Source organism: Rhopalosiphum padi, chromosome 3 (assembly GCF_020882245.1).
Source record: "Rhopalosiphum padi isolate XX-2018 chromosome 3, ASM2088224v1, whole genome shotgun sequence".
NCBI lineage: Eukaryota > Metazoa > Arthropoda > Insecta > Hemiptera > Aphididae > Rhopalosiphum > Rhopalosiphum padi.
In genome coordinates this window covers 25,543,577-25,687,755 of record NC_083599.1, presented here as the reverse complement: position 1 = coordinate 25,687,755, position 144,179 = coordinate 25,543,577, and the positions used below count along the sequence as shown (strand labels likewise).

The 144,179-nt window shown below is 26.5% G+C and overlaps 3 protein-coding genes across 8 annotated transcripts; 2 read left to right on the top strand and 1 right to left on the bottom strand.

The window, feature by feature from the left end:
• The first annotated feature begins 581 nt into the window (after positions 1-581).
• Positions 582-13,542, top strand: LOC132927015 (DNA repair protein Rad60). 4 transcript variants are annotated; one of them, XM_060991462.1, is made up of 12 exons: positions 582-731; positions 3,836-3,926; positions 6,283-6,361; positions 6,429-6,509; positions 6,650-6,733; positions 6,819-6,954; positions 7,034-7,156; positions 7,237-7,381; positions 7,799-7,872; positions 8,247-8,318; positions 8,416-8,577; positions 8,775-8,919. In XM_060991462.1, the coding sequence occupies exons 2-12, from the start codon at positions 3,872-3,874 to the stop codon at positions 8,910-8,912; spliced, it is 1,149 nt and encodes a 382-aa protein (XP_060847445.1). In that variant the 5' UTR covers positions 582-731; positions 3,836-3,871; the 3' UTR covers positions 8,913-8,919. The 4 variants fall into 4 exon arrangements, with proteins under 4 accessions (XP_060847445.1, XP_060847446.1, XP_060847448.1 ...); XM_060991463.1 differs by lacking the exon at positions 582-731 and adding an exon at positions 1,746-2,164; XM_060991465.1 differs by lacking the exons at positions 582-731; positions 8,775-8,919 and adding an exon at positions 12,850-12,993 and having other exon boundaries at positions 3,732-3,926.
• A 10,372-nt stretch (positions 13,543-23,914) lies between these two features.
• Positions 23,915-42,835, top strand: LOC132928052 (nipped-B-like protein). Of its 3 annotated transcripts, none has more exons than XR_009661953.1 (29): positions 23,915-24,906; positions 29,234-29,349; positions 30,512-30,680; positions 30,760-30,893; positions 31,455-31,661; positions 31,749-31,868; positions 31,935-32,030; positions 32,502-32,645; positions 32,800-32,970; positions 33,037-33,224; positions 33,322-33,533; positions 33,597-33,849; positions 34,005-34,208; positions 34,289-34,690; positions 36,104-36,320; positions 36,379-36,638; positions 36,706-37,503; positions 37,572-37,806; positions 38,632-38,792; positions 38,858-39,055; positions 39,184-39,250; positions 39,328-39,518; positions 39,583-39,894; positions 39,976-40,122; positions 40,311-40,519; positions 40,594-40,771; positions 40,833-41,024; positions 41,797-42,014; positions 42,078-42,835. XR_009661953.1 is itself a non-coding variant. In XM_060992615.1 (29 exons), exons 3-29 carry the CDS (start codon positions 29,286-29,288, stop codon positions 41,932-41,934), a joined length of 5,667 nt encoding a protein of 1,888 aa, XP_060848598.1. In that variant the 5' UTR covers positions 23,915-24,906; positions 28,016-28,091; positions 29,234-29,285; the 3' UTR covers positions 41,935-42,835. The 3 variants fall into 3 exon arrangements, 2 of the variants coding, with proteins under 2 accessions (XP_060848598.1, XP_060848597.1); XM_060992615.1 differs by adding an exon at positions 28,016-28,091 and having other exon boundaries at positions 41,797-42,835; XM_060992614.1 differs by having other exon boundaries at positions 41,797-42,835.
• An 18,003-nt stretch (positions 42,836-60,838) lies between these two features.
• On the bottom strand, positions 60,839-135,445 carry LOC132924145 (uncharacterized). Its single transcript, XM_060988270.1, has 3 exons — positions 134,573-135,445; positions 101,326-101,695; positions 60,839-65,258 (listed from the first exon to the last, which is right to left on the bottom strand). The coding sequence occupies exons 2-3, from the start codon at positions 101,603-101,605 to the stop codon at positions 64,924-64,926; spliced, it is 615 nt and encodes a 204-aa protein (XP_060844253.1). The 5' UTR covers positions 101,606-101,695; positions 134,573-135,445; the 3' UTR covers positions 60,839-64,923.
• Positions 135,446-144,179: the final 8,734 nt, after the last annotated feature.

Here is a 144,179-nt window from a genome sequence, read left to right as displayed (position 1 = left end):
GGGACGCTCAGTTCATAAACATACCTATTATATTATATGATAATATATTAAATATTATATATTGAAGTCTCCCGGCCTCCCGTCGCAGCAGAACATATCCTTCCGATTTTGTTACGATGGAGTCTGATGGGGTGGTAGTCAAGCGCGTCATTTCACGTTTTTTTTCGGGTGTGCAAGTTTTCAAGCAGGCCATTTTGAAATTTCACCGGACCATATAAAAATAAATATAAGTTTATGTACAATGTACATTATCCTGCTTTCAATTATTTCCATACGGCATACATTATGTAACGAATCAACGCATCAACATAAATAGTAAAAATCAATTTAAAAACTAATATATAATAAAAATTGATAGCACGATATTTGTTTCTAATTAAAACCAATATAATTTAAAGTTGTAATCATGATTGACAGTACCTATACCAATATTAATATATTTCAATATAAAAATAAAAATGCAATTTAATTTTAATTATATTAATAATTGTGCATTATTTCATTAGAGCGCAGGCCAATCGGAACTATTTTAAAAGTAAGCGGTGCAACCGCACACCCTGATCCCTCCCAATGGCGCCTCTAGTGGTAGAAATCAGAAGATCTCGGTAGTCGGTAGTAATCACAAGTCACAACCTCACACTCCACAGTCATCATTTATTTTATCCTTGGCAACGCTCTCCAGCCGGTCTTGTTATTTAAGTGTTTCCTACAACCACGCGACAAATTTGAAGGTATGTTAAAAATTTTTGTTGTACCTATATATTTAAAATTTAAATTGTATTGTCTTTCATTTTTTAAACAACCACCGATATATAACTTTCTGAAGTGTTAAAAAATAATAATTTATTATTGAAGTTAAACTTCTTTACGCAGGGTAGTGAGGAAAAAAAAAAGCGAACAGGCGGTCGTACGAACGCAAACACGGACATGTCGTTGTGCGCAGCCGCGGATTGTCGTAGCTGTATTTTGTAAACATGGGCTGTGTGCGACAGTATTTTTGGTTGGGTTATTAAACAAAGAATACTCAACAATAATATTAATGAGATAAATATTTAGATAAAAACGGAATGATCGTCCGAGATGATTTCATACGGTTGTCGGGGCGGCGGTGCGAAGCGTATCAGTACGTCATAATTTATATCACATAATAATAATAATATTACGTATTATAAATTATAATGTTGGACGGTGACAGCTGATGCGGTTTCGACGACGACCACGGATATAGATACTATGGTTGCACGACAGCCTTTATTGGATCACGGCGTTGAGCGGCGCAGAATGTTCTTATCAAATCTGACAAAAAGTCGCGTACTACTAGTGCCCTCTACAGTCATTATTATAGAAATCTTGTACCATGTTACCACAGACTACATTTAGTTTGTGATGTTACCATAACTAATAACAATAATAGAGGCTATAGAGAGCGCTAGTATGACGCGACTTTCTATTCATTCTTGATAGGAACATTCTGAGCCGTCATATCCGTGCTCGTTGTGCAACCATAGTATCTACATCCGTGACGACGACGACGACGACGATGATAATAATAATACCATACACGCGCAGTTGCGACTTGCGATTAAAGGTCCAGGTCGTGCGGCGAGCCGGTTTTTCGATTGGTGGGTGGGTTGAAGTGGCGGTGGCGGCGGCGGCCCGCGTTCCCGTGGTGGCTAAGTTGTACACGTATCCAGTGTGCTTTTAGCCATTGTTATTAATATAATAATATTGTTATTAAGTAATAAGTAGTTCCTATTTTAAATTTTAATGGTTACTTCGATTTTTGTACGTACTACGTACGACTGGATTTAGTAACCCATAATGAATGCTTGTTATCAAATAAAAATATTATAATAATGGTTGCAATCTACATCTCCCCAAATCAGAAAATGGCTGATATCATCAAATTTATTCATAAAGCATTTTTAGTGTATAGCCATGAAGGTGCAGCTCTTTATGGTGGTGACGAAGATACATGTGCAATGGTCATGAGTGGGGATTTCAATGTTAATTTTGCATCTTCTGATTCAGCACCTCTCGTAACTTTATTGCGAGACAAATTCAGTTTGCAATTGAATAATGATCCAACAATATCGACTACTAAATCAGGCACAACAATCGATGCAATTTTTACGCGATATATCGATAATGTTCAGTCGCAAATGTACGTTTCCTATTTTAGTTATCATATGCCAAATGCCAATCATAACTACTATACCAATTGAGCAAAATGATAATCAATCATTAGAATAAAAAAAATATAAAAAATATAATTTACATTGTTTCTTTTCTTTCTTTATTATCCTCATTATCCCATTCTATCCATGCTTTACTTTCTTTTTCACTCACTCAGTGAGTACCGTTCAAAAGAAGTTTAACTTCCCGCGCGCGTACTGGTAACACACACACGAGTTTTTTTTTTATGCTTGTTTGAATTTTTTAAGATTAAAATTTTGAAAAGTTAAAGGTTTTTTAAAATTTTTAAAATTTTCGCTATTTTTAAACGATATAATAAACGTCATATTGGAAATAATGGAAATAACTCATCGTCTTGCCCTCCAAAATATTGTAATATTTTAATTTTATATTTTACTCTAGAACAAAATTGAGCGAGATATACTCGTGTAAGATCTCTATTAAAAATATCTAATGTATATATAATATATATATACATTAGATTGAGGTTTGATATGAGGTTTTTATCATATAATATATATATACACTCATATATCAACCAGATTTATTATAAATATCTGTTTCCATTAAGTTAATTTCTAATTTAATAGTAACTCACACATATAGCTGTAGCTATAATATTAAAATATATAATATATAGATATTATAAGTATAAAATATAATACAATACAGTATTTACAAATAATATATAAGTACACAATTCACATCAATATTTTTAATTTTGTTAATGTTTTCGGTTAAAATTTAAATTAAATTTATTTTTAAGCTATTGCATAATGTTATTTATAATGTACCTATATATTATAATATTATAATATATGTATAGATTTTAAATTGCAATTTGTATTTATAAATAAACATTATAAATATTTTAAAATTATATCTTTACCCAAATACCTCTATAGACATTCGTTAATTAATTACCCATTACATATTAACATATGATTAGTAAGATTTTTTTAAATATGTACCTACGCAGAACACTAACTATTTAATACAGGAATAGAATACTACTGTATTTCGTAGAGATCCTTGCAATTATAAACAGCTTATGAGGAATCTTGTATAAAATTGTCAAGTTAGTATTTTTGTTTAAAAGCTCGAAAACGTAATACAATTTGTTCTTCATAATATTGTTCTTTTACAGCAATTTAAAAAAATCGCTAATACTATGTATATTTAGTACTTGAATACTTGATTGTCTTGATTTATGAATGACCGAAAAACGAAGGGTAATTCAATGTAATTGCTTAAATATTAATAATGACTAAACATTGAAACCTGTAAAAGTGTTAAGTGTATCTTACTAACTTAACATTTTTAACAATTTATTACCGATAGCATGTTTACCACAGGGCACAGACGCGCAGTAGGCACTAATATAAGGTCTATGATTGTTAACAACGCAAATAATATAGCCGCGTTTTTGTTAATCGCGACATTCGGGGACGCTCAGTTTACACATACGTTGACGTCTCCTACCGCGACAAAATGTCCATCGACAAACTATCCTGCACTGATACCGTCTTGTCTATCAGTTTATCATTTTTTTAAACTACCGCCGATTGTACAGAATAACTTTCAGATGTAGGCATTAAAATAAATTAATAAAATAATTATTTTTATTATGCTGTATTAGATACCAAAATACAGAATCACAAACGTCAAACTCACAATGGATCTATCTGACGAAGAAGATAACCCTTATGATTTCGTCGCACAATATCGAAGTGAGTATCTATTACTAAATATTTATGATTCTATGGATATTTATGTTGAGATTGTGTATTAAAGGATATCGAACTTGTTATTTGTTATGTTTCTGTCTTATAATTAATCCAACAACATACCAAATTGTCATTATGCAAAATCAATAATGTTTTGTTAGCCATAAAATTAGAGCAAATTGACCTGTTATTTTTTTTATTTTTATTAAAATTGATGCCAACGGGATTTTTTAATATAGCACATTATATATAATATAAATACATTTTTCACTTAAGGCACTTGGTTAAGAATAAGAGTAAAAATATACTTAATATATGCTTAATAGGTGAAAAATGAGAGAAAAAATTGTGTACCTCCATACTAAATGTATACTCATTTTAAAGTTTAAATATCAATAAAACTCTATGTTATGTCCTAATTAATATCCTTATCCAAGTTAGCCAATAATAGGTCAATCCACTCTAATATTAAAGCTAACAACATAAAACTGATACTGATAAATGCAAACTTGCAATGTTGTATATTCAGCTATGTGGCTATGTTCACCAAAATATAAAATTATTTTTATTATTTTTACATAATTTTCAGTAATTTTTTTATTTTGCATAGGATTTTATGCATAAAAAGAATTTATTACCTATCTATTACTACTATATAATTCTTCATCTAAAATTAATTATAAAATTAGGTAGGGCATAGTTAATTGAAATAGTTCTTACATAGGCATTTTGTTTCGTGATTTATATTAAATATAACAATATCAAATATAAATCATTTTATTTGTTAAATATGTATTATGTACAATTATAAAGTCAATCAATTTTTTTGGTACTTGTTTGTTATTGCCTTACCAGTACTCTGTATAAAATGTATCATCCCGCCATATAGTTGTAAAAGTATGCTGTTAGTATTCCTACAATTATCGTATTAAGTTCATGATAAATTATGTAGTTTAGGAAATGAGAAATTAAATTTTATATCGTAATATATTAGTACGTTGTTGTCTATTGTTAATTTGTTATCAGGGTTCGGGACTTAGCACTTAAAATCATTAAAATAAGCACTTAAAAACAACATTATAAGCACTCAAATAAGCATTTGAAAAATTTAAATTTGAGCAAAAATATTTAATAAAAAAAAAGAAAAGTTTTATACATGATAAAATAGGTACTAAAGACGTGCATGGGCTAGATATTTTTTTGGACAAAAATTAATGAGCCGGACCGGGCTTAAATGTAGTTGAAGCCGGGCCCGACCGGACTTCTTTGAAAAATGGAGAATTGTTCTTCAAATTTAGTTATAATATATATTATTTAATTTTTTATTCAAAGGACTTAATGTATAAATAATAAAGTGATATTTGATATTGAATTTATATATCAGTTATATTAAATGTTTTTATTATAAATATGTTGTTATAAGTAAATTATAGTTATTGTTTATGAATACAATATTAAAAAAAAAAAACCATAAAAATTGACCTGTCCGTGCCGGGCTTACTTAAAAAAAATTACCAGGCCGGGCCAGACTTACAACAAATGGTAACCGGGCTGAAAATTATTGGCCTGTGCAGACCTCTAGTAGGTACTAAACATAATTTGTAACTGTGCTAACAATAATATAATTAAATATTATAAAAAATATTGAAGCAAAATGATTGGGGAAAGTTTCTAACTAAAAAATAAAAAAAAAAAACATTATATTATAAAAAAAATCAAACTTCACTTTCGAGATATTTTGCCTTATTGTTTATAAATTTTCCGAAAGAATTTTCTGAAAAAACTATAAAAAGTAGAAAAACTTGTTTAAAAGCAAAAATAATCATAAAAATTGGAAATAAGAATCTTTTTAAAAAATCGTTGAAAAATGAAAAAAAAAAAGCACTTTCAAATTTCATAATTGAACATGTTGTAACATGACATACACTTCCATAGCACTCTGCTACATTTTAGGTCAATCCATAAAATAAGCAAATTCTCTAAGTCCCAAGCCCTGTTTATTACTTACTTCATTTCAAATCAATAAAAAAAATTAAATTTAAAATGATAAAATTAATTTTAATGATAATATAATATAAGTATATTATAGTATTATACTATGCAGTATGCGATTATATTTTATTATTTTTTTAAATTATAATTATAATAGATTTTCTAATTAATAATATATCATTTATTTATATATTATATTGTTTATTTTATTTATGGGGGCAATACATTTTATACAGGATAATTGTGAAACAATAACAAACAAGTACTATTTTTTTTTTTAATTGGTATGTTTTTATTGAAAATAATATTCTAATTATCTTAAGTTATCACATTCTTAATCACCAATGTTTTTATGTATAATTTTTAGAACTTGTAAACGAAAGGAAAAATAAAGTAAATGAGCCCCCTGCAGATAATAAACAAGTGCCAGTCATCTCTAGCACTAAGTATAACCTAATGTTAAATATTGTATTTTATATTATGAACTGCATTAATAATTTTTAATTGTTATAGAATAAATACTGAAACTTCTGTTAATTCAACACAAGATCCTTCTAAAAATGTACAGTTTCAACAGTCTAAAAAATCAACCAAGTAAGTTTTATACTTTTTTTTAAAATTATTATACAGTTTACAGAATTTGCTAAATAATAAAATAATGATAAATGCTTATCAAATATTATATTTAAAGATTTTATATTACAATATAATAAAATTTATTATTTTTTTTATAGATCAGATGTTAATACTACTACTGTTGATACAATACCAAGTAGTTCTGGCCAGTCTAATGCTCGTAGTTCTCGCCGGTCAAAAAGGTTTATTTTTAACTCAATTTATAAGTGTATAATTTAATAATGAAATTAATATGCTTTTCGTTTATTTTTGTGTAATTTACTTTAGATCAAGATTAACTAGTGTACCTGAAAAAGTAATCGGACCAGTAATATGCATTGGAGATTTTTGTGATGGTTATGATATGCCACCGCCAAAAATTGTTAATAATTTAAAGGAAGAAGATGCAGAAGATATATATGATGTAAGTCATATATTGATTATTTAAAATATTTTTTTTTATAACTCATCTTTAACATGATATAATTATTTACATTTATTAGAATTGGAAAAAGAGACAGATTGAAGAAGAAGAATTAGAAGATGCCTTAGCTCAAGCAGATCGTGTTATGAATGTTAAAGTCTATTGGCGACAAATGCGCACGTATACCTTTCCTCTTAGAATGGTAAGACATTTTCTTTGATAAAATGTTATTAATATTTATTTATTTAATTATAGTATAATACTATAATGTATAACAATTAGTTTCAGTCAATTTCAAGCATTTACGAACATTTTGCAAAGCTAGAAGACATAGATTTTTCACATGTTCGTTTGGATCTACACAAAAAACTTCTATCACCCAAAGATACACCAGATTCAATAAACTATAAGATAGTAGATTTCATTGGTAATATTATAATTTTAAATTTTATATATATTTATGTGTCACTGTTAATGTTACCATTAAGATAATTGGACGGTTTTTATGTAAAGGGGCACAAGTCATATTTTGACATTTTTTTTTTTATACATTAATTTTGTGTGAAATTTTATGCCCGATCGAATGGTAGCACTGTCGTGGTCGCACGATGGTTTGTTATCACCGTATATTGAAATGCAATAAGGCTCAAGTCTAAATTAATTAATATAATATTATAATTTTATTAGTTTATATTAGTTTTTATTAAACAACCAGCTTACACGATGTCTAAAAGGACATTAAATTTATTATCTCGTGTTACAAGTAAGTATCTTTATATCATTATCTATATTTGTTCTGTTAATACAAATAATTAATTCAGAAAAATAATGTGGTAATTTAAAGCTTCAGAAACTAATGTCACATATTCTGCTAAGAGAAAACTTAATTTTAATGGACTTCCACATAAAAAAATCCAGGTAATTGACATTTCAAATAATTATAATATTGTTTACAAAATATATAATCTCAACTTAAGATTTTATAAACATGTGGAGGGACTTGCTAAAAATAGAAATTTTAATGAAATATTTTTTTTATATTTCACTATATCAGTTATTATTTTTATAAAGTTAAATAGATTTTGTTTTAGCCTAGACTTATTATGTTATGGTTATTTATATTTAAACTATAATAGTGATATAACTCAAAAGCCCCTACACATGTTTTCTCAGTGTGGCCCAGTATTCATTGTATGAAATTGGTATTTAAATCAAATTAAAATATAAACTAACTAACTTATAGTTGACTAGCTATTCATTTGAAAAGTGTAATAATTTATTGCATTTTACAGGAATGGGTGAATCTCTCACATAACAATAAAAAAAATAATGAGGTTGAAGTACCTCAGGTATATAGTAAATTAGTAAGTACTTTATATAAAAAAAAAACAATTATGTTAAATCTATTGAATTTGGTATGAAGGTATTTAATTAATTTTATTGTAAATTTTGCTAAAATAGCCAACTCAAGAATCAAAAGATAATACTATAAATTTGAATGGAAAAGTTTTTGAAATTATAACTGAAGATGAATATAATATTCATAATAATAATTCACTTAATGAGCCTGAAAAGCTATATGAATATAAACAACATAAGGAGATTCTTGAATTTGTGCCCAAGGTGATCAACTTATTTTATTATTATAATATTTTAGTAAATTTTAATAATTTATAAAATTGTAGATTTTATAGCAATAATGTTATAAACTATAAAGAATACATTTTTATAATTTCAGTAAATATATGTTTTTATATTTTGCTTTAAAATAGTAATTTTTGTCTATTCAAATAATTATATTGATTCAATATCCACTTTAGGCTGTAAGTAGTGATGACAGATTTGAAGAGTATTCTAATAATTCGGATGATAAAAGTATTATTCCTGGCACACCAGAACATTCTTTACTGTTGACTAACAATGATATTTCTGAATATACCTACTTTATTATTATCTAATGTTGATATTCCTAGCACATCAGAACATACTTTATTGTTGAATAACAATGAAGAAGAGGCTCATCCAACTGGTAGGAAAGTCAGGGTTAGCATAAAAGGTGATACTGTTCAGTATCGTAGTTACATAAAGACAAACAGGAATTCTGGTAATAAATATGTCACTAATAAAGGTAAAATTATTGAAAGCAGATTTTCAAAAGAATTACCAAACTGTAGGGAAAAATGTAATTCAAAAATTGACGATACATTACGTGAGCAATTATTTACTACATATTGGTCAATGAACACTCACAATAGAAGAACTACTTATATTTCTGGATTAATAACTTTTCATGGGAAAAAAGTAAACCGAAAACGTAGATTGACACCGGAAAAACAAAAAAACAGGAATACAACTATTCATTATTTTATTCCCGATAAAAATAAACTCTTAGTTAAAGTTTGCAAGGGATGTTTTCTGAAAATATTTGGTGAAACTACTAAATTTCTGCGCAATATTTGCAATAAAAAATTCAATTCTCCTGCAAATAATATGACACCTGATAAAAGGGGCCACACACAGCCAGCAAATAAAAGAACCTCTGAGGACATACAAGCAGTTATAGATCATATTAAGAAACTCCCAACATATGAGAGTCACTACTGTCGAAAACAAACTACAAAAAAGTATTTACCTCCTTATTTTACACTTCAAGCTGCTTACAATGAGTACATAAAAACTGTCTCAACTCCTGTTTGTAGAAGCCTTTATGAAAAACATTTTAAACTATCAGGGTTAAAAGTGAAAAGCCCAAAGAAAGATACATGTGCTCAATGTGACCGAATAAAAATGCAACTTTCTAACAGTGGCTGTTCAAGTGAAAAAAGAATTGAATTAAATGTTGAAAAAAAAAACCATCAAGATGACGCTGAAGAAGCATATTCTTCAAAAAGAATTGACTAATCTACATCAACTTACAATAAATGTGTTTTGTCCTTCGATCTCCAGCAATGTCTACCTACTCCACTTTTGGAGTCTTCAGTTGCATTTTACAAGCGTCAGTTATGGACTTACAATTTAACTGTACATAATATTAATACTTAACAGCATCATGTTTCATATGGAGTGAACCTATTGCAAAGAGGGGAGGGAATAATATTGGTTCTTGTGTTTTTAATTATTTAAAATGTCTGTCTCCAGAAATTAACCATGTAGTTATGTACAGTGACTGTTGCTCTGGCCAAAACAAGAACAGCATTATGATGGCAATGGTTCTTTGGTTTATGGAGCATCAAGATACTGTCACTACAATAGATCACAAGTTTTTAGTTCCTGGTCACACACGAATGGAGTGTGACTCGGATCATGCACGTATTGAAAAAGGACGCAAACGATACCCTCTACCTATAAACCATCCTAATGATTGGACTCAAATGATTCGCTGGGTTGGTAAAGAAAAATTCAATGTCATTGATATGAAACAAACCAATTTTTATGACTTTAACAGTTTGTTTAAAACAAAGTACCAAAAAAATAAAAAAAATACAACTGGAGAAAAATGTGTATTCCATGATGTCAAATGGATGCGTTATGTAAAAGACCGAAAGAATACAGTTCTTTACAAGACATCACTAAAAGATGAAGCTGTATTTCTTGAAGTAGATATGACACGGAAAAAAAGTAATGTAAGTAGCTTACCTATGGCCTATGACGAAGAACTACCCATAACAATTGAAAAAAAAACAGATCTTATATCACTACTACCACTGATTCCAGATGTGTTTCATGACTACTATAAAAATTTAAAAACAAAGAAAAATGTGAACGACCCAATACTGTCTGATGACGAGTAACGTTTTTTTATTGTTATTTGTTATTAATATTATGATATATTTTAATTGATATTACTTTATTATTTTTTAACCAGTACCTAGTCACAAAGAATGTGTGCAATATTATTAAAATGTTTAAATGGAATTATCTTTTCAATTATTTTTTGTTAATATTATGATATATATTTTTAATTGATATTATTTTTTAACCATTATCTACCTAGTCACAAAGAATGTGTAAAAAATTATTAAAAAGTTTAAATGGAATTACCTTTTCAATTATTTTTTGTTATTTGTTGTTAATATTATGATATATTTTAAATGATATTATTTTATTATTTTTTAACCAGTACCTAGCCACAAAGAATGTGTGCAATATTATTAAAACTTAGTTTGTTATCTTTATTATTTAAATACTAAAATATACATTATTAGTTATTGTATGTCTTTATTTTGTTTTATTACCTTATGATATTAATTTATATTAATCAATAAGCATTATCATATTAATTAAATTTATGAAGTAAATGAAAAAGGTCACAAGTCAAAATCTTGTTTTATTAAATGTGTAATAGGGCACAAGTCAGTATATGAGAAAGGTCACAAGTCAATATTGTATGTGCAATTGGTCACAAGTCATTAATAAATGAGAAATAATGAAATTTCTTTTATACAAGTAGGTTGAAAAAACATAGAAAATTATAAATAAAATATAAACAAAAAAAAAAATTTAATTCAGAAAAAATTAAAATTTTGGGAATGTTTTATGAGTCTCCTGAAAACCAACGAAAAATGACTTGTGCCCCTTTACATAAAAATTGTCCAATTTAGCCAGTCTTACAAAAGTGCAATATAGCAAATATTAAGTTCACAATAATCCATTTTACAGTGTTATTTTTTAAATTAGAGTGAATTAACACTTATTATAACATTTAAAAGTAATATTTTAAGCATTTTGAAAGTTTATATTGACATCTTAAATATGAAGCGAGTTATGAAAATTTTATAATCATACTATGTTACATTTATAAAATGAAGACATCACATTCAGATGTGACATAATCTTAACTGCTATAATAATCTCTGATGATGTTAACTTAAACAAAATAATATAGAATAATATTCTTTAGATTTAAAATTAAACCATGTGTTTTAGATAATGTCATTAAAATATAAGTTATCATTTATGTAATATTTCTTTTTAACCAAATTACAATTTTGAGTTCAAATAGACCTTGGGCAGAAATATAACTATAGAATCAAAATAGTGATTAACGTAATTATTTAAATTAAGGGTATTAAATACTTAATATTGATTATGAAAGAAGCAATATCAAAGAGAGACGTAGCTAATCTACTGTAGACAAATTTTCCAACATTCCAAGCAGCAAAGTGTTTAGATATAGTAGTTCAGGGTGTTATTTTGATAAAATTGTGCTGATTAATAATATACTAGTAAATACCTAAGTGTAATCCCGAACCAGATAAAGCTAAGTTGTTAATTTTTATAAGAAAATGATCTAGGCTTTTTTACTTAATTTATAACTGTGAACATTCAAGACAATTTATAGATTTTAATTTTCCTAAATATAATAATAGTGAAGACTATTGATTATCCAATTAAAATGTAAATTTAACAAATAAATACAGCAAAAATGATTGATATTTAGGTTTTTTTGGTTAATTATATTTATAATATTAATACTTTTCTAATTTTGTTTAATGATATAATTTACAGTATACTTTGTAAATTTAGTAATTGTTATCATAATTTTTTTTATACAATATTTACTTATACGTACATGGTACATATAAATATAATAATATTTGCTGCACAATTTTTTCAACCGTTATATAATGACAACACAGAACTTTTATAAGTTATTTATTTATTTATTTATTTTTTTTGATAATAGCCCCAAACTATTTTTTCCATTTATTAAGCCACCATGAATATTTTTATTATACATAGTTAGCATTTGGTTAATTTGGTATATCGTTATATTCTCTAAAATTATTAAGGTAAAGTTTAGATTTAAACATTTAAATAATAGTAGGTTATATTTTTGTTTTTATTTTCATTTAATAATTAATTATAATAATATTGTCTTACTTTAATTTTTAGATGGTGATATAGAATTTTATAGGAGCCCTTATGATACACCAGATGTTCCAGAAGTTAAAGAACAACCGCAAGATGAAATGGTTACATATCAAATTAAGCAAAAAGATGTAAAAAGACCAATTGTTTTAGAAATGAGGAAAACTGATAAAATGCTAATAATGTATATTAAACTAAAAGAATTGTTAGGAATTGAATTAGAGACATTTACATTAGAGTTTGATGGTGATAAAATAAAGTATATGGACACGATGGAAAGCTTGGATTTTGAAGGAAATGAATGCATTTCACTTCACCAGAAAAAATCAATGTAAGAAATATATTTATTATCAAATTATATTGTTATATTAAATATGTAAAAGACAGATTTCATTCTACTAAATATATGTTTTATGATTGTATAATTATTATTAATATTTTGCTCAATGCGTGAGCTATTCATTCATAAAAACTTAATTTAACTTTTTATTTTTTTATTATTTAGTTATCGATGTAACTGTCTTAAATTTTGCTTTATAACTTATACTTATATGTATACAAATTAATTAAGATCTATTGGGTAAATTTTAATTTGTACTATTAATTTTTTTTCGCATTTATAATTACTAAGGTCTCATTCATTTAAATTATGCTTTTATTGTTCCTGTCTGATAATTTATTTATGACTATCAAAATATATACATTTATGAGAAAGTATTTATTGGTATGTGCAATGTACATCATGCGTACTATAACACCTTATCAAAAACAAAAATGTACTGTTTATTTTAATATACAACTAATAAAGTATAAATTATTTATACTTTAAGGTATGCAAAAAAATTAGTTAAATATTCCCATGTTTAGTTATACTTATATTTTTTAATATATTTAAATATGAAGTCAAATATCTGCGTTTATCAAAAATACTGGAAAAGAAATACATGAGGTGATTATTGGCCCTTTTTATTTAGATAATCATTATCATACATTCATCTTCCAATATAATTTCATTATTACCCTAAAATAGTCTTATTTAAATTCTAAAATACTTTAAGTATAATCATACACAAATATTTGTTGAATAAAAAATGGATACTGAATTTTAAGCCGCCTATAAATAACTAGTAATGCTGCATAAAAATAACATACAAAGTATACAGATGAAGATAAATAATTTAACATTTTTTATCTATATATCTACTGAGAAATTATTTTTTTTTTTTTGTAAACTATTATACTAGTGCTAAATTGTAGGTACCTACCCAACATGATAAAGAAAATATCTAGATTTCAAAACAGTTTTTACATAGCTTACAAATAATGTTTTATTATATAAAGTTGATATTTGATAATTTTGACAACCGTTTTTTTTTTATGGTTTATCTACGATAATTCAAATAGTTAATTTTAGAGTGCATGATGAGTAATATATCCTATTAACAGTCAGCAAATACAATAAGTTTATTGATAACTGATAAGTATACTAAAATTCTAAATCTATTATGTTTATTTACACATCAATAAAAAAATTTTCTTTCAAATTAACAAGAGCAAATATCAATACTATATCTAGTGAAATAATAATGTATTTTATCTATTTAAAAAATTATAATTTATACTATGTGCAAATTTAATATTTAAAATTCATATCAAATATAGCATATAAAATACATATTGTTGGCTGGGCTTTAAAGAGTTAAAGTTAAATTATTAATAAGAATAACTAAGTCCCATAGCTAGTTTTTTTAAGTACCTAACTTTAAGTTTGACAATCTAATTTGTTTTAAATATAATATATATATATATAATAATTTTTTAATTAAATTTTATGATACCGTTAAGTTAATTTTTTTTCTTGTTCGTATAAACCTTGTAGATTAAAAATATTAAATTCATTATTTTTGGATTACATCTTTTTATACATTTCTAAAGAATTTGTGCCATATTACTTAAAATTATTATTTTTTCTGTCAATTACCTAATCTTGGAGTCAGTATTATCATCAGTTATATGTATAACAATCGCTTGGCCTGTTGAATATTTTCCAATATTGAGGGCCTATAGGGCTATAGCCAAATGGTAAAACTTATATTCAAATAACTTATGAATTGTGACTTGGATTCCAATCTATTTAATTTGTTAATATTAAACATTTTAATAATTCTGTTTTATTTTTTAATAATATTTTAGACTGATTTATTCAACATATTGAATTCAAATAGGCACATTCTTATAATTCTATGCACATATAAGTTAAGTGTGAATTAGTATTTTCAAAACTTTAAATCTAAAAAATTTACTTAGATTTTTGGCTGTAGAAAGAAAGCATCATTAAATTTATAAAGAAAGTCATAAATTAAAAACAATTATATTTTAATTCCTAATTTATTTAATTTATGTTAGTTATACTTCTTACATTTTTATTTTTTTTTACATACAAAATATTATTTTAATTTTATGTATACAATTTAAAAAGAATCAAGCAAAACATTGTTGATTTTCTACAATTTTTTTTTTAATACCTAACTAAAAAATTATTTTCAAGTAATAAATTATTTTATTGTTATTTTTTTTTAAATGTAGTTGAATCATTTTTAAATTTGTATGGAGCGTTGTAATCTATTGAAAATTATTGATCCGGAAATACCCTAAGTCTAGCCTTACAATATTATGTATTATTATTTTTGTTTATTGCTCCACCACTTTAGTTGGTTATTGCTTTGTTTTCCATAACAATAATAAAAAAATATAGTATAATACACATGATTAAGCTGATTAAGGTGATACATTTTTTTTATTAAATACTTTTAAAAATTATAGATATAGGTAATAACAATAATATTTTTTTTAAAGGTAGATGTATAAAAAAAGTTTTTGTAAAGTAATTATTTTAAACTGTATCAAATGAATGTTTATTATTTAGCTTTAAATGTTCCTTGACGTTTTTTGTTTCCCAATATTGTCAAACCTACATTCCCTCCGCATTGCCTTTGAGTCAGTAGGTTATGAAATTGTATTTCAGATTAACTAGATTTTATTGATATCCGTGTTGTTTTAAATAAACATATACTTAATATTTTGTCAGAATAACTCAATGAAGTCTGATTTAAAACAAACATGTTTTGTGTTTAATAATTTGATGTATCAGTTTTCAAACAACAGATTTGTGACAAATAGTAAATACCTTATGAAGTTCCTGTATAATATCTGTAGTAATAGTAAGTTTTTCAAGTTTAATAGAATTCTTAGATTATTAATGTAATGTGTCAAATGTCAATTTTAGTGTTGAAGTAGGTAATAAATTATCAAATTATGAAATAAAAATTCCTGGTATAGTATAATATCATTTATACTAAATAATACCCATACGGTATTTATCAATGAAAGAAATTGAATACATTTTTTTATAAGCTTACTAAATTATAAATATTGATTTACAAATATACCTATATATTTACCTAGGATATAATTGTGATTTAATGAATACATCATATTTAAATATTGTATAAGTTGAATAATTATTAAAAATTTAAATTTAAATATTAAAGAATAATTAAATTAAAAACGAGTTATAATCATTTTATAAAAAAAATATTTAATAAAATTTAATTTACTTTCATATTTATATCATTGTTTTTAAATATTAACAATTAAATTTGTTTAATATGAAAAATTCTATTAAGAGAAGAAATTGAGTTTTGTTATGTTTAGCTAATATTTAATCATAATTAGCTGATAAAAATAATTATTAGAAGGTATTTTTTAAATGTTTACTTGTTATATCCTACATAAGAAGATGAAAAAAAAAAATAATACAATAAAATTGCTATTTACTCAATTAAAGCATTTGTAGAAAACGTAATATTTCAAATAGTTGATAAATTAAACAAAAAATTAAAAAATATATTATTAAATAATAGTTGATAAATACAGTCAATAACATTTAACATTTCTTGCATCATTATTAAAATATTAGGTTATGTTAAATGGTATAATAATTAGTTTGTAGGCTACTAGGCTACTATTATTTATTTCATAGATTAATATTCAACATTTTGTATTATTTATCAAAATATTTACCAGAATTCCTTTTTCTGGGAATTTGAACCAAAATTTTCACATGCCCAGGCATACAATAAAACCAGTATCATAATTTTGACTATAAATTTTTAGTGTTGTGTATATACTTTTATTAATTTATAAATTTGATCATGGTGCATTGTCTTAAATTATAAATACTAATTGACAAAAAAAAAAAAATGTAACTTCTCAACTATAAATTTAACTATAGTTAATTATTCTGATGTCTAATTGACTTAACTTAATGAGTTAAAAATAATTAGTTAACTTGCCTAATCTTGAATATTAAATAATTCACTTTAGTATAATTATTTATAACAGATAATGGTTCAAAAATTAGATATATAGTCAGACAATTTTCCATTTATCAGGATAAGGTAAAAATATACCCAACTGTATAAATAACAACACTGCCCAAAACTGACAAATGATTGTCAGTTATTGAAAAAACAACAAGGCTCATCAAATATTATTTTATGTTATCAAATTAAATTTAAAAAAAATGTAACAAATAGTAATTTGTTATTTATTATGATAATGTACCTATACTAACTACCTTTTTTTCACAAATAAGTTGCATTGGAGTTCACACTTTATATATTTTTTATATAGTTATAATTTATTAATTATAAAAAAAAAATTTATTATACACAAACATTGGCCCATCTTTAATGAGACAAAATTTTAATAAAGCTTACAGCTTCTATAATAATTTATATTGAAGAACTTAGTGACTTTTTTTTTTGACTAATAAATCAATAACATTGAATAATATATATACCTAGGTAAATAATAAATACGTAAATAACATGTTATATATTAAGTCTATATAATAACATTTAATTACATATATGTTGTATAAAACTTATCAAAATTTTAAATATATTAATTATATAGGTAACAGTGAAAAAAAATTAGTTTTTAAGACAATAAAATAGTGTTATAAAAGGTTTCATTTGTAAGTATAGCCTTATAGTATATTATATTTTGATTAGTTATTAGTGTTATTACTAATAACTTATTAGTTTATTATTAAATATGTGTTATTATTTGTAATTTAATTATGAACCGCAGTAAACACACTTAAAAAAAATTGTTGCACAATATTTTTATAATTGTGTTACTATAATAATTAGGATAAATATAATATTTTAAAAATCAGATTTATAATGTTTATTCAGCTTCTTGATCATATTTTTTTATAATATATAACTTTATAATTATTTCTGAATGTATAAGTTATACAATTATGATCAAATTTAATGTAATGTATAGGTATGTATATTGTGATTATTATGTTACGTGCAAAAGTCGAAATTGAGCAAAATTCGAACCGCCCATAATCCTTGGGAAAAAGTCATATTTCGGCATTTTCCCGGGAAAACCTAGTTCACAATTATGACCACCCTCATTTGTGTAAAACTGTAACGTCTTAAACACCTATACCTACTAATATTAAATTTAAATAATTATAAAATAAATATTATTGTACAAATATTATTGAATACTCTTAAATAATAATAAAAATATAATGATGTTATAGGTAGTAGTTGAGCAACTAATCAGGAAAATCATTTATGTCTGGATGGAAGAAAATCAGTCTAGAAAGTAGAGTGAAAATTGCGCGGTTTGGAGTGGCGTACCCCGTAGGGTTACCCGCAAAATGTTTGTCCACTACTACGCTTGTCTAAACTTTAAATAAGTATACCTCATAAACTACTCACCCTAAATTCAAATTTTATGTATCAAAATACTCAGAAAATTATTCTGCTTTGGAATATGAAATTAAAACACTATGTTGTCATTCAAAAAAGTAAAAAACTTAAAAAATTATAAGGATAAAAAATATTTAAAAATATAAATTTTTAATAAAAACGTTGTTTTTTAACAACTTGAAACTATGTAAAAAAATATATTAAAAAATATTAATACTTTTTGAAATAATGAGTGTTGTTTGATAAAAGAATCATCCTGTATATCAAATATATTTGTAAAATAATATTTATTTTATAATTATTTATATTTAATATTAGTATAAGTATTTAAAACGTTACAGTTTTGCCCAAATAAAGTTGGTCACAACTAGGTTAGCACAGGTAAAAGCCAAAATATGACATTTTTCCCAAGGATTATGGGCAGTTCGCATTTTGCCCGGGTATTTCTGAGTTTTTCCCGATTTCTGCAGCTTTTGCTCGTAACATAAAATACAAATATTTATAACTTCTGAGAATAAATAATGTATATATAATCAGAAGCCTGCTGTCACACCTGTAAGTTGTAAGTAAATGTAATATCACAATGATATTAATTTTTTGTTTTGTGAAAAATATATTAGGTATTTAGGTATACCTATATAGCTGTATTAAAAATTTAAGAAAATGTCAGCACACTAATTGTTTTATTTTTATCTTTATCTGATCTACACAAACACAGACAAAACACATTTAAGAAAATCGTTTATTTAAAAAAAATTTGAAGGATTTAGGTAGGTACCTACCTACTGTTTAATTATAGTCTACCCAACTATTATTAAAACACAAATTTAGAAATTTAATATAACCACTATAACCTAACGAGTTACCTACCTACCAATATTTATATCAATATATCACCTAAATACCTACTCAATTATTAAATAAAAAGATAGCATTTGCATTTCGTTTATAAATTATTACAAATTTTTACTGCCTGTGATTTACCTATATGGTAATAAAAGAAATAAAACAAGTACCTACAGTTAAAAATGTCGTTTTTTCTGCACATTAAATATTAATTTAATATATTTTACATATTCATGCGCCCAATAGTATGATTTTTTGTAATAAAAGTAGAACTAAAAAGCAAAGTATCATCACTGATTTTTTTCCTATATGATATTCATGTTTACCTATACATTCCTATATCGCTCACGATTTCCCAAATACAATATAATTTCATGAACATTTGCACATATTCTAGGATTGTAAATATTTCAACGATCATTTATGAATTGAAATGAACACCCGACGTCCCGACCGCAACGAGATGTGACTATGTGAGTAATATTGCATAAATATTAAACTTGTATAATCCATTGTTGAATTGTTCACACTTCGTGGCCTACGCCTACGGTTACACGGGTACTGAATTTGGATCTCGCCGCTTGTGATTCCACAATCATGAATCACCAAGACTAAATGTAATTACTTAAATAACACAACTTGTCTCACTTACATTATTCTTCGGGAATACAATTACACACATAAATATAAATAATAGTTTAATAAAAATGCAATGTACAGATTAAATAAATAGATCTATAAATACTTATATAAGCTATTTATTTTAGGTATACGAATATTCGAATTATAATTATTTTTGTTTCATTTTTGTACTATTACTACCTAAATTGTTATACTTGGAATAATTGAATTAGACATATAACTGTAATAATTTACTATAGTTTACTACCTACTTATTAGGTATACACCTATATTAAAATAAAGCGTGTGTTAAACTATAGTATAATTAATTTTTGTATTTTCTATTCATACAGTTATACAGTATTAAACAATATTTTTTTTTGTATTTGCTACAATATTTCAATAAAAAATTGTATATGTCCTACTCTTACACATTTTAAGTACATTAGGTACCTATACCTATTATAGCAAAGTACACACAATTTTTTTATAGTAAAAATTACACAAATTACAAAGTTAAACATTGTTCATGAAAACTGAAATGCATTAGCATTTAATAACGAGAAAAATAAAAGAATACAGAATTGTATGTTCAATAATTTGTTTGTATCTAATAATGTATAGATTAGAATTTTGTCAAAGTTCTAACTTCAAATGCAAATAAAAAAAAAATGGTAATCACCAATCGGTAAAAAAGAACAATTAAAAAAAAATCAAATAGATTAATTGATTATAATTATTAAATATAGAAATTGTATAAAAATAATTATCCCCAAAAAATATTATTACTCAGTGTATAATAAGGTCTATGATTATTAATTATTTTTAAATTAATGATAATATTATATTTATAAGTATATGCTGTATAATAAATATGTAATACAAAAACATTTAGCATGTTGCTGGTAACATTTGTTCCATTGGTCATAAAAAAACTCTAAAATAATTATTTTATAATAAACATTGTTGTAATAAAAATGTATTTTATCCTATAGTCTATAATTTATATTATACTAAGTTAATATTTTGTACTTAACAAATAAAAATATACTAGGTATAAAGATAAAGAATGAAAGATACATTTTTTTATATTTTTTCACATAATTTTATGCAATAAAAAACAACATTTTTCAAAATAAATATGTTTTTTATATTTTAATATTTTAAAAAATTATATTAAATAGTATAAATTTTTCTTGAGGAGTTAGATACCGACTGTTTTTAATGAATTGAATGTAGACAATTTCTATGTGTCATAACTCATAACGGGTCATATAAATGTGTGCGTTGTAGTAAGTGATCATTTTTTAATTTTCATATATTCAATTAATATAATATTTAAGAACTTTTAAAATTGTTCTTTTTTTCCCTGTTATTTTTTGTTTGTTCTTTTTTCCGGGATTAAAAAAAAATGTGACTATGAATTTTAATATTTTTTTACGGTTAAAGATAAGAATAATTTTTGTGTGATCTTGTATTAAATTACGAATTAAAATATGGTTTACGGATTATTTTGTTAGTTTTTTACTTTATCTATAAAATTACATGATGTCTGATAGTTGATAAAAAGATTATTATTGGCATAATTACATATCCACATTATTTTTATAGGCTTAATTACATTCTGTGAAATGTTTTGAATAAAACAATAACACGTAAGTACCTAAGTGTATTACATTATTACCTGTAGAAATGAATAGGAATAGGAACATAATATTACCTATCGATGACTAAAATGCTAAATATAATATGTCCACTTTTTCAAAAATTGGTTTTATATGTCCAATCAAGAAAACTAGAATATTATAGATGCTCTTTATGATTCTGCCAAATATCTGAAAAATCAAGTGTCTAAAATTATTAAAAGTGCGTTATTTTAACATAATAATATTTGTCATTTTACGAGCTGATTATATTTTTGAATGTACAAAAATTATAAGTAAAAAAAAAAATGCGACTTATAATTATTTTAAATAGATATATCAACATTGGTGCTTATTTTAATCGGACAAATGTAACATGTCCGGACATAAACTATTTAATAAAACTGATAAATTCAATTTTGGACTAGCAAAATATAATACCAATTGCTATTTACAATAAGTCCATTCTAATTCCACTAAAAAATTACTTAAAAAAAATAATAGAAAGTTTTAGTCGAGTTAAGAGGACGTTATTGTGTTTACCCATGTTGTCTCTGTCTTACTAATGTAGATCATAGCAAATTTTCGTTCAGCACAACACATTTTGTGATGTTAGCTTTAATATTAGAGTAAATTTACTTATTATCAAATTTAAAGGTAAGAATATTATCTAGGGCATCGCATAGGCTTTTATTTATATATTAATTTTTAAGTAACTGGTTATGTAAAATATTAAAATTTTAAAATGCTCGTAACTCGCTTAAAAATAAAAATACCAATAAAAGCCTATGAGATGACCTAGATAACATTATTACCTTTAAGTTTGATGATAGGTAAATTGACTCTAATATTAAAGCTAACATCACAAAATGTATTCTGCTGAACGAAAATTTGCTATGATCTACATTAGTAAGACAGAGACAACACATGCGGGTATAACGACCTCTTGAGTTAGAAAATTAATATTATAGGTACAGTAAATTAAACACCATATTATCAGGTTAACACATAGGTAAGTTTAAACTTGCATTTGAAAAACTATAGGTATTTGAAAAATAGTAAAACTTTAAATGGCTTTTCTGAACATTTTGGTATTTGTGACGGTAATCGGTAAAAGTTTGACAAAAAGTCCGGATTCAGTTTTTATAGTCGGGCAAAAAGTCCGAGCACATTTATAGTGTCGGACAAAAAGTCCAAAAATACAAAATATTTTATAGAATTAATATTTATTTCTATTTTCTTATTTTCATTTATAATTATATAATTTTTTCGTCCGCGATTCATTATTGTGACATATCATATATTAAATATTTTGCTCTTTTAGCCATCGCTAAATTAATAATAAAATAGAAAACGATTAATGTTTTATTTGTATTAAATCATTTTATCAAGCTATAATATGTTGCAGTAGATCGCATTGGTATTTGTACAACACTAGTAAATAATAAAAAGTAGATGACTTATATTATATTGTTAATCGTTTCGTACCTATATTATATTTTTGGGATAGCGATATTATTAATATTAATCGTTTAATGACTAATGAGTAGTCAGAACTATGGAACCAATAATCTAGTCTACGCTATACAACACTAGTATATTGTACCATTTTCACGTAATGACGATGATAAAAAATAATAATCACGATATTAATAATAAAAATAATGCTATTCGGCGCGGAGTCGTAATATTATTATTTTATTATCGTTGTGCATGCGCGTCACCAGCGGGCGAGCGTACGCGCGCGCCGCGACGTCTGGCGGACGGCGGTGGTACCGACGACCGATGCGGCGGGCGGAGCGCGCGTTCCGGCGGACGCGTAACGACACCATCGGCACTTAGCGGAGGGGGAAGACGGTGGCGGCGCGCAACGGTCGGCCGAACGTTCTGCGCGCCCGTATCTCAAAGCACGGGCGAACGGCCGCACCGGTCGATCGGTTGACGGTGGGTGTTGTTTTTTTTTTCCCCACATTACGTTCTTCTCTTTCACCCCGTTTTGTCGCTGGCTGACAGAGTGGCGACTACTACTACTACTACTACCACTACTAATCAAACGATTGATTCCGTGTGCCTGTGTGTGTGTGTGCGTGCGTGTGCGCGTTCTCGTACGTTAACGCCTGTCCCGCGCGCGACCGTTTGCGCGCGCGTGTGTGTGTGTGTGTGCGTGTGACGTGTTTGCGTGTGCGTGTGCGTGTGTACGTGCGTGTGTGTGCGCGTTTGCGTGAACGGTACCGTGCATATACTTTGTTTATACTTCATGTATATACACAATAATAATATATAATATATGTACTACACATACCTGCGTCCGCACACATGCATATATATATATGTATTTATTGTAATATTTACTTATATTACCTACGTATATAATATTGTTATGTATATACACGTACACAATAAATCGAATGCGTACATGTAACAACATATGAATGAAAAAACAATATTTTTGTGTAAATCATCGCGTGTGTATTATAATATTATTTATTATAATAAACAATAATATGCGTCTCGTGTCGTGAGTTTTTTTTTTTAAATTAAATTTTTATTTCGTTCCATTTGTTTGTTCTCTTTTCTCCGTTATTGTTGTTTTGGTGATAATAATAATAATAATAATAGTAATAACAATAATAGTAATAATAATATGAACGGCGTCTGCGATTGGTCGCGACAGCAGTTTTCCAGTACTGGTTCCGCGTCCGTCCGTCAACACAGCAGCAGCAGCAGCCGCCGCCGGAACCAACGACGACGAAGCGTGCCATCACCGCAGCACTGACGACAACGGCGACGGCGATAACGACAGTGGCGGCGGCGACGACGACGACAACGACCACCACGACCGCGGTATTCTCAAGAGTCGCGAGGAAAACACTAACCGAACGTCGACGGCCGTACGGTGACGACGGTACCGCGGGTTTTCGCGTGTGATGAAGGTAACGTTCACGACGGTCAGTCTCCCGCAACACGAACCGTCCGTGGTAGTACGACCGCTGCGTCAACAGCAACGACGAAAACGACTTCCACTGCAGCAACCGCGGACTCGTAACTCGCCTTCCGCCGTCGGATGCCATCTTCGCACTCGGTAGTGACAAAGACCGTCAACCATCGCCGATAATAGTTTCTGCATATTATTTTCGTTTAATGTACAGACCGACGCACAACAACAGCAACCTGTAAGTAAAACATGACGATCGCGTCGATAATTGTTTATTACTTATTTTACGGTACCTGTTCCCGTTTGGTTTTTTTCCCGTCTGTCTATCGCGACAACCTCAACAATGACGTCGCGCGCGCGTACACCTGACCACTGGCGATATTATCTGCGATAGCGATCGCATGCCAGTTTGTTTTAATAAGTACTATAGTTAGTAGGTAGTACTATCTCTATTCTCTACGATTTCGTGATACGTGCATGTCAACCGACTTGCCGTTGTCTAAACGTCTGGATGTGACAGGAGTAATCTGGTCCGACTAGCAGTGATTTATTTCGATACTTTTATATCGTCTCACATTTGATGGCATTGGTAATTAATGAATGGTACGCCAATGTCAAATAACATTTGGTACGTTGAACACGTCATGTATTCTACAACTAGACTTTAATTAGACTGTTACTATTCTGACTTTTTGAACGTATGTATAAAAGTATTGATGTACATCCACAACGCACATTTCTTATTAATTATTTACATTTTCTCTCTGTTTTTATATTTTTCAAATCTAAATGAAAATAAAATAGTTTTTTTTTATAAGTTTATCTAATGAATCTAATGAGATAACATGTCATCCATTATGGTAGCATATTTTAATTAGATAGGTTAACTTACTACTTACTTATTATACTAATTTTATTAACCTTATAGGTATATATATTATAAATTAATGAAAAGTTATTTCAGAGTTATGTTACTATTGCATTATGAAGTAACATTTATCATTAATATACCTAGTAGATAGATTATTATACGTTTAGATAAGAAGGAAGATAAAAATAATGTGTTTGAATTATGAATATTTATAATGATTACCTATTTATTTTATTTAGTTATTCTTCAACAAGTACATAAATCTATTTTTTTTTTAAACTTAGTTTTACTCAGTTATAGGTAGGTATTTAGGTACCATTTAAAATGTGCAATTATTTAAATATCCACCCAAATATTGTTTTAATGACCTTAATTATAATGTTATATTATTACTAATCATTTAAGAATATAAAGTAATAAAAGAACATCACAAATAAATATAGCCATATAGGTATAATAAGGGTTTTTGATTAAAATAATAGAATAATGAGATAATTCATTAAATAAATTTATATAACAATTTTCTCTTTTAATGGGAATACTTTTATGTACTTTATAAGTTAAAAAAATACTTATAGTTGAATAAACCAGTTAATACTATGTTATTCATCTAATATTTACAATATTGTAAAATAATATTAATTTACTCCCTCTAACATAGATAGTTTATAAAAATTGTAAAATAAATAAAATATCTTAGTGTATAACGTTATGCAAGTATTGTTTTTGAATAGTCACTTAAGAGAACACCCACATGTGTTTTCTCAGTCACACAAATGTAAAACAGCAAAAACTGTTTTAAAAGGAATAGAACTGCTCGGGCAGTAACGATAGTTAAAACTCCAAATTGATATACAATATAGTTGAGAACATTATCTGTGAAATATCATTTTTTTTTTTTTTTTATATATACCATTTGTATGAAAAGAAGTTCTTATTATTAGAAATCCATTATTTTTGAAATTGGATAACTTTTTTTGTAGTTCCAATATCGAAAAAACCAAAACAATATTTCAGAACCAAAGTTCTCCTTTTTATAGATAAAAATTTTGTTTTTTAGTTATGACTATAGCCTTCTTAGTTCTTTTTTGCGCAGAATAGTTTTTGTTATGTTTTAACATAAAATATATTAAAAAAACCAAGATGATATTAAACTAGAACTTGAAAATAATATTTCAAACTGTTTCCATGTAATTATATTTAAATACTGGATAATTCCATAAATTGTAGATGTAGGAAATCTATTGTAGCACCATTTATTTTATAACTATACTTCGGCCCATGACAAAAGTAAACTTTGTCTTGATCAAAACATATCAGAGTTGATGTCCCCCCCCCCCTTCTATTTTATTTACCGAAAACATTGTAAGTCTATATATGTGAAATAGTTAACTTATCTTGTGGCCTAGAGTATCAATGCTAGTTCATAATTGCAAGATTACTTAAATTATTTGTATTTGTTGGTAGAGTAATAACTTAAATAAGTATTCATTGTAGAGACAATACAGTATGAGAAGTTACAATTTTTAAAAATTATAAATAGTTTATAATGGTTTATAATTTACTTACCCTATAATTATTAAAAAATTTAACTTACCTACTCATAACTACAATATAAAATATAATTATGAACATTTTTTAATCTACTATTTTTTATTATTGTTAATTAAGTATTGACTTTTTATTTGGTATATATTTTATTTTTAATCAATGTTGTTAAACTTTTATAATACTAATAACAAAACTGTTGTGCTCCCAACACCCCTTTTGAGATTCCAATAATGTATTGGTTTTATACAATATTCAATAACAACATTTTTGAGTATTCAATATTTTTAGTACATTGTCTCTTCTAACCGTGGTTAATTAATTAAATTGAAATTAATTTAAGAATAGAGATTAATTTTTTTAACTAACGGCAAGCAAAAAGTATAGAGTATCCTACATTTTTGTTTATTATTAATGTTTTTTCTTACTAAATTGATTAAAACCACAGCTTAAATACATTAATTATGAATTTTTAATAATTTTAAATAAAAGTCTATTTATTATAAATTTATGCTGTATAATTAATTTAGCTCGTAATTTAGTTTAGAATATTAAATACCCATATTTATTATATGGGTATTTATTTAATTCACAAATTAAATTATAAATTTATGAAGTTTAAAAGTAATTAGAAGTAATGTACCTAATATTGTATACATTCCATATGTAAGGTGCCAGTTTCATTAGAATTAAAAACAATTAGGTTTAAATTAACTATTATTAAAAATATTTGTAAATACCCTCCTTGTAATAGAATGGTTTTTTAATTTATTATGACCAATAGAATATAATTGTACATTTATTTAAAAAAAAAAAAATTATTTTGGTATAAATTCTACATATTTAATATTTATATTATATTTATTATTTGAATTAAATTAGGTATGCTAAGTCTTTATTAAATATAGAAAAATCTGTTTTTCTATAGGTTTATTTTTTATTGGCTCCTGGAAAGCTGGGTGGGAACAGTTCTTCTGGGGTCGTCGGTTCAAAAGTGAAGAAAGGTATATTTTTTTTTTATTAAAAATAATTTTTATTGGTACATAATATTACATTTTAAAATGATTTTTATTCGTGTTTGTTTTCAAATTGTAATGACACTAAATTAGAACAGTAAAGTTAAGTAGGTACTTCATACATTTATTCATAATTTTTAAATGCAAAAATAAAACAATGTAAAAAATAAATATTCATTATTAATACTGGTTAATAATATTCAATTTTATTATTTCATGATGTATTATTCAAAACGTTTCCTAGTGTAAATAGTCGAATATAATCTTATGGTTTATCAAACAATATGTAAAGCGTAGGTAACAGAATAATATCATTAAATTTTAAAGATTTTAGTTAATTGAATGTCATAAGACTATAACTTATTATATTAATCTAACTATCATACATTTTAATAATTTTAGAAAACTATTACATTTTACTATAACCATTTAACAATTTTTATTTTAGTTAATAATAATTAAGCATTATATCGTAGTAATTCGTAAAAATTGTATTTTATAATATTATGTAAAGTTGTGAAAAGTTATCATATATTTAATCACAAAAGTTTTTGTATCTATAATAATAATTAATTAAAAAAATTCACCTGTATAGATTTGTTCTTCAAATTCAATTAATATACCTAGTATTTGTAATTTGTTTTTTAACTTATTAAATATTTTTAATTCTTGTTGATTTTGTTTTACAGATTATAAATTAAATTAATATTTATTTTTACTAATTAATAGATTATTAAATTATTTAAATTACCGAATTAATAGATTATTAAATTATTTAAATTACCGAATTAAATTATTTATTTATTATATTTGTTTGAATAAAAACCGTACTTAAAATATTTATGTATACCTACCTATAGTTGAATATAAAACATGTATATGGTTAACGTTATACCTACCAGAATTTTTATACTGTTGTTTTACTATCAAATTACTACTTTTTTTTCGGTTACTTTTCCATTTATCATTTATTAAATACTAACTTATCTTGAACATCTAATGAAAAATCTTTAAATTTTTAGATAAAATTTAATTGAATAAAACATGCATATGAGTTAACTATACTTTAAATTAAGAAATTAAGCAATTTATTTTAATAGTTAAAATTTATTGTTATTTAAATTTTTCAGGCAATATGACTTGAAAGTAGGGTACAACGATGGTCATCAAAGGACCATAGCAATGAACGGGGAAATTCCTAGTGTACCTATAACAACTCTGGCTGGCATTTCAAGTTTAACAGATTGTAAGTATTGAATTAGTGAGATTTTTCTCTGATATATTATTGAATTATTAAAACTGTATGACAATCAAAGTATTTTTGATCTTCAAAAAAAAAGAGTGTTAAAGGTCATTATTTTGTATTATTTAGGAATTAAATTTCTTTTATACAAATTTATTGTAAATATTAATACAATTGATGTGTTGGTTTTAAGGTATCTGAGATTTAAAGTTTGATTTTATTAAAATTATCATAACTGTATATTGTTCGTGTAACTGAGAATGATAGGAGTAATATTTTCAATATTTTTGTGTATTTAATGGATGTAATTTAAAGATACAAATACAGTAACTTTGATATAAACTTTAAAGTAATATACAAGACTTTAATATAAAATAAATAATTATTTTCAAAAATTGGTGAAGTATTGATATAGAATGTAGATATTACAGTAATAATAATACTAAGATTATAATATAGCCTTAGTAAACAAAATATAGTTAGTAATTTTTTACAAACATACAACAAAAAACTTGTCCATATCTGCGGTTGGAAATGTGGTTAAACTAGAATATGGCATTATGAAATAATGTAAGCGAGTATCTTAGCGTACAACACACATTAATATTGTATAATGTAACTTATTGATGCCATCCTTGTCTTAATGTTTAATGAATTATTGGAAAGTAAATTATACTTGTCTACATAGACCTGTTACAAAATATAATATTATTATTTCTCAATGCATATTTAACTTTTTTTCAATTATTCTATACCACAATAATAAAATTATCAGATTATAAATTTGAATCTTAAAAAATAATATATGATAAATATCATTTGATATTAATAGATCAAACATAAAAAGTAATCATAGTATTTTAATATATTTCAAACTGATGGTTTTACAAAATATAAATGTATAATATAATATCTTGTTCAGTACAATTACAACATTTTTAACATTATTTTGTTTTTATTGTTATTAATTTTATGTTCATCTTATTATGTTTGTGTCTTATAATTTTAATTATACTGAATTTTGAAAATACATAAATTAAATTTTAAAAAACATACATAATCTGTGTGATATATTATATTTTATAAGAAATATAAAATTATTTTATTATATTAAAAAACATTTTTATTTGAATAATATTTGATTAACATTTGAATTAATTTACAGTGTTACCTGAAATGCCACTGCCTTCACCTATGCCTCAAACATTAGGTAATAAATCTTTACTATTTCATCCCCGTGTAGCTGAAGAAGCCGATATTTTACTTAGCCTTCGAGATGATACTTTGGTACCACAATTAATTCAGTCTTTAATAAATACCTCATCAGACCATATGTAAGTGTTATTTATATAGGTACATATAATTTAGGAAAATATTTATAACTAATGTTATTGATGTTTTATATTTTTTTAGACAATTGAAAGACAAATATATGTACACAGAACATTATAACAATCAACAAAACATACCTGAACTTCTTAAAGCAATATTACATCAAAACGCTAATGTATTTAGAGGACCACCGGCAATATTTCAACAACAGCAAGGTAATAATAATCAATTATTGTAGGTACATTGTTTTGCTAACTATACTTTTTTTTTGTTCAGTTATGAATATATTTTTTTTTATTAATTCATTCATTATCCTAGTAATGTATAAATCTCCTAATTTAAATTAACTCAAGATTAATTTTTAGAATTTTCTTATTTGGCAAAGAAATTGATTTATAAAAAAAAGTACTGTTCATCAGATAAATAGTTGTAAAAATGATTATGTTTTGCATGAATAATTGAAGTTTATAGTTCAAATTTATTTCATACATTACATTGAGTATAAAATTTATTGAACACCTTTGTTAAATTTGTCTAGTGTTTTAGATTTGACTACAAATATTTTTATCATTTTAAAACTATTTTCTAATTTTTAATAAATATTTTATTCAAATATTATGTTTTCAAAAATAAATGTACTTTTTACCATATTGTTTATATTATTGGTAATAATTAAAGATTATGTTCTTTTACAATGCAAAGAATTAATAATAAACCCGATAAAATATAAAACATTGATTTTTTTTAAAATTATTTTTATTTAATTCATTTTTCAGAGAAAGAAAAAAATATTGAAACCAAAGCTGTACACGAACTCAATGAAATTAATAGTTTTGAATCAGCATTGATTGAACAACATGATTTATCACATAATGAACTACTACAGCAATCTGAGATTTTGAATGAGCTTCCACATCAACAGCAACCTGTTATAGTGAGAACACCTCCTACAAAATTATCCAGATTGTTATTAGATGAAGAAGGTAAATTAATTTTTTATCTTTTACTTTTCTGTAGAACTTGAGTTTTTTTATTTATAGATAAAATATTAAATTATGTTGAAATTTTAGAAAATGATAAATTAAATGTTCAAAACTTGGAGCGTCAATTTTCTCAAATAACAAATAGTTACGATGTTTTCTTAAATCAACCAACAATTTCATTAACTCGAATCGATCTTAGTCAACATGGTATTTATTTTTCGTGTTACAAGTACATAGGTTAACCAAATAATTTTTTTTTATTATTTATTTTAGTTGTGAACAAAAAGAACATGATAAATATGGAAGAACTGACAGAAGATAATGATTTTGGATTAGCTCTTGCAGAGAGACCCTCAATTACAAATCAAGGTTCACATTTTTTTTAAATAATTTAAAATTGTATTTACATATATAATGAAAAATGTCGTTTTGATTTTTGCAATTTAAGTATTTATATTTATTTATTTTTATTGCCATTAAGTAAATTGATAGTAATATCAATATATCTAAACTACAATTTACCAGTATTAAACTTAATTCGAATCTATTACATAGCAAAATAACTGGTAGTTTATGTTGTTACACACATATGAACATAATATTTATTATTTTGATTATAGTATTTAAAAATATTTTGAAAATATAAGTGCTTTATTAATATTATTTTTTTGTTAGAAGTTATAGTAACTATATACACTCAGTATAGTTTGTATTGAGCTTTATATTTTTTTCAAGTTTGATTCCAATTTTAATGTTTTTGTTATAACATATCTAGTATTAATTAAATATTTATTTGTTACATACCTTTAACATAAATATGATGTGTTTATTTAATAATAGATAAAAGAAGTTTTCCTTCACAAGTTGAAAATGAAAGTTCTGATCCAAATGATTTTGGGGTATCATTGACTGAGAGAATTAAAAGAAGAAAAAGAGCTGCCCAACAATCAGAAGTCAATGACAAAAATAATAGTTTTGATGAAAGTAATTATTATTTGTTATTTTTTTTTCAAATTTGGACTTTAAATCGTTATATTTATATATTATGATTGCATAATATTTTTTAATTAAATATTTATTTATGCTTATATGTTTCATTTCAAATAGTAATTGTATGTTGTATTTCTAAATAATTTAGATGAATGTATTATAAAACCTAAATTAAGAAAAGTTGAAAGAAAATTTGTACCAGCTGTTGAAAAGTTATCTGTAGAAGAACTAATGGAAACTAATACATATCAGAAGTTCAATAAATGCATTGAAAAAGTATTTGAGAGCACTGAAGAAGTTGATACATTGCTAGATTTTGGTAATTGATAATATTATAATCTTATTAATAGCAGTTTTTCAGAATTTAAATTTGTTATTTTAATAGGGGAAAATGATATCCCGCCAGAAGCTTTAATACCAAAATATGTTCTTCAAGAATTATGTAGCGAATCGGCTAAACTTAAAACACTAGGCGCTATGGAATCAATCCCATCAAATAAAATAATTCGTATATTAAGCATACTTGAAAAAAATATTAGAGATGGTGCAAAAGTATCTCCAATAGCTGATCCAGTAAGCAAATACAAATATCACCTGTATACTAAATACAACCTGAATACTAGTGTTAATATTTTCTTTTCTAATATTAATTTGTTGTTTATTTTTTTAGGAAGATGATGAATGTGAAAGAAAATTGTGGATGGAGTTAGCGATGGAAAGAGTTATGCGAGCTGTAGATGCATCCCTCACTACCCTATATGTGTTAACTTCACCAAAAATGCAGAAAAAAGTTTACATGGAAGATGTTATTGACAGAGTAGTCATGTTCACTAAGTATCAACTACATAATACAATTTACCCAGCGTTTGATCCTGTCTATAGGTACATTAAAAATGATTATTTTTTTTATAATTTGATTGAACTGTAATTTATTTTTTGTTTCAGGATACATAAGAGTAATGATTCTTATGCAGGAAGTGCACGTAAAAAACGTGCTCATCCAAAAGAAGTTCGTGATAAAAATGTTCTTTCCCTATATACCAAGTTGGCAGAAGTAGTTTCGCTTTTGGCTGAGCTGTTACAAATTCAAACTCTTACTGATACAGCTGTTCTTCATACTTCATCAATGGCAGTTTCGCCCTTTTTTGTTGAAGAAATCAGTGAATTACAACTTTCTGCATTAAAACTCGTTACAACGGTAAATACAATTTGATACATTGGATTAAAGAAATACTTTCGAAATTAGTAAATGAAATTCGTTTTTATTTAGTTCATACATTGTCAAAATTACTTAAAAATAGTTTTTTAGGTTTTAATGAAAGAAAATAATTTAATTAATTTTTATTTGAATAGATATTTACAAAGTATGACAAACACCGGAAATTACTACTAGATGATATACTCGCATCTATGGCACGGTTGCCAAGTTCAAAGCGAAGTTTAAAATCATTTCGAATTAGTTCTGAAGAGTATATTCAAATGTTATCAGCTCTAGTCTTACAATTAATTCAATGCATGGTTGTACTTCCATCTAATTTAGCAGATAAACAGTCAAATGTAAGGTTTCTAAATACTCAATTATAATTTTACATGTATTTTAAACTGGATAATTTATATAATTTTTACTATTTTTTTAGCTTGATCCTGATACATTAATTATCAGTAAATTCAAGACTGCTCGTTCAACTGCATCAAGTTTTTTGCACGTGTTTTTATCAAAATGTAGTAGTAAAAGCGAAGAAATTGATTACCGTCCAATATTTGAAAATTTCATTCAAGATCTATTAACTACTGTGAATAAACCAGAGTGGCCAGCATCTGAACTTATGCTTAGTGTACTTGGGAGGCTATTAGTTGCTAACTTTGTTAACAAAAATTTAGATATGTCTCTTAGAGTAGCCTCCTTAGACTATCTTGGTGTTGTAGCAGCTAGACTGAGAAAGGATTCTGTTACGTCCCAATTAAGATTAAAAACTATTGATTCTATAATTATGGATATACGAACAGAAGAGCTGAAGGATGAAGATGGTAATTTAATGGTATGTATTGATGATACTTATAAATATTTTAATTTGATTGTAGTTAATGTATTGGGCTCAATCTTCTACTTTTATTGCATTCCAATATTTATCATTATTAAGATTATTCATTATATACATCTCTTTCTTGGTCTTCAACCCTTTTGTTTTTCTTCTACATTGGTTTCCATTACAACTTTTACTTCTATTGAATTATCTCTTCACAATTCAAACTAACCTATTTTTTCTCCTTTTCAACCATACAATTGTATATTATTTTTTTTACTATCCTATCTAGTAATAACATTCAATTTAGCATTCTCATCCTGACTATACATTTCCTCTGTTCTGTTTTTTTTGCATACATTCAGATCCATATAACATAACTGACCTAACAAATGTTTTAAAAAAAAATTTTCCTCTCAATCTTACTGGAATTTTCTTGTCACTTTAAACACATGACGCTTTTCTTAATTTCATCTATCCACGCTTAATCCTATTATTTTATATATTCCTTAAAACTGTTATTGGTTTGTAATATTTATTCTAACTGCTTGAAGTAATCCATGTTGCATATTAGCTTATATGGCTTAATGTTGAACCTTAATACATATTTACTACACTAAAATTTTGTGTTTCTCCATATTATACACTCTTCACTCTTGTCCTTGTTTCTTCATATATATTATATTCCATATTACTTTTATATAATATGCCTTTGGTAGCTACTCTTTTCTCAATGCCACCCGAATACCTCCATTGGAACTTCATTAATTGATATGTCCTTCCTTATACATACTATAGATAATTTTTTTCTTTTGTTATCCTATAATTTTCCTCATATAATATTAATATCAAAGTGAATTGCCTGGTAATAGAACCATACTGATAGATTTATTGAGGTTTTTTTCCATGTGTCCATACTTGATACTCATAAATAGGGTCAGGATTTATATTTTCTAAAAAAAACTTCAAATAATCTGTTTTTGTATTCACTTAAAAATATTCAAAATTATGTAAAATATGCCTATTTTTACTATTTATTTTAACATTATTCGTTAAATATCTAAATTTTTGTAATAGAACTATTGATAATTTAATTTAAGACTATTTATTTTTATTTTTAATTCGCAACATAATATTAAAACAAAGTTTTTGGATTTAAAACATTTTAAATATTTAGTATACAAATATTTTGTTCTTATTAGTATGGATGACCTTAGTATAGAAGACTCACTTAATGAGAACTCAAAAATCGGTTAAATGTTCTGTTGATCCGTGTAGCCGGAAATTAATATTTTACTTCTTAAAGATTGTTATAATAAATTGATGTATGATATTTATTGTATCAATAAGCTTTATTGTATTATTATCTTTGTACAGGCTATATTGATAGGATACTGATAGTTTATAATATATTATTATTATTCACAGGAAGAAGTTCAAGAAGTTCAAGATGATGAGGAAAGAATACAGTTTTTGCAAAGAGTGCTTTTGGATTATTTGGCTATTAGAAGTCTTTCAGAACCAGCTTTAAGGCATGCACGACATTTCTATTTAGCTCAGTGGTACCAAGATAATACTGACGCTGGAAAATCAACTGACTCTTTATCAAAAAGAAAGAAAGAAAAACGTTCGCGAAAAAAATTTGGTATTTATTACATAATTAAAGTAATAGAGTTGTTAATATTTTAAATTTCTCATTTAAGGTTCAGACGACGAAGATGATGGCGAGAGTAGTGATTCAAGCAAAGAAAATGAATCTCGAATAGATGCAAATAAAGCTGTTGAAAATTCAAGACTTTGTGATCAAAGAAAAGAATATTTGCTAACTAAAATCAATCCTTATGATAATCAATCTACACAAGTTATGCAAACATACATTGATTATGATAGTGCTGAATTAGTTGCAAGATATTTAGCTTCTAAAAGACCATTTTCTCAAAGTTTTGATACTTATCTTAAGCATGTGAGTACACAATTTGTGTATATTAAATATTTATATAATCTTATATATATTTTATTTATTATTTTAGATTATCAAGGTTTTGATGGAAACCTCTGTAAATATAAGAACAAAAGCTATGAAATGTTTAACAATGATTGTTGAAGTTGATCCAGGTGTTCTGGGCTTAAAAGAAATGCAGTTGGGTGTAAGTCATTCTTTCCTAGATCACTCAACTTCAGTTAGAGAAGCTGCTGTTGATTTAGTTGGGAAGTTTGTTTTGAGTCGTCCAGAATTAATTGATAAATATTATGACATGTTATCCACTCGAATATTGGACACAGGTGTCAGTGTACGAAAACGAGTGATAAAAATAATGAAAGATATATGTATTGAGTGTCCAGATTACCCAAAAATTCCAGAAATATGTGTTAAAATGATACGGCGCGTGAATGACGAAGATGGCATTAAAAAATTAGTTATGGAAGTGTTTCAAAATATGTGGTTCACTCCAGTACGAGAAAAGCCTACTCTTGATACAAAAATGTTATTGAGGAAAGTCTTAAACATAACTGATGTTGTAGCAGCATCAAAAGAATTAGGCCTAGAATGGTTTGAGCAATTATTATTAAGTTTGTTTAAACCTAAAGAAGATAAAGATGACACAGCAAAAGTATCTACTGAACCTCCAAAAGCTTTACTTACAGCTTGTAAGCAAATTGTAGACTGTTTAGTGGAAAATGTTGTAACACTTGATGGTGGCGGTGGAGGTACATCACAACAGCTTGTTGCTTGTCTTACTACATTATATCTATTCGCTAAAATACGGCCACAACTTTTAGCTACACATTCTCTCACTCTTCAACCATATTTGAGTTTAAAATGCCAGGTAAATAATTTTGAATTATATGATTAATATACATGATATATTTGTTTATTTTTTATTTAATTGTTTAGACACAAGGCGATTATCAAATTATTAGTTGTGTGGCAAGGACACTTGAACTTGTTGTTCCATTAATAGAACATCCTAGCGAAATATTTTTATCACAACTTGAAGAGGATGCAGTTAAACTCATTATGAAGCATGATCAAACTGTAATTTTAAGTTGTATATCGTGTCTTGGATCTGTGGTAAATAATGTAACAAGAAATTTTAAGCTCATCCGGGATTGTTTTGGAATATACTATAGTAAGTGTGGAGTATGATTTGCTGTATTTTATTTAAATTTAAAAATACATAGTTGATGATTGTGTTAAATATGCCAGTATACAAATAAATATCAAAAATACATTATGCATATATTATATTTATAATATAACTGCATGCTTAATTTATAATTTATTTCTTTTTAGGGGTAAAATAACCTGTTGAATATTTTAAATAAATATTTAAAAGGATGTAACACTGACATTTGTTGTTTCTAGCTTATAAGTGCATAAGATAACAAATTATCAGCAATGTCTGTGTTTGTTTGGGGGTTTTTACGATAATTTAGTTATTAAGCAAGTTATGACTTCTGAGCATTTTTAATTTACACTAAACACGCAAACTTGCTGAAAAATTGAACTATCATAAAAATAAATCGCATATAGCACAAATAATGTTCTTACCATCAAGATTAAGCTAAATGTGATCTGCTGAGTGTAAATTTGTTATCTTATGTACTTGTAAAATGTAGACAATAAATGCCAGTGCTACGTCCTCTTGAAATATTGGTAGATCAACATTGTTTTCATAGCTTTATCATTAAAAAAATGAAACTAAAATTTGAATTAAATAAATTTAAATGATGATTAAAAATTATAAAAGTAATAACTAAAAACAGTTTTTATGTACAAGAATAAATAACAACTTGTTCAAAATATGATCTTGAATGAATAATTCATAAGTACTTCATTAGTTAAATTATTTACTAGCTTTATTTTTATAAGCTTTCATTTTAAATTAAATATTTTCTGACCATTACAGAATAATATTGAATTGAACTCTTAATTTGTGTGTATTTTATTTCAGAATATTTAAGCAATTTTCAAAAATTACACCAGGATAGACAGACAAATCCTCAAGGTTTAATACCACTACGGCCAATATTTCGTCGTTCAATTTATATTATTGGACTAATGTTAAGATTCTTCGATTTTACAGACAAAGATGTGTATGGTGATGCATACCCAGTAAGTCTTTTATATTTTAAAATCAATACATTTTTCTTACAAAAGAATTTTATTTATTTTAATAGGATAACATTAGAGATTTAGTGTATGACATAATGTCATATTTTATGCATACAAATGAAGATGACACTAAATTATTTGCTTTAAAAGCAATTGGATCAATATGTATAAGGCATTATGATTTTATGTTATGTCAAGATCTTATGAACACATACCTTGATATTTTATCAAACAATAGTGTCGCAAATATAATGAAATCTCAAGTATGCATTTTGAAAATATTATAATTAAAATTAAGTTATTATAAATCTAAAATATGCACTCAATTATTTCTAGTTTTATGTAAAATGTTTATTTAATTATACAATTTTAAATAAAATTATTTTTCTAGATTTTGAATAACATTGAAATATATTTAGAAGAAGAAGAAAAAAGAATGATCAAACAGGATTTAGAATGTAAGTTAATTTTTTTTTATTTAATGAGAAGCAAATAATGTTATTAAGTTGATAATAATATTCATAATTTCTTTTAGGGTCGAAAATGTCTAAGAAAGAAAATTTAAAGGAAATGGGTGATGTTTCTTCTGGAATGGCTAGTACAGTTATTCAGTTGTATCTCAAAGGAATCTTAAATTCGTTTTTACATACTAGTGTTCAAGTTCGGCAAGCTGTACTCAAAGTTATACAATTAATTTTAGCACAGGGACTTGTACATCCTGTTCAAGTAAACAAATTATAAAACTTATTAAAAAGTTACAGAAAATTCATAATTTATGTTATGTTTATAGATTGTGCCTTATCTTATATGTATGAGTACCGACACAGAAAAATCAGTTAGCAGTCGTGCTGATAAACATTTGCAAGAGATAGAAAAAAAATATCCTGGATTTATACACATGGGTGCTCAAAATGGAATAAAATTATCATTTCAGTTACAAAGCATTGTACAAACCGATGGTGAAATGGTTAGAGGATATCGTTTAAAAGAAAATGATACTATCCCAAGTGCTTTAAATGGATGTCTATATTCTATTCTAAGAACTAAACAACAACGCAGAGCTCTAGTTTTGTCAATTTTAAAACAATTTGAAGATCAAGGCGTATGTTAACACCTTTTTTTTTTTATAAATTAAGAAGTACTTCACCTCATATATTTATTTTATTTTTTATTTTTTTTATAGAAAACAAATTTAGCTCAAATGCTATACTTAGCGGATAACTTGGCATATTTTCCATTTCAATCGCAAGATGAGCCTTTATTTATTATACATCACATTAATACAATGATATCGGTCAATGGAACTAATTTGCTTCAAAACTTTAGAGAGGTTAGTACAATCTAATGTGAAATAAAGTTTTATTCCATTACATATTTTTAAAGTACTGTATTATTATAAATTAATTTATGATTTTAATATTAAAAAAAAAAATCAAACTGCACAATTTGATATTTTAGTATGCTATTCTTGTATAAAAAAAAATTAAAGTTAATAATTTTATTTAAATTTACTTATAGGGTCTTCTTCCTAATCCTAATGCACCAGTACAGTCTAATAAAGTAGAAGGTGGTGTTGAGGATGAAGAAGATGAAGATGAAGGGACACTTGTAGATAGAGTACCTGATGATATAACAATTCTTCAAGAAGTTCTTATTAAATCTCAGGGTTGTCTTCTACTTTTAGTTCTCAAACTTTATCTGAAAACTGTTTATGGAATAACAGATTTGTAAGTCTTGTTTAAATTATATTTTTATTAATGGTTATATATGAATTATTTTTAATTGAAAACATTTACTCCAGAAAAATAACTCAATATTCACCGTCAGAATCTAGTAAAATGTATGATAAAAATTTAAGTAGAAAGTCAAATTCAAAATTCAATCCTAAAGCTACGATACAAAAGCTTAAATATGGATTAGAAATAAATACGGAAGATTTACAAAAGGCTAAATCAGAATTGATTGCTTATTATTTAGAAGTATGTATATTAGATATAATATATTTTTTTAAGTTTATTATATAATATTTTATATTTACAGTTAAAACATTTGATTATCAATCTTGATCCTGACGATGAAGGAAATGAAGATGCTGGAACTCCTAAAGCTTCAAAGAGTGTTCCATCCACACCAAGTAATCATGTAGGTAGTACACCTACTCAAATCCCAAACACGCCCAACCACAATGATGTTTCTAATGTATCTTATGAATCGCCAGAATATCAAAAACAAGTAATTATCAAATTTATATAATATTTTAATTTTGAATGTCTAATAAACTATAGTTACTACATTTATTTATTTATTGTAAAGGAATTCAATATTCCTTAATGTACATTAAAATTAAACACTTTTTTTTATCATCAATAAAAACTTAATAATTATAAAGAATTTATTAACTGGTTTATTCAAACTTGTTATTTTTAAGTGGATTCAACTATGGTTTTTCTAAATTTCAAGTATCACTTGTATTTATTGGTGTAAGCTATTTTAGCAAATAAAATTTATTTGAAACTAGATTTTGATATGAACATTGAATAATATTTGTTTTTAATTTATTACTCTTTAATTTAATAAATAACTTGTACATTTTTGCACTATTGATGTAAAATTTATATTAATAAGTGTAAAATATTTAATCTTTATTTAGTACCTTAATTATTTGGTATAATGCCTTGGTTTAATATGAATATATTAAATTAACTTATAGAAAATTGTATGCTTCTATTTGTTTATCTTAGAGGAGGTACACTTAATTTGTTCAAAAGTTAAAATCTTAATATAAAACCTTATACGGACAATCATTATTTGTCTCTGAGGCACTAAAGTTTTTTTCTTGTCTTAGCTCAGATTTATCTAGAAGTATGTGATATAGAGTTATTCTTTCTTATAGATAAAACAACTTTATTCTTATAATTTGAAATAAAATTAGTTATTTACAATTGTTATGGTGCTAATCTTAAAATATTAATGATTTAAATTTATATTTTTTGTTGTTACACAGAACAATGTGCAATCAACACCAAAGGTTCCTAAATTGACGATCATACCTCCAAAACCTCCATCGTCCAAGCATTCTCATCATCATCATCGATCACATAAATCGAAAAAAGCTGATCGTCCTAAAAAAACATCATCATAAGCGAAAGAAAGCTAAAGGTGGGGGCAGTTCTGAAGATAGTGACAATGTCTATAGCGATCCAGATTTCTTAATATAAACAGGTACCTTATTGTAATTTAAATGTGCTGTAAATAGATTTGTTGTACATTTTTTTTTGTTGACAGATGAATTATTTATTTTTATGGATAATTAATATTAGATTTTAAGTGCTCAATTGATCATTCTTCTATGCCTTGTGCACTTGAATACTTAAGTGTTTTCAATATGAGCACATATTGTGAGGTCTGAAACTTAAAATGTCATTTGGTTTAACATTATTTTATTTTGAAAATAAATAATATTTTCCGAATTGTACAGAAATAGTTTTTTTTCTTGATTTATATAAATAGAGAAGAAGCCATGTCCACATGTGTTGTCTTTTTCTTATAAACCTACAACATGACTACTTTGTTCTAATTTTGTGTTTTTACTTTTAATATTTATTTAAATTGTCCTATTATCAAACTTAAAGGTAAACATTTTCTATATGTCTGGTTTTTTTTTATATTTTTATTTTAAAGTAAGATTTGAACATTTTTAAACTGATACTCATATCTTGTATTAAAATAAAATATAAAAAATGTAAGGCACATAAACAACAGTTAATATTAACTTGACCTTAAAGTTTAATATTTATAGGTTTATTTTTAGTTTTATGTTAAATATTAAGACTAACAACACAAAATTGAAACTGTTAAATTTAAGTTAACCATATTTGTTTCTAAGACATAGATAACCCTTGCGGATGTGGTATCACTCTAAACAAGAAATATCTTTAGTTTTTAAAGTGTATGATTGATCTTATAATAATATTATTATACAATTTTTTTGATTTATGTATTGTAACAAATTATTTTAACATTAAAGCCGCCATTCTTCATAATGTTTTATGGTTTTTTTTGTTTTTTTTTTTTTTTTTTTAATTGCTTTGAAATGAATTTGTTAACCTAATGAACTGTTTCAAAAATGTATGGTCAAAATTAAAGTATAGCTATTTGGTTTTTAATCATAAGACATTCCTTAAATTTATTTTATTTATCATTAGATCGACCAAAATTATACAAATTCTGTACTAAATAATAAATTGCAAAAAAAAAATACATTCTCTAAATTTTAGAATCCTTAAACAAAACTAAATGTTAATATAAATATCCATTTTTTAATTTAATTATATTTGTTTTATAATTCTTATAGCAACACTTATTATTTTTATACATTTCTGTTATTTATTAATTAGGTAAAAATCATACAAGTTAGTTGTACTCTGGCTAGTAATTATTATATCTATATTGATACTGACTAAAGATAAAAATCATAGAATTATTGTGGATACAAATATATGTTAATATATTGTAGATTAGCTACACATTATGTATTAAAAACTAAAATAATTAAAAAAAAAACATTATACCAATAAGTGACCTACAAGTTTATAATTAATATAAAAATATAAAAATTAATTACCGTGACAACATTGTTGTTTATAAAACGTGTAAATAATTATTAAAATGAGTTTTAGATTTTTTTTTTTTATCATAACTAAAGCATTATTGCTATATTAATATTATTATAAAGTTTAGTTTTTTATGTTAATTTAGTTGTGTTTGTAGATAGATTATATAAAGTTAATAATGTAGATTAGATAAAGTACCAAAATAGCAATATTATAGTAGGTCACATTTTGGTATAGTGAAAGAAAATTTATTTTCATATAGGTGGAAATGTTACATGAAAACTATTAGTAAACAATCTTTTTGAATTTATTCATGGTTTATTATTTGTATGGTTAATATTTACTTTTTTTATTTATATTCTTCTTATAACAACCTTTTGGCAATTAAATAAAATTAATCTTAAGAGTTTTATTTTTTTAAATTGGATTTGAGATTATTAAGTTAAATTAATTTTGTAAAATCTGTTTATTAATTTACTTAGCACATTTTTATTTATTTATTTAAATTATTTTTATTCATATATATAAACCACCTATATATATTTAAAAAAGTTTACTGTTTTACCAACTTCAACTAATTATATTGTTTGATAAGATAAAAATTAAAACTTATAAAAGTATATTAGTTCAGAACATAAAATTGATTATTCCATATAATAGATACTGTTGACTAAAATCATTTTGAGACATCACCTTTTAAAATTTGTTGCTAATTGTTTTTATAAAATAAATTATTGTAGTAGAACCCTTTATATATGTTTAAAAAAACTTAATTATATTTTTGTTTTTAATAATTTAAAATTAACATCTAATCTGACGAGTATTTTATTATAATTATAAGACTCATAGTACAACAAAACAAATATTAGATAATATTTCTTTGTTTATAGTGTTGTTTTTTCATTATGGTTCAGTTTGATAATTTTGGTTTTCTATTAGTAAATATGTGTAATATACTTAATGTATAGTATTAAATTATATTTTTTAAATTACAAAAATTGCATTCATTTCCACATCGTTTTAAAATGATAAGCACTGAATTGAAAACCATTTGGCCAATGTAGTTCTTATTGTTATTATATATAAATTATGTTATTATAATTATATACATAATATAATAATTTTTTCATTATGATAAAATAAATTGTAATCTGAATATAATATCTAAATTTGACTATTTTTTTAGCAATAATAATTTTTTTTATTACTGTAATCAATGTAGATGTATTGTTTTATATAATTATAATTGTATAAAGTGTAATTTATCACCAAATGAAAATAAATTATTATATTTTAATAATTAAATTTAGTTTTTGAATTATGTGCTAGAATATGTATTGTGAATTTTATTCAAATTGGAGTTACTAACTGAAATAATCTATGATCATATATATTTATATATGTATGTATTGCATATTATATTGTATTGTATATTTTTAAATATGATACAATTTCAATACTGGTATCTAGTAATGTGTTTAATGGACACATTCTTCTGACTAATCATCAAGTAATTATTTAAATCTATATTCATAGCTGGGATTAAAGACACAAAAATCTATGAAAAAAACATACCACATAAATGTATAAAATGTTACAAGCATAGTTGTGCTCAAAATAATGATTAATTTAATAGACTAATCATGGGTTATTTTTAATTATAATGAGCAACCTTTAGCTCACTATTAATTCATTAAATGTTTAATAATTCCAGTTATGAAATTGATTACATTTTACATTTCTGTGTTCAATCTACACTCTACATCATTGTAGTAAAGCCAGCAATGGTGATTGGAACCAGTGTATTTATTTTACAAGTTGGACCAAAAAACGTTAAAAATTTACATTTAAATAAAATAATTGGATTTCAATTCTATAAACAGATTTAAGTATATTGTCCTCTTTTGTTGGTTATATAAATTGATTTCTCAATTTTTTCAAAACATGAGGATTGACTTAATTTTTTTTTTTAATTACATCTAACAGTTGTTGGATAACTGACTTACAATAACCTACAATTTATCTCAAATATTTACACTATAAAAATCTGACCATTCTAAAAATGGTATATTTTAGATATAATTTATTTTTAATATTTATAAAACTAATACAGTTATGGTTAACTGCATGATTTTGCACCTACCAAATATCTCTGTGCACGCCGATGCTCACGAGTAAAAGATGTATCAATTTGGTCAGTGAGGAAATAATTCACCAACCATTATAGTGTCAACGTTATACAGCCTTTAACAAATTGTATTTGAACCACACTTTTAAAAAGTAAATAAAATTAAATACTTATTTTGTAGTTTTATTATATACAGTATCTTTTATTGTTATATTTTTTAATTATTTTTAAGTGTTACTAGGAACTAGTAATTTTCTGTTTTTTACTTTAGTCAATATTGTGAAAATTAAAATTGATTAAATGCATGTGATCTGCAAGTAATTTTAAAAGTCAATATTTAGCTTTTTTTTCAAAATCCTAGCGAGGACCGCTGTGTTGAAATGTTTGTTAAGAAAATACATGGGAAAATGCTAGAACAAATAATAATTAGCCTACACTTACCTGTGTTGTGTATACAATTTACAGATTACTTGGTCATTCTCATTTCGACAAATTAATTTTTGGCTGTTATTTTAAACTCTTAGCATGGCTAATGGCTATTTGAATTTTTTTTTATTTTTATTTATTTAATTTATATTTATTAGAAACCTTTTACATAGAAGCAAAAAGGGTTCTATCTTTAACTTTGATGGAGAATTCTGCTAATAATTAAAGTTAAATTTATAATACATTATATTGTATGCAAAACAATCTTCAACTATATCAAAACAACAAAACTAATTAAAGAGTAAAATTTTTTTTTTTATTAATTATTTTAGAATTATTGTTTAATTATTAAGCATTAATGTTAATAAGTATGATTAGCTGTTATATTTTAATGTACCAGCTTTGACCTTGGTAAATGTTCATCCTTTTACTTTAAAGGACCATAAGGCTAAATATGTTATGTAACATTACGGATATTAGGTCCTATTAATAGGACAGAATTGTAATTCGTAATTTTTGTACCATAATTAAATGTTGAAATGCATTTAAACAGAATTTTGTAGTCTTTTAAAGTAGCTAAATATAAACAAGTGAAGCACAAGATATAATTTTGGATAACTTTTGAATATAACATTTGCAATTTACAAATATAGTAGGTAGGTATCTGAATTGCATAGCACTTTTAAATATTACTTAATACAGAGAAACTTATATTATGTTCTGTTAATGGTTAATCTGTTGTAATTTTGTTGTTTCGATATTTTTGTACGGTTATAGTCTGATCAGTAGTGATCACCATTACTATCTATAAAAATATTATTATTATTAAATTTCAAATAAAACTTACACGTTTTAACTTTGCTAGAGGTAAGACCAATGTTGAATATCGTTTTCTCAAGAAGTTCGCTAGGAAGAAGTTTGAAACTATTGACAATTTTTAACGTTTTTTTTCCTTTCGTCGGTACACTACTACAACACTGGTAAACTAGTGGCTAGTGCACTAAGCACACGAGCGTCACGAAGTACGAACTATGATAAACTGTACACTACGGCTGCTACTAATATTATATTAGTGAACATATAATATTATCTACATCGCAGATTATTATACTTATCTTTAAATTGTTTCGCGGACTGGAAATAAACAGAATATCCGGAAACGCAATTCACGTACGTTTTAAAAACAACCGGGCCTCAATTTTCGTACTATATGACTGTGACTCGTTTAGAGACGCAGTTTATTGACTCTGATTTACGCTCAACATCAATTATAGGTTTTTTGACAACAGAATTCGCCGTGTACAGCAGTTACAACCCAATACATATGTATAGTGTTGTAAAGGCAGGCACGTGTTGATGTTAATTTATTATGATCGAGTTTTAAATTATGAACGGAGTGATGAATGAATACATTGATTTTACAATATCATGTTTTTTTTCCCCTTTGTCCGTCATCACTTTTTGGAGCAGAAAAACAGCAATAGAGCAGCAATAGATTTTCCAATAGAAAACTGAATCTGGTTGATGCATATTAGAGGTGTAAAGTAAACGTTTTCCATTACTTTTCTTGATAATCTCGAAAATTAAAAATAACTGGAATTTTTACAATAACCTGGCGGGGATTTTCGAATTACATTCATTATCTAAACCAGAATGTTTGAATTGTACTCGTGATAGAAACAGATTAAATTTGAAACAAGATCCGATCACTCCGTAGAATCTATAAATATTAATTTTTAGTAAAAAATTGCATTTGTATCGATTTATTTAGTATCTATTACAATAACGTTATTAAGCGACGTACCTAATTATTTTTTTTTAAATTAACGTAAATACATAATAATATGTTCTTATAATATTAATTATTATTTTATAATCATTTTTACTAGGTACTTTAATATTTAGATTGTAGCTATTTATAATAATATTTGGTTATTATAATAAAAGTCATAAATATAATATGTTATAAAAAAAGATATTAAAAAATTATTCTATCGAGTTCTCCAACCGTTGGTAATAATAATAATAATTGCTGATTCGATAACAACCGTTTTCGGCATATACTAAATTCATTAAATTCGTGTAAAAGTTTTTGTACGTCGTACTCTAATATTACAACACGGACATCGACGTTTGCGACTGCGACTGTAGATATATAGTGTAAAAGAAATGGCAGAACGCACGTGTCAATTTGCGCTACACAAATATTAATAATTTTGTTCTTTTTCCAAAAGTATTTATCCAATGACAATTCCAACCTTGAGGTTCTTACTGAATTGAAATCCGACTAAACGAAGTTTCACAATTTTATCATAGCGAAATGTCTAAAAACAGTAAAAACGATATTTTTCGACCGACTAGAACTACTTTAATAAATGGGTTTTGATTGTGTGATCGAAACGAATGCAGTTTGAACATTAGCTTTGTGAACCCAAGTGCAATATTTGGAAATTTTATTTTTGTGTCTCAAGTGTAACATAACCGAAATAAGTGAAATTTTACCATTTATAAAAACTGCGGAATTTGGTTTGATTTTGATGGATAATAATTGTTAATCAGGATTTTTAATATTTTCATTGATTAGAAGTTTCGCTAGATTTTAATATAAGTGATTTTAAACATGTATTTTTCAACAGTAATCGACATTATATCAATGAATAAAATATGGTATTTTGTATTCATATATTTTTTATGACGACATTAACAATATTCGAAATACTAACCTAACGTAGTGAACTTACGTATTAATAATGTTTGGAATTGGAAATGTCATAAAATATAAAATTTTGAAGTATTTCAGTATTTTAATAAAATTATCATATATATATATATATATATATTTATATTATGTTTAATGACGATAAGTCATTCTTAGCGAAAAAATAAATTTCGCTATAAAAAGACTATAATATTGAAATTCTTCGAGTATTGTCGACCACAGTCCACAATACTCGATGGCTGATGCATGTTAATATTAATGATTATGGCTATAACTTATGGACTATATTGTCTATATTATTATTAATTAGGAAAAAAATATATATCATCAATTCGCATTAAAAAAAATTAAATGTTTCACGTTTTTGTGACTTCAAACACTACTTGTTAATCAATCATTTTCAGTTTTCAAAATCAAGATCAATCATTTGTCTTTATTTATTTCAAAAATTGAAATGCATAATGGTAAATAAAATAAGGGGCGAATATTTTTAATTTTGCCCTGGGCGCCAAATGTTAACGGCACGGCTCTGCATATAGACTATATTATCATAGTTCATCTAAAATTCTAAACGAACGACACTTGTGACTTGTCTTGTCACGACTATATTATGTAAATCTATTGACTGGCTTGCCTGCTGTAGGTTTATGTTTATTTATAGAATTATTATCGATTTGTCTTATTCGATTGAATGTTATCTGAACATTTTGAACTTATTATGACAATATCGCGTAGGTACCTACCTGCAGTTTGGGGGTTCGGCAGTTCAGAATTTCAGACGTTCAATGAATGTTAAATTGATCATATAAGATTATATAATATTATAGAATAGATTCTATGTATATATTATATAATATATGTATTCTATAATCAATGTGACACGGTGACGGTGTTATGCTAGTACGGTCGACTTTTATTTTTTAAGCCGAACCTTGAAGTTCCGCATATATGCGCTGTTTCTATAAAAAAAAAACTGAGGATGCTTAAGCTCTTCATTTTCCGGACATAGCGTTGAATCGCTACTGAATGTGATATTATAAAAAAATATTTGAGGGTGCTAATTTTAAAATAGGGGGTGCTAATACACGCTAAGCGCCCCCCTAATTGCGCCTATGAAACCGTAATAGTGTAGTACACTATACTTATTACCCACGTCAAACTACACAGATGTTTTACATTCCGTAAGTACCTATTTAACGTTTACACGATCAATGTGTATAATAGTTATGCATGCTATTTTTAATCATTTATTAATTTTAATATTTATTTTAGTAGAATTATATTTATGGTAATTAATCTACGTAATATTCTTATTTATTATTCAAATGGATCCCATTAAACAGGTCTGTGTGTGGGGTCCATGTTCAAGTGGATGTTTTTATAGATATAACATATAATAATCTCTAAGAAAAATCAATAAAATAATTGCATTTTATATTCAGACGAAAACTTGGTAGGTACTTGGTTTTTGATCTTATATTTTTTGTGAAGAACACTTTTTTTTATTCAATAAATTTGTTTATGGCAGAATTTATGTATGTTAGGTATTGATAGCTAATGTAAATTATAACTTTGTATGAGCAACTTTGGTATATTAGTTTTGGATTTGTTGGGTTGTTTGTATTGCAGATTGGGTAGCTTATATTGAAAAATTTTCAATTAAAGAGGCATGAACAAATGCTTTAATGTTTGCTAATGTATTAAAGCCCACACGTGTAGATTGTAGGTGGTGTGTGGGCAGGCAATGGTGTTTTTACCGTCAACGCTGCAATGTTTATTGGATTTTAGGTCTTAAAAGTACATGACCTAAACAAGATATTCTATTGATCTAGTTTTCACTTAATGAAACTAATAAAGTAATATTTGTTTATTAAATTATAACATTATTACATTCTAAATCGTTATTGTCTATTGGTTATATTTATGTGATAGTCTCCTTTTATTATATTGTAGCTACTTATTTTGGCTCAAGCTCTGTGTAGAATAATATGTTCGAGTACATCTAAAAAGAAATTAATAACAACTTGAGGAGGCCTATAAATTGCATGTAAAGTATGAATTTTATTTTTTTAGATAATTTTTTGACTAGATAAAATTATGGTTTAACTCACCAAGTTTAGTTTTTTCTCATAGAGCATACAGAACGACTTTGATAACTTTGGCAATACATTTAAAGGTAGTTTGAAAGTAGAATGCATTATCCAGTATTTACAGTTTTACCTGCTAGAAGACTCACAGATATGCCTAATGAATGATACAACTACAATAGCGATTATTTTTTTCCTTCTGATATTTGCCAAAACTAATGAAGTAACAAATATTTTTTTTTGTACCTCTAGGTGCATCCAGTGCTTCCATAAAGTAAATGTTACTTTTGTTATTTTTAATACTACTTATAATTGTATCATACATTATTTCTTAATCTATATCTAATTGTATTTAATGTTCCTACAAATATCCTTTTAAATCATCAGTATTATTTGTTGTTTTTCGATCATATCTGGATTATGTTTTTTAATACAGCTAGAATTGTTTATTTATTAGCCTATGTTATTATTACAATCGTAAAAAATAATTAAACACAAAAATTAATCCATCTTGTCAAACTTACATACATAGAACATTATGTATCTATTTAATTGATATAAATTAATGTATTATTATTGTTAAGCTATAAGTCTAGGTATTTGTGAAATTTATTTTCAAATTGGAAGTAGTAAAATAGAATCATTGTCTGATTAAAAAATGATGAATAACCAAAAACTAAGTTAAATTTTAATTCAAAATCTATTTATTGATATTACATTAGTATGAATCATATTTTTGCAATTTTAGAATTTTAATGTTTGAAATTGTGATCTTTTGTTTTTAAGTATCTATATATTTTACTAAAAATGTTTTTTATCATATGCCGATAAAAAAAATTTGGCTTTCCAAAAAATCTTTAAAATTTAATACAAAGTTTATTATAAGTTGTACTTATCGTAGTAAAAAAAAAAAATCAAAAATCGTTAGTCACAATTTTTGTTTATAAGCATTTAAAGTTCAAATGTTTACGTAATACATCAAAATTGCGAAAATTTGCAAGGAATTTTGAAGTTGACAATTCATAAAATTTTTGTGATTTATATCTAAGGTTAAAAAAACCAATACAAGGTTATCCATGAGTTTTCCTTCAAGTAAGTGTAAAAAAAATTCCAGCGTCAATATAGAAAAATTTTATGAGCGTATAAAATTTAATTTTTTACGAAATCGCGTAAAATAACGATATATTACAATTTAAATATATCCTACTAATTATATAATAGACTGCAAAATCATCTCAGTACAGAATCGTTTTTCGTATAAAATGATACCTGTCATTGCATTCAAATTAAACACATCCATTATAGTGATCTATTCTCCATCACTACTATACAGCAGAGCGATATCCACTCGCCCAACTTTTTTATAAATATATATAATAATAACAATTTATTTTGTTAATTTTGTTTCAGATATTTGTTCTTATTAATATTTTCAGTATGAAATGGTATCCCAGAAAACGAGAAAAAGAAATTGATAATTAAATAGACACCCGATACACGATTGACTCGTGCTCATTGTAGAATTGATTAAAAAAATATATTAATAAAAATAATTAACTATTCAACTTAATGATATATTTTGTTATATTAAAAAAATAATTACTGTTTGTATTAATTCATAATAATTATTATATACCTTGATTATTTAAAAGTTAAATAATATTTATTTCCATTTTTAATTTATAGCTGTGTTCATTATTCTGCAAATTCTAATTTAATTTTTCAAAAGTTTTTTTTTTATCGAAATAAATTATAAAAATATTGTGTTAATATTTAGAAAAATTACTTAAAAATAACTTTCTTTTATTTTTATAAATATTTAACCACTTATGACTTTTAACCTTTTGAAATATGTATAGACATAAAATTAGTTAAATATCATTATAATAATAAAATAAAATAATAATTATTTTATTTGAAAATTCAGTAGAGCATCGAGTCCTGTAAAACGTGGTAACCCGGACGGTACATAACAGGCCATTTTTCAGAATTTCCCAATCTATATAATCTAATCTTTTATCAGCAATAATAAAATAACTGTCAGTTTGTTCACATATTTATTGTCAAGCGTACTATTAAAAACAATTCCAATTCTTTTGCTAATACATAAGTATGTATTTTTTTAGTTATAAATAGTTAAATCTTGTACTTAATGTATTTTTTTTGTCTTTTGTAAAATTGAATAAAAGACGTGGTGTAACAAAATGTTTTAGTAATTTGAGTTGGTACTATCGTCCGGACTATTGAAGCTCTACTGTATGTCTGTATATAATTATGTAATGGAGCTAAAATAGTAGTTAGCAATGGTATTAATGAAACATTTCTTTATAATAATACATTAATTAATAACTGGGATGTTGTAATTATTCACTTTTAATAAGATATAATTGATGGGTCGTAGAATGTCAATTTTCTTTCCTCATTTTTATTAGTTTTTAAAGCCTAATACTATTACTATAAATATTTGGGCTTATGACTTGTGAGTAGGCAGTGAGTTCAGATTAAGTAAATATTATTCATTTTATTATATACACATACATATATGTATATGTTTAATGTTTATGTTTATTGAAACCTTTTTATTATTTATATAATAATATAAAATCTTATTGTTTTGTAAAATTATTTAAAATAAACGTTTTATTCTTGATAAATAAATAAATGGATATTTGATAAAATATTTACTCGTGTACTTGAAGTAAGCCCATTTCCTTTTTATAATCAATTCAAAGGCTGAAGCCCATATAGCAGATAAATATATGGCGAGGAAGTAATTTTTTTAGTGAAATAAAAATACTTATGAATTATATAATAATGGCAATAGTTCTTACAAATTGTACTGATGGTTAATTAAAAATGGTTAAGCAGTGCTTTGTTACTTTACTGATAATCCTACGTATGATTCAATGAAGATTGGCTGATCGATTCACTGACTGAGTGTTGTTATTAAATTTTGTTGTACTTTTACTATTTAGTTATTTGTAGCATTTGTGAGATAGCTGTTGCTTGGCTAAATTGAAAAGAGAGGTACAATTTTTTATTGTTATTGCACATTTTTTCATATTGATTACAAAATATATAAATGACAATATTATATTCAGTTAATAATGTTATACATAAAGGTGAAAGGTCCAAATATCACTTAATGATAAAATAAGTTTTAAAAAGTCCTATTTAAGAGGTGCACTTTGTACACATTATACACACACTTGCAAAAGTCTTCAGAATTAAACCACCTAAAACACAACAAGACAGAATAATAGTATTGTATCTTAATCATTTTAGTAATAATTTTTTTTCTAATGAAAAACAACATAAAATAAGGCAGCACAATTTAAAATAATAGGTAATCACATAATACACTTAAATAGAGTACTTATACATACTATAATCTATCTCGTATTCTGTTCAGTTCATAGACAATAGTTTATCTATTAGGTAATTATTATAATATTATTAATTGTTGATGGAAATGCTAATATTTATATATGAATATCAAAGTTATTAGTTTATTAGTTTGTTTAATAAAGTAATTTTGACGGTTATGACTTTTAATTTAAGATTTAAGTTTTAGGTACCAATTTTAACTTAACAAACTTATACATATAATTTTTTAAAAATGTCTTTATTAATTGATTTAACTTTTCACATTGTTACATAGGTCTGTAAATTGGGATATTGAAATTAGTGTTATCAAGTTTTATATTAATATCTGAAGATTAAATTAAATTTATTATATTAATTATTAATAATAATATACTTTAGTATTGAGTAATTTAATTTACTTTCCCAGACTTGGTTTTTTGTTACCTAAAAAATAATTCGACAAAAATAAATTATATTACTTTTTGTTTACAAATATACGTATTCTACAGTTATTAATATTTTTAGAAAGCAAAACTAAACTTATTTTTATATAAGTTATGTTAACAAAAAAAGATGTAGAAGATGTTAATATTTCCAGACCCTAAATCACTTTGATTTATATAAAAATCTTCGCCTAGCAATATGCGAATCCGCAACAAAACGAAAACTCGATAATAAAGGAATATTTATAATCAAATATCATATTATTGTGGAATATTTTTGTATTTTAATTGTACTCGTATTATTAATAGTAAATCATATTTTTAAATGTTAAATCTTAAGAACAAAAAAAGTATGTGTTTGTAAGCCAGAAATAGCAAAAACCGAATGTTAATGTATCTAAATAATGTTATTATATTTATTTTTTTGTCGCGTGTGTATGATAGATAAGTCGCAGCTCGCAGGAACTGCTCCAATTTGTCTTCGACGGCGTATGTCATACGTGCAGATTGATACAGTGACATTAAAACATATTTGGTAATAATCTGTGTATAATAATAATATATACCTGCACTGGCGTACCGCGTACGTGACTACGGGACCAGACGTTCGGGCTGGAATTTGCTGATCCAGCGATTCTCAACCCGCTGTCGGAGATATAGAGGCCCATTGGTCACGGCGCACACAACCATTTATACTTACACTTATTCCTAATAAGTCAATGCCCACAACAGTCGAGTAGATGAATACATAGGCAGAACCTCTTTTGTAATAAAGAAAATCTATGTGATTTGTTTAGAGCAGTTCTAATAAGTATAATAATTGATTAAATTTACTAGTGCCTATATTGATTTTACAATATGCGTGTTTTTTTTATGTCTGAGTACGTGATAATATGTATTCGTAAAAAGCTCCAATTTTCAACTTCGAGGGCGGTTTTGGATAGAAAATTGGATCTAGTTTGTACTTTGGAGAGGTAAAAATTAAATTAAAGATTCTCAGTACCTATATACATACTTTTTTTTACAATCGTAAAAAACAAACAAAAACTGGAATTTTTATGCAAATGCAATATTACCTTAAAACTTATCAAATTTAATCTTTACCTAGTTTAATGCGGGTCGTAGGTAATGCTCAAAGTTTTCGAAGCATAAGACCAATAAAGACAACTATAGAAGTCATATATTATATATAAAGTTTACCCAGTACCTACCTAATTGCAGCATTTGTATGGACATAATTTATTTTAATATTTAAAAAGTGCGAGGGCGCCATCATATTTTTAATAATTGTTTATTTTATATAATCTACATTTTATAATTATTCATAGAAAACCAATGATTAATAATTTTGATAGCTACATTAAAAAATTATCATAAAATAAACTTAGTGTTATAAGCTGACGGATAAATTTACAGAAAGATATGTTATTAAATTTTGTGTATATCGATTGATTATTTTTAAATTTAAACCATCGACAGCAGATACCATTGGGATATAATATGGTATAAATATGTATAATTATATAATAATTTAAATTGCTTAAATTTTTTTTTTTTTATTAGTTTATTTAATACTAATAATATAATAAATGTACCTAATATTTTCAAAAACAATAATTATATCAACCAACTAAAATACTAAATTTAAAATAAATTACTTTAATATCAAAAAACATATCCCTCGGTCTCGGTGATAACCATAATAGTGACACTCAACACCTAATGTACAACAAAGTCATAGGTCTACCTTTTTTAATTACATTTTTGTAAATATTTATATTTCAAATAACGAACAGTATCAAATACATTTTAAAAGAATATACATTTTTAGTAATATTAATTTAACCTAGGCATTATAATATTTAATATAATAATAATAATTGATATTTACTATACAGAGTGATTCTTTTATCATTAAACACTAATTATATAAAAAGCTGTAGACTTTTTTCAATTTTTTTAGTTTCATGATTTTTATAACTATTTAACATTTTTTTTCACCCTTATATTTAATAGTGAAATCATTATCAATTTTTGATTTTCAAATGATAACTTATATTTAAAATGTCATAAAATAGTAGGGTTTTTTTTTATGTATTTTAACGTTAAAATTATTATTTTTCATTTAAGCGTTAGTGAGTCAGGTTAGTTGTTCAAAATTAGGTGGTTTGAGGTTTTTAGGTGTTCACCCTACACATTATTACGGCTGTGAGGCGTTGGTAACCACAGGTAAAAAGTTCATCACGGCGTCGATAGTCGATAACGAGTTTATTACATATGATTATAATATGAAACAAAAAGTATTATAAAAAGTTTTATTAAAAACCAAAAACCGCCTAATTTTGAAAAGCTATATCTCGCTAAAAAATGAACAAAAAATAATAATTTGAACATTAAAATACATAAAAAAAAAAATTTTTAATTTTTAATTTAGTACATTTTAAATATAGGTTTCCATTTGAAAATCACTATAAAATAAAAGGGTGAAAAAAATAAAAATGTATAATATTTACAGTTTGAGAAGAGCATAAAACAAGAAAATGTTGAAAAAAAATTTAAAAAATTCAATACTTGATGTTTAATGATAAAAGAATCATTCTGTATAATATTTTATCTTGTACATTTATATTGCTATTAAAATATTTTATTTTATTATTAGTAATATAATAAGTTGAAATCATTTTTTTTTTGAAAATAATGCGTTTGAAAATATAAGGTGTGTATAAAATATAATAGTATATACTACGTTAAAAATTGAAAGTTCCTACGGTAAATAATATTATTTTTAAATTACAACAAAATAACTAAAATCGTTATTCTTTGTTTAGATATATATAATTTTGTTCAAATTTGTATAAATATTTTTTTTCAACTTTTTTTGCTATAATATTGAATTTTCCGAAGAAACCCTAGCTATATTGTATTCAGTGCCTATCCTTATTAATTTTTTCATAGACATTTTTTACGGGATACTTATTTCACAATGATATTTTTAAAATTATTTATTTATGTTTTTGTAGAAAAATGCTTCATTATTCCATCATTATTCAACTTCGAGCTTCGTTTTGGGTAATACATTGAATCCAGTTAATACTTTTGTTGAATAAAATCCCCAACGCTTTTCAGAATAATCAGGAAAAACTAAAAATAAATTAGGAAAAAATGAACATTTTTATGCAAAACAAAATCTAAATTGATTTATTATTTTTTTTTGTAATTCCAAAACAAATACTTGAAATTATAAAATATTTATACATCATTTACATTTAGCATTTAGCATTTAATGTACATCATTGATTTTATAAACATGATATAACTTTCAAAATGTTTTAACTATTTTTTAGTCATTTATCGATAATTTCCATTTTTTATGTATATTTTTTTTCTATAAATAGTGATAAACATTTTTGCTTTGTTAATACGTTTTAAAATGTAATATTATTTATAATATTTATATACTTTAGGTTTCTCGAAAAAGTATATGCACTAATTTTAATTAGTTGAAAATGTCAAATATATTTTGTTAACAAATAATAAGGTCAAAAACTAGTTATTATTTTTAACAACTATTTTGTAAATAATTTAAATTAATTCGTCTGAATGCTACTGATATTTAAAACTAGGAAACACATTACAAAACAAACTGTATATCTGAGTAAATAGTTATTATTATAATCAAGTAGGTACCTTACTAATTGATAATTAAAATTGTAATTAAAGTTCGTTTCAAATACTTTTAAAAAGTATTTGAATAATACTCAAATAGGTACATTACAAAAAAAAAAAAATATTTTTTTTTACATCACTGTATATTATAACAATATTATGTGCATTTTTGGTCGATGCACAAAAGGTTACACTTATTATACAGGTGCTGTTGACATACAAATGCTCTTTAAGCCGTACTTCAAACAAATGCATCATCACATAACACGCATATAGGTACATGTAGGTACAATGCTGCATTCATTATACATTTATACATTTATAACAACATTTTAAGAAGCTGTTAAAGTGAAACAAATCTCTATTTAAATATGTATTGTTGTTACACAACACTGTACAAATAGTGTTTTATCTTTTATTTATGATGATGATGATGATGATAATAATAATAATAATATAATAATTTATAAAATAATAACACAACATATTTTCAATAATATAATAGCTTACAAACAAACCTATGGATGAGATAATTATGGTGATTTAGGCATAATGTGACTTTAAATGACGGGCTTTTCAGTCTTTAACAGTTCAATTCATATTAAAATATATTCTAGGGATATCCCCTGGATAGTCAATTGGAGGTGACAGGAAATAGCCATGATGATATCACCTCTAAAACGCAAGTGTGGCTACTAGTTTTTTGGAAAGATATGTATTTATGCAATAAACGAACAGTCCATCTATATAGTTAAATATATGTATACCACACTCAAAGTTGAAGATCAAAGCAATTTTCCTACAATATTTCATGTATTTCAGACACACACGCATAAAAAACATACATGATACATATTTACGATTAGTATACTCAGAGTTTGATAAATCTATCTGGAAGTAAGTGTTCAGCCTCGGCAACATTTACAAACATTAAATATAGCTATTAAAATATGTCTCATATTAAAAAATTGAAATCAACTGGCTTGAATACTTTTCTGCAAGTAATATATTTAGGCATATTATAATAACAAATTAATAAACTATATAACAATATTGTGAAATCTTGTACATATATTTTAAGTGCCCATTTTCATAATAAGGACAGTGAGTATTATCGTTGAAATTTGTTATTAATCTTTCGAGACATTATAGAATTTATCCGAAGAATACCTACCTAGCGTTTGAATTCAAAATGATTAGCTATGAAAACTCCATTCTGCATCTTAGTTCGCTCGTTATTTGAATTTGCGGGAACTTTAATCTGAGATTCTTCTACTGCTGTCGAATCTAACATGCTCGAACGCGTTCAATCAAGCTTCTTATACGCTTTGTTTCTTACTCTCTAAATTATAATATACCTTGCTGCCATGTTGGGTAGTATTGTAGTAACATAGCGAAAGTAACTAAAGTGACTATAACGACGATGTTTGGCCTTAAGCGTTACTCAATTCGTCGTTTCGTAGAAACGAAAATGTAATGGAAATAATGCGTAACTGTCTTAATTTGTTTCGAGTATTGTGAATAAAAAAAAAAATTCATGTATTAAAAAACAATCGGGTAAAAGAATTCAATAGTTTTATATTTTTGCACAACTTAACATTTTGGGAACATAATTGATTGACGCGAATACCTACCTATATTATAATAGATAATTAATAATTTTTTTAAATAGTTCACATTGCCTGTAATATAATGTTATTATACGTAGGTATTTCAAAAACGAATACGAAAGTAAATATTAAATAATTGATAATTTAAATAAAACATAAATTTGTTTTGAGAAAAAAAAATATTATAAAATCATATTATATTATAATATAATAAATTAATAACAATAATAATATAATAGTAATTGTATAATATAGAGCAGGCACCGGCAACTCGCGTCCCTCGGAACTTTTTACTGCGGCCCTACAAATATATTTCATGGTGTTTAAAATTTCAATTTTATATCTTAAATTGATATAAATTAAATTTAATCATGGCTATAATATAACAATGTGCACACATTGTCACATTGTCACGACATAAGCTATGAGCGAGAACGTAATATAATCGTATATAGTGTATATATCGTAATATACTAATATATATATAATAAATTATATTTTTTAATATTTTAATTTTGTATGCGGCCCTCAATGAAAAACTGAAAAAAACTATTATTGCCCGTGTAGGTAAAAAGATTGCTGACCCCTGGTAAGAGGACAGAGCTGCTACAGGGTATAACTTTCAAATAAAAAATACATTAAGTTCTGTATCACGTAGATTCGTAGATACCCGAAGCAACTATTAGTTTATAAGACAAAATACTGGTGTATTTTTTTTTAAAGTTTGACGTCTGAAAAGTAAATCAAATTAATCTTGCAAGTTTCGGTTTTGACGAAAAATAAAATGACAGTAAAAAATAAGTTATACACTTTATTTTCGACTTTTTACGACGTATTCTGTGGCATGCTCTTTTGTCTTTATACTTGTTTTGAGTATTCACTCATCATAAAACTTGACGAGAATGATAACTGATCGGCTGATCTATCACTTACACATTATAGAGATTGGTATGTAAGTAGAAGGTTCGACGAAAAAATATACAAATAATTTTGTTTATAATATTTATTCATATAATAATTTAAAAATGAAACACACGTCTGGCTCTTAATCAAATGACTTTATATTATTATAACTAGTTAAAAGTGAAATTCTATCGGCTGACATTAAATACATATTACATATAATAATAATAATAAATATATTCATATAATAGTTTACATGATGGCAGTCAAAAAAAAAAAACAATAATATAATAATTAAATAAATACAATAATTTTACACTATAAGCTATATATTAGACATAATATCGTAATATGTTTATTATAACGATAAGCGACTATCTAAATGATTTTGGGCGGCGATTCGACCAAAAGACGAAAATTTTGAAACGTCAACGGCGGTGTGCGTTATTTAATTTGAACTCGTAAAACCGACGTGAACGAATTCTCACAATCTTAAAACGCCGTGTAGGGTACAATAAATATATTATTATATACATAGGTAGACTAATATCAAACAGTGTTATATTAATATAATATTACGTGAGCAAACTGCATTGCTAAATCTATCGTTTATCGTTTACGATTGCAACAGAAACCGCAGATAACACCAAACACTAACCTATTTCAGTGACGCGTCAAAGGGGGTGGGCTTCGGCTCCGACCCTCCCCCGGAGCATGTAAAATGTCAAATTTGGGGTAGTTGAACTGCTCAACTCCTCACCTAAACAAAAAATGTTCTACTCACAATCGGCTTCAAAAATAGTGACGTTCGTATAATAATTGTTCTCGATCTGATCATTTCATCAACTTGTAAATATTAATTTGAATTTGAATCGAATATTTTATGTATTTATACATCATATTATATAATATCATGCATGTCTGTAAACTCTATAAAGTCTCCGTCAGGTAATTTAAGAATCGTTATAAAAGTGAACGTGCCTGTGATTTAGTTGTATACGAAAATTATACGTTTTATAAATAAATAAAGCATGTAAATGAGGTGTTAAGTGGTGCTGTACACGTCGTGGAAGGATTTCTGGAGAGCAGTAATTGGAACGTTACATTTTTTAAGGCCGAATGCGAAAATTACATTTTTTTCTGTACTGAGCGCGACTCGAGAAGTCGAGAAGAATAAGTGTGACTCAACCCGTAAAATTAATCAAAAATTAAAGGCAAAAAAAATGTTATTTGTTAATTGATCGGGGGGAAGATCGTTTTAAATAATTTAGTGTTGTTATTTCTATATTGGTAGTAATTGTTTTTTTTTATAGCTAATCACTATATTTTTGTTTTTATATTTAAGGCGACGTAACCGACTCGAACGGTTTGGACACGAGCAAAACAACCGTTTTCGAATAACACAAAACATATATTATTATTATGATATATCTTTTGCGCGACTACGCGACTGTGCCATATATACTATCATAATAATATGTAATATTGAAATTATATATTGTATTCGATAATATGATGTTGTCAAATCGAGTACGAGTCTCGTGGCGGTCGATAATCAAGTACGTCGCACAGTGCACACTCGTATTATACGTATTACGCCGACGACAGAAAACAACAACAACAAAAAACACAACACAAAGTCAAAGTCGTAAGCGTAACGGCGGAAGTCGCGCGCCACAAAGGCTTTTCGAGGAGAGCGTAATATGATATTATTATATATACCTAAATAACATAGGACTGCCGCACATGCTTTACGCGCGCGTGTATTGGTGTGTGTAATATCTTAGCGGTTCGTACGTGCTATATAATATATACTATTATAATATAATATGGCGCGTATATTATTGCGGTGCATTATGATATTACGCGTATGGCATTAGTCGAACCCCTTCTATATACGGTGGAGGTATCCGCGGTGTACAGCAGATTTTTGACGTGCGGGGCGAGAGAAAAGTACGACACCGGCGACACCGGCAGAGCTCGTTGGCCATTAACGCTATTATACGTATATATACATGTTGGGGGGGGAGAGGGATTTTCAACAATCTTAAATGTTTGACGGTAATTTAATCGTACCTATAAAATATTTGATTTTAAATATTATTATATATGTACAAATTATGGGTACGCGTATTATTTGCTCACATGGAATTTTCGTCGGACTTAATATTCCTCTACTCTATATTTCTCTCTCGAAAAAAAAATTCCTACTTAAAGTATAGTGCATAGCGAGGTATTATGTATAAAATAAGATTTTATCTTAAATGGGCTTGTAGATCACGATGACTGTTTATAAGTTTATTTAATTATCGTTAGCACGACGCGTGTGTCGCGCACTCGTATATTGATACACAATTTTTTATTTTTTATTTTCTTGTCAACATTTAAAAACTATTGGTAATATACTTAGTTTGCGATCAATTTTCATTTTTTTTTTTATATAACAATAAATTAGGTATCTATTTGTTATAGTATAATAGAATTCGAAATATTGGTTGTATTGGTTTTTTCTCTATAGCGATAAGACGCTATGAATTAAATTTTTACACGCGCGCTATTAGGTATATAACTTGTATTATAATAACAAGTTATGATGTCCACTTTAATTCACTTAAACCTATTTATATGTTTTATAAAATCGAGAATTTTTTAATGCAGTTTATTTATTTTTAGGGTGGAAAAAGCTAAGCAAATTTTTAACGGCTTAGCCACTTTAATTGCCCCTATTTTTGCTTAATATGGGGTTGTTTCGTATATAATATCGGAAACGTATAGGAAATCTGAAACAGCGAAGTGTAGTAGGAGACGCGTATTAGTCGTAGACCTATATATGATTTAACCACCTAGTCGTGTCACTTATCTATACATGTTATGTAGTAACTGAGTATCGTAGTAATGAGGCGGAACTGCAAGATTCAAGCCAAGCCGCCGCCAAATGAGCTAATAAGGTGACCTAAGTTAACTCTGTAAAAATACACGTAACGATCGTTTTCGTACATTATCATAGTATATGTATATAATAACTTAAACCACTATAAGCATTGATAATATTGATTTGCATATTATAGGATCCGATGACGAGCTGAAAAAACTGAAATACAATATTACAATATAATTGGTGTCACAGCTGACGCGTGACATAATATTATGTTATAATATGACTTTTCAATAACTACATTGTGCACTATATATACAGGGAATGTTCTTGATATATCATGTTTTTTCGATTATTTGACGGGTAACTATTATTGAAATATTTTTTCCGCCATTTATGAAATTTAAAAAACTGTTTTAAAATCGTCGATAGATCAACCAACGACCGCCGCCGTTTGAACACATCGTTCGTTGTTTATATACAACACGAATACGTATATATATATATATTATACCGACAAATTCAATGACATTTATACTACATCTACAATAAAGGGTGTTGGCGGAATTTTATGAAACACGAGCATATTATTATACAGCGACGGAGTGATAACACAACATTTATACGGTTTGTTTGAAAACAGGCTATTTTTTTTTATCGTCGCGACTAATAACATATATTTTTTAGTTTCAAAAACGACGTACATCGAGTTCTCTTCTCATCTGTGCGCGCTCCCGACGGAAATGCGTACATCGAACTCGCGTCTACGATAATATTATTATGACGTGATGCAGTCGCGTTCAATTCTATCGTTCGACGCGGGCAATCGGCGGTGGCGGTACGTCTTTCGCGGTATCACTGCAATTGATATTAATGTTGTTCACATATTATAGGCGTTGTATTGTATACGCGAAACAGGTGTATACGGGTGTTCGGTACCAAATAAATAATATAAATAAACGATAATAATAATATTATATTTTTCTGGGGCGGTTTTGGGTCCATCACGTCTCTAATTATCGCGGCACATACACGCGCAGGTCTGGACACGACGGCTAATATCCTATGCGCACACTGCACGAACGCGCCTCGTCGCGGGTCATAACGACAATATTATAATATTATAATATATGACGCGCGCGACAACGCAGCTCTACATCGATATAATAATATAATATCGTTAGGTATAATATATTAAAATAAATTATCACACCGGGCGGCGTCTCGGCGGGCGAGAGGGGTGGCGGGGTGCGTGTGTTGGGCGGAGGGCGGGGTGGCGGACGGGCGCGCGGCCCCTATCGCACGTTGTACGTCTCCAACAGCTCCTGGACGGACAGGCAGTGGCTGCACCCGTCGTCGTGCACGAACAGGCTGTGCGACACCAGCCCGAACTTGGGGTCGGGCTTGGGCGGCGTCGGGTCGCTGACGCACACCACGGACACGGTGACGGGCGCGTGCTGCTTGGACGGCGGCTTGTTGTCGCGGACGGGCGCCGCGCCGCCGTAGCTGAAGCCGCCCCTCATGCGCTCCACCGCCTCGTCGTACGTGGGCAGTCCCGTGACGATCGTGTAGCTGGGCAGCGAGTCGGCGTCGTGCTTTCGCGAGTTCTTTTCGTTCCTCCTCCGCTGGACTGCGCGGTACGCGGGTACCGGAAACACACAAAATCGTAACAATATATAGTGACTGCAGATGAATTATCAAATTATAATGATTTTTGGGGGGTGGGGGTGGGGTGATATGCGGCGTGAGTTAATATAAGCCATGGTAATCGGTTAGATATTGTTGCGATAATCGTAGGTATATATGATCATCGATTACTTTACAATATTAGTAAATAAAAAATAAAAACTCGATGTGTTATGCGACAATATTGAGATCTATAATGATCTGCAAAGCTGGGCCAGTTAACTTATTTTTTCAACTTATCAATATTTAACTTGTTATATGGAAAAAATCGAGTCGAGTTTAATGTTAAAAGTCGAAAAATCAATTAGACGTGTTATCCGAGTACTTGCGACCACAATGTGAAACACTATATTATATACAAAGTTCATGAAAGTATATAATAATAATATACACAAAATATATATATATATTATAGTGTTTAATAATATTTACGATGGAAATTTACGAGAAAAATATTACAGAAAGGGAAGCCATCCAATTATATAGAACCATACTAACAGTAGGTACTGACTGAAGTTATAAGTCATTTAGGTGTATTTTTAAAGTATCGCAAGACCGAAATCTTTAAACGTTAAACAGGGTTATCTGATATATTTTTATTTTTGTATGATTTGAAATCAATGTATTTGTGATAAATTCTAATTTTCCACGGCAATTTATATGATTATACCTATAATATAACTTATTGAAAGCTTAACTTTTTCACTCGTCAATGTCAATCTTTACGTTTTATATATCCTAGTCCTTTACCTAACTAAAATATTTGTAACATTTTTAAAAATATATAGCGTTTTATGTATATCATGCATAGGAATTTCAATACTTTTTTCTATTATTATCATATTATCTAATATTTCTTAGAAAAAATGGAAAAATTACTAGTTTTTTATTTTCTCGAAAAAAAAAATGTAAAAATTGTGTGACATCAATTAGGATCAAATATTTCTTGTAGTGCTATTTGCTATAATCATTCAGTATTAAAATAATAAGTCTTCATATACTCCCATTTATCAAATTATATTTTAAATTATAATAATAATAGATTAACAATTTTTATTTTGTATTTACCTATGATTATTATTTAGTATTAATATATAAAGCTAAATTAAAGAATAAAATATTATGTTTTGATGATAATAAGAAAGATAATGCATATTTTTGCATTTGACTATAATTATTTTTTTTAAATATGCTTTTTTCACATTTATTCTTACATAAATGCATAATATACAATATTTAGTTATTTTAGTGCATATTGTGTATGCATATATTTTATTATTGTTTAGCGCATAAAGAGCCGAGCCTTGAACATATTATGAACAATATATTATTTTATTTTGATCAACTAATGATTATTTAAGTATTTTAAGTTGCCTATATGATATGCCCGACTCAATTAGATACAATACAGTTTACACATATTTTTACGATACATCATACTAATACTCGGAGTACAATTGGTTGATTGTACCAAAAGTCGGTATAACATTTAGGTGTATAATGTTCAATAAGGATGACAATAACGATTCAAGACATGATAAAATAACAAGTTTTTATCATAATAAAATGTGGTCATCTGTAACTGAGTGTACCCTGTTGACTATATTACTTCGCGAGTGTACTATGATATCCGTAGAATAGAATATCAATCGAGTTCTTAAAGGATATATTCATGATTCGTGGTATCAGTCAGTTGTTAAAATTTTGCTTTTATAATAATTTTCTGTACAGTAATATGTAAAAATGATAACGATTTATAACTGAGGTTAAGAGCATTCTTACCGACTGAAAAATTGTTTGGTATAGAAAATGTTATCAGATCATGAGAACTTATTTTACATCAAATGCCCCCCGTCTGTCCCCGCTATAATGAAGTCCTCGATGCTTACATCACTTTTACGATTTTAATTTTGATTTCTAACTACAACCTAACCAGTCATCGTTCGAGCATTCAATATTCATCGTTACGTTTGTCTATAAAAAGGGCCTAAGAAAATGAAATATTAGTCGTTTATTATTACTTATCGGTGACAAATATTATGGGACTATCGAATATTGTTAAATTTTAAATCGATTTATATTTTTTCTATTAGATTATAATTAAAGTAATATCAAAATTGAAATTTTGATATTACTTTTGATTTCTTAGATCATTTTTAACAATTTCTTTTTATATTTAAATACAATTTCAAGCCTTTCAGCTATACCTATATACACTGTAGCCATCATTGATATTATTCACGATTCCGAGGAAAAATATAATATACAGCTGGGAATAAACGCTTAGTGAAATAAAAATTTCACAAATTATTATTATCATTGTGTGGTCATATTATTATACGAGTAGGCATAACAAGGCCACATGACACACGTATACGTACACGTTAAATACTCGTTAGTTACATTATATTTGGTGGTGCAATATAATCATATAGATTATAGTGTGCTCACACTGCTCACAGTAGGATATGGTTGTCAAATATCGTCTTGCTTTGAATATCAAACCGTTTAATTTTTAATCGGTACGTCGTCTACGCCTTAACATGACAGTGCGTATATGTGCATGCCGATTGGTTGACCAATAAGGCAATAAATAAACAACGTTTTAATTTATATCTTATTATTTTATCATACTGCGTATTTGACTAAACGTTCAATATGGTAGCTCATCTTTCATTATTTTTATTTAAAAAAAAAGAAATTGTACAATCTATGTAGTCATTGTAGTCGTAAATAGCAAGGGGTCGGCTGAGGTCTAAGCCCCGAAAAACTCATACGAAATTTTTTTTTTTGAACGTTTTGTAATACGAGAAAAGCTTCAGGTTAGGAAATTTTGCATATTTATGAAAAAGAGGGCCCATAAACCATTAGCATTTATTAAAATACATTTTCAATAACTTGGCGCAAGGGTGGTATAACGGTCGTTGCGGTAATCTCCAATAATGGTATGTATATTGCGCAACGATTAAACACACACGAGTGCAGCTGCTCTATTAGTTACCTATATAAATTATACGAGCAAACATAGTGTGAAGCATCATTAATCGGACTCGTTTATGGATACTTAAACGAAAACAAGAAAACCATCAGGCTTAGTATGACTGTATGAGTAATGATTATGAAAAGAGCAGCCGCACATCAAAATGCGTGGGTATATAGATATTTAATTGTAATGTTATGATATTAATGATCAGATGTTTTTGACGCTGATCGGGAATTATATAGGCACCAGGCTTAACTTATTTTGTCATTTATTAGTTATTGTTTGGTTCGGAAAACATTTATTGAACACTTATATTCGCTGCATTTTATAGGTATATAATATATAAAAGTATAACACGTCCTATCCACGTTGAAAATTGAATACAAGTGATGGGGTTTAATATTATAAAATACAAACAATGAATAATAATACTTGGAGTCCCTTAAAATTATTTAAAAAAAATTAAAAATATATATATATATAGGTATATAAAAATAAAACATTGACATTTACGATTAAGCTGTTGTAAAATAATATTATTGATTTGTTGATTGAATTGTTCGATTAATATTTAATATATATATATAACCTTTAATTATAATCTTTGTTTTTAAATTCATAAAAAAAAAAATTAGAAAAAAAAAGATTAATTATATAATATAAGGTCAATCTGCAAGGCTGGACAATTATTTTTTTTTAACTTGTTAAGTTAATAAATAAACTATTAAGTCAAGTTATATTTTTTAACTTAAAAACGTTACTAATTAATTAGAAAAAAAAGTAACATAAATTTGTTAAAAATCTATAACATAATTTTTTTAACTGCTAATTTACAATCTATGTCAAAGGATATTTGATAAAAATATATATACATTTATAGGTATTCAAAAACAGAAATATATATAAAAAATAATAAATAGTAGAAGAGTAATTGACAGAAAAACTAAAAAGGTAGACCAATGATGGAACCTTACTAAATTAAGTTATAAATAATTTAGGTTTATATTAATAAACCATGGCACTTTTTTTTTGAACGTCAAATTGGGTCTATTAGTGTTATGTTGTGAGATTTTAAATTAATACATGTTCGGGTCAGATTATAATCTTATTACATTTATAAATAATACTATTTTCCGATTATTATTATTATTTTCTCTATAAAACAATTAAATGTTTGAACAAAACAAAATATATTTTATATCTACGGATTTTATGTAATAAGGAAAAAACCAATTACCTTAACTTGACGATAAAATTTAAGTGATTAATAACTGCATGACTACATATTATCATTGGAAACAAGGCGTGTACTCATTAAATTAAAAGTTATATTTGAAAAAAAGTACCTACCAAACTCGTTATGTAACTTAGTTAAAAGTAAGTTAATTTAAACATTAAATCGTCAATGCCCAGCCTTGTCAACGTGTAAGGTGTTCTATCTTGCGTAGATGATATTATTAAATTATATATCACAATATAGCACACGGATCGGAAACCCGCCGCCGTCACCGTATCTGCAAGTACTTATCAATTCGGTTAAATCGAAGTTATACTTATTTTACATACATATATGTTATACAATAGATACTTGAAGTCTCAATCGAATGTTTATGATAGTATTTCTTATATATCTTATAAACGGTTTAGGAAAAAAAAAAATGCATTTTCTTCTTGCAGTCTACAAAATCGGAAATAAACGCTCAACGGAATAATATGGTATTCAATATGCACACGATACACACAGCACACATAATACGGTCCATAGAAATAATGGAGTGAAAATAAAAAACAATTTTCAGCATTACGCGTAATTAATTGTGATAGTTTTAAGAATTAAGCGCATATACCATATATAAGCTATTCAATGCTCGGCCACGTGGCTAAATAAAGTATACACACATAATTTGATTTCAGTCATTAAATAAAATTGTCGTGTTTTGCTTCTTTTGAATAATATAATATAATATTATTTTAATTGCTATCTCGTTAACACATTCTTATACGTGTGTAATAATTGCTTTGTACGTAAATAACATAATATAAAACTATTATAATAGCCGTACATCACGTGATGTACCTACGTATGTATTATACTCAATATAATATCATAACGCTCAATGCCGAAGAAGAAATGACGATTAAATTATACATTCATATATTGTACAGTATAAACATATATTATATATATATATGTATAAGAACTATTCCAATGCGAGCGAATTCATAAAATATGTTTTATTGTTGAGGGGCTTATACTTTTCACGTTGTATACCTACCCCCCTAACTGCCGTGGTAATATTTATTTTTGAGTACATATAATATCTATATGATTGCAATATTACATAATGTAATATAATAGAATATATTGTCCAATAGAAATTTGTCCGCGCGTATGATTTCAATTTGATTTTGAATTAATATTTTATTCAAACGAATGTACAAAACGGCACAGAGACACGTGGAGTGGAAAAAAAATAATCGAAAATTACAATTTATGTGCACAAGTACTTCCCCCCACTGCATACACCTTCGTACGTTCTGGTACAAGTACAATCGCGGTATCTATTGTATTAACCCAAGTTTTAATTAAAATTTAAAAGTCAATATATTATTTACTATTATTTAATATTATTAAATATTATAATTAATACTGCAGTAGTTGCGGTTACGTGAAATCAATTGAAAATCTGTTTTTTAAACGGCGCGGTCGCTAATGGTGTTATTGATTACAAAGCCATCACTGTCAGACCAACGCTAAAGAAACATACATAATATTATGTCATTTTTTCTCTCTCTCTCTCTACACACATATATATATATATTCACTGAGTATGATCAAATTCTGATTTTTTAAGTTTTTAAATATATATGTTTATAGACTGTATTTTCAAATTTTTAAGATTTTTTTGTATTACTTAAACTCCTTAAGTATTAAGTGGATAATTTTGTCGAATGTATTGGCATATATACCTAATTCAAAATTCAAATGAGAAGTTTCTCAGTCATTAAAATGATATGAAGTTCTTAAAAATGAATAAAAAAAAATATAGAATAAATATAATATTCTAGTATATTTTGCCTACTACTTGGACGACCATATTTAAAAATTATAAAATATGTTAATAGACTAATATTAATAATGAGCATCACAGTCTCTACTCCCTATATCTTCTAAACACATAACTATACTATGGACCTATTATATTTACTATACACATTTAAATAACATATCTACACATATTTTGATTTATCGATATCTAATTTGTATAGATAATAATAATTATTAAAATACACATTATATGCGACGGCCGACATAGACTTAAATAATTATCGATTGTTATTTGTCTTGATGTTAATTGGAAGATATTCGAGATGATAGTCGGAAAATGAAATTATAATTGTAAATTATGCTATACGTTTATTATCCACTTTATACTCATTAAGTATAGATCAGCTATTTTTATTGCACGAAAAATAAGTGACAGAATTCGTGGGCGTAGAATATAATATATATAATAATATTGTTTAACGATAACCGATCGAGGTTGTTTAATCAAGTCGTTGCTCGTTAAAAATAATAACAATAATCGACAAAAAAAGGGGGAAAGTAGGTAACCGGTGTAATCTGCTGTACAGTAGGTGTCAAGTGTAGTACTTCGTCATTGAGTAGTAAGTCATTATAATGTATATATGTTAAATTTGAATTCAATGATAAATCATCGCATTACGAAAAACGATTCTGAGCGAAGAACAATGTGTCTGCCTTATCACTAAGTATTTATTTTACTATTAGTGATGCAGTAGGTTGAATTACATTTTGCGTAAAAAAATGCATTTAAAAATGTCATTGTCATTGTATAGGTATAAAATATTATATTATACGTTATAAGTTTCAAGTATCCATTGGTAAACGAATAATTTCTGAGAAATCTTATATTGTATAGAACGTCGATACTTTTTGATCCAGCGAAAATACTGTTGTCGACATAATATATAATAGAAAAAAAAATTAATTTCGCCAAATCTGGTTTTTCGTGAAAATTCTAGTTTTTTTCTTGGTTATTTTATAAAGTAATTGTAATTTTTGACCCCCTCAAAGTACTAACTAGATTCAATTTATAGCCAAAATCCAATATTAAAATTGAAAATTGTAGTATTTATATAGTCCCCACAAGGCGATGACGTGATGCCGAGAAAAAAACACACATCTTTGTAAAATCAATAATATAATATATTATGTTCATTCGTCACTCAACTCAGAATTTAAAAGGGCTAATACTCGAATATAATCGCGCTTTGATACGAAACAGCATCGAGATTTCCACAATATCACAGTAATTATATGTATTGCTCGCGTGTGACTATACGGCGGCGGCGTGCGGTCCGATATACTCTTATACAGTCCGCTGTCGTTATATTATTAGCACTCATATATATATATAGGAGGTACACGCGCGCTCGGTCCACACGACCGCAAGAAGCAATATAAAATATGAAAGGAAAACTCAACTACGCCTATACACGTATAGGTGGTATTCTTACAGGGAGGACCGAAGATCGTGTAGATGACGACGATGAGATTTACCTTCGTTCCATTGAACACATTCGTCCGTGAACCTAATAAAATAGTTATTGACCCTTGCGGTGCTGTGAATTAACCTACATATTCGTTGCGACTATTGTAACGATTCGTATCTATAATACCGCGGCTTAACCTCTGGCTCGGCGAGTAACGATAGATCGTAATGTCGATACAATAACGTACGCGTATATTATAATAATATTATTATGTTATATCGCGGGCATATTTTCAGCGACATTTTATATTCTCCGCGGTGAACATTGTTTTAAACCGCGTGGAAACCGTGTGTAACCATGACTACCCAACGCGTAGGTATAATATTAAGAAGTAGGTACCTACCTATATTGCATGTATTGTTCCCGATTACGTTTTATCCGAATGGTTTTTTACGCGCACTGCAGTGCACAGGCAACGCGAAGACCTCGAAAAGTTAATTTAAGACACGCGGGACTAGTGTAGGTACAATAATATAATATAGGCACTTATATTTACGAATGAGCTTCGACCGAGTCCATAAATGAGCAAGTTGTGTCGCGCTGTACACACACTCTACTCGTAAATTAACTACCTACGCCTAATTAGTTTTCAGCATCGGTTTTTTTTTGTCGATTTTTTTATTATTAAAAAAAAAATTATTATCAACTACAAGTAACATAGATATAGGTAGGTAGTATAAAGTATACGTTTTCTATGAATATATAAGTTTCGAAATTAGTCGAAGTAAATATATACACGACTTTACAATGTTTTTGTGAGATAGACGTCTAATTTTAATTTATGTAATATTAATTCCTTAAAAATAATCGAAGGACATTAACAAATATTTAATTAAAACTGGCCAGTTATTTTTAGCTATTAAGTTTCAGCCCCGTGTTCATTGAGAATAATACATAATACATTTACGGTGTAGTGTTGACGCTACGAAGTACCACTAATTAATATTTCAGCTGGACGACATCACATCGAAATGAGGTTTTAGAAACGGAAATAGAGTATTAAAATATGTATTTTGAAAAAATTTCAAAAATTTAACCCTTTATGGATGGTACACGTGCATGTACAAGTACAATACAATTTATTTTTTTTTAATGGCAACATCAATTTTTTTTTACAAATTTTAATTGCCTATTTATTCATTGAACAATTTTTGTACAAATATTTTTTTCTAAATTATCTGTGTAAAAATATTCATTTTACAGTATCAGGCTTAATAACCAAAGGCGTATTTAGGGGGGCGAAAGGGGAGAATCGCCCCGGGCTCTAAATTGTAAGTCTTTTAAAGGTGCACCACGCTAAAAGTTAAATTTAAAGTTTTTTGGAGGAAAAAGGGCGCCAAAATCGTAAATATGCCTCTGGCATGCACTTATTACCAAAAGTGATTAATATGTTGACATTTTTTCAAAATGTGTACTTGCATATTCTTTTAAGCTGTGCACTATGAAAATCCCATTTCGGTATGAGGATATTTAGCTAAAATATTCAGTGGTATCTATGAACCTCTTATATTAGAGGAAGGAAAACGATAAATTTTACTGATATGTTTTAACTGTGGATTTTTTACTGATCATAAAATCGAGTAACTCCTTTTTTTAATATTGTATTCGTATGTATAAAAACATTAACTAATAACACAACTAGTTATTACCTGATATAATTAATGATAAAAATATTATTGAGTTTGTAATAAATTTATTAAACAGAAATATTATTATATTATTATCATACCTATAAAAATAATTTACGTAAATTTACTGAACATTTTTCTATGATGGTTCAAAGCTATAAATTAGACACCACATATATATATGTAATAAAATATGTTTTATTAATTCACACAAACAGCATCGTTATTTGCTCATTTTTGCGTGTGATGATAATATTTAAATGAGCATCGCGATATGCAGCCCGAAGGAGTTGGCCACTCAAATATAGCCAATATAGGAACCGTTTTGGTGTCGAGAAACTGGCGGGTAGGTGGTGAAGCGTGATGTCATCGTCGCCGAGCCACAATTTTGCTTATTATTTTTGTGGTATCTATTTATAATAATATATTTTAATCACTTAATTTTAAACCGACAGTATTCTCTTAAATATAAAATAATTGTTTTTTTTTTCAGTTGATCTCTACTGCAGAGTACAGAGATATCCTTGCCCATATAATGTAGGTACATGATGACTAATAGTTACTAATAATTAGATATTCTTATGACGTTGTCGAGACATTACACCATTTTAATAATATTATGAGCTTGTATACCCACACACTGATTCTAGTGATTCTATTTGTTCTTACACGTAAAATAAATGATACATTTTAAAATTCAATGAAAACAAAACCGGGTAAATCGCTTGGTGTATATATAGACATTAGACGTATTATAGTATATATCTACTATATTGTTTCGAGTGGGCGTGTAACATGTTTTCACCAAAAATGAACCTTGCCATTTTCCACCCAATACTCGTTTCCACTAAACACGGACATTACCGGTTCCACGATTCTCTACAAAAACAATTTTTTTTTTACTCGCATAAAATAAAACTTATTTATTAACGAATATCGGTCGCGGCGATCGGTTTAAGAATAATTTGTGTTTTTAATACCGTAAACTTATTGTTTGTATTTTTTTCAATAATGACGATTACATAATATACTAAATATAACTAATTTTAAAATAGTTTTATAAATATTATACAATTTAAAAGTAAGATTATTATCTTGGACATCTCAGAGGCTTTTTTAATATAATATTAATTATGTTTCAAGTTATTAAAAGTGTATATTTTTTGTATATTTTAAAATGTTCATAATTTGCATGGTAATATCAAAGTGCTAATAAAAGCCTCAGATAAATAATATGTCTTTGATAAATCTTACCTTTACATCTTATAATAGTCAATTCATTATAATTTTAAAAGTAATAGAGTAAAATTCAATGATTATGAACGTAAAATTTGCTGTGTTATATGCTTGTAAGACGGAGACAGCATACGTACCTAATATAATGATAATGTGATTACGGTGTCCTCTATAGAGAGGACATTTTTTTTTTGTACATCTCCAAATATAGAACTGTTTAAAGTCATTGTACAAAATATTCTTTGTACTTATAAGATTTTGTTATTACTAATTTCTATATTTTACAACGTTATATACCTACTATTTAAACAGCTTTGCCAGTGACGACCTAATGTTCTATAGATTATAGAGTGTATTTTTTTTTATACAATATTAACTTATTCGCGGATAGCTATAATACTGCTATAGCAGTAATTTCAAAAGTTGATGTATATGTATCACTATTGTTGTATAATAGAAACCGTTAAAATACACGCAGTACTGTTATAGCAGTAATATTTTCAACGGTTTCATATGAGAGAGCATGTTTTATTTTTCCACTACAGAACTTCAAAACGTTGGGCACTGACTATTATTTTTTTTTTTCATTATTTTTGGTATTTCCGTCAAACCTATAATATTCGATATTATTATTATTATTTTATAACGTTACGACATAATAATACAATTTATCTATGCCATATCTTAGAACCACACTCATTGTTGTTGATACAACTACCACTCAATATCAAAAGAAAGGATTATTATATAAATTGCAAAAATTGTACAAAAAAGAAAACTAGAAAACAAACACAGTACCAATGCACAGAATGCAAAATACCTTTGTGTACAGACTGCAGGGACTTGCTTCGAAGAATTTCATTGTAATATTAATATCAAGAATTCTTTTTATTATTTGTTTATTATTATTATTATTATTATGAAGTTAATCATATAGATAAACAGATAATATTTTTTTAATTTTATTTCATTCAAACGTTTATTTTTAAAAATAAACAAATAATAAGTTCATTTTATTAAAGATTAGTTATAAATATATAATATTTCTATTCTCCACAAATATGGTAAAAATAATGATAATTAAATGCAATCGTATTTTTTTACATAATTTTAGTGTAAAATTTTAGATTTTGGCCAGAATACGTATAAGTAACGCTGTCTTATCCGAGATTTTTTATTATTATGTTTGTGATTTTGTCTCAAAGATTTGATATTTGAGCAATTTTAAATACAAGGTAAATTTATTTATTAATATTATTAATATGATTTGTTCAAAGAATATTTAAAAAAAACATATAAATTTATTTTTTACTTGGTAAATTTAGCTAACGATGAAGTGATTTAATTAGTTTCATTTGAACTTTATTTTTAGATAAATTTTGGTAAAATCTTAGATTTTAATTAAAACTAGTTATATGATTTCCACATTTTAATTTGTACCTAATTACTTCTTCTTTATTTCACACTTAGAACGTACACGTAATTAGATATAATTTTAATGACACTAATACATAAATTACACGTGTAATGTACATTATAATCATTATACAGTACCGAAGTTATGAGATGAGTTATAAGTTATAACTTCTAAGTAAATACCGGATTTTGCATAAAATGCATGTTACTAATTTCTATATCATATTGTATAATATAATTATTACTTGATTGATAAAATAACAACATTTCATATTGGCATATTGCATATTTTTGTACATTTTGGATGTTAATGCATATTCTTTATTGAAATATATTTTCTTCATATTATACAATAACATATATAATTTAAACTACTTTGATTTTTTAAATCTGTAAATTCATTTTGAATAAACCCAATTTCAAACCTTATATCAAATCTAACTTTTTCAATTATTATTGAAAGTAACTTGAAATATAAAATTGACTATACTCGCAGAATTAGAAGTAGTACGAAAACTTAAAAATTCTATAAATATTCTTCCTAAAAATGAGATTAGTACAGTTATTAAAAATAAATATGAAGATGTTATCTACAAAAATAAGGGACTAAAATTTCGGAAAGATATATTTTTTTAAATAATTCATGGCGAAAGCACACTTTTTAACGATTTTCCAAAATAATAATAATTTAATAATCATTATTAGTATATTGGCTGATTTTAAGTATGCATCAATAACATTTGTTGATGTATAATGTAGTTTTTTATCACACAAAATACATACTCTAACAAATCGTCAAAATAATTTTACAGAATTAAATATATATGAAACATACCTATATAATTATTGTAATATAATTTAAAGGAGTTTTTTTTATAAAATTTTCATTTTTTCAAATTTGTTCTATACATTTCCATACTTATCATTAACTAACTATTTTTCTCACATGCATTACAACTATTTGTAACTACGATATAATATGTATAAACTTTAAATTAAAGTTATTGATGCAATTATAAATATTAAATAAAAATAACTAAATTCTATGGTACTAAATGTCTTGCATATAAGTGCATGGATATCCGGACTCTAATTATACCTAAGTTAATAGAATTAACAATCTTATTGCATTCAACTGCACTTCAATAGCACCACCTACCTATATGATACTCAAACAGTAGATATTGTCATGTACCAGGATTTTATTATAATGGGCTACAAAATGAACAAGTTACAGATATTAACTACAAGTCTATAACCAGTATTTCATGAAGTTCCGTAATATAATTTTCTTTAACTCGAAACAATATCCTTAAGTGATATGGTGAAATACATCCGGAATCAGTTATAGTGATATATTTCAATATTAGGATTTCGTGGAAATCTACGCGAACTTGAAGTTGTTACTGCGCGATGAATGATGATGATGTTATTATTATTATTGGCAAACCTACTTGGAAATTAAGCGGAACACTCGCCGTGTATACGGATTTTTGATATTACAGTCAATAAACATAACAAGACAATCCAAATACACTAGTCCTTGAAATTCCTCCATTGTAAATATGTATACACAAATGCGCGTATAACGTCATATTATTATATTATAGTTTCTCGTTTCATTCGTGTTTGTTTTATTAGACAACAATAATATTGTTGACAGCAATATTATTTTGATCGTAAATCAACTGCATTTATTATTGTGTACTTATGTATGTATAATATTTACGAATTATGATTAAAAAATACATTTATTTATTCATAACGTTATGTGTATAATATAATATCAAAAATGTTGCATTTCGACGTGTTCTCTTCTCAGCGTATTATAGGTACACCTATTATAGGAATCAATCGATCTGTATTGGCGCAATTAACCTAAACATTTAGTGAGGTGAAGAGGGACATACATTTCGACATACATTTTCCTAAAAAGTAACCCGTTGGAGCTTTGTCCTCACTTCTCTATTCATTGCCATTTGTTGTTAAAAAAGATAATATCACAAAATAATTATTTTTTATAATATTTATATAGTTATATACTTTAATTTTATTATTATTAATGAAAGTGTTGTTTCAAGTTTTTCTTGACAAATTTAAAGTCAGATGATTGTATTAAAATTTATTATTTTTTCTTCTTCTAAAGATAAGGGTAAGTACATTAAAAGTATAATACTTTTAATTTTGACTGGTTAGGGTCATATTATTAGAGTTATCCTCGATGTCGTAGATAAAAATAAAACTTAAAACAAAAAAAAAAACACATCATTAAATTAATAAAAACCACAGAGAATATCTTATGAAGTTATGTATACTGCGGTAATATCATTGCTGGTATTAGTGTTGAATATGTGAGTGCCACGTGTAATACATTTTACTTTGTCATGTGCATTGTTATTATTTATTTTGAATTTAATTGATATTATACAATTTCCGGGATAAATTTATCTTTAGCGAGTTATTAGTGATTTTTTTTGTTTTTGAGGGTATCAACCCTTAGCCACTCCTACAGTTACGCTTACGCAATCAATATAATGATGATACGATTTAAGGATTCTGAAAACAGCTTTGTCTACAAATTTAGACTGACTCTCACGTTTTCGTTTCTTTTTCTTGGGTGTACAAAAATTGTTTTTTTTTTTATATAATTTGTACTTTGGTATATAACTTACGGAATACGTATAACTGTATACGTTTTAGTATTGCACGTGTCATTGACATCAAACCGTCAGTATTAAAAAACCATTGAAAAAACGGAAATATGAAAAACTATATTATTATACTCGTATAGTATATTAATTCACATTTTTAGAATATCATCTACGTAATATATTTTATAGATCACTCAAGTATTATATAATTAAAATATAATATTAATTGTATGAAATAAAACGGATAATAACTGACGAACGATTAAGTTAAATTTAATGTTACTGACCAACAATTATAAAATCGCATACTTAGCTATAAGTACCTACATAATATAGGTACACAATAATATGGCATATTATTATTATTATGGTTGTGTTAAATTTAAATCTGATACATAAAATGCGTTTCTACATTTTAGTTAGGTACTAAAATTACTTAAAACAAATATCATTATTATTGCCTATTGGAATTAAATTTTTTCGTTAAATATGTTTATTTTCAATCGTAAATATATTGTATTCTGTTAAATAAATTTAAATAATATTTATTATCATTGAAAACAAATGTATATTATAGGTGTACTTTATACTTAATAAATGTACATCGAATCTACATGTTAATCAATATGGTAATATAGAATTATTATATTTTGAGAAACTACAGAAAATAAATATACTTAGGCCATATAGCAAAAAAAAAAAATAAATTTACTTCAATAAAAAATAAATAAATCTGAATCTACTGAAAACAATAAATTATAAAAAACTTGCAGGTATATTATCTGTGAGTCTTTTGTATAAACAAATCTGCTATTGATTAATATAGGACTTAAATCGTTCAAATCTCTTAATATACGTATAAAAAAAAAATGAAAATATGTATGTTATATTAAAGTTTCTATAGTGTTATTAATTTTGTCTATTATTGTAGGTTAGATTAAATTATCACTAATATAATATAAAATGTAAAATCCCTCCAACACACACTTATATAAGAGGGTGATAAACCATAATATACTTTAAGTAATTATTTGTATAATTATATAATATTAATAGATAGTTATATACTTATTACTCATATTAAACTTTAAAAATAAAATGCAATAAATTATATTTTCTGTAGACAGCTTTTTTATTAGTATTTATCTATAAGGCTATAACTATTAAATACATATTACTTCGTGTTGCACTATTAATACACTATATAAACTATTAATTTATAAACACGTTATCAAAAACCAGTTAAATTATTAATGTCAACGAGGTGTCTTAATAAGATGTTTGTAATCGTATATTATCATGCGTTTGGAGTAAATAGTATATCGTTCTAAGTGAAACTTTATTTGTGTATATAAAATTGCAAATATATACATATCGATATATATGTGTGTAAAAAATAGATTGTTCACTTATTTGAATAAATCATATCTTTTCGACAATAATTGTACAAGGGATAACTACAAAAATTTTAGTCATAAATTATAACTTAAAGCTTTCTTTTCAATTATATCGTGTTTCAAAATATTTTTAATTTTTAATTCAATTTAATGAAAAATGATATTACATCACATGGATTCCCTAGTCATTGTAATAATTCCGATGTAAATAAGTTAGGAACTTAATATAATGTTGGTTTTTCAGAAAATGTTTATGTTTAATCTTATTTATATGAGCAAGGTTTGATAATATAATTATAAATATTTATGAATTATTTTTAAATAAAAAACAATCGTATATTGTTATTTTTATATGCCATCGTGTAACTTAGTGACATAAGATATCATTAGATAACATATTATTTTATAAGTTGGTAATTAATAATTATATCACAGACTAAATGATTAACACTTGGCACTTTATTATAACCATAGAAATAAGATCCTGTACATAACATTATCTATAAAAAAGATAATAATATCAACAAGTGATATCAAAAAATATTATTTTTTGACAAAGGAATAAACCACTACTAGATGTAATGAATAAAACGAATTCTTAAATTAACTCTTAAATGTTATAAAATTTAAAACCAAAAATATATTTTATGTTTTAAAAAAAAATATTTTGGCATTTGTAAAATTGCGTTTGTTCAAATTTTTTAATAGATTATGGTAAGCGTCGAAGTGATTGATAGCTTTGCCAAGCACAACTTTATATTTATTGTTCATAATACATCATAGCATACAAAATAATAATCAAGGGAAGCGGTGAGGGAGTTACAGTCCCCCGTGACTTTCTATTAATATTTAAATAAAAAAAAAAATTATGAAAATAATAATATTTTTTTTTACAGGTACTAATCACATTTTTTGATATTTTTTTTATTTTTTTATTTTTAAGCTAGAAAATTGTGCAATTTGTAAAATAATTATTTACAATAAGCACAAGTGATTAAAGAGTTAACATAGAAAAGACAAAATAACATAATATAAAGTAACAAAGTTACAAATCGTAATAAGTTAAGTTAAATTACGGCTATTTACATCAATTCAGACAGGGGGCTTGAGTGAAGAGGCCAACCATTGATGGTACTTTATGTGGCATTATTTTTTTTTTTATATAAAATTTATTTTTCTATTGATAATAAAAATAACCAAGTCTCGTAATCATGTTTTTCGCTTGTATCATAATATAAGCTCTATAGATCTATCGTCTATGGTGACGTTTTCTAGCTGTTTATGGGTTAAAAATAAAATTGATTTGCGGATACAACTTGATCGAGCACCCTGAATGACTGATGACAATCGTAATAGAAATTTGTGCACTTATAAAATTTAGAATTTTTATATTATTTGTTATATTTCATCAGTGATGGGCGGTATTCGTAAGGGTAACATAAGAAATGTGTTCATTTTTTTTTCTAATCAGAAATAATAATAAAAGATACAATATTATTTTTAATTCTAAATTTAGTTTTCAATATATTATTCACTTGGACCGTACATTATTTAATTAACTCATCTAAAAATACATTTTTATTTTTGTTGACTTCTTGCTAAAATTATACTTGGCTGTATACACATGCATTATTTCCACTTACGTAGGTTTGCAATAGAAGTTTGAAAAAAGAAAAAGAAAATAGAAAATTATTTGTGTAATGTTTTTTTTGTGTAACAAATAACGAAGTTAATTTTTTTTTTATTATTAAAAAGTTTAGTAATACCAATACCAAAATAAGTGAATTCGATATTTCCAAATACCTATGACCTATAATAAGTAAAGTTTACCTATATTGATTCGGTATTTCTTAAAAGTGTGAGTCGTGTGTACTGTACTCATCGTGTGTATAAGTCTAAAAATATTATATCTTCCTCCCACATATTATGACAAAAATCATGTGCCCACCACCGAATTTCACAAACAATATGTATCTACTATAATTGAACAAGAAGGACGTGAATAAGTTGATTAACGCAAATAATAGTACTGATAAATAATAAAGTATCCATTTATAATACCTATATACATATCCATATGCACTTAAAACCATTAATAGTTGTAAATTTTGAATAAAGAATTAAATTATGTTCTTTTGTCTGCCATCAAAAAAAAAAAAAAAAAAAACCATTAGACTCATATACGAATATGACAATAATATTGTATTTTATTGGTTGATTTTCATAATAGCATTTTTAATTACCAGCCTTGGACGTTTATGAGGTGATTGTAATAGAAATATAATTAAATTATCGTACAAAGTGTATGCAATAATTACTTAGAATATACAAGAAAAAAAAATCGATTAAAAGGTGTCATATTATAACATATACATATATAAGTTAAGTATAATAGTTTGTACTTATATATTTCAATTTTGAAATTTGAATATTAATTAACATCAAATAAAATAATATTATATATACTTCTATGTACTCAAGATATGTTTTAGGCAACACGAATTTTTATTAAAACGTTATTGTTCGCATATTTTGAAAAAAATTTAGTGTTAAGTTTGAAAAGTTCCCATTAACTCTATACTTTTTTGTCGTTTTATACTATAATATTTATAGTTACACAATACTATAGTTATAGAAAACTAAAAGGTATGATATCCCCCGGTGTTTGCACTACAACAAGTGACGAGTTAGGTATACATAGAACATAGTGCTAGGCATACATGGAAACTCCATTAAGAGGCACCTGCGTCGAAATAATAAAGTATGATATATGTATCTATTGTATCTAGATGTATATTTACCTATAATCTATATTATGTAAAAACATTATTGCAGGACACACGATACGAATCGGCTGTAAAACGAATATAATAATAATAATATAATGTATCGTCATAGAATAGAATATATAGTATTATATTTAACACGTTAGTTCGTTTATCACCATTAAAAGGGAACCACAATATCAGGTGACACCAATGTTGGTTTATCGTTCAGAACATACTTCTCTGAAATTTTATATTATTATTTAGAAGGTGTCTATATATTATTTTTGGCGCTCTACTAGTTTTCGCGCCTTGTTCCGTTGGTTCTAATATATTGATTAATAAATTGTTAACTTATCACTACTGTTTTTACTACCGTCTTAATTGTATTCACATTTAAATTGTAACAGTGTTGTCATTTAAGAGAGACTAGTGTATGTGTGTATTATTTGCGCTTCGTTCTATATTTTTAAATGTTGGTTAAATTTTTGGAACCATAAGCGTTGTAATTATTAAGGAACACATACCTACCACCGTAGCGAAGAAGCTTATGAAAGCGAACCTTTAGGCTTTAATTGTTCATTGATATGATTTTTACGACTACGATTCACGTAGATATCTTTATTTGTTCATTTTTGAGTGGGTGTGTTACAATTTAAAACTACTCAAATAATATAAATCTAACGTGGAATCACGTACTATGACGATTTTAACTTTAAGTTTGACAATACGTTATTTCACTCTAATATTTAAGCTCATAACTCAAAGTTGGCGTTGCTAATCAAAAATGTGCTATGTTTTCGCTTGGGTCAGAAACAGAAAACAAATACAGTAGCGTCGCAGTAATCCGAAGGGGATTGGTGCGAAAGGAGTCGTTCGGATCACCTATGAATTTGCTTACGTGGAGCCATTTTCATTCACTTTTTTCGACAAAAATGAAATCACTAAAAAGATCACTATAAACTATAAGGTATGACACGCGGCTAACAATCGTTATCGACGTGTGGAATCTTAACGACGTACACGTGTTATATTATGCAGTCGTAATAATCGTTATGATTATTATTTTATTGATCTAAATAAGTACAATAATAGAACGGTGGCGATGTACACTCGAAGTCGTTCGGATTTCCATGTCTTTCGGATTAGCCTATGTTCAGATCACTACGACGCTACTGCAGTAATGCTAATGTCTTTAGGCAATATAATACAGTGTCAAAGCAATAAAAAAAATATATATATATATATATATATATATATGGTTTTGTAATAACTATAAATAGTCAATTGTTTTATGAGTGATTAACAATTAATATATTATTATTAACAATAAATACTAAATTTATTGTATTATGTGACAAAATATTATTAACAATTAAATAGTGAAATATATCTATTTTTGTGTTTAATGTGTTGTGTAAACTGAATCGTGCATAATATTATATATATGTAAAAATTGTCTTTATTACTATTATGATTTATGCTTAGAGTAAATAATGACTAATATATTATTATGATTGATCAACAAAACAACAATAAAAACTAAAACTTTGTAAGGTTATGTAATAGATTTACATAATATAGTGGAGCGTGATATTTTTATTATTACTAAAATATATTTACAAATACTTGGACCAATCACAGTATAGGACGATTCAAAGTTCCCTTTATAACTGTGTACTTTTATACAACTTTTTCTACCATGAATGATTTTTAAGTTCTTAATATTTTTTTTTAATATTTGGTATATACGAGTAATCATGTCCTCATTAGATTATAAAGTTTAAATACAAAATTGGTAAGACGTAAATACTTATGTTAAGATACGCAAGTTAAATATTTTTAGTTTTCTAAAATCAATTCATCTAGTTAAAATAAATTAGTTGTTTTTATAATTTAAATAAATAAAAAATTGTAAGCAACATTTAATTCGGCATATTATTTATTTAAGATTAACATTCAAGTGTGTCCTTTATACTTAGTTAAAAACACATATAAATAAACCGCTGTCACCAGAACGATAAGATGTAGGTACCTCATTTATGGGATCGTGTGGGGGGGGGGACCTTTGATAAAAAATAAGTTAAATTAAATATAATATGTAGATAATTAGAATTTTGAAAAGTTATTAAAAAAATGCATACACTGAAAAAAAATTGTTAGTACACGGTTATGAATTACGACAGATAGATACTGTAGATAGGTATATTTTTTACTAGTTGCTCATCCGTCGTCCGTCAACGATGTGGACATTGCATTATACTAATGTATAGTTATACTTAAGTTTATGAATATATTAATAATAAGAATAATAATCAATAATAACCAGCAGAGCATAATAATATTGTTGTTGAGCGTGTACCTCCTTAATTGTTATTTAATCAATTCTATATATATTTAATGGTTCTGCCTCGGTATATTATACATAGCTGGCAGGTACGAGTGTATATTATTTTGCCGGAAAACGTAGGTACATACCTACGTAACCAGGTGGTCACCTGTGTGCATGTGTAGCGGGAGAAGCGACTACAACAACTACTATTATACTATACCCAAGCAGATTTATAAAACAACCGTCAGAAACGCGCATACATAATAAATAGGTATTGGTAATTATTATTTTAAACGCCTCTGTTAGACGACGATGTTGTACATTTCCGTACGGGTTCAAAAAGCCATATGTACAACAATACTATTATATTAATGACGGTTAGATATTTTGGACGACACAATATTATTATACGTAAGTGTGAACGAAAAATAGACAAATCATACTTACGCTATAGAGTGGTGGCCATCCCTATTAACAGTGATCGCATTCAACCTATATCTCTTTAGAATATGGTAGATGGTTGGTCACGATAAAATTATTTGAACATTAGATTTAAGTGTGTCCGTCATATGTGAACTTAAAAATAATTGCTTATTTACAGTAACGTATTGTTAAAAAAAATATGGATATATGCGTCTATTTCGCGTGATGGGTAAGTGACAACGTTAAAAACCTTAGATACTTAACTATATAATGAAGTCAACAAATATTTTTACCACCGAAACACGTATAGACACTTCCTCTAAGCCCTTATTACTATGTTATAATAATTAAATACAAGTGTACTTTAAACTTCAACAATATCCGCGGTTTAGGATATTATTTAAACGAATGTCGAAACGTTGAGTGGATGAGTAACTGCAGGTGGATGGTTTTTCAATAATCGTCGTGATTTAATTGAGGGCCACTGTACTTATACACACCGCTCATCGTATATACGACAGATGCCAGCACGTCTTTTGTCATATTACATATACTGCTATTATGATATATGATGATGATGGTAGTCGTATACGTCGTAAAAAAAGAAAACACCTCCGTACGCGTACAGTCTGAATTGAACTACGTAGAAAACATAATATTTAACAACAATATTTAAAAGGTAAGATGATTATTGTTATTGTATACGTCATATGGGTTATGCGCTGTTCATATAGCATTACCTAAATAATAATACCGTAGTATATACTTTGCGCTACAGTACTACGCATTATAATCATTGTGCTAACATGATATGTAAATATTATTGTCTGAACAAATATAATAATATGTTATTTCCCAAAAAAATCAAATACCTACCCACACGCCAGACGAGTATTACCTATACCTCCTATTCACATATTATTACGAATATTATTTACCATACTTAAATACGTGTATCGAATACGAAATCGTAAAAATAAATGCGTAATAGAGTCATTTGTATTGTACACTTTATTTGCAAAATAAGTTTGCTTTTATACTTAGTCGGAAAAAATGTTTTTGTTGATTTTTTTTTTATCTACACAATATAATATTTCAGTGGCACAGCTAGAAGTAAATTTTAATATATTTTCAATATACCAGAACTGATAGTTTTACAAAGCGGAGTTTTGAGTCCAGAATTTTTCATGGAATTAAAAATAATTTACCAATATAAAATATATTAAGTCTATTTGAAAAGTACTTTTCGATTAGAAAATTATTATTAAACAAAACGACAATAATTTATCGTTTTTCTTTAATAAAAATTAAACCGAATTTAATGTACAAATATTGTTACAACATTTTTAAGCCAAAAGCGATTACCTAAAAGAAAATTCATAAGATTATTTAAGACAGTTAAAGTTATTATTATAATATTTATAGTACTTAAAATGATCAAATATAGTTTAATAATTATATCTAAATAGGTTATAAGCTTATAGCTAAGAAGAATTGAAATTGAACAAATGATCACTAAAACCATCAGAATATTATTTATTTGTGTTAGAAAAGCATGTACTGTTTTCAATCACAAATCTGTAAAAGATAATGAGCATTTTTTAATTGCACTGATTTTCACAAATCGACACTCTTGATTCTATCCACACATAATATAATATGTATTTACATATTTTGGGCAACTTTAATTTTAGAATATTTTCAGCATACGTCGATGGTTGTGAGAGTCAAATCTCATCGGCTCACCTCCTACAAACATAAGTAATATTATATAATACCTGTGAAATATGTGTACAGGCCCGTAATAGACGTGTGCAGACTGCAAACCTAAATTGTACTATTTCATATGATGCTTATGGCATTTTTTGGATTCCCTTATTTAGTTAGGCCCTCTCCTAACAAGTCAAATAACGTTAATAAATTATTATTATTAGTGTTTAGGTATGAATTTAATTTTTCATATAATACAAACACAATAACAGTAATAACGATTTATAAAAAAAAAAAAACACAATTTATTTTAATATAACAGATGTATCTAATATATATACCTCTGTAGAGCTATTAAAGGTATTTATAATTACTGAATTCGATTATAATTAAATCTAAATCGCCATTTTTTTTGTTCTGTAAATACTATAATAGAGCTAATGATGCCAAACAATTTTTGGGTTATGATATACATAGGCGCTTTTCCTATTAAAAAAACACTATTTAATCTATCTACACTATTTTAATCACTTATTTTAGAAAGAATGAAAGAAAATTAAATTTTTTTACAGGTAAAATATGCGTGTCCCTGCCCAGCTTTTAGTATCCTCTAATTGCAAAGGTTCCCAGGCACATCTGCAGGCATCCTACTTATGCTCGCCAATAATGTGTACGGCACATTCAATCACCCGGACCATGGGCGGTATTATTACGGAAAAAATAATAATATGTGAAGTCGCGGAGGCGTGTGATGTGCACGTGTGACCACAGAAGGTGTGTAGGTATCTGATATACCCGTCCGCCGCCGCATCGTCAGAGTTGGTGAAAATGTATACGAAAAATGAACGGCTTTGATTGATTTGGAGAATTGTGAAATATAATATATAATGACAATGAGTGTGCAATACGGACGAACGTTTCTGCGAATTTGGTACAACGAAACAGTTACGGAATTATATATACGCGTATACATATAGTATTACGTATCGGTACAACAATTCATTGTAATACACGAATGTGAATATTAATCAGACAGTGGTCCGCTATTTTAAAAGCTCAACTCGTTTTTCGATAAAATAATTGTACAATAATATGTTATGATGTGCCTAATTATTTGTATATTATGTATAATAATATGTAAGTTTCATTTATAATTTTATATATTCAAAGGCGTGCCAGACTTGTTTGTCAAACAGTGCAACTTAAACCTTAATAAACCATTATAATTCACACCCATTCAGTTTCAGTAGGTATATAGGTAAGTTGTTTCGTGTTTGTGTATCGCATTTAACTGGAATGATTTTTGAAAATTAGTGAAATTAGTAAAATGTGTTGACCAACTGTGATTTGAATAAAAATAAAAATAAATGTTTGTTTTTTCAAAACTATACTAGTATTATACGTTTCACATTGAATTAGCAATTCCCTCGTGATTATAGTATTATAGAATAATTACAAATACAAAATAATAATAAATATAAATATAAAATAAATGATAGGTAATATGCCTGAAGTTTAACGACAGATACGTCGTATATGAATAGTTTCCCTAAATACAAATTAAAACTAAATATAAAGTGTTATCTGCACTTATCACGATATTTAAATATTTTCGGCAGCACATGTAATTTTTAACACAGACATTATTATAGGCAACACTGAAAAATACATACACAAAACATATTAATATATTATACAACTGTATTATAATATTACAATATTTAAATATGTTTTTATTTTCAAGTAAACATTTTTCTTTAGATTCATAATAAATATAATAACCAGAAATAGGTACTATTTATAATTGTAGGCAATACCAGTACAGCGTGCTAAACAATTTTCAGATCTGAGGCAATCTACCATTTGACCACCCACCATGCACCTACAGATTTTAATCGAAATTCTTCTTTTTCTTTTTTATCTAATAATATAAATACTATTATTAAAAACTTTTCATCGTACTAAACCCATTTCCCGGTTTGGACCTATTTTGGTCTTGATGCGATTGCCTCAAAAATACCTATTCCAGCACATAACTGTGCAATACATATAAAATATTTAAAATATCTCACCCAAAAATATTGATTTCCTATTAGATAACCTAATTTGACGTTGGTGGCATGATGTCTTGAATATTAACTTGTCACAAATCAACCTAAATAATTTATAACTCCAGTAGATACTTATACTACGACTATCATTTAGGCCTCCTTTTATTATATTTTCCATCGATTACTTTTATATTTTATATTCATTTTTGTTTCGACTGCAAAGAATAGCTTTTTGATTCCTATTGAAATATTTTCAAATGTACTTATTCGAACTCAATATTTAATACATCATATTAAGACTTATAATAATGCACATTGTCATCGAGGATACATATTTTTATTTACAAAATGAATTCTTCAATTTTCAGTATACACCTGTAACTTTTTATAAAATGTAATATGTTATACTTAGAAGCCTTATATCATAAGAATCGTTTCGCAATAAAAATAAAATAAAATAATGTTTTAGATAATATATAGCTACAGGTACGCCTTTACTCTTTTGTGTCGGCCACAACTCACACATAAGACGTTTGAGAGGCTGTGGCGTAACTAGGATTTACGTAGCCCGTAATAATAATAATAATAATAAAATAGTAGGCTTATTTTTTTTATAAATTTCTATGAATTTATTTTTTTTTAAATAATAATATTAATTTTTTTTGTAATCGCAAAATATGTATAATACCAATTTTTTTTTAAAAATCAATCAAAGTATATTTTACATTAATTACAATTTATAAATGTCATACATTATATGATATATATAGTGATTTATACATTATAATGAATAAACATTGTGATTTATTAAATATTTTTTAAATTTGTTTTTTTCAGCTAAGATGTTCACAAATATATCAATTATTTTCTCAAAATTTAATTTAATAGGTTATATTATACGAAAAATGACTAGAATGGTGAAAACTATAAATTTGGATTATTATAGTTCATTTAAATAATATTAAAATAAAATATTAATCATTTTAAAATATTATTATTAAATTATTATTAAAATTGTAAATTGTTTATAATATTTTCAATGCGATAATTCCCTTGTATAATCGGCACTCGTTGTGTTTTTCCCATCGCGCTATTCTATTGTTATTTTTTTATGTCAAAAGCACCAAGCCTTACTCGAATGTGTTGTCACCGCAGTCTTATAAGTGCGTAACGCTATAAATTTAAATTCGGCAGTTCTCATTTAGCGTCGTTTGCTTTCATATTGGAAAGAATTTGTTCAACTCAAAGGTAACAACATATTTAGTGGTTTGTCGCAATTTTTTTTTTTCGATATTTTAATTTTAAGGAAGTTATGAGCATTCAGAGCATTTATACGTTTTAATGTTTAACACGTATATAATTTGCTTCGAAATTAAAATATTGAAATACGTACACTTTCAAACGAACACAAGAATATGAATTTGTTCTATTGCTACCCTTAAGTTTAATGATAGGTGAATTTACTCTGATATTACAATTGACGAAGCTAATAATATATTTTAATGAGTACCTATTTCTGAACGTATACATTTGCTACGTCACGTATTTGTATGACGGAGACAACACAATATGCGGGCGAGACGTCCTCTGAAGCTCGGCGTCTTACGTAAGTACCTATATCGATGTTACTAGTTACCCATATGCAGTATAATATATGATAGTAGTTGTTCCGACCGGTTACCTGCGGTCGAGGTCACCAGCAGCGTCAGCGGCAACCGATGTCGCGGTTCTTGTAGGTACCTACCTAACGCGCAAAAGTTTTATATAAGTACCCATTTACTTTGCGCACACCACTCGCGTTTCGACATAAACTTTTTTGCGTAAAGGTAGGTTTACACTAGGGCGATCACACATTTATATGAAAAACCGCGCAAACGATTTTGGCCCAGCTATAATAGAAACTTCTCCCAAAATTGTATAGGGATTTTTACATTCTTATTTCTTAGTGATATTTTGGAGATGATATTGGTCTGTTATAATATGTTATGTGGTAGAGGGTTAGCCACGTTGTGTGAGGACCACGTCAATGTAGGACACGTTTCGAGCTTATAACGGACATCTGTTCGTCGTTACTCTTCGATGAAAAAGGATTTAATGTTTTAGAGATGCGCAAGTCCTCTTAGTAACCCCCCCCCCACACAAGTGCCCACAATAGCTACTAATAAATAATAATCTATTAACAATATTTTAATTTTTTTTTCAGATTTTTTTCGATGTTTGATCAAGGGATTTCAGAAAAATAAGGCGCGTTCTAAGAATGCACACACATTAAGTTTATACATATATATTATATTATTATATATATATATATACACAGTAGATTCTCGTTACGTTGAATTTCAAGGGGATATAGATTAGATTCTAAAAAAATTAAAAAAATTGGTAAATAATTTGAATACTTTAAGTATTAAATTAATAGTACATCATATACATTTCAAAATTATTTTTTTTAATCTGTCATTAAAGTTTTTTTAATATTAGTTTTGTTTTTTTAAGAATGTAAAAATTAATTGTAAGGACATTTAATTTATGCGAATTTTTCATTTCACTATATTGTATATGAATGACCTAACCTAACGTGTGCAATCACAATCACTATACTAAATAATACTGCTTAATTTTTTGTTCTTACCATAGTAAAAATATTAGTTGTGTATTCGAGATAACGTAAAACGATTAATTTTATTTCGAGTTACCTATCGAAAGAAAAACGCTATTAAGTGTAATAGTAGTTTCAAGGAGATTTCAATGTAGTTCGAGATAACGACGTTCGACATAATACGAATCTACTGTGTATAGGTTCTGAGTGTTTTGAGTTCTCCCGTAAGAGTTTCTGATTCGCGACAATTTAAAAATTCGTACTCGTTATGATTACCAACTAACACGTGCTTCTGTGTTCAAATCGCGTGCCCACATATTGCGCATACTAAAAATTGACAAGTTAATCCGCGTAATTAAAATATATATTTTTTTTAAGAATTAATTAATGATAATTATCACAGTTTATATTATTAGATTATTCTTTTTATCGTATTTGCGTTTAGAGAAGGTTAAACATAATCATGTTAACACGAGGAAGTGACACAGCTTTAACGTAACACTGAGTAAAGAGAGGTCCTTTTATTTATTATAATTATCATTTAGTAGAAAATATAAAACGTAGGTAACTTAATATAAGTTACTGTTAAGGTATATATTTAACATTCTATTTTTTTATAGTATGATTATTTTCCTTTTTTCTCTTTTTATTTATAATTAAGAATTCGACTTTAATGTAGCCTGTCCCTTAAAATGTTTGTATTAATATTTACACTTGTTTACATTTTATATCATTTAACATTATTTTTTTTTAGATCTATAGGTAATTTATACAATATAGATCAATATTAAAAGATTATTTCTCTTTATTTCATCAGATTTATTATTTCCAATCGTCGCGTTGTAGACGTGATATTTTTTTGAAGTAACCGATCTGGTTATAAAATAATATTAAAACAAGATAATAAAAAAAAATTATATTCCTACGTAATGCGGTGCCTTCAATAAATAAAGGAATTTATAAATTCCTTAATAAAACATCTGCATTACGGGATGAAAAAAAAAATAAATGAAAATAATGAGGAGAAAACGGAAACTAATATATAATAAGTAGAAGTTTATAAATTATAAAAAAAATTATACTTGTTTATGATTATTATTAAATTTGATTTTAAACACAAATTCTATTATTGTTTTTGAAATATTTTTCTTTTAAATCAAATGAATATTTTTTATTCTATTAATTTAAACCATTATATAATAATAATTATTAAAGTAGCTGTGTTGACGCAAATAAATATGTAGTTAATAAAAATTCTAAAGAAATCCTTCAACTCAGTTGCAAAATGAAAATTTGTTTGGAATGAGGGACACATATATATTTTTATTTTTATTGCGTGGAATTGTATAATATACGTTTTATTATTAAAAAGTATTTCAATATAACTATATAGTTTTAAGTTTGTCGCACATTTTGATCGGGTCATCGCAAATCCTAACGCCAGTACTGGCGGTACTCGGTACAATTTAAAACACGTATGGTTGTATAATTTATCATAGATTTTTTGTGGAGACCTAAAATTTACCAAATAGAGCATTTTATATGGATTTTTGAAAATTTTATGATCATGAGATGTATCCTAACATTTTAACATAAAGTTCATTATAGTAGACATATGATAATTATACTGTTTGTTTTTTAAATATTTTCAAGACAAACAATATTACCAATTACCATCATTATATTGTTATCTTCATATTTTTAATTTCACACTGATACGAAAATAGTAACCTTGATAATAATGGTTATTACCTATAATACCGTTAAATGTTACATAGCTATACGGGGCTACATAAATATTATTTATGCAAAGTATATTTATTTTTATGTGGTCCTCAATATAATTTGAGTAACGATAACGTCGGGACTATGCACACGTGCAGTCTATATTAGCACGATTATATTGTCTCAAAGCGGCCGCTCTTTCGAAACTTCCTTACCGCAACACACAACGAAGCCGCGAGTAACCGAATCTTATTTGTCTATTTCTTTTTTTTCAAGCATTGCGAAAAACGTGTGAACACGGCGAGATTAGTATTTTGTGCTGCAATCGTGCATATATACCTATATGGCTAAATTTAATAATAATAATAATAACATGTACAACTATTAATATAGAAACATCATAAAAATAAAATGTTTGTTATACCTATATAATCGTTAATCGTTGTACCAGGTATAGTGCGAGGCACCGGATGTTATAAACCAAAGAGCAGAAGTTAATATTATATGTAGGTATGTACATAATGATTTACGACAATAGAATATGATGATGGTTTATTCGAAAATCTGGCGTAACGGCAAAGTGCAAATGTACTAATATCATATCTTATCTTTATTGTTTGAGTACCTATTTCTTTCGATAAAATAATATAATGAACGTAAGTATATTATAAATACACATATGTAATAAAACAAAAATAAGTTATTATTTTCCTTACAAAAGATTGTGCCGAAAGGGAGAGATCGAAGAACAATTATCTTAACTATTATTTATTATGTTTGATACTATGAATAATGTGTATAACATTATAGAAATAAAATAAAATAAAATAACTATACCTATATACTTTATTATTATGGTTAAAATTACATAAAAAAAAAAAAACAATAACATTTTTAAATTAAATAAAGGTGCTAAAATTATCTAAATTAATTACAAGTTTTTATATAACTGCATTTGATAATCGTGTTTTGTTTCCTAACAGTAGTATTATTGATAGTATATATGTGTTTAAGTTAGTATTTATTTGTTTCTTGTATTATATTTGGTTACAAATTTTACATATGCTATACTTGTAGGCATAGGAGTAACTAGTCTTTTAAGTTAGGGGGGGGGGGCTAAATTCCTAAAAATGTTTTATAGCCAATTTTTTTTTAATTTGATTATTATTTATTGTTTCTATTGGTGTTTACAACTGATTTGAATTCGTTAAATAAAGTTTACACAAATATGTTTTTATGCACATACGTTTACCCAAAAATTATGCTTTCAAACATATATCTTATTTCGTAATAGGAAATATATTATCTGTAAAAAAACTAAAGAAAAAGGAATAACATTTTTAATCATATTATTTGTACCGACATTTAAAACCAGCCATATATTAAATATGTTTGTTTATGAGTCATCACAATTTTTCAACTCACTTGACTCCCTCTTTTAAAAAATGCACTTATCAATATCTAATTTTTGGTATAAAATGTCACTTTTACTGAAAGTTAATAATTCATTTTATCTCATTACTTAGGACACAACACTAGCACTCGTCTTTTATCAGTTTACTCGTATATATGATGTTAAGAAAGAATGCTACAGGATGCTGTAGGACCTATATAATTATTGTCGCATTTCAGAGATATTATTAGTTATTAATTATTAAATTCTTGAACCCGAAGTTGTTATTGAAAACTCATTAATGTGATAAGAAAATCATGTAAGCTCGTGAACATTTTGGTATTTAAATTAATTTAACCATGAAGACAATATTGTTATTAAATTATTGACCCAAGAATCACGTCGTGACCATTTAATTTCGATAAACGAAATAATTATGATTTTTATGGTCATAAAATATATTTCATGCCCCTCCCATCCTGTAATAACAATATTATTCACATTTTGAAGAGCACTGCCTTTGGGTAAATTGCTAGAAATATCATATTTCATTTAATATTTATTTTGTATAATATTTTTTAAATTAACATATTGTTTTACATGATGTCAGTATTATAATATGTATGTAAACAGTAAAGAAATATATTATATTAAAATATTGAATTGAATTTCTTAAAGTATTAAATATTTTAATCTATAAATGGTTTCAAATTTACTTTGTTTTTCATAAGTTATAAGCAAAACATGTTTTAAAAATATAAATATCACTTATTAATAATTAATATAGAATTAAAAAACGTAATTTTAGGTACCTAATATATTGACCGAAAATGTATCTATGAAAAATAAATACAACTTCTTGCGGTGATGTAACTATAGTTATGAATATTTAAAAGTACATAATATGTGAAAATACATAGATTTTTGGCAATGTATATATTTTAAGATACATATAATTTCGCTTTTGAAAATAATATGTAAGTATTTAAAAATTTGTGTTTATTGAAAACAAAGACTACATTATAATATGACATTAATAGCCTAAAGGTTAAAAATATTATGTACTAGCTGAAATCAATGGCCGCAAAACAGTTTTCCATTCGTATATTATGTATCGTGTTATTTACCGGTTTGATCTTTTATTGGCCTTATAATCACCTGACTTGCAGTGTGCAATTTTTTTTGAGGCAATATATCAAAAACAGAGTTTATAATACTTGTCCTACAACATTTAATATTTACAAGTTAAAAATTCATTTTTGAAGACGAGTCGCTGCGATTTCTATATAGTGATAATAAAATTCACAGTTTTAGTGTTCGATTTCAAAAACTCATACGTACGAATGAACACCGTCTTACGGATATTAATTTCAAGACATGAGATTTTTAAACTCTGTAATCTTAATACATATAATGTAGTTTTTCAACAAATACATTTCTATTCACTTCTTTAGCAGTTATTTAATATTTTCCCGTTTTACTGAAACACTCAGTATTATATTATAGTTAAAAAAAATGTATGAATGTATTGATTTGTGTATTACATAATAATACGAAGTTATTATAATGCTAATAAATTGTTATAAAAATACAATGTTTTATAATAATATTTTATCACAATGTTTTTTAATTTTAGTTTATTTCATATTTTATATGTTTGTTCGTGAACTATAATATACTATTATATGAAGTGATATTTTCGGCTTTGGATATTCTATTTTGATGACTTGACGATAGAGGAAAATCGTCAGTGGTGGAATAGGTAACTGATTTTTGGAAGAAAATGACTCTATCTACGACTCTAATACACATCCGGGACATTATTTGGGTGGCGCCATTACACTTATAATGTGCCAACATAACATAACGACGCACGCACGGGTAGATATTTTTTGATTACCGCGATAAACGATTATTATAGTCATGTTTTTATTATTTACATCATGACACATCGTATTACTGCGTTATTCGTGTTAAAATTTGCTTTTTTATATGTATACCTACCTATATCAACAATTACTATCTGGGTAAAAATCCGCGCACCAAAACAACAAAAATAATATTAATATAATGATAAGAAATACAATAAGGTGGTGATTAACTCAGTGACTATATGATATAGTTCTATAAATTATAATATCAGTGACATACGGCCTTAAAAAGCACAAAATAATATGCATACACTTATATATTTAAAATTCCTAAAATATGTATTACAATTTTTGTTGTAACGGTTATTAATGAATATACTCGTATATTAATAATAAATAATAAATAAATGGCTTCTTAAATGCGACGTCGTTAAATAAAACATGGACAATACCTGAGTTGTTACGAGTGTATACACTCGAACACTCAATCGGCAGTGCGTTCAGGTTTTCAAATAATCAAATGCTATGAGAATCGATTGTTGTTTTGACAAACGTTGTTTAAAAGAAAATGTGTAAAACATAGCCAAAGAAAGAAGATATACCTTAAAATGCAAAAATAAAGCTAAATAGATGTGTCTCGAAATATGTTAAACTATATAAAATATTATTATATTTGGTTTTGTTGTGAATTATTGTGATATGACACGAATTTGTTATTTGTGGTTGTCCTTTTTTACGATCGCGCAAAACAAATATGCAAAATATGCTTCTAATCCCCTAATTATTATACATTATAATATAAGTATGTGGGAATTGCAAGGTAATCGACATAGAAACTTTTATTGCCAAGATTTAATCAGTTGACTACGAAATTCGTGATCGTTATTATACGTACTTGCCTATAAAAATTGTCGATAGTAAAATTAAAATAAGTGTGGTGTATAATCAATTTACTAAAATGTTGAAAAAATAAAACCGAAATGTCTAATTAAGACCTAATGGTAGTGCCATGGAATTATATAATATATATTATTTATATAATTATATTATTCACTAATCGGGAACTCTTGTATTACCATTAAAACAATATAATATGTCCATACTATACATAATAATTCTGTTGACTAGACTAAAAATGTAATCGTAATCTCGGTTCGTGATTGTCGGGCAATTATATATAATATGGGTCTTTCTTAAAATGTGATTATTATTCAAATAATCGCTATCAGAATTGTTATTAATGCATATAATTCAATTTTGTAAGCCCACCACAAACTGCGTGTACCTAGGAATAAACTAAATTTAATAACTCAAATTTTGGTATGTCATTATCTGTGAATCAATAACATAATTAACAACACAAGAGAAATATTATTAAGATAATACACATAAATATTTAATACACGCATAAGTATAAAAACTTGGTAGGTACTTAAAAAATACAACCGTGGTCCAAGAAAATGGTAATTTGACAAACGTACATAATATATATAATTACTATATAATATTATAGTTGCTATTAAATATTGAAACAGGTTTTAAGTTAAAACTTACCACTCTCATTAGGTCAAAACGTGATCGATTTAAATACATTATTTATATTAATGCGCGTAAAAAAAACAACTATATTTACAAAATCGACACCTATTACGCATATTTCTAACGTTATTCTTCGATTTTTGAAAAGGATGAGATACGTAAGGGTTTAAAAATAATTAAATATTTATAGATAAACAATTTTTTTAAATAAATTAAATTGCGAACTGTTCACTTAGTGAGTTATCTTACGACGCAGTTCACCTATCCATATTGTAGTACAAATTTATTTTAATTTGACAATTTTATTTAGATCTTTAAACAAATTAACGATAAAACCTAGTACTTTTAACTGCGATAAGTATAACTTGCGAAGAACTATATTGTCCAAGCATTTTTACTCACATACAAAAATTTTATCAAATATCGATCGAAAATAAACTAAAAAAGTCAACAATTTTTAAATATCTATGAATAGCATATATATATAAGCCAAACATATTTTGAAAGTTATGTCATATCTAGTAATTGTTAATATAAATATTTTGTGAAAATTGCAAGTCCCTACAGTTATTTATTTTTGAATTAAAAAAAAAAATAAATAATAATCAAATCGACTATGCCGAAAACTGGTTTTATGCACATAACATTCATAATATTACACAATAACCGCTTAATAACGATGGTACAGTTGAGAGGACCACTATATTGTAAGTAATACTTGAATTAGTAAATATGTTAAATATGTTATTTACATTTTTGTTCAAATCACTTACATAAAAACATTCAGAATTATAGTAATGGATCTACTATTCAACTATATAGTATTATAATAATTATACACATAAAACATTAGGCATTCTTTTTTACATTTCAATACGACGTAATCGGGCAATTTTACGATTTTTTTCGCAAAGTTTTTCCAAATATCTATCCGCGTGTCTCTGTAGTGCCCCTTTTCAGTGTTTGGGAAATTGATGAATGGGAGGGGTACACAATTTAATTCAAAGTTTTGGTTTATAGGTGAGGTATTATTATTACACGATTTTTTTTATAGAGTTGATGCAACTCTAGATACACTCCTAGATTTCATAACGTCACCGTAAAATATACCATTTTTGACTAGTGATGTGGAGGCCAATCATTCTATTTTAGTGTTTTAGGTTTTTTTTATATTTACATTTTTTGCCATGAGAGGATAGAACGTACATTGTATTTCAATATACCAGTTTTTTAGCGAGGCGTTTTAATGACTTTGTTATTATTAGTTATTTTTTCTACGATCGAATTATGCGTTATTCGACGATAGTATAATCATAGTAATTGCTTTATCACAATGTATAGGTAAATGATAAACGATATATGGCAAGTGTAAGGTGATTTACCAGAAAAACAATTCACTTCAATATTTCCGATAAATTTCCAATTACCTATTCCAATTCTAATTTTTATATATTGTCGACGAGGACATTTAAAATAAATTCAAACAATTCGTGTAAGAATAAAATATCATAGAAAAAATTCATCGTAACACGCAAAGATGATAATAATAATTTCGTATTCGTTTAACGAATTTCTGTCTTATATCGGAGTCACGAACCAACGAATCATAATAATATTGTACACTACAATAATCGAATACAGGTTGTTACGAGTTAATATTGTTATTATTGTATAACGACACGGCGGTCGGATACGGTTTCGGACTCGGTCTTACCTCCGTGTTTCCACTGTTGGATTTTGCAGTACAAAAAGCACAGGCACACGCACGCGGCGCACGACAGGGCCAGCGTGGACAGGATGGCGTTGATCCAGACGTCGTTGATGACGATCTCGTCGTACATGAGCCGGCCGTGCACGTTGACGGCCCCGCGGTGCGTGCCGTTCCGCTGGCCGCTCCGGACTATCGTGGAGGCCACGGTCGTCGACGTGGCCACGGCGATCGTGTGCGCGGCGGCCGTCGTGGTGGCTGATGCCAGTAGAGAGGCGTCCATCATGTAATAATGTTAGAGTAAAACGATGCGCAGAAACGGCGATCCTGCGGTATCCTGAGGGACGGCGCGATGAACGTTGCCTGCGGACCAGACCTAGAACACGACAGTATGATAAAATTAAAAAAATAGAACTCGATTGTCCCTCAATTAACACTCTTATAATATTAGAAATAAAATTATATCGTCTTTGTTTCGCCGATGACTTATTCAATCAGAAGTTTTAGCTATTTACATTAACCGTTTTCAGATTTGGCCGTTGTTCTCGATAGAATAGATTGTAAACATTTTGCGAGTATTTTCTATATATTATACACCTATTCTATGATGCCTATGCGATAGAACTTAGAAATTTGAGACTTTTGGTAAGTCAGTGTAATAATGAAGTGTCATGTCTCTTTTTTTTATTGTTTTATAAAGATGACGCGTCACTTCCAACCTTTTTTCTTACAAATTGTCTATTGTATATTTTATTGTATAGGTAACTGCAGTAACTGTTGAGTTTAATTATAAAAGTAAACGTTTCGATAAGTATTCATATTATATAGTAATAATGTTATTATTTTACAAACTTTGTGAAGAATTTAGATGCGTAAGAATGATATTTTATCAAACTATCTTTGCTGACGTGCAAACAAACATTCGTTGAATACTAATTGAGTCCGCAATTGAGAAAAGTAAAACATAAATATGTATCAACCAGTTCAAATAACTGAATTATACACAATAACATGTGTTATACTGTATTACACAAATTTATTGAATTTTTCAAAATTAACATAAAAAGGTGACCATTCTTTTGTATACTAAGTAATAGGAGTCGAGTGTGATTCGTAATAGTCGTAATAGAGTAGGCCACTTACACGGTTTATTGTACACGAAAGTGTTTAATTTTAATTCAATGATGGATCATCGCAAATGAAAAACTATTCTGAACTATATATTCTTCATGTTTATTGATATTGCTTTAGACTCTAAAGTTTAGAGTAACTATTGTTTTACTATTAATAATATTAGTATTATAATTTATAGTAGACTAGTTTAATTTTTACCGAACATATTGCATTTATTTTATTATTAATATTCAATTATTACAATAGTATATTATATTTGTATAATGTATTATTGTTATTACTTAACTTTTGAGTTAATACCGCTTTATAATGCGTGATAAGGATTGTAGACAAAAGCTAAGCAATGCCTAGCTTACAGTTAATCTAAATGTTGTGAACGTGATATTATTGTTTATATAAAATATAATAATAATATACGTAAAAGTTTGAAATCCCGTGAATAATAATTTTGAATTACAACAAAAACCTTAAAGCTATTATTTTTCGTTTAAATATCTAATTTGAATTTCAAATAATGACTTTAAAAATAAATTATTGTATATTTTTTTAGATTTTTTTGTTTTAGAATAAACGTCTTAGGCACCTTTTATTCAATTTTCAAACTTTTTGACCAAGCAATAACTCTAATATCGGCTTGCATAAAAAATCGATTCATTTTATGGTTTAATAAAATGTAGTGGACCAATTAAGGGCCACTAAATCATGTTTAAAGTGACCATTAGCTCACTATTGATTTATTAAATGTTTAGTGATTGTTCATATAACCCATATAGCTTATGCATTTTTACTGTTTCAAAAAGTGACGATAGTCACCAAAAATTTCCTTTTTTTTTAAAACCAATACATTCATCATTTCACTCAGAGTCTAAAACATTTTCAACCATACCTGTAGAATTGTTACGGGCGTATTGACAGGATTCAGTTAGTATTAAAACATGGACTCAATATTAGTATGTACCCAAAACAATTTGCGGCACTCAATTAGCTCAACAATTTTTATTGGAACTTAGTTCGAATGCATCCGAAGATTATGCAATAGAAACAAATAACGGTGTTTAATAATTTAACGTTGGTATATAAATTTTGGACTGAGTTATTAGTATTTTTATATTGTTATGTTTTTTATACCTAAATACTCATAAATCACTTGAATATTGAAGTACTCTAAACAACAAACGTTTGTTTGTTACAGATAGTGTTCTTATTACCTTTATAAATTTGTTAACAAGTCAATTAAATGTAATAATAAAACTAATAATAATGATATTACAAAATATATCCTGCTGAACGCAAATTATCTATGTTATAGGTACATATTAATATGTTTGTAAAGTGGAGACTTCGCATGCGGGTGTGGCATTTTTTTTTACGTAAAGTAATATATTTTTAACCTATAATTACATTTTATTATAAAATAGCTCATGTTTTGAATAATATGAAACATTATTACAACTATCTACTGGACTAACTTCAATTAAAAACTTGTAAACAAGTTAAATATGTTCAAATAATAAAGTATAATAAGAAATATTACAACTAACGATTGTTGTTACAGTAGATATATGATATATTATTATACGTATTTCGAAAAAGTATTTATTATAAGACACAATGTAGAAATCAATATTTATTTTTATATTCGTATATTTTTTTCTTATATTATTGTAAAAATGGAAACCCAATTATTTGTTATTAAAGTAAAATATTATCATTTACCAACTGCTGTTTAATAGTATTATATTACGTAAGCTCCAAAAATACTATGGGAAAATATTTGAATAAAAAACATCGTATTTTTATATAACAGTAGGTAGGTGTAGGTACAGTCGGTAATTAGATTTATCGTCGTCTGTCGTGAAAATCGATCACTTCGACTTATCAAAAGGTGTATAGAACCCTACAAAGAACTAAATTCAGTAAAAAAAAAAAAATACCATTATTTTGCTGGCGTCCAATATATTATGTATATGACGGTGTTGTTTACGCGCAATCTCACATAGTGTTTTTCATATATTAAATTTTGTTTTTTATGTACGTTATATAATGCGCAGTTCACATATCTACCTAAATGTAACGGATCGAGAAGAATATCGAAAATCAAACAACATTATACTGTAGAAAACGCAAACGTTTGATTTTATAAATTATGATTTTGTTTATTTTATTTAAAGTAGGTTGGCGAGTAAATGTTTTCGAATTAGGAAAATCCACTCAAGTTTCCGGAACGCCAACGATCGCTCGAGATTAAATTTCAAACTCGATGTAATTCGAATAGATTTAATAAATAAATATTATCGTATCTCGACGGTTCAACGGTAATTACGAATCGGTATGTTTTAATCTCACAATATTTTTATTCCACATAATTTATCATTACTTCGACAACAATATAAACTGCCTACAGCATCGCTACGACGACGACGACGACGACGACGACAACAATAATTAATATTGCAGCAGTGCGTGTGATCGTGTCACAACTCACAACCGTTTCATTATACACACAGCTATATTATTATAATATTGTACGTAATAATGTACTCGTACATATTATACCGCGTAAGTCCATAACGCATCGCCGCCCGAACAATATATTATAATACAGACAGGAGGCGTATACTATAATGCCAAATACTGTACGCACCGCGTTATATATTTAAATATTTCGATATTATTTCGTCCAGGTCGGCCAGGACGCATGCTGGTCCGAAGCAGATGTATAGTATAAATAGTATAATAATATACTGCATAATTGTAGGTACAGGATGTGAGTCGGCGAATCACGTTCTCGCCCAATTTTCTCTTTAATACGTAATATCAATTTAATCAAATTATGATTTTTGAAACTTGAGGCCTGAGGGTATATATATATTTACTTAGAGAAATATTTTTTAACACTTTGTTATATAGCATTATAAGGAGAAGCGTCCTAACTGTGAGTATGTTTTTTTTTTCCAATTGAGGACTCATATTTTTCACTGTATGCTGATGTATTATTTTTTTGGAAATATTAATATGTATCTATATTTAAATCATAATTCAAAACTCAACCCGTAGTTTTTGAGTTATTAAAATGTATAGTATATTATTATTTATTAAACTGAAGACAATAGCCATTAAAAATTGTGTTACAAAAATTTAAAACAGATGTGATATTGGGTCTAGTATTTATCAATATACTCGGACAATCGTTAAAAAAAAAATAGAAAATGTCGATAGATTAATATATTCAAACCATCATTGTCCACATATCTTAATATTGGATTATAAACCTACTCACCTACTAAACAGAATTAACAGCTCAAAAACTACTCGATCAAATTTCGATTAAAATAATTCAAGATATTTTTAAATAATTCATACCCGACTAATGAATATCAGGGTGATTCCGATTTGAAAAAAATAATTGTTTATAAATGGTTCAAAAATTTTAATAATTTAAAATATGGTCTGTAAGTGTACTTTAAAATTTCGAAAAGCAGGATTTGAATAAATGTATTATATTAAACGAAAACAAGGGTCGAAATATGCTTGGCGAATCGCCCTGTATAAAGCTTCACCGGAAAATTCAATTATAGTACTATACGCGCAGTGATCCGATAACACTTGTTTTATTTTATCATTAACACTCACCCTCTGCGGGCTCACTGATACACACTATTCAAAAACGTAGTATATCAATTGCTATGGGTAGTTAAATTGTAATTGTTTAGGTCACCGTGCGTATTACGCCATTACAATATTAATTATTATTATCAACAAACAAATTAAACGTAGTTTAGACTTTAACAATAGCGAATAATACGTATTGTATATTTTGATGTTCGGGTGTTATCGTCTCGCCGGCTATTTGTGCATTTCGCTTACACGTCATTCCAATGATGTAATTAAAAAAAAAAACCGGAGAAGTCGCTATGCTGTATAGCAGGTCGAGTGTATCTCGTCAGTCATCAGTCGGAGGGGCTGACTACTCTCGCCGACCGCGGACGGTTATCTCGTCGCACATAACGCGAAATCGCCAATAGATAACTGTAATTCTACTTGTCTAAAAAATAATTTGGAATTTTGTAGAATCTCGTCAAAATTTGAAATTCAGTCGCTCTTAAAAAGTTCACATTAACGATTAACGTAATACATTTTAAATGTAGGTATAAACCAAAGTTTAGGTATGAAATTAAAAAGCTTATCAATTTTAAATTGTAAGATAGTTTGAAATTTTTCTAGCGATTTTTACGAAATTAAAAAAAAAATCGGAGTAGGTATTATGCATTTTTGATACTTTTCAATTTCCATTAAAAAAACTTAAACGAAAAACATTGTATTAAACAGTTAAGCTTTTTAACTCGCAGACAAAAAATTTTATAATACATATAGTCGAATAAAAACAAAAATTCGAACATTTAAATGATAATAAATAGCTAAAAAAATATCCAAATTATTTTTATACGTCTAGAAAATGCTATACAGCGCTAAATATTTAGTGAAAATTCCAATTCTTTACGGATATTTGTTTTTGAATTAAAACATAAAAAGAGACAAATTAGTTGTATTAAAAATTGGTAATTTATTTTAATTTAATTTTTTGTTTTTCTCGATTATTTTTAAAAGTATTTTTCTTCTATTGATTCACGAAGTATCAAATATTTATACGAGAAAAAACTGGATAAACAGTTTTGATATAACTAAAAAAAAAAAAAAATATCTCCATAAATTATTATTATTATTGAAGCATTTTTCTATTGTTGAAAATTTCTTCAGATATAAAACAAACAATTTGAAATATCACACATAATGGTATCACTCCACTCAGAATCTAAAGTATAAAAATACATTTCTGACAAATTTTAAGTTTTCTGACAATAACCCCATCTAAACCGAAGGTATAAACTATAAACTAAAGGTTATTTGTTTTTATTTATTATTTGAAAAATGATTCTGTTAGGTGAACTTGACAGGTGATTAAAAGAAAACCCCAAACATTTTTTAGAAAGATGTGTTACAGATAATGGCTGTGGCAAAACATTAAATGTAGTTTGTAATTTTGGAGGAAAAAAAAATTCATTTAAAATATTAGAAAAATAAATTATTGATAAATGGAAATATTTACAAAACTTCTGTTTTTGACAAAATAAATTGGTTCTTTTATCGTTAAAAACTTATAACTGTAGAAACCTAACATTTTTATTAATATTTTATAGACATAATTGTAATTATCAAAATGGTTTGAATTATTTTACGCCATTTATATAGACATTTAATGTTCTACTTTTTCACATTTCAGATTTTGAGTGGATAATGAATGTATAGATGATCATTGTAGATTTACAATGATGTGTTTTTAATTTTTTGTATCTATTATATTCTTTTAATACTGTAAAAATACTTCAATTTTCAATTTTGATTGTGGGTTATGGTTACAAAATTTGATCAAGTTAGTACTTTTAGGTGTCAAAAATAAAAAATTCTTAGTACTTTTTAAAATAGCTCGAAAAACAAGAATTTTTAAGTTTAACTAGCACTTGACAAAATTAATTTTGTTTTACTGTTGTAATTCGAAAATAAGTAACCGTAGATACTTTATATTTTCATTGAATGTTTGTATTATCATTTTATAAACATAATACATTTTTAAATAATTTAAAGCTATTTATAATATGTAGATATTTTTAATTTTTGATGTTTTTTTCTATAAATGCTGATAAAAAAATTATTGCCAAGTAGAAATGCTTGAAAATTTAATGCAAGGTCCCCTATAAGTTGTTTATTTACTAAAATATATCAAAACTGTATAGTCTCAATACTTATTTATAAACGTTTAATGTAAGAATTTTAATAAAATATGTTAAAATACATCTTTATAAAATTCATCTACATTACGAAAATTTCCAAACTGTAAGTAAAATCTTCAATTTGTTTAGTTAAAGTTTAAAAATGTAATATAATTTTTCTCACAAGTATTGAAGCTAAAAAATAAAAAAAAATATACAAATACAATTAAATTTTAAAGATATTTGAAGTTCAAATCTGGACAAAATTTCCTATTTAAACGATGAATAACAATGTCAATATTTTGTTAAAATTTAAAAACATTATTCGTGGGGAATTAAAACTTTTATGTATATTATGAATTTTACTAAAATAAAATTTTCAAAATATGTAGATTCATTTTTGATTTCTTATTCTAAAGCAGAATATATTTTTAAGTATTTCGATACATAAAAGTTGAATTTTGGATAAGTATGGTTAAATAAGTATTTAAGTGTTGATAAGAACTTCAAAAAATGTTAGTTCACTATTCTGTCCATCAAAATTTTAAATATGCTTTTAAGTTATAACTAATAAATTACTTGTTTGAAATTTGAATTTTATAGATAAAAATACTCTGAATATTATTTTATTTCGGAATATGAAATTTAAAATGGTTATTTTCATTCAAAAGAGTAAAACACTCAAATAATTATTATTATAAAAATGAGTGTAACACATATAATTTTTAACCATAACCGTTATTTGTAACATATTAAAATTATGTAAAAGGAATATTTTTAAAGTACTCTAATGTTTTCTGAAATAAGTAATATATGATGCCTTATGTTTAATGGACATTCTATATATTATTATAAAATATTTTTATAAATAAAGAGTGACAGACTGTCTACGTTCAAAATCGTTTTTCGTACCTATATGCAATGATTTATCATTGAACTCAAATTTAACACATCCATTACAGTCACCTATACAATGACGAAGTACACTCAACATTCTACAATATAGCATAATATAAGAAGTACTGCGTAGATCGACCCCTAAGTTTTTTTATTTTATATATACGAAGTGGCCGGTATTTTTTCGACACACCAATTTTTTTCACTCTATTGAATAATATAAAATCTACAAGAGCGATTGTAATTTAAAATGTATAATATACATTAAGGACTATACGCCTATTGTTTTATGCCATTTAATACGATTACGTTTTAAACTTTGAATATAATATATGTGAATTTGTGTTTGGCGTGTGCACCTAAATAGAAATATCTTTGCGATATCACTAAAATATGTGCGTAGAAAAAAAACTGAAATAAAGTCGTATATATAGTCGCTATAACTCTAAATCCGTAAAACCGTATAACACCACAATAATTCTGGTGTTAGTGATGTAGGATACTACGTTATTAAGTTTCCATTTCAGTGGCACAACTGGAAAGCATTTTCTCGAAGACGATTTTACAATATAATTATAAATGCTAGTACCTATATATTATAGGGTGATTTATCAAGCGTTTATACAACTTTTTTTTATTTAAAAATGTAATTTTTGGTAAATTTACTTAAAAACCATATTATTTTAAATTTATAAATATTTAAATTTTTTTATGTTATTTAATGAGTGTTCCATGGAAATCCAAATTCTGTTTTTCAAATAAAAACCCCTAATTTTTATTGTAAATTATTTAGTGGACAATTTTTCTGAAAAATTTAACCTACCAAAATAAAAATTCTAACGAGTAATTTTTGAGTTATTTGACATTATATACCAAGAATAATATAGCTTCATAATAACGGATTTGGAATATATATATCAACATTTACAATTCGTAAAAATATTAAGTATTTAATATTAAATTTATTTAAATTTTTGTAAAAGCATTTTTTTAAGGACTTATCCAAGCATCATCCTTGGCATATGAAAAAATTGTATCGATTGAATTTTTAAATAGGTATCAATAAAATTATCCAATGAATAATTTACATTAAAAAAATAAGAATAATTTCATTAATATAAAGCTATAAAATGAATATGGGTATGCTTGGTGAATCAGCCTGTTTATTATTTTACATCGTAGGTTATGAAAAGAAATGTAACGCCACCTTCCCAATCTCACTGAGTCGCGTAAGTCCCTGCATCGGTGTAGGTATATAGTTTAATTTTTTTGCATTCGCAACGATTGGAAAGTATAATAATTAAGTAGGTCATACGTTTATTATTATTTAGAATGATTATTTTTAGGACTTGCAAGTTTGTGCACTAAAATATGAATTATATTTTTAATTTACATTTATTATTTTATTAAAAAAAAATAAAAAAATCTTAGACAAATCGTATAACACTTGAAAAAATGAAAACAGTAGACTATTTGAAAACAATAATTGTTACCTACGTTTTATTGTATTCACAATTTTAAAAATACAAATAAAATATTTCGTTTTTCTTACTACCTAAAAATTTCGTTTATAAAAATGTTAAAATTGTAGAAACATAATTTATGCGTTAAGGTCGAACGAAAAAAAAATTATAAGCCATCACTTATGCTACGTGTAGATAGAACAAAAATGTGAATCATGTATCCAAAACTGACAAAATACAGGCGAAAGCGTGTACGCTTCTATATTTAGTTCCTTTCTATTTTAAGACATGGTTTAAATTTATAGCCTATAAGTAGATAATCCATAACGATTTGTTGTACCATTGTATATCCCCCCGCGATACAACACACACTTAATAATGAATACATGATTTTTAACGTTAATACTTTTCACGCTTTACTCAGAATTTAAAAAAAGATGACAAAACATTTGCATCAAACCCGTTTAAAAATGTTATTAACTTTTCCAAGAACTATATTACATGTAAAAAAAATAAGTGTATTCAAATTTTGATTTTCGGATTTCTTTGGAGTGTCTTGTGTGAAGATACAAAGTTAAATAATAAAAAACTACTCATTCGATTTTTAATATTGCTGAGTTAAAATTCTCAGAAAAATTAACCATTAATTAATTTGCAGTGGAAAAAAAGGGGTTTAAAACAGAAGTTGGAAAGTATTTCCACAAGGACACTCTTTAAATTGAAGAAGAAAAGTGTATAAATATGCTCGATTGACTACGTTATGAAAATATACAATATATAAAATAAACTGCGTAATTGTTTACGACATCACCTATCAAAAAATAATGTTATCTTATGAAAGATAGTATTTTGCGTCAATTTTAGTGCTTGTAATCTGTATTAAATTTTAAAAATGTCATTTTGTACTAAATCTATAGACGTTTATTTTGATAATTCACGCGACACTTTCAATTTTAATTATTGAAAATTACTAAATCTACTGAGCTTATAAGTTACATCATGTATGTAGCATTGTAGCATACTGCACTAATACTTACACGTATCTTATATTACTGTATAATTGTTTTATTGTTAATAACAATATATTTTCTACTGATAATAAATACGTAAGAGACGTTACTATAATTACTTGTCAATATAACTCGTCTGATCTATTTGATTAGTTTATGTTACATATTATTTTCTTTATAACAATTATCAATTTACTATCGAAATATATATAACATATATTTATAAATCAGTTGGAGTATTTTCAACAAATATGTGAAGAGTAAAAAAAAAATTGACAAAAAAAGCTTAGTTTCGGTATTAAGTTCCTAGTAAGTAGTAAGTATTTATAAGAAAATGTGAGCACCTAAGTTTTATTTTAATTTTATTTAATTTTAAAAATTAATTTTATAATATTTAATTGTTTTAGGCACATAAATTAACAAATACGGACAATGAATTATATTCACGAATGGTTGAAATATATTTTAATAAGTAAAAAAAAAATATTATTAAATATTTTAAGTGGCGCAAATTACAATAATATGTCTATAAGACTTTATGACGAAAATTACAATTGTTGTTGGTACAAGATGGCGCAAATGCGCAATACCCTTTTATTTAGTTTTACGTAGTGCAAATTACAACATTAAAAAGTGGCGCCAATTACATTTTTTTTTAGATGTTTTAATGCCAATATCTTATACACACAGTTCCCATTACCATCGTGTTGTACGCTATAGGTTATCTGCCTAATAAATAATAACCAACAGCAACGCAAAAATATGTATTGAAAGGATTTGTTCAAAATTGTACTACTTATAACTAATCCAAAGCTATGTTACCTTGGTTTTTTGATTTTTTTTTTTTTTTTAATCGTGTTAAATTATTAGTTTACCTACCTGCCTATATAATTTGCACAACTTAAAATGCCACGGCCATCGCCGTTCACGTACTCAATGCGGCAGAGTCGTTTTAATCATCGATTGATCGCGGAGGGGGGGATTAAAATATATTCGACGCATAAACAAATAATGATAATTAAAATAATAAAAAAAAAAATTTATACCGGATACAGAAAATTGGTTTCGGGTATAATACTCGTCTCGATTCGATCACCTTGGTTCGGGATAGCTGCAATATTATAGTGATATCGTTTAATACATTATTATTAAATAAGTACACGTAAATCTTATCCGCGAGTGGGAATACGTGCAGCCTATATCAATAGGTTTTTTTGTATACAATTATAACAACGTATATGTTTACAGGGTAATCTGACAAGGACGCTCATCCCCGCGATTCCTTTTAGTACAGAATTTATTCGGATTCAGATTTTTAGAATTTTTAAGTTAACAATATTTTAAAATAGTTACTTAGATTTTTTAAACCGTTATTTATGTAGGAATGTGCAGTGGGAGATAGCGATGATACAATGTTTTTTCTAATGATAACCAATTATTTACAGTAAATGTTGTCAAGAAGATGTTTTAATTTTTAATATTTCGAACAAAACTATAAAACGGATGTAATATTGGATAATATAATATATATTTACTATAGAATTGTAGTACTTGTAAATGAAAATTTTCAATGATTTAAAAAAAAACCCTTAATTTATCTTATATCAGAATTTGAAATATGTAAACGAGTATAGGTAACATATAATATTATATTATAAAATATAGTGAAAATGGGGCGGGTATGCCAGGTTAATCACTCTGTATATAATATCGTGATTTCCACGTGGTATATTAACAATAATTATAACCCGTGACCGAAGTCTGAGTTCACTATATTATAATTCTATCGAGGTATACAATGTATTATATGCTGCTTATATTGTTTTCATCTGATGTGATTCTTACGATCAATTCTAACACGATAGTTTATCACGACTATGATATTATTATAATATTTATTAACTAACATGCATATCAATTAGATACATTATTCAATTATTGGTTTATTCTGAGGATTGGGTTTTCAACTGTGTAAAGTGACAGTCAAGTGAACGTAATGTAAAAGAAATCGCGGGGCACACGTGTCACCGATATGTTGTCGACCACTATTATATAGTATCTTTCACTAAAATGTGTGTACTTTTTGTCCATCGTTTATATTAATTGTTTAATCATTCTTTATTATTCTAAATCAAATTGAATTGCAAGATAAACATATTACACGAGTCGACATTTGATAAACTCCAAGGGTGCGATCGATATAATATGTTTAATTTTTAATATAACTTCATAAAAAAAAAAAAAAAAAATGGAAATATATAGGTGGGTATACTCATATTTCTTATCGTATTAATAAATTTCAGTACAATGGATAAAATATTGCCGTGTTTTAAAAAAAAAGAAACCGGACGGTTCTCTTTAATAAAAACAATTTTAGATGGATTATCAAGAATAATATATTATATTTTTTAGGCAATAATCTGCTATATTACACTGTTAATATATAGGTAGGTAGTAACGTTAATTATCCAAAACATAAATATATTATATCGGGGTTTTGAAATCGAAATGAATATTATCGATTTTTAATTTAAATTTTATTTACTGATATTTGTTTTTTTCTGATTTTAATTAAAAATAATTTATAATTTTTATATTGTTACTCAATATCGATGTAATTATTATATGATTTGCAATTCAATTTTTAGCATAATTATTCTTTGATTCAAAATATAAACTATACATTTTTATGATTTTAATATTGATTTCTAATTACGGAAAACCTGTTGTCGTTACGTGTGGCTGTGAAATGAGTCTAAGAAAACGAAATATTAGTTGTTACTTTTTTACCTACTGATGGAAAATATTATATAGACCTAACAATTATTATTTAATTTTAAATTTAAATTATTTTTTTTTAAAACTTTAAATTGATACGTTGATAGAATTTATAAAAAGGTTATTGTATTGGTACAAATTATCGATTTAACTTTTTTCAATTTTATTATACATTTTGAATATAATTTAAAAATAATTATTTTTTAATATTACTTTTGATTTATTTAACGATTTTTGAAATTGATTTCAAGCTATATTGTATTATATTGTATTGCGACGCCGACGAGAATAATAATACTCATTATTGGAGCACGCATGGAAATAAATCACGGATTGTGTATTTGTACATGTATACAATGAATTTGATTTGTGTCCAACAGAACCAATTTCGAGGATTCGGATTTAGCATTTATGTGAATATTGACATATACGCGTATAGTGTAGCTTAAGAGTAAAATGTATAGAAACTTTATCTGGGTATTTACGTTGGTTTTTTACGATATTTTAATTTGTAACTCACTGCCGTCACTTTATATTTCTTAGATATCGCTCAAAGGTCGTTTGGCTGTGTTAAATAACGTCTAACAGTCTGTGGATGTAACGGTGTGATGTGAAACAATTTCAATTCACGAGGAACGTTGGTTCATTGCTCGTAAAATAGTCCATTTAGTATCAACAACTTTAAGTACGTAAAATATATGATGGCTATAATGCGCTTTGAAATCATGATATTACAAGCCGTGCTGTAGTTATATAAGCGACCGAGACTCGTAGCGTATATAGTGTTCCATATAATATTACAGCTAGTACAATATTATTATATTAAAATATATATCTGATTAAAATTGTAATACTTATTTTAATTCACAAGCGCTCTTACAGGACCGATCGATTATAATATCGAACGATAATTCGATAAGATGATGGCCGTACGGTATTTATGATCACTACAATATATACCGCCACTACGTTGCTTTAGTCGAACGACAGATAATAATATTATCGCGAACGTATATCCAGCAATATTATGGTCTTGTACGCACATAAACTAGTTTAAAAGATCGATTTCCAAACAAATATTATACGTAGACAGTATTATGAACTATATAATAACTGTGCTAAGTTAGTTAGGGATGTGTAGGTAGATCACCTTGTCGTATTCTCGGCGCCCAAACGCGAGTTTATAGACACACACACACACACACACACACACACACACACATTACATTTATTACTCGTCTGTCGCAATTTATATTGTTCTTATTGAAAATTATGTCCGACGCATAACGAAATAAAAAAAACCATTTACTATATAATAATATTGTATTATTGGTGCGTTTTAAAATTTTATATTTTAATTTAACACTTTCCTAAATGAAAATATTATTGTACAATGACTACGTACCAAATACTTCGTTTATTTTATACATATCATTATTATTATTATCAAGGCTGGACATTAAAACTTTTAAGTTATAAGTACATTTTATTTCAACTTTATAACTTAACTAGTTACTTTTGTGTTTTCGTTAAATTAAATTAATTAATTTTTGTTTACAAATTTATTTCATTTTTATTATACATTTCAATCGATTTCGTTTATATATAAAAAAAAATATTTCGTTTTTTTTTTTTTTAGTGACAAAACCCTTTAATGAAACACTATAAAGATAATATATAGATATAAAAAAATTGTACATAGTGTTATAAACTTTTTTTTAACTAAGTAAAAAGTTTAAAAAACATGATACATTATCTTTTAATTTAACGAAGTTAACCGAAAATTAAATTAACTTTTAACTTTATCTTATTAATATTTATACATTATTATCTCAACTTGAATGAGTTAAAAAATAACATTATTTTGCTCAGTTTTGATTATTATTATCATCATTACATTGTATGGAGTATCGCGGACCGAGCTAAATGTCTATGGAAACACGATATTTTCCCTCTCCTCTTTTTTTTCACCTATGAATATTTTGCATTATCGAATCATAAATTTTTATTTTTTACATAATAGTATAATATATTATTATATTATGTTTATGTGTATTATAGTGGAAAACATTGTACATCCGCGAAATAAACACGTTTCCTCGCCACCCGTTCGCTGGTCATCGATTAGAGTCATTTAAAAAAATAAAAATGTATATTTATAGAAACCAACTCGTTCGGGAGAGCTACAAATGAGAAAAGAAGCAGTTTCCTATAGCGGAAACCAATCGAAGGTAAACGTGTTATTTAAATACAAATACTCATATAACATATAATATCATAACATTACGTATTATTACTACAGAGTACACAGATCTATACCCATATGATTTACATTGGCTTCATCTTACACGTATACCATCGACAAACGTACCTAAATTTAATAATAAAATATAAGAGTAAGTCAACTGAAACCTACGTCCTATTCGAATAATATTTACCTCCGCGAATATACGCTATCGTCACGTCACAGATCTCATCGGCATATTATAAGTAATATCTATTATTATATTGAGCATAATATACCTATATAATATACTTAATTTTCACATTTCGTCAAAGGTGGACATTAAATGTTTAAAAATTTAATTTTTTTTCTCTTAGCTTTTACTATGGTTAATTTTAAAAATAATACGTTACGTTACAATTAAGTTTATATACATTATTACCAATTAAATATATTATAACGTAGTTAGAACTAATCATTAATTTTTGTATTTAAATACGCTGTATAGGTATATAATTATTTCAAACAAATTCTCCGATTTAATAATTTAGTTAACACAAAATATATGTCTACTATAAAGTGTAACATAATATCATGTCTTAACTACAGCTAACGTGCAACAGAGACAACAATAAGAAGGATTAATAGAATTCAGTTATAACACAATATTTGGTTATTATTTGACGACTATTAAAGTTATACGCAATCGCCTGTGTGGCCTAGGTATAGTAGGTAAATAAAAACAATTAATGGACTTATTTTTAACTGAGTTAAATTAATACTTTTCTCCGCGTTATAACTTTAAAGTTTTTGAGTTGAATATAATATTGTTTGTTAACTGAACGCTTATAGCTCAACAGTCTTAATGTTGAATTAACTTAAATAACTCAAGTTAATTTTTTCCATTAACTTGCCCACCTTGTATTTTATTACTGAAAGCAAACAAACCACGTGTAGGACTTTGACCTTTTAATTTAAATAAAAATATAAACATTTAAACAGGGCTTCAAAACAGTAGATACAGGTTAAAAATCTAATGAGTTTTAACCTGTACCTATACTGTTTTGAAGCCCTGTTTAATTTTTAAATAATTTGAAAATATTATATTACGTAATAATATAATATAGTTACATTGTATGCGTTAAAATTTACCGAATACCGCGGCAATAACCATTAGGACCGCATAACTGATAAATTATTGTCACAGCCATTGAAAATAACTATATCAAAGCCTATTAAATATTATCTATTGTATCAGAACAATAAATTAAATTCATAAATTGCAAATTATTATTAATTAAAATATTTTAAATATACTATCACAATAATAATAATAATAAATTATATGATAATCATTACTCGTTTTATATAGTTTAGTAGTACGCAGTACAAATAACGATTTGTATTTTACCGACATATTATACAGAATTGTGCCCTGTTTATTATATTAATATATAAACTATGATTTTCTTTTTTTGTTACATATTAAAGGACGTTTTATGCAAAAAACGTTTCAAAATAAACATAATCAATGCATACTATATTATAAAGTAATTATAATTGCTACAACCAACAATTCTTTGTTTTAGATTGACTATTTTGTGGTTGATTCGGAATCGTCTGCAACCGTGTGTAACGCGTTTGAAACGATTGTCTCTTTGGTTTTGGTTTTAATATACGTCGTACGTGTTAGATTTTATATATATTTTATAATATAATCATCTACTTGAAGCGCAGAGGTCATCGAAAACACGATATATTATTTTCAATGTCACGAACAGGTGTTGATCCACAAAATAAATTTATCTGTAAACAAAACCGAGATTGTCGAGAATTCGGAATGCTAAAAAATTAGGAGGGTCTTTCGGGAGGGGGTTGTAAGTTATTATGTTTGCAAAAAAAAAAAAAGTTTTTTTTAATCTATATTCATCGCGATCTTATTCTTGTATACGACATTCTATTACAAATAAATATATTATATATTTATATATTTTTAAATCATTATTATCATGGTCGTTTAACGGTTGACAGATTCTTGCGGTAAACCCGAGAAATGATCAAAACACCATTATTTTCAGTTAAAATTGTTTTATTGTATTATTTATCTACATATAGTTATAATACATTAAATGCACGTGTATGTGGTATACTCAGGTGAAGCTCAGAAAGCTGTGTCCCTTCCCGAAATATTTGGAAAATTTGAAAATGTGTTCGGTGAACTGTATATACAATATAAAAGGCAAACGCACGTACTAACATTTTTGTAATTTGTATGAAAAATTATAAAGGGACTATATACCCGTGATCATCCACATACCGCACTTATATGAGGATCCTGGTTAAGTCTTAATGTAACGAATAAAAATTCGTCGTCGTGATGGAGGGGGCCTCCACGGCAAAAGCAGTAGCTACACCACTTGGTTTACTCATGTGTGTGTACCTACGTCTAATGTAATTTTTTTATTCCAATCGTGTTAAATCAAAACATTGGTTTTTGAGGAAAAGAACAACTCAACTGTGAAAACCTATTAATAGTGCTAAAATTATGATCATATAGTTATAAACATATATATAAGCTTATAAATATTTTAGTAATAGTAATATCGCCGATTTTCGGAGCGTATATAGAAACACATATACGTATCTATATGCGTTATTAATGACTAAATGAAATATTATGTCATTTACAAATGTTCGGCCGAAAACAATACTATTATTATTTTAACATTAATTAATAATTAATAGTTAAACATAAATCAGTAATCAGCAGCACTGATGATTATATTAGGTATATATTCAATGGCGTTCGTTGGTATAATTATTCAGCAATAATATACATAGAAATAGTAGAAGCGTGTAACGAGCATTATTGATATGCAAATTATAATTGCTGCTCGGAAAAAGTAACGAACAACTATCAACATTTTAGGATTTTGACGGAAATTATAGTAATGTTTAATAAATACGTTTTCACACGATGTCCAAGCCCCATTTACGCATGACTTTTTCTATTTATATTATATAATGAAATATCTATACCTATACATATACCAATAATACTCTACTATTACATTATTCAAACGTAAGATAAAAAAAAATTCAATTCAAGAGTCCACCACGCCTCCCGTACAATCGTTATTATTTTATAGACGCGTGTACGAAAAATATCCTCCTGAAATATTAATGTAATTTGCAGCAGGCCTGGAAAAATGCTACGCTGGTGAATGATTTTGATAGATAGCAACAATAACGTAATATAAATATTAATACAGTGAAATATTCTCTAACGGACACCTCTAAACGTCAAAATACCTCTAAAAATAGAGGACGCTTTTTTTTTGGATTTAACTACAAACTGAGCACTTTGAATAGCGATCACCTCCAAATTGCGGACAAATTTTCAGCGATCCACACTGTCCGGTAATTAGAAATTTCACTGTATGAGACTGCCAACATCTATAAACACCTACCAATTATATTCGTGAATTTAAATTTCTTAATGACATTTGCAAATAGAATTTCATGCAAGTATTGAGAATATTCATCGGTATCTTTTTATTTATAGATGTACAGGTATGATTTATGCCTATGTTGCAATAGGCTTGAATTGAGAAGTCGTAGTTATTCCTTATCACTGGTATTCCATTAAAAGAGTCGCTTCTTTCAGAAAATTGTCTATACGAAAGGTAAGCGGAAATTCTTAAGTTGAGGTATATGACAAATTAGGTGCACTTTAATTACATTAATTATCTTATCAGATTACATTTTAGGATATAATAAAGTAATATTTGTAACTTGATAGTTGGTAGATATAATTGTCATAACATCTATTATACGGTAGTTTATTTTTCATTTTGTTCGATAAGTTGTATTTAATATTTAAATATAGTTTATACCTTGTGACATAATCGTCTATTCTTTAAAAAAAACATGTTGAAAACGTAAACAATTGAAATTTATCAATTAAAAAAAAACATGAGAAAGATATTATATATTACCTTATTACATAATATATTGTACATTACATAATCATAGAGATGTAAATAAAGCGTTAAAAATGTCTTACAAGTCAGTAGAGTGCTTCCTCCTAGCTATATAATATTTTGTCGTTTTAAAATTTTAACTCCTAACTTTAATACGCATGTGCTCTCATTTATTATCTCTGTGTCAGTCTATACTTTATTTAGACAATTTAAAAATAAGTACTCATCGCTACCCCAGACCAGCTCCTCAATTTTTAAATGGCTGATTAGGTGATCTCAGACCAGTAAAACTATGGAATTAATATTTAATAGTAAACTCTCTTAAATTCATATCATACAATTCTGATTGACCAATATTGGCGTACTTAACTATGACTTACGACATTTTATTTTTAAGATTAACCTGCACGACTGGTTCAAATATTAATGTATACGTATAATGTTTACCATACCTCCTCTGCAGTCTATAGACAGCCTTTATACTACAGTGTAGTTAGTAAAGTATTATACGTAGACGAATATTATAACTTATAAGTAAAAGTATAGGTACACAAAATGCTAATGTCATCGAGTTAAATATATGCGTGTGTGAGACGGGCTAGGTCATATACCTATACCTGAGTACCAGGTTGACGGTCGTTTACTATAGGTAAAAATTATTCAGGAAATAATTTCCCAGAATTTCCGGGTCATTAGATGAAATAAGATGGATTTAAAGAGAGCAGTAAATTATGAAAAGAAAAAATCAAAATGAATACACATTTTATTAAAAAAAAATACGAAGAATCATCACAATAATTAAGTATCTCATAAAGTCTTGTTTATCTTGTTGAATTCTAATATTCGTAACGTAATATTTTTACACTCATACCGTACTTAATTTTTCAAATTTAGTGATGTTTATAATAAAAACATATTTGGTTAATAATATTTAATATAATATAGTATACACATATTTGATATTAAAAAAGTAAAAATGCGATGTAAACTAAATCCCCGCGAGTCATGGTACAGAATAATGAGCATTTTTCAAATAATACGAAAAATATTGAATTTTCAATACCCAATATGACAGCATCTTATAGTAACCTATATATTATATCAATATTAAAAAAATATTCAAAGAAAATATTATTTAGATGATTACAATTTTCACATAATTACAGTGTATATTACAAGGGTGGTATATTTTTTTGATAAAGATCTACTGAGATTATAATTTTCATTTTAAGAGTAATAAAAATAAAACTATTGTCGACAGCGGTCACTAAAATTAATTAGGATAAATACTAAATATATAACAATTAATTAATTCTAACAAAGGAGGATCGACTTTGAAATCGTTTGCAATCGAATGTTTCGCCACTTCTAGTGTATTGCATAATATTTCATCAATGATCCAAAAATTGAAAAAAAATATCTAAAATAGTAAATGATAAGTCAAAAATACGTTCCAGACGATTTTGAGTCTAATAACTAATAAGCGACTGAATAACCTTATATTCGTGAGTCTTATATAAGCGGCGTCTACTGTATAATAATATTATAACGTGCACATGATATATAAAAACAAAAATAATTTTGAGCTGTAGCAAAAAATGTTATAGTCTGTTGTGAATAACCTTTTTTTGATAAATTATCCACCAAAAAATAAATTCGAAAATGAGATTAGAATATTATAAAATTTTTAAAGTTTTGTTTTTACGGTGTTATCGTTTAAACTGATATCGAAATTATATTAACACATATCTTTAACTATAAAATTTGGACTATTCATTTTATCGATGAATGAAAAGTTGCCAATCTCTTCTTATTGTTGTCAAATTACTAGTTTTTACTTACAGATTCTTAGTGAAACGAATATATTACATTACAGGAACCTACTGATTTAATGACAATTGTGTTTAATGTTTACTTGGTTTTAAATCATGTTTCTATCTTCTAAAACGTATTTTTTTGGTAAAAAAAAGTGTTGAAAAGATTATAGATAAAATATCTATAATATGATACTTTGGGCAATTAATATTTTGAGTTTCTTAATAGATAGTCGTTTTATGTATAAAAATGTATTCCAATAACTGTAAAACATTTTTGCAGAAGGATTACAAGCAAAAAGAGAATCGTTTTTTTTAACATGACGAATATTATCAATGCGTAGGTATATAATATACATATACTTTTATGCAATATGTTATTCTACTATTTTGTTTTGTTAAATTATTATATTATTTTATTAACTGATAATTATATATTCTATGATATACCATTCCGGCGCCGCTGCAGTCGAATCCATGGTTCAGTCGCGTAAATGCATAATATAATTGTCCAAAATAGACTGTGTGCGTACGAATTATATGGACACAGTATATAACCATCAATTTAGTTGATTTAATTTACGGTCACGGACGCGCGTTCCACTGTATGGTTTTACGTTAACTTGTAAAAACTTTTTAAAATATCGACGAATATGTTTTATTAATCGATAATTTCCCATTAAACTGTGCTATTATTTTTGTACGCCAGTTGACGTTATGTATGCGCATATGTGTTGTGGCGGGATCGTAGACCTTGAGGTCATTTCAACCTTCGATCTATTGAAATTTACTGTATTACAAATATCACACGTATTTTTATTTGAGCATTATATAAACAGTCATAAAGTAATAAAATAGCATCTTATTTGTAATTCTGTTTTCAGTGTAACTTTGAGATAAAATTCAAGACGTAACGTCATAAATGTTCTTCAAAACCGGAGATGAATTATTTTTTCTCTATGGAAAACATAATAAGTACAAGTCGCGTGTTTTAGTCACATTGATTCGTAAGAAATATTGTATATATATATATATATATATGTATTAATACATTTTCTAGAAATAACTAACGAGTAAATGAATATGAGGAATAAAATACTTTTTCTGTTAAATTAAAAATATATATAATTTACTACAGTTAATACATCTATATATATATATAAACGTATTTGAAATGTTTTTTTCCAATTATGACAATATAATAACGAAATGGCAGTGAATTCAATTAATCTACTGTCAAATTTCTCCAAATATTGATTGGGCCTGCTTTGGACTTAATAAAAATATATTGTCAAAGCTGAAAGTATATTCTTTCCTCGACCCGATCAAGTATATATAATACTGCAGGTGTGGGCGATTAATGGATTGAATTAAGATATTAATATCGCATACACAGTGGGATACTATACCCTGTCAGCGTAAAATATATTCATATTATTTAACATTATAGTTTATTACATAATAAGTACACTAATATATTTCAATTTCTGAATATGTTATATGCATACTATACATATTATTTTGTAATGTTTAAAAGATTGCGATTGAATCAATTGACGATCAAGTATGGACTCTTAAGTATAAAACATAATAACATACCTTATAGGTATAATTAAAAAAAAAAAAAATATTGAAATAATTAATAGTGACAACGAGTTTCTGAAGACGTGAACCTTTTTTTATATTCATCATATCCAAATACTATAGGTGATGTATGTAGGTATGATATATATAATAGACGTAATTAACATAATATCTGTTCATTGCTAGCTATATAATTAACTTTTGCTTTGTATAAGGTAGATATATAATATTATATTTAAGCATTACTATTTGATTATCAACCGATTCAAATCGTTAGCAATCAAGTAAACGTTATATATTTTGTTACATATTGTATAAGTCAAATGTTTAAAAATTTAAAATAAGATTTCTTATAATTTGTTTGTATTAGAATAAAAAAAAAAAAAGTTTCGTGTAAACCATAATCATTTTTGTGTTTGATTAAACATCTGCATTTTGGACAAAATTTTATATTCAAATATATTATAAAAATTAGTCAAATAGTGTTTGTTGAAATTCAAAAAAAAATAGTTGCATGAACTTAAAACGTACTACTGATAATACTTAAATTTAAATTCAATTTCAATCTAAAAACGATGACATTTTAAAAATATTAACTTTTTAGTTTAATTTAAAGCTATATTCATACCGCAAACTTATTCACACCGCATTCTATACACAATACGGTCGATAGATCGGGATTGACTTACGGGTTAATATCAATAATCTATGATAAAATATTGTAATAATACTCGTTATAATTCATATACGTGATGTTTTTAGTAAAAATTAATGTATCTTATTGTATTATTAATAATAGATAAATAAATTAAAAATATCTTTTAGAAACCACTAAAATATAAAGGCTGACTCATCGTCTCCGCTCAGAATCATTTGTCATCTTAAATAAAATAATTTACCATTGAATTGAAATTTAACATGTCCACTACACTCAGTAATCTATTCAGAGACGAGGTGCACTCGAAATCTATTTAACTTCTTTCACCTTTTCTATAGCGTGTTGCCCGATGTTTTGTTGTTGTGTACTGTGACGTAAATATAAAATATATATTTCAATGTATGTATGTTAGTGTTTTATCTATAGTGTATCTCTTCCTTTTTAGATTTTTTTCTAAATACGCCTTTATTTCTACAATTTCTACAACAAATTATATAGACTGGAGAAGAAGTGGGTCGGTCCATGACGGTTATGTTGAGGCATAATGGTATGCATACGGTGTGGGTGAGTAAGAGTTAAGTTATGTGTGAAATTGAAACGAAGATCATAATATTCCATACACCTATTATCATTGATTAAACTTGATGAATTATTATTTATATCCGCAAAGTTTTTAAATCTTTAACAAATTTCGAATAAACATGTCTATACAGTTCTATACAATATTTTAATAACATTTATATGACATAATATTGTTATTAATTTCTAAGACTTATGATTCATAATAAATTTATAATTTATACATGACTAAAATTGGGTATAATACTTAAAAAATATATTTGGAACATGAATATCGTATGTAGGAAGTAACCCATTAGTAACACCTCTTTAAAACTCAAAAACTTATGAAAAAAAGTATATCAAATATTATCTATTAAAATACTTCATAAAAAATATAAGTCCAAATAATAAAATTTTATAAAAGTATATAAAATACTTTAAAAATATTTTTAGATATTAAAAAAGTTATATTTGTCTTTGAAATAATATGAAATTATAATCAATGCTAAAATATATATTGTATTTATCGATAGGATTATGATTTATGATTGACAAACATTAAAATAAAAAAATTAGCTTCAATATATACAATAAGTCAATAAAAGTATTCAGAATAAAACGTAAAATATTTTTAGAAAACATTATTCTAAAAGTATTCCGGATACTACTCTTATCTGTACACGGTGAATCGATATTAAGTGAAAAGTGAACACAGTACAATATCTGCGACTATTGTCATACACAGGCAAAGTTAAAACGATCTGTATATATATATATATATACATTTCATTTATAAATGATGTCTATTAAAAGTTGCAAGTGCATAGTAATTATTTGCATAATTCTAAAAGTTTTATTAACTTTTTTGTAGTGGTAATAAAATCAATTTCCAAGCCGTAAAAAATGAACCATTTGAATAAGAACATTAATAAAGCCAATAGATGGATCACAATAATGTATTACCAATATTCGCGTCATATATTATAATTCATAGGCGTATCATTATTGTCGTATAAAAATTGAATACCATTAAAAATACAACCACAAACACGTTTTAAAAATTTAGAGGACACCTCATAGTAGAGTTTGTGGTTTCAGTTTGTATGCTGACTAATAAAATATTACATCAAAATTGTTTTTCGTTCTAGTAAATACCCTAGTTCTAAACTTGATAATCTTTTTTTAAACTTTGTGTTGGTATTCCAAGCTCTCAAAAATGTCATTAGCTAAAAACTTTTAAGGTCCTTTTTTTAATAGATAAACATAACAAACTTTCCAAAACATGTGATATGTACTTATTAAATTCTTTTAACTCACTAATGATGATTGATGATGGAAATTACAAATGTTCAAATTATGTCCCATTATTTTTACATTTCACTTTCGTTTTAGGTAATTTAAATTTGTTTACTAATGTTAATCTGGGAAGTCCACACTATAGTCTCTAATTTTTCTATAGGTATGTAATTGTCTATTTCATCATTTTGAGTATTTTGAATGATTTTAAAATAGTGTTTATCATCAATGAAGTATGTTATAATATCTGGATTTTAAAATAAAAGCAACTGTGTTAACTGTTAACTATATGTACTAAGTTTCAGACGGAATTTAAACTTCTCATTGTAATCACTCATGAATAGTATTTCATACCTATTGACTATATTATAATGTTAGGTAATAATAATATTATACTGAGAATTTCTTTGATTCGTTGCATTTATAACAAATAACTACTAACTATACATAGTTTTGGAAACAAATTAAATAATACAATAATATACAAATACTTTGATATGAATACGTTTATGATGGTTCATTATTATATTGTTTCATTTTTTATGATGGCAGTATGTATGACGATACCACACGTCATATAGATAGCAAAAGTATATATGTAGTGCTAGCACAAACGATTTATACTCCACACGTACCTCGTCCAATATCGTTTGACATAATTGATGTACCTATACCCAAAACCTTTTTGAATCTCATATTTTTTTACCTACAATTTCTGGTGCAATTAACGTACTCGTATATCGATAATTACACTATCATTATTATTAATTTTTGTTGTTTGACAAATTATTTTTCTACAATATTGCAGCAAACAAAATCATTACTCTGAATTCTATGTACAGTTTAACATTCACGCATAAATTATGTATCGAAAATCGTATTATCTATAACCTATGGATCTTTGTTCTTGAGAACTGAATGTAAATTGTCCATCTCCACTCAATACGTAGCTTAAAGTTCATGATATCCGAGCTAAAGTTATTTTTCGTCGCAAATTTAAAGCGCATCAATATGACGTGTTTTTTTCCAGCAAATATACTTTATGTACCCAAATCCTAGTGGCATATACATAGGTTTTCCCCCATGTAGGCACTTTCCTATTCAACACCTTTCCACTACGTACCTCCTAAAGTTATTTACAAAATATATTTTAATACATTTTTTTATATTGTCATCAGTATTATGTATAAAAAAAAAAAGATATATTATTCATGAAAATTTAATTGTACTTTATATCTTTTTTTGAAATTTACAAAATTTATATTATTTTTCTACTTTTTAAGCCTACATTGCAAAATCATATATTATTTGTTTATAAAATAATTTTCTATTTCAAAAATTAGTAAAATTTAATTTCATCAAATGAAAAATACTTTTTATTATTTTGCAAAAGATATGATAACATTTATCACCCATAAAATGTCGCCTCGCCTCTATGTGTACCTAGATATAACGTGGTATGTTATTATGATAAATATTATTTTATAATAATCAAGAAAACAAAAATTATTATTCATATTTATTAAAAATTAAAAGCCCACGTGTTTAATTAATTCAAAATAAATTATTTAATATAAGCGTAAATTATGTTTCAAATACCTAATGTATTAAATATGAATGTATGTTTATAAATAATATATATAAAATAATATTGATTTATTTAGTGTCAAATCACCAATTCAATCCTGGCGGAGAATATATAATGTGTTTTTGAACATAAAGTACAAATTGATATTCAATTCACGTTATTCATGATCATAATACATTTCCTGTTTATCCAAGTGTTAATGTTTAAAAATATACCTATAATTTAAGAAGACACCAATACTTTTAATAATATTACCTGTAGGTAATAGGTATACTAAAAACGTTATGATATCACATTTAAAACTCACAAACATTTAATATAAAGCACAAAGAAAAATCAAATCATTTTCATCATAGGTATATAATAGGGTGATTCACCAAGCATGTCCATTTCCTTGTTTTCTTTACTAATGCAGTTAGTGATCGTGTCTGGTGAATCACGCTTTATATATTATATCTATGTATTCGGTATTTTTTAATATTTCTATATCAGATTCGATAATAAGAAAATTGAACTTTATTACTTCTGTCGTAGAATGAATTAATAATAATAATAATAGAATTAATAGGATTTACATAATATGCTGACCTATTTAAATTTAAATATACAAAAATATTATTTTTATCAGATTTACAACTAGTAATAGGTTATGCAGATTTGTATATTATGACATTGGACCTATGTGTATAACAACTATATGTACTGGCATTGCTATTTAAGAAATGTAATTGAAAAACGAATATATGTACTATGAAATTTATATTATACGTGAATACCTACGGGCTATGGAGAAGGCCATAATTCGTTTTTTATTGATGCGATTTGTTTTTATAAATTTGAAAATCGAAACCACTTTTAAGAGTAGCGAATGAAGCGAACTAAAGTTGTCATTATATATACGTTATATGATTAGAACATCTATATAGTATAAAATGCACTGAAATTGTATGTGAGGTGTCAGTTTTTTGTGATTAAAATCTTGGGCATAAACATCATGCATATTGTACAAAATAATTCCAAGAATTTGGCATAAATATTACAAATTGGTAAGCCCCAAGCTTAACTCAGAATTATAGATTTTTTTATAATACGATATATGTATTCACATTTTATGGTTAAACAACGCATCTTCCAAAATCTCGGTCTCTTTTTTACAATCGTGCGTGACGCACTGACGCGCGAGTCATATATGTAGGATACCTAATTGGAGTGTCCGGTTTGAATATCGTGTGCAAGTGTGCAATTAAATACATTATACAATATGCACTACGGATTCGGATAGTATTGGATTTGTTTAGGTATTGTCCAGTAATTGATGTGGTTTTAACAAAAAAAAAACCAATTGACAATTTTTTTATTATTTTCAATAGAGAGGTACCTTTAAATAATATTCTTTTGAAAAGTGTGTGGTGGTTTTTTACCATATCCACCAAAATGTCATTCTAATAACAATATTATACGAATAATTATTATTCTGCTATTTGAGTTTATAATACATTTAACACCTTTTATGGGCATTAATTTATATAATACGTATATAATAGACTACACTAATTACAATTATTTCAAGATAAGTTAAGAATAAGAATGTTTGAATTATTGTTCTCTACATCCAATAATCAGTAAAAGTGTATATATTTTTTAATAATGTCCCTTAATATTCGATATTGTTACATTATTAAAAAAAAAACAAACAAACAATACTGAGATTCACTGGTTACGATTACTGAGTCCTCGTAGAGGTAGTCAGAATCGTTTAACGAAGGATCATTTTCACATATTATAGATTCATACCAATCTTTAGACGTCATAACTCCACAACGACGAGTTAAAATATCGAATACAGGTATATACATTAGATGCTAACATAATATATAGTATTATACCATCACACAAAACACATGTCCGTATCCCGTAATACGAGTAAGTATTTTCGAGTATCCGTTTCATTGAATTAACGTATTACTAAATGATAATGACTTATGAATAATGGGTAAGTAAACAAAAATATATAAAAATATTAAAATTTAAAAGTAAAATCATATTTCATACAATTACATTCACTCGTTCAGCTTTATATTACAAATTGTTAAAAAAAAAAAAAACCAAGAGATAATAATTGATGTACGGTCAAGTGTTCTGTACATAATACTCAAATATCTGTCTAGTCTCTAGTAGGTATTAAAAAATAAATAAATGGTAGTACTTGAAACATGAAATAAAATAAATATATTTTAGTATTTGAATCAGTACGAGTTATATTAAAAACTATAAACTAATAACTATATTATATACGTTAATTTAATCAATTAGTGCAATGAAATAAATGTATTTTTCTATCTCCAAAAGTTTTCTACACAAAATGGGGATTCAGTTATTAATACATATCTACACAGTTTACTATAATAACATAAGATAATCGAATTAAAATAAGTTTTTGTTTTAAATTCTATAAATTATAATATGTACCTATTAACATGCATTAGTTTATTAGGTACCATAAAAAACTACTAACAAACCTTTTTGTAAATCTTCTTTCGATTGTATATGTGGTAAAAATTATTTAAGCCATTTATACAATAAATTTCACAATTTAAAATATTATACGATTTCTATCTTATATGAAAGTATTGACTTTTATAATTTAATATTCAACTTAAACCTTAAAAATGTCCGAGTGATAGTTGTTAAATATTAATATAAACGCATATAAAGCGTTTATATTACAATTTAAGATTTTAAATGAAATGAGTACTGCCATAGAAAAAGTTCTTCTCTTAAATTTCGGTATTGAATAATGATTTAGACAAAACATGATAACCATATCTAAGTTTCACAGCAAAGCCGCAAAGGAAACCAGCAGCATACGTTTACAATACTATTCAGAAATATAGTAAACACTAAACTGTATAGTCTTAAATAGTAATAAATGTAATGAAATATCAACAATAACGTTTCATGAGTAAAAATTTGTAAATAATTATCTTATAGTACCTATATGATATTTTATGTAATTAATATGTAAATCAAAACTTTATAGATAAACATATGCCAAATAAATTAATTGATTACATTAAATAAGAAATAAATAGTTAAAAGTTTAGGTACATTTTTTAAATTTAAATTGTTTGTCAAAAATTATTAAGAAAATATTTTAAGCCTTTTAGGTTATAGGATAACTAAACATATTAAAATTTTGAAAATTATGAATAAATAGTTTTTAGTATTATAATAGTAGTGAAAAGAAATACAACAAAGAGAACAGTCTTTACGTGTGATTGGGTTTTGTGAAAATATGAAATATGTCAAACAAAATTCAATTAGAATTTAAATTTATTAATTTTATACATGTATTATAGGGTATTATAAGGCTTAGTAATAAATATTATTATAATAATAATATTTTACTTATATACATTGTATATATTTTTATAAAATATAATTAAAAACATAATGTACGTAGATGAATGTATTGAAATAAAACATTTTATAAATGGTACTTTGGTACTCATATTCATTATATTATTTTGTTTAGTTCTTACATTAATTTCAATTGTATTTAAGTGAATCAAAGAGATACATTATTTTATATGATCTATATAAAATATGGCTAATATTTCTTACATATCGTAAGGTATTAATAAATATGGACTTATACTACTATAATATATTATATGTATATAAATATATACTAACATTTTAAGATCAAATATTGACTTTTAGGAAATATAAATCAAACTGTTAATCACTTAAAAAGTTTATTTTCTGGAAAACAGTTCATAATTTAATTTGACGTGGAAGTTCACTTTTGTGATTTTATTAAATCACTTCAACATTCGTTTGATCAAAAAAGATTTCCTCGAAACCGTTTGCAATATATTATTTGATTTGTCAAACATACACATACATTGTTAATTTGACATTATATGAAAAGTAGTCGTTACATAATGGGTTTTAAATTTATATGTATATTTTAAAAAAAATATTATTATTACAAGTATTATTATATTGTCGTGAAAAAAATTAAAATTTAGAAATATAGGTACTGAAATATATATAACCGAATCTAACCTATGGATTCATATTTGTTATTCTTCAATCGATATATTATTAATATTTGCGTATAATAACAATTTTATAATTGCTTTAACTTATCATTCTGTTGAATTTTTAATTTTAGATTCTGAACGGAGCGGTTAAAACCTAATCTATTCATCATTTTTACAATATTTGATGGTAAAGTGTTATTAACTGAAAAATGAATATCAATAATATATAGTAAGTACCTACAGAGTATATAAATATTTTTATAATGATTAAATACTAATATAATATAATACATTTAATATTTTTGGAGAAAAATAAATTAACCTACCGTAGTAGTTATAATCAAATAAATAATTTTAATAGCTATAACAAAAACATAGTATTATGAAAATATATACTTAGTGGTATATGCTTATTAGAATGAAAGCAATTATGTCTCCGTTCAGAATCGTTTATCGTAAAATATAATATGATATATATTATAAAAATCAACCAATACAGACTTACTGATTCGACACCTAATATACCTACGGAAAAGCGGTACCGACTTGCCCGCTGTCATACAATGTCATACTTTTTAATCACATATTAATTCCGTTTATTATAAGAAGTAGGTAATTAAATACGAAAAATATTAATAATGAATTTCAAATAAACGTATTACGATCAAACGATAAATGTTTTAAAGTTCCGGATTCATTAAGAATACCTTGAAAAAAACTATTATTTTAATGATATAATAATTACTAGGTAGGTACATATTTTAATATTATTATCAATTATATAATATATATATATATACATATATAATATGACGTATGTATAATACTACACGGACTGCATTCGAGAATTCAGTAACAAAATCCCATATAATGGGCATAATAGAAATGAAGCTGTATTCAACGAACGAGACGTATTAAGTCCATATTTTTGACAAGAAGTACATAGGTTTAAATAATTGCTTGTTCTTTTTTTAAAATTAATGGCTGATGGTTAAAAAGAGTAAATCACATGCACGGCGTGCTCCGCTGTCATCCGCAACGCGCGCGTGCTTACTCGGCGGCGACCGAATTAAATAGTATATTATATTATTATTATTCACACATCATCTGCGTAATTTCGAAACTCCCCGCCAAAACTTCTAAATTGCCTTTCTACCGGGAAAACAATTGACGAAGAAAAAAAACCCGTGATGTAGACAACGTCGACAGCTGCAGGATTTTCAGAAACTGCGCGTGGTTATTATATATACGTAATCGTAGAACAACGCATCGGCGCTGCAAACAGAATAATGGCGAATTTGTTATGATATTACCTATACAGATAGAAATGAAAAATATGATGATGGATAGGTGAATGTGTGTTCTGCGTTGTTCGCGATCGCAGGAGTACGCGATATTAAACCTATATATATGATATATATAATTGCAGTGCCGGAGTAAAAAGATTGAATCGAATCGAACGTTTCGGGAAAAAATGTTATTAAACTTTGAAAATAAGCAGTCATTTCGAAAATAAATATACGCGCATATCGTAGACTGTATCAAGTTCGACGTGTAAACTTAGCACACGGGTTATATACTGCAATATCATACCGAGCTAGTATACATAAACACGAATGTTCCGCAGCGTTTGCGTAATTATAATTTTTCCATCAAATATTTTTGAACAATCGAATTAAATTTATCATCGTTAACTTGACCGACATTTTTATATATTACACGGATACCTTCCAACTATATATTATTATATAAAATACTTGATTTATATTATTATATAAAAATAAAATATATGATTAATGTTGGTCGTGTTTCGACATTTCTCGAAAACGATATTATATATTATTATAAATTACAAACATCGTAGGTAGGTACCTATAGGTAATATAATATAAATAATATTACTGCAACTATTATTATAGGTACATTTATACCTACGTCTACTAAACGTCTTTATCGATTTTATATGCTTACATTAAGACATGGCCATTCATTTATAACTTTAAACGTTTTTAACATACACCCATCTAAACAACAAATTAAAAAATATAAAATTGATAAGAAAAAATGAAACCAAAAACAAAAACGTGGTAGGTATAGAAAAATCCAAATTAGAAAATAAAAAGTTATGCATTATTATACCGAATAATATGTTGTATGCTATGGATAATAATACTTAATGTGTAGTAACAGTAGTGAAAAGTTCGGTTGAGTTAGGTTGGATATATATAATAATTGTTTATAATAATTGTTTGTAATAATAATCGTTTTTGCGAAATCCTCGATATATCGGCGATGGAGAACAAAATGTCTAGGCGCTTATAGGTGATTATTAAATAATTATAATAAATTACGATTGAAATACGGACGAAAAAAATAATGCGATTGCCCAACATTACACATATATACATTATAATAATATAAAATCGTAGGTATATTTTATACTCACTGTAATAGTGTAGTCTTGTGAAATTGTGCGTATGGTATTATACGATACCGGCGCGCTCAAACATCTAACGGCTTTTCGAAAAGTTCGTAATAATGTTTTTCTTGCGCTGTACAATCTTGTCGCCTTATTCGAGAGTGTTTTTTCTTCCGTCGCGCGGTCAAACCTATGCGTCATATATAGGCACACTCGGCGGGTAGGAAAAAAAAACGTAAAACGTATAAAAAATTAATTTCTAATGATTGAAAAAATTAAATAATAACTCTATACGTGTATATCGCAAAACTGTGTTACATGTGATATCGTCGGCCGGCACTCGGTCTCGCGGGGAACCGTTTGAACGCGTGAAATCGTTATTTTTTTTATTTTTTTTCGTTTTTTTGTTTTGACGGGTACTTCGCAACTCGGCCGCCAAAATTTCGATAAAATACCGAAAGATAAGCCGACGACGAAACGCGAAAAAAACAACTGATATAGGTACAATAATCGACGACCACGACAAAAACAAAAACAATATAATAACAACAACGACGACGAAAAATATTAAATAATAATAACAATAATGAGATATTATTATATTATATTATACACTATTATATTAAAATAATAATATATTATTATTATATAATATCTATTTGTATTTTATTATTTTTGTATAATATTATTATTATAACACACGGGTATAATATTATTATTATTACTATTATCACACAGGTATAATATTATAATACTGCACTCGCCAAGAGCGGTAAAAAGCGCGCGCGGCGACCAGACGACGACGACGACGGTTGTACGACAACGACGGCGACGGTGACACGGCCAAGAGCAAGTCGGCGCACGGCGCGCGCAGTGACGGCGACGTGACGGCAATGTGTTCGGTCAGCCGATTGAGAGGGAAAAAAAAATAAAAAAAGAAAAAAATATTGCGCCACCGCCGCCGCGGCCGACTGTGAAAACCACCCCCCCAAAATCCGATCGCGTCTCACTCGGACGGCAGTGGCAGCCTACCTTGGAACGCGTATAATAATAATAATAATGATATTAATAATATATAATATTATTATTATACCTCTACCTGACTATTATTATTATTATTACAATATATCTCTATTACGCACGCGCGCGTACATGAGATACGTAATTTTTTATTAGAATATTATAATTATTGTATGTGGTGGTGTGTGCAACTGTGCAAGAGTTTAACGAGAGTAATAATATTATAATATATATCTACGTATACAAATTATTATTGTGATGTGGTGACGACGACGGTGGAGATTAAACCGAAATCATATTTTATTTTACTGCATATTATTTGTCATATAAATATTTAATATATTTATTTATATATAATATATATATTATGTAAACCTATTAAATATTTTTATTAGTATTATTATTTTATATCTATTATTTTCATCGATAAACAGGAGTCTCTATTACATTTTATAAACGATTTTTTTTTTTTATTTATTATAATAGGTGTTTTGATTTTTTTTCATGACGAAAAAGATGCGCGTACAATTATTCAGGTATATAGTCAGCTATATATAAGAAAGCGGTTCTCTCATCCATTTTATATTCACGTACCACCTACACAGTTTGAAAACGACGTTGACGTACCACTACCGTGGTATTTTTATTTATTTTTTTTTGATTATCCTAAAACCAAATAATATTTAATATTAACAAATTTTCATTTCAAATGTTTTTTATAAAGAGAGATTTTCTTCGCGTATTTATAGTTTCCGCGTAACACTGCAGGCTAAGAAACTCTGGTCCAAGATACGTATTCTGCAGAAAAATTTACCGGTGGTGTTACTTAGTTTGCTTCACTAGAGAATTAAAATTCTTAATAAAATGTATAGCCGTATTGTAGGCCAACATAAATTACAATCAATCTATTCATTGCTAAAACCATAACACATTTACTCACTATAAAATTATATAGGCGAGTGCAGGTGATCGTTTAAAAATGACGTACCTATTTTTTTTAATAGTTTTGAGTAGTGGGAAATGATTTTTTTTTTTTTAAATAAAAGGAAAACAATTGTTGTAAAATTTAATTTCGATTTAACAAATTGTACGTAGATACGGTTATGATAGTACGTTATCATCAATAAATCCATAGTACGAGTACCCATATCATTGTCATCGTATTATAAAATAATTGCATGTAATTGTTTGGTAACATTATTCTTAGTTTTATTGAAATATCTATTAATTATTATTAGATACTATGGTGTACATTGTCCACTTATATATATATAATGTATTATATGTTCTAAAGTGTTGAATCAATACATTCTATCTATGTGGGAGGAAGTGACTGTTGAACGTTTCTCTCCAGGTCCTTAATTTTGAATTTATGGCAGTATATACACCGCTGCTGGTTCATGCGCAATTACTTACGCAAACAAGCAGAAGTGATTCGTGTTATATTTTAATTCAATATAAAGTTTTCTTTAACTTAACTTAAAATTAAAAAAAAAATTATTATTCGAGATCGTGTAGACAATTACAGTAAGAATTAACTGCTATAGTTCATTGTTTTCCGATCTGAGAAGGCGTTAATAATTTCCAAGTGGCGGGGAGGGCGCGATATTTAACTTAATTAAAAATAATTATAAGGTAAAAATCAAAGGGATCGAAATAATACACAATTTCGCACTCGTATTAAAATATTTTAAATGCTGGGAAAGAGTGAGTTTTGAAAAATTTATAAAAAGTATTTTTAGAGTAATAAAAATGATTGGGAACCTCAACTATACAATACGTATATTTTTCTATATACTTGTATAATATAATGTACTGTATGCATAATATATATATATATATATATTTTTTTTTTGGTTTGACTGATGACTGTAGAAATGCTAGACCGAGGTCATTACCTTTCCGAGACTATATTTATGTATAGACTATCGGTATGCTGAAAACAATTTTCCTGAACAGGTTCTCGCAAAACAATACTAGTTTCTAGGAACAAACTAAGAAAGGATTAATAAAATTCTGAAACGATACAAATTATAATATTATTATTTATGACGATAGGGATTGGATTTGTACATACGCATTGTCATACTTTTACTGGTCAATTATACGCTGAGTAAGCACAAAATATGCGTGATTAAAAATACGAATTATCTTAGAGCATATTTCAACATTTAACAGCTTTTAGATCTCATTTTACAATTTTAAGGTCACATCTCGTTTTTTTTTTTTTAAGGCATATATTATTGCATATAAATATAAAAATGTTAATGACTGTAGCAAATTTCTGCAGATGCAAAAAAAGGAAAAATCAAAGTCTATCATCTACGCATAACTGGAAATCTATAGCTGATTCTACTAGTGTTGATGTCAATGTTATCCACAGTTGTGTGTTAATTTCGAGTTCGGAGAAACTTGGTGTTAGTTTTACACTAAGCGATAGTTAAAATAATACTCGTAATTATTCATCGGTGTAGTATACTAGTAAAATTCATAATAATGATTAATGATTAATACAACAGTACAACACTAGTTTATTTTAAAATAAGTTTCATAGGTACTAATTTTATTTAAACAAATAACAAATAAAACTATGTCAATATAATATAACTGATGGTGTTCAATAAAATTTTTTTGTTGAAAAAAAAATTGAAAATATTAAAGAAGTATATAATCAATTAATACCAAATAAAATTATTCCTTAGTTTGTATATTATTTCTTTGGAAGTACTCCAAGACTCAAAATTAGCACCTAAAAGAATCCAAATGGTATAATTTGTAATATTTACATAATTATTCAATGTTAATAACTAATAAATATCGTGTTTTTAGATTGTTCAAATTCATTATTTTAGCATTTTATGTTTTGAAATATTTTCTTTTAGATTAATTTTAAAATGGTTTGATAATAATAATAATTACCACACTTAATATTATTAATACAATTATGCCTGTTGAAATCAAGTATGGAATATCATACAAAAAGAGGCTTTTCTTACTTGAATAAATTAATTATAATTCCAGAGAGTTCTTGAATACCACGATCGCGGAATTGAAAGTTTACGGAAAATCAAAAATTGGCTTAGCACTATTATGTTAGAACAACGGTTAGGTACACTTTACAAAGAAGAAAAATAATTCTGAAATGAATAATAACAAATATTGGAACCTAAACATAATGTATTAATTATTACTTTTTTATTGTTACCTGTTTAATATAATATGTACCTACTTGAAATATAAAGAAAACTAAACCAAAAAAGTTATTAAAAAATAAAAAAACAAATACTTAATTTCTTTTAAAGAAACATGTGATAAGAATTAATTGGTTGGTTAGTATAAGTTAATTATATATACATATCTATATATTAGGAATATGCCATATTATATAAATATGTATAAGGATATTATAATATATTATATATTTAATCGTTATGGTCAGATCCACTGGTAATAAATTGGTATAATATTCACGAGTACGTGTGTACAGCCACGTAATAGGTACATAATATAAATATTTAATATCGTCACTGTATTATTATAATATTATGTGTAGGTTCTATATAAAAGATACATGACTGGTACATGTATAAGTCAGCTAAATATGTTTACCGTACTCAGCGCAAACGATTATAATATAATGTATATTGTATATGTTGTATTCAATATTCATATTATACAGGATGAGCTACATGCTACATATGCTTACTCTCATTTTATTTTTAAATAATGTGTTTATTCTGATTTTTAAATTTTTTTAAATACGAAAGTACTATAATTTAAAACACTTCGATATCTATACCATTTAAGCAGGTATGTCCTATGTGGCGTATTACATAACTTCTTCTTTTTCAATAAAAAAATTACCCTTTCTCCTAAATATGTTATTAATCAGATGATTTTTTTGTTATGTTGATGTATCTAAATCGATATTGGAAATAGTATAGTTTTTTAATCACGTATATTTTAAAATTGAATCTATGTACCAATATCTTATAATAGTTTCATTTATATATGATGTATAACATGCAATATGCGTATAGATTATTATTACTGTAAATTTATAATTAAACAGAGCAATGCTTCTCTAAATATTTTGTAAACGAATTAGAAAAATAGAATTTTAGGTTTGTAAGAGTTATTTGAATTTATTCAGAAAAATGTAATACACTAATACCTGAAGTGTTTAATAACTAGAAAAATAATACATGACTTTATATGTGTTTAGAGATTATTATTTGATCGTGAAGTTAATCCTTTCAATTTTGAAAAATTAATTTAAATCAGTACATAAATACTAAGCAAATTAATTGTAAATAAAAGCAAATCACGTGCAAAACCGTAAATTAATTTGTACATTTATTGTATTGAGAAGGGCAACTTCATCGACTACTTTTTCCGATCTGTACCAAACCGACGTTAATATATTTAGCAAATAATTGCAAACCACTTTTTGGAATTTACAATAATCATCTACAAAAATAAATTCACTAAAACTGAAATTTTTATTTAAAAATTCTAAACTTTATTTCCAAATTCATTATCGGAGGTTCACATGAAAGTTGTACATAAATCGAATAAAATATTTAATTACAATTAAAACATGTACCAATTTGTTGTAGGTTTTTTTAATTATAAAGTGTTGTCATTTAAATAGAAATTATAATAATTCCATGATTTAAAAACTTCTTTGAAAATTATGATTACTAGGTAAGTAAGTAGGTGTATTTTAATAGTAGATATTTTAATTGATAATTATTTTCTTAATTTTAAAATTATACAGAAATATTGAACTCAAAAACCAAAGTAACCAAAGTAAAATTATAGTTTTATGTTGTCCCACTCCACCATATATAGTTATCAAAACGATATTATTATTATGGTAATCTGCGGACATGACATAATATTATTTGTATTTTATCATTTCTAAGTGTAATATATATGTGGTTGTGTCTGTGGCGTTTCGATTTAATTATAGCTACAGGTATATAAACTTGAAAAATAACCGTTAAATATACATATACCTACAGGTACAGTCGATCTATATTCATTGTAAGTATATAAATTAAATTATATGAAACAGAAATAATACATAGTTATACATTTTAATCAGGAGAAGTAGGTATATCTATGAACCTACTATGACGCAACCTTCGTCCGCTTTGATTTTTATTTGAAAATGTAATACTTGTTTTTTAACTAAAGTATTGTGAAAGCACAAAATTGAATAATTTGATGACAATAAGAATCAGCGAACTGATGAACCGCACAAATAAATATGATGTATATACTGATAACTTATATTATAGAATATAGGGTATAAATACCATTTCCTAACTCTTAAAATCAAAACAGTATTTAGTTATTCCATTTATAAATAACTAATTTCAGTATCTAAATTAATATAATATCTTTTTATGGTCTTGATGAAATGTCCGTAGTGATAATATTATTATTTATTTATTTGCAAGGTTAAGAATTTTGATTACCCCGAAATTTGAAGTATAGAAATTTATTAAATAGATATCAAATAGAAAGATAATAAAAGCAATATAATGTTAACCAACATTTTAGCTTATAAGTCGTTATGTGTACCTAATACCATAAAAATTGAAATAATATTAAGTAATTAATAATTATAATCATCATATACGGTATTGAAATTATACGAGTTAAATGAAAAATGTATATAATGAGTTGATTGCAACGAATATGTTAAAACCTAAAAATATTATAAAATTAAATTTATTACCGGACTTACACCAGGCGCCTTCAAACGGCAACACTTTTACTTCTTCAAAAATCAGCGACCAATATAGGAGTAAGAAGACAAAATAGGAACATTTCGAGGACATTGTCTAAATTGGTGACGCAATATATATATATATATATGAGTTTCTTTAATAAGCTCTATTTCACCAGCACTGTTACTTTTGAATTTCAACACCAAACTTTGACAGCTAGTATAGTAGGTGATGTTATATGTACAATCCAAAATGTGGTACACCGCGAAAACGAAAAAACAGAGTTTCTTCTGTGCAGTTGTTGGCGATACATTTTCTCAGCACTCCCTTTTATCAAATGTCGATAAAATACGACTTTCATTGGTGCAGTAATATGTGCTTTTTGTCGTTCACCACACGCAGTTGGAAAAAGAAGTAGATGATGTGTTGTACAATAAATAGCATAATATATATTACATCGTCAATGTTTATTATTTTTTTTGTAATAGAAGAGTAGCAGTGCTGGTGAAATGAAAATCATATACAGTGTACATGTACATATAGGGTTTCTGTTTTGTTCTCGGTTTCGACCACTTTTGGATACTCAATGTAAATGCATATAGACGCTACAATTTAAACTCGAAAATATATATATTTTTAACTAATTTATTTATTTTTGTTGTCACCAATCAAAACTAAAATCATAGTCATCACTTACGTATATTCCCTATGTAATTAACCGCTTTGGCAATAGCCAGACCTACAAATTTAAATTGACTCAAAATTAATTTTTAGAGTTCTTTTTTGTATAAAACTAATTGTGTTATAGGCAAATCAGTATTATGTGTAATTATTTTAGGAAGATTAATTTTACCTCTACAATCAGTTAGCACTTGTCATTATCGTTTTCGCTTAACACGAGATACCTATTTAATATTTTTATTTTTAATAAACGTTTTATTGAGTAACTGAAACAAACATCTTCAAATAAAATAAAATTAATGATGTGGACATTTATCATAATCAACTATTAAAGAGTTAACTTTTCAAGCTTTTTTACTAGCCAATTCATTTTATATTCATTTGACTAAATGTATCCATTATAACAACATGGATTTTTCAAGTAAAAATGAAAAATATATTTTTAAGTTAAAATAATATATAATATCTAACTTCTGTAGTTAAAATTATGTTTTTAGTTATATAGTTGGCACAAATATGTAATTATTAAACCACTTAAGTGCTATATCACTTTAGCTAGAGTACAGCAATAGTATAGAATAATATTGAATGTATTGTTAACGAAATATTTAGTAAAAAAAAGCAACACTGAAATATAATAAAATAAATAAAACATGTGACCCATACGGAAAATAAAACTAATAAAATTAACCTACTTTTGAGTTAAGTTAGTATTTTTCTCTGTATTAATTTTAAACTTTTCTTGTTAAATATACATTGTTTTTTAGACAATTATTATAACTATTATAGCTTAATTTTCTTAACGTCGACCCAACAAACTCAAGTTAAATTATTTTTTTTTAACTTAGATACTCACCTTCGTATATTATTATCATAATGCATACGTGTAAAACGTATATGATTTCAGTACCTTACAGCAGTGCTTCTCAAATTTTTTTGTCACGGGCCCCCCTAAATTTAATGTAAAACTGTCAAGGCCCCCTAAATCAAAACCGTAAGGCTTACAGTATACATAATGCGAGTACATACATTTTGGCGGTTTCCGAGCGTGTACGTTCTTCTACGGCGCGCAAATGATAATTATTATATATCTAAGTCGTTAAAATAATGTCGCGACCGAACGAAATAACTATATATACTATATTATATTATTATGGTATCTTTCACAGTTATTGTTTCATTCAACCAGTGTAGTGTGCCGCAGTAATGGCAATAATTATGTTTTATCGTCGAGCAGCAGCCTGTGGTACGTATTATATACGAACAGCAGTAGTTGGGATTTTTCACAGGTAGTACATTATAAATTAGATCATAAATTCCGAAGGAAAAAGTAAAATATTTTTAACATCACTAGTCCACAATAAGGCAGCTCCGGCGTCCGGCTGCACATACATAAATACACGCCACATCGCTTATTGTAGTAGGTCAAGTAAGTACATGCAAAATAATTTGAATGATCTGGTGTTTTAAACAACACAAAGTTCAGATTTCGTTACTCGCATATAATCTATTGTTATAGGTGTGCGATATAGTGCTGGGATGGGTCGAACTTCAATTTTCCCGATTTCGAATTCAAACATGGTTTTTATCTCGAATTATTCAACATCAAACTGAAATCTTTTTTTTTATTCGGATTTTTTTCGAACTTTTCTTACATTATGAACTTCAAAACTTTAATCAGATAACGGACACGATTATGAAATCACGAAAAACTTTAAAGGGCCATATGGGAAATACGGGAAATAAAATAAATATTCTATTGGGTACGGACATTTATATTTTATATTCCATAACACAATTACAAAAACTTCATTTTTCTAAAACCATTCAAAATGTTCGAAGTCGAAAAATTCGATTTCGATTGATAATTTCCAACGACGTTCGAATTTATTAAAGTTCGTAGTGTTTGGGAGTTCAATTATTTCGAGAACCTATCCCTTGAGTATGTATATAATATATATGTGTGTGTAAATATTAAATTTAAAAAAACGTCGCACGTCGGTGTCAGATCTTAAAAAAGTAATAATAACATTTAGACGGAAAAATATTAGGATAGTTAAATAAAAAACGAATAATTTTGAATACCTACCATTGAAAAAAATATATCAAAAATGACAAAAGTAAACAAAATCTAAGATTAATAATAAACAACAAATGTATAATAATAAGCAAATTAAAAAAATAATGACTTA

What these genes read in the sequence shown, in the direction of transcription:
- LOC132924145 (XM_060988270.1), bottom strand. Translation starts at nt 101,605, where the DNA reads ATGATGGACGCCTCTCTACTGGCATCAGCCACCACGACGGCCGCCGCG. An exon ending in CCAACAGTGGAAACACGGAG is followed by an intron (nt 65,259 to 101,325) that starts GTAAGACCGAGT and finishes CGTACCGCGCAG; the next exon opens with TCCAGCGGAGGAGGAACGAA.
- LOC132928052 (XM_060992614.1), top strand. Translation starts at nt 24,875, where the DNA reads ATGTACAGACCGACGCACAACAACAGCAACCT. An exon ending in ATTTGAGTTTAAAATGCCAG is followed by an intron (nt 37,504 to 37,571) that starts GTAAATAATTTT and finishes TTAATTGTTTAG; the next exon opens with ACACAAGGCGATTATCAAAT. An exon ending in AACAATTTGAAGATCAAGGC is followed by an intron (nt 39,895 to 39,975) that starts GTATGTTAACAC and finishes TTTTTTTTATAG; the next exon opens with AAAACAAATTTAGCTCAAAT.
- LOC132927015 (XM_060991462.1), top strand. Translation starts at nt 3,872, where the DNA reads ATGGATCTATCTGACGAAGAAGATAACCCTTATGATTTCGTCGCACAA. An exon ending in CCAGTCATCTCTAGCACTAA is followed by an intron (nt 6,362 to 6,428) that starts GTATAACCTAAT and finishes TAATTGTTATAG; the next exon opens with AATAAATACTGAAACTTCTG. An exon ending in CAGTCTAAAAAATCAACCAA is followed by an intron (nt 6,510 to 6,649) that starts GTAAGTTTTATA and finishes TTTTTTTTATAG; the next exon opens with ATCAGATGTTAATACTACTA.